A 144,179-nucleotide genomic window follows, 5' to 3' on the forward strand; every position below is an offset into this window, starting at 1 on the left:
TACATCTTTGAGTCCAACAACGACGGCGAGAAGGTGGAGCTTCTGTTTGTCCCGCTGTCATCACAGCCTCTACTGTCTCTGACCCAAATGTCTTGGTTCTGTTTTAGATCTGCGATAGCATCGGTTTGGCCAAGCAGATAGCTTTCCACTCAGAGATGGTGAGCCTGATTCGGAGTCCATTACGGCTCGTTCCCTTGTCTGATATAGGCGGCTCAGTTCTGTTGCACTTTTGTTGTGGTTTAGGACCGTAAAGCGGTGGAAAAGAAGAAGGAGGAAGACAAGGCCAAAGAGAAACAGCAGGAGGAGCTAAACAAGCAAAAGCAGATTGAAAAGGTAGCACCCTGCTAACGCCTTCCTACCTTCACCTGCTCATTAGCTGCTGTCAGAGATGCAGTGGGAACAAAGTTTACATAATTCTGTCTCCAGAAAAGCTTTTTGGAGAATTTGGAGATCCATAAAATCATCCCTGCAGGATTCCAAAAATTGTTCTTCATTAAAAAAATGGAAATGTTTTTCCTCAATCTTATCGACAGTTGAACAGAGAAATGACAGTAAACCGCAGTAAACCATATCACAATAAAAGAACCTAAAATCGCCATTGAATCACAGAACATTGTGCGCATAGAACTCTTTTATTTATTTTAAGTTTTACTTTATTTTACCGTCTGAGTGAAATATTGCATTCAGGATTTTTTTAATTAGCTCAAAATTGGCAATTTATTTAATTCACTCTTACCATCAGTTCATCCAGATTACCATCCTGCCTTCAAAGATTATTTCTCTGTGGGAGCCGCTCAGACCCCTACATACCGGCGCTGCGCTGTCACTGGGAATCCCCAGCAGCAGCTGCCTCAGGCCCGGGAGCCTCTTGGGGGTTTTCCCCTACTGTTGGTGGCGGCTGGAAGTAGATGTTAGAGTTTTTCAGGTCTGTGCTACAAACTGCAGGCAGCAGGATAATAAAAGCCAACATATTCTGCCGGCAGGTTTCTACATTTGAATTTAATTTAGGTGTTAATAAACTGTTGAATAAAGTAATAATATCACGAGAGTAAAGTCATAATATTACGGGAATAACGTCATAATATTAAGAGAATAAAGTCGCAATGTTAGGAGAATAAAGTCGAAATGTTAGGAGAATAAAGTCGTTATATTACGAGAATAAAGTGGCAATTTTAGGAGAATAAAGTCGCAATGTTAGGAGAATAAAGTCGCAATGTCAGGAGAATAAAGTCGTTATATTACGAGAATAAAGTCGTTATATTACGAGAGTAAAGTCGTTATTTACGAGAATTAAGTCGTTATATTACGAGAATAAAGTCGCAGTGTTAGGAGAATAAAGTCGTTATATTACGAGAATAAAGACGTTATATTACGAGAATCAAGTCGCAATGTTAGGAGAATAAAGTCGTTATATTACGAGAATAAAGTTGCAATGTTAGGAGAATAAAGTCGTTATATTACGAGAATAAAGTTGCAATGTTAGGAGAATAAAGTCGCAATGTTAGGAGAATAAAGTCGCAATTTTAGGAGAATAAAGTTGCAATGTTAGGAGAATAGTCGCAATTTTAGGAGAATAAAGTCGCAATTTTAGGAGAATAAAGTCGCAATTTTAGGAGAATAAAGTTATATTACGAGAATAAAGTCGCAATTTTAGGAGAATAAAGTTATAATATTACGAGAATAAAGTCACAACGTTTGGAGAATAAAGTCATAATATTACGAGAATACAGTCACAATGTTAGGAGAATAAAGTCGAAATGTTAGGAGAATAAAGTCGTTATATTACGAGAATAAAGTGGCAATGTTAGGAGAATAAAGTCGCAATGTTAGGAGAATAAAGTCGCAATGTCAGGAGAATAAAGTCGTTATATTACGAGAATAAAGTCGTTATATTACGAGAATAAAGACGTTATATTACGAGAATAAAGTCGCAATGTTAGGAGAATAAAGTCGTTATATTACGAGAATAAAGTTGCAATGTTAGGAGAATAAAGTCGCAATGTTAGGAGAATAAAGTCACAATTTTAGGAGAATAAAGTCGCAATGTTAGGAGAATAAAGTCGCAATGTTAGGAGAATAAAGTCGCAATTTTAGGAGAATAAAGTCGCAATTTTAGGAGAATAAAGTTATATTACGAGAATAAAGTCGCAATTTTAGGAGAATAAAGTCATAATATTACGAGAATAAAGTCACAATGTTAGGAGAATAAAGTCGCAACGTTAGGAGAATAAAGTCATAATATTACGAGAATACAGTCATAAATGAGAATAAATTCGTAATATGAGTATAAAGTCAAAATACTACTATGAGAATAAAGTTGTAAAAAATCATAACAATACTCATAATATTACGAGAATAAGGTTGCAGCGTTTGGAGAATAAAGTCATAAATGAGAGTAAAGTTGTAATATTATGCGAATAAAATTGTAAAATTACAAGTAAAATTATAACATTACAAGAATAATGTTATAATATTACAAGAAAAAAATCATGATATTATTATAATAAAGTTGTATTTTATGAATTCTTCCAAGAAGCCCCGTCTTGCCTAAAATGAAGAATGTTCAGTATCTTGTGAAGTTATACTTTGGCACCAGGAAATATTAAGTTTTTTAGCATTAAATTATTATCATTATGTCTGAGACAAAGTGGAGCTGGTCAGCCAGCATCTGCTGAGCGGAGCTTGAAGCTTTCTTTTTGAAACTTGTTGTAGTATGATGACTTCGTGTAATTTTTCAACTTTGTTCTAGTAATTTTATGACTTTATTCTAATGTTACCACTTTCGTTGTGTTTTAGAACGCTTTTATTTCACCCAGTCTCATTTTTATCATGAAGCGGAGCTTTAGCGATGAGTCAATCAGCGCTGACAAAAACAACATGCAGCTCATGACGCAGCAGATTTGTTTATTCCAGACTCCATGGTCCCTAAATACGGGTCCTGTTAAGGATGGGAGCCCATCAGGGACACATTTATGCCTCATAGAGGTAACAGATGTTATGTTAAAAAAAAAAACAACCCTTCATTTCCACATGGAGAGCTGATAAATGGGTCTGAAAGAAACCTTTACAGCACAATGTTTATGTTTTCACCTCGCCGTCTTTTTCAATTCTTCTGTCTTAACTGCAGGATTTAGAAGAACAGAGTCGCTTGATCGCTGCCTCAAGTCGCACTGCCAACCCACCCGCTCCAGATGGGCAGTTTCTGGTGCTCAGCAGTAGCCAATCGGAGGAGAGCGAAGTAGGGGAGGAGGGGAAAAAGCGGGGTGAGTCAGAAGCCTAATGACTCTCAGTGGGTGCGTGCTTTTTGGCTGACAGCTGACCAATTGGAACAACTCGCCTGCTGTGAATCGCGGGGACTAAAAAAGACGACGCGTTTCCTCTGCTGGACTGAACACACCTGTACGTAGGAGGAGAAGGCAGGGAAACATGAAATGGTTTTTATTCTGTGCAAAAAACACAAAGCTTTTCTACTGGCTCCACATTAAGATTACCTTCAGGTTTCTGTTTTTCTAAATGTTTATTTTTTAAGACAAGTTAACTGTGACATTTAAACAGAAGCTACTAGATCTGAAGGACCAGAAGGAGATGTAGAAGCAAAGTCCAGCCTGACGATCAGGTTGTACTAAAGCCACTCGAGCAAGGAGGAACGATTTCTGCAGCTGAGGACTCCGTCTGGTGGGAAAACAACATTCGCTGTTCTTAAAATGAGCGTAAAAGCACAGACTTTTATTTTGAAAAGGCCTTTCTGTCGACAGCCATCCTGAAGAAGAGTTTTATTTCTATCTGTTAATGTTTCTGCGTCCAGATAGAAGCTGAATGTCGGACGATTCCAGACGTTCAGCGTATTGATTTACCTTTACCTCTCTTATTCAGTCCAAGTGAATCAAGGCTCAGGCGAGTTGGTTGGAACATCACATAAACATGTGTGGGAAGCTAACTGTCAGAAAAAACATACGCATAAGTGTCTGAAATTTAGGTTACAGATAAAATGAAGCAGAATGATGAAATAGGGGTCCCTATGTCCTCCAGCAGTCTAAGCCTATAGCAGCATAACTATAGAGATAGCTCAGGATAACCTGAGCCACTCTAACTAGAAGCTTTATCAAAAAGGAAAGTTTTAAGCCTAGCCTTAAAAGTAGACAGGGTGTCTGCCTCACAGACTAAAACTGGTAGATGGTTCCACAGGAGAGGAGCCTGAGAACTAAAAGATCTGCCTCCCATTCTACTTTTAGAAGTTCTAGGAACCACTAGTAAACCTGCAGATTGAGAGCTAAGTGAGATGCAAATAAAGTTAGAACTTTATGAAAATCATATATTTACAGGTTTGAATCTATCGCAGAAGTGCCCCTACAAGAAATGAACACAATGAAACATTCATACATTTATTAGCATTTATTAACAGACGATTCCATTCGTCTTTACCCCAGAAAGCTGCTTCCGTTTTACGTTGATGATCGAAAACAGCTTTGAAGAAGATTTCATGATTTTGTCCAACATACTTTTAAAAGTATGTTGGATAAAATCATAAAGGCAGTCACTGCTGATTTAAACAAATAAAGAAAACTGAATCCTTTTTTTTTTTGCGTTGATCAGAGTTTCTAGGAACTCCTTATCCAGGACTTGCTGTTTACTTGGGGAATAAACACGACGTGACAAAGGCCCATTTGTTGCAGCTGCTGACTCATACATGCAGATTAGAGGTTTAGAAGAAAAAAAGGCTTCGTGCTCAAACGCGTGGAGCATAATAAACTTTGGGATTTTAGTCAGACATGAAGAACCAGGCTGAGCTTCTCACTAGCAAACAGATCAATCTTAAGTACAGTGGTGGCTCTGTGTTGCTGTGGGCCTTCCTGTATTAAAGATGGAGTCCTATAGAAAACATTATTTGGTCTTCTTAAGCCGGGCATACGTTCTGCGAATTTTTTAGATCATTGCACGCAGCTACAGCTCACACTGTGCGAGCTATGTTACCCGACGCTACACGATGCACGTTAAGGCTGAAAGTCGGCCTGATTGAAAAATTCTCGCAGGACTAGAAAATCAGCCCGAAAAGGGCAAAAAAAATCGTAGAGTGTATGCTAGCTTTAGTGCCGCCTTTGAAATCAAGCTGTCCCAGCCCCTTACCAGACTAATAAACTGCGTATACTTATATCAGCCACGCTATGGAGTTGGCTTACAGTCACTTTTTCTTTTTTTTGTAGTTTTTACGGCACTAGTGGCTTGTTTTTTCGACAGTAAAGGGGGTATGGGAGAGAGGACGCATGACGCATGAAAGTCAGCCCGATCTAAAAATTCTCTCACGACTGGAAAATCAGCCCGGAAAGGGCAACAAATCGTAGAGTGTACGCCCGGCTTTAGTGGAATCGCCATAGAAACGGTATCAACCTTCATCTGGCCCAGTTAAACGTTAGGAGGCTGAATGCTGCCCTGCTGCCACCTCATGTTTTATTTTAGTTTTTCCTGGGAGATTTCACTGCTCTGAAGGAAACTGTTTCATCGATAGGTCCTCCTACGGGTCTGTCTGTACCTGCAGGAAGACTCCTCAGATAATCGGGTCTCTGATTGGACCTGAGCTCACTTGTATTTGCAGGTGGAGGAATGAGTCATCTTCTTCAAGCAATGAAAGTTCACCCTGAGCTAAATCACTGCCACATCCTCACCCAGACTGGTGCTTCCTGTTAGCTTTCAGCTATCTGACAGACAGGTCCTGAAATTCCAAAAAAAATAAAATTAAAAACAATCCACTGGACTTTGTTTCTCTTCCATCCAGGAAGCTTTTTCAATTCAAAATGTCAGAAATAGCGTTGAGTTCCAGGTTTTATCCAGCAGCCCAACAAAGCCTGGTTTTAGTTTAGAAAACATGCAAATAGAAACGGATGAACGGGTCCCCCCCTTTGGAATGGGGGTCATTTGGTTTCTTTGTTAGCCTGCAATGCCCCATAACTGTCTATGTCTCTGAAAGGTCGTTAGAGGGAATTGTTGGGCTGGATGAATAGATGAGCCTGGAACTCAACACTATTTCTGATCATTTTAATTGAAAAAGCTTCCTGGATGGAAGAGAAATGTCTTCAAACTTGGAAACAAAGTCCAGAGGATTGTTTTTCATTTTCTTTTTTGTTTTATGGCTATGACCTGGATGACTGAGGACCTTCACCAGCGCACGTCCTAAACTCTGTTTGTCAGGCACTAAGAGACGCTTTGAAACGTTTGCTGATTAAAAATCATCTCAAGGTGCCAAAATTTCTTAAAATACTAAATAGTGAGGCTGAGAACACTAAAAGGAAAAACCAAGGAGACGGGAAGTGAGCTAAACGCCTGCTAACTTCTCTGCTGAAATGAAGCCTGTAAATGTAAACAGATCAGCTGACTGGCTGCTGATTGCATCACATAAACTTTAAAATAAAGTCATTTTGCAGCAAAATTCGGCCATGTTTGCCTCCTTAGACTAGAGGTTGTTTTTATGTGGTGAAGGAAACTTTCGCCTCTGAAGTTACTGAAGTTTTGCCTAAAATCACTGACTGCCGCTGCTTTAACAGCAGCTTTTTTATTTCAATCATTGTGAATTTCACTAAGAACCAGTAAAATGGATTATTTCTTTATTTTAAGTTGTGTAAGTGCAACATTCTGCAGAAGGAAAACCTGATTATAAAGGGGTCCTTAAAGGAAAAGTCCGGTCAGCAAGGAATAATCATTGGATCATTATTTATACCTGAACCTAACACGTTCACTGAGATTTAATGAATTTAGCCTTAATCAGAAAAATAATAATATCAGTTGCGATCTGGGAGCGGCCATTTTTGCCCAAATATAGTAGCCCCTCCCTCCTGCCATCTTCCAGCAGTGACGTCACGGTGCGGTAATCCTAGCGCCATTCTCCCCGCTTTACAAGCTAAATCAGTGGGAACTACTAGACACATCTGCAACCAACAACAATTATTGAAGATTTCCAGAGGACTTCACCATTGAAATTCACCAGAGCTATAGTGAAACTGACAATGCCCACGTGCATGGCAGCTGGATGCTGGAATACATCGGGGAAAAGTACTTTCAGACGTTTGGATTCTGATTATGAGCGGACTTTTCCTTTAATCAAAGCCATAGAACAGGATTACTAGAAGAAAATAAATCTGAATATTTTTCATTATTGTTGCTGTAAATATACTCAGCAATCTGCTCCAGTGATTAACTCTGATAGAAAATACTAACCAGGCTTCATTTTAACACTTAAGATTTCTCCTCTGCTGCATTTTTGTTTTCTGTAAACAAAACCATCCTCAGCTCAGTTTGCCAACGTTTTTTTTAGCCGTTCGGGCTAAACGAACCACAGAGTGGACCTTACATTATAAATCTTAATCTTGAATGAATATAATGTGTTTAATCAGCCAAATGTGCTTTATTCTTCCATCTGGGGGTTTTGTTTGGTTTATTGAACGCAGCTCTAATGTCCGTTAATCACAAATATCTGTTTTATTCTGACTTTTTATTTTTGGTCACTTCTTTGAAGAAAATGTCAACCTTTAGTATAATGTGTCATAAAATCAGACTTTTTTTTCTGAGTCAAAGTTTTGTTTTTGGTTTTTATTGATCAGATTTGGGTTTGGTGTTTTTATTCCTTTTGATCTTTTTTCTTTTTATCATGTGAATGGTTTGATCTTCTCCCACTGATTCTGGGTGATAACCGAAATATTAAAGTCCAGCTATATTTACAGTTTTTACTGAAAATTTAATCCATTTTATTGGACTATTCCTGTTTTTTTTTTTTGGGGGGGGGGGGGGGGGGGGGGGTTGTTTCTCACTGTAACCAGACATAAAAGTGAAGGAGTTGCACTTTAAAAATAAAGAAAAAAGCAAACAGGATTGATGATTATCTTTGAGCTGTAAATATGTTCAGCACAAACTGATGCTTCATTACGACGATGATTAACGGAAAGGATTCAGTGGTTAATAAAGCGCTAGCATTCATCCATCTGAGTCTGTCGCCTCTTTTATGTTTTATTTGTTCTCTTGTTATTTTTAATGTTAAAACTCTAAAGAATCAGTTTGTTTTTTCGCCTCTATATTCTCATATTAGACAAAACCAGGTATTTGAGGGATTTTATGTCATACCTAAACAGAGTAACATTGTTTAAATACTAGACACTAGTAGACACATCTGCAATCAACAACAATTATTGAAGATTTCCAGAGGACTTCACCATTGAAATTCACCAGAGCAAGGGTGTAACTTTGCGATAAAAGTTGGCGGGGACGCTCTATGGGTGGTGGCTGATGGACCTACAGCTACTCAACCCAAACACTTTCAATAGGGTTTATATTTTCCAAAAATGAGCTCAAACATCTATTTATTGAATGTTTTCCTATTGTTGAGAGAGAACCACAGTACTCTGATATTTATAGTTCTAGACAGATGCCTGCCTGTTTTAGTGCATTATTTTATAAAGGGCTCAAAAAGAAAGTATAAAAAATAAGGAATAACAGCCGATATCGATGCTAACATCAATATATCCTGCATCCCTAGAATGGACACAACTTCACTTCCATCCATCCATCCATGCATCAGTGATCATTCTCCTTTACAAGCAGCAAAATCTAATTTAGAAATGTGTCCCATGTGTCATTAACATCAAAGTCTGTTTATTGAACCTTATATTTCAAAAATCATTTATACACTGATTTGTATTATGTATGTATGTATTATTATTTTAAGTCTGTGTCCTGTGAGTCTGGCTGTCTTTGGGTTGCTGCACAGCTATTTCTGAGTCTCGTTTGAACTACAGAAGACAAAGAGATATGTTGAATGTTATTATAGTATTGCATATTTTTTCATGTAAACTTGTAGGTATATTTTATTGCATGTTTCATATCCCAGTAAATCTGTTTCACCTTTAAATCTGCAGCTGTCCTTAATTGCGTCTCTGCTCTGCTTAAAATCAGATTTATGAACCTGTCTACCAATATAATGATGCCAGAGAAAATCATTTTCAGGATCTCTAGAAGCTCTGCTGTTTGATTCTCTGTTCAATCAGAAAACAACAGATCTGTGTTCATTTTAATCTGTAATGAGTAATGGTCCTGAGAAGCCCAGCTTTTTAAACTCATATAAATGTTCAATCTGTATGTGTAACTAACAGATTTTTTTATCGGAGTATCGGAGTAGCTGCCAGTTAAAATTTGCTGAGTGCTGCTGCAAATTTATGTTAAAATGGCTGGCCATAATAGGTCAGACGAAACCGACTGTATCTTAAAACGGCTTGCCATAATAGGTCAGACGAAACCGACTGTATGTTAAAACGGCTTGCCATATGCTGTATCTCTTCTCATCCTCGTAGCGACTCTGTCCGCAGAGAATAGCGACCCCAAGTAATATGTCCCAAAGCGACAGATCCCATGATGTTTCACCGGCTTTTATATTTATTGAGCATTTATTTATTTATGTATTTATTTTTAAATATAGCAGAGTTGGTCCTCCATACTGGAGAGCAGCGGGAGAGAGAGGGAAAAAAACACGGACTGAAAACTCTATTAACTATGGAAGAAAAACAGTCTCATTGGAATCTGCCTTTTTTTTAACACTGAATTTTAAACACTGATTTTTTTTTTTTTTTTTTTTTTTTTAGAGATTTAATTCCTTGCACTCAATTTTATCTGGTAAAAATTCAGCTGCAAAAAATTACCTGTAGTAATATTTATTTTTAATTTTCCCAAATAAGTGATGATCATTTTAAACCCATCTGGAAATGATTGCAGGTTGCATTTAAAGGCCTTTTATCTCAGTTTGGTTATGATATTTGAGACCTACATCAAAATGAATAAAATATAAAAAGGGAGATGCCTTAAAATGCATTTTTAAAATGAAAAACAACGTTTTTATTAAAAGTGTGCCCAGCACTGCTGTTAACAGGATTTCACCTTCAGAGCCTCTTCAGCCATTTTTCTAGGAGGGAAAATAAACATTTGTATTTATTTATAAAAATGCGCCATCTAGCGGCCATGAATGGTTTAACCAACCAGCAGCCAACCAGCTCTGCAGCAGATCTGCTTCTGGCTCCCCGCAGCATCACAGCCGCCCGTGTGCGTGAACACCGCCAATCCCCGCACACCTCCAGGACATGCAGCGGATTCCCCGCCGAACATCCCGGGAGGTCTGATCGGATCCCTGCAGCAGACATGCCGGGCCTCCTCCTCCTGCTCCTCATCGGTGGGTCTCCGCTTCATCTATTCATCCATTCATCTTCATTCTGCTTCCTTTGGGCAAAAACAGCTGCGGCCAGGGAAAGATGGAGGCGATATTTGCCAGAGAAACGCAGAAATGATGCAGAATCATTTTGAAACCTGACATCAGATTGATTTAAAATGCAGGTAAACATGAAAGCATTGATGCTGCAGCAGCTTGTAAAGCAGGGTGTAGCCTGCAGTCTGCATGCAGAGGGTTCTGATTAAACGGCTCCAGAACACACACAGACACTGCAGTATCTGACTAACAGCTCAGCTCCAAGTTTGAACTGTTGCTTTAAAGACCATCTGCAGCATCACACACACAAAGGATTGTTATTATTATTTATTATTATCTTCCATAATGTCTCAAATATGTCAGAGAGAAAAAAATCCCCAGATGCAGCTTGATTTGCTTTATAATATAAACCAAACCTTCCTATCTTGATAGATTTCAATAGAATTTAATTTCTGAGACGCGTTTGGAGGATTTGGACCTTCACTGCTTTATTCTGTTGCTGCAGACGAATAATCAAGATGATTTCTGGTCACGCTTGGGATTAAAGTTGCTGTGGATGTGAAAAAAATTCAGTTTATTTCTATAGCTCCAATTCACATCATGTCATCTCAGGTCACTTTCCAGTTCACCAGATCATCCAGTCCGATTGATTCAAAGTTTTCTATCTAAGGAAAACCAGCTGATTGCATCGACTCATTGACTCTTCAGCAATCCCTCAGACTAAGCATGCTTGTAGCGACAGTGGAGAGGAAAAACTCCCTTTGAACAGGAAGAAACCTCCAGCAGAACCAGGCTCAGTGTGAGCGGCCATCTGCTGAGGCCGACTGGGGTTCAAGGAGACGGAAGCAGACATAGAAAAAGAAGCATAGATACTAAAAGCAACTGTCAACCAGCTCCACAGGCGGCCCCGTCCAGGAAACACACAGCCAGGCAGACGAGCTCCGAGCCAGCTCCCATGTCAGAGGATGGAGAGAGCACATCCAGTTAGTCACAGTCAGAGAAACAGGACTACACTGGAAAACAGGCCGAGCTCCAGCATCTAGAAACAAAGGTGTTGATGGCAGCAGCACAGCTGATATTTCTCTCCAGGATGGAGTCACTATCATCCAGTGATAAATATGTTTTTCTCCAAGTTGTTTAAACTGACGTCTGGGAGACATAATAGGATGAACCCTCCCGCTGGGTTTGAGAGAATAATTTGGGGGAGGATTACTGAACATAATAATCCAATCTGAGGATCAGATGTTTTCAGCCAGCTGATTATTTATGGAAATCAGGGGGATTTACCATTAGGCAATTCTAAACAGTTCCCTAGGGTCCCAAGTTCCTGGGGGCCCCATAAAACTGTTTCCATGTATGGTTAATACAACTGTTCCTTATTTCTGCACATTAATTATGTTTTTGATGAAAATCCTTTGGCTAAAATGCCGTCAGAACGCTGATAATATTAAGTGTGTCTCAGCCCCCCCTTCAGTGTCCACCATATTGGATCAGTCCATTTGCTGCACATGTTCAGAAAGGTCCAAGCAGACAGCAGCAAACCATTTGAAAACAAACCATGCAAAGAGCAGTGTTGCCAACTTAGCGCTTTAGTCGCTATATTTAGCCACTTTTCAGACCCCTCTAGCACTTTGATTTCTAAAAAGCTCCTAGCGCCAAATCTAGAGACTTTTTTCTGCTACTGGAGACTTTGGAGACAACATCTAAAAGCAGCGAACTCTGCTCTCCAGAGCAAGTAGATTGGTAACCCCGCCTCCTGCTCTCCTCTATCTTGTCTGCTGTCATGATTCATGCAGCTATTATTTCATCCAAATGATAAATGGAGAACAGAGAAGCAGATCATGGCTTGTCTACAGTGAAAAGAAGGACTGGGTTATTTACTTTGGCCTTTTTGGAAACACAGGAAGGAGCAATCAGCTAAGTGAGCTTAGTGCTTGGAAGAAATCTTTCATTCCTTTAGAGACAGCATGAAAAGTCAGCTGAGTACAAAACATAGAGAGGAAAACAAGAAGAAAAGGGACAAGAAGAGAGGGACACAACCTAGAACAGATAATGGATGTCTATTCTATTAACATTTCTCTATCTGGAGAATGAGTCTGTTTGATGTGTTGTCTTCTCAATTCAGAGGGCCCCCTGCCTGTCTTTGCCTAGGGCCCCAAATTTCCTAAATCCGCCCCTGATGGAAATATATCTACTGCCAAACAACAAATGTCTGAAATAAACCCTGGGACTAAAACTACAGAGCCATTATTTTTAAATGTTTGATAAGAACCTCGTGGTTTACAGCTGTTTATGTTTTACAGATGAAGCGGAATAAGGTTAGATCAATGAACAACAACCAATATGGAAGAGCAGCCATTTTCTGACCTGGAAACAGAATCTAGAAAAACGATCTAATTTTAATCTGAGTAGAAAAGCCTCCTGGGTTTGAACCTAGAGCCGCATCTAATGATTATTTGGCAAATACATTTTATTTCTTTATTTTTTGATTAGTCTATTAATTATCAGATAGCCGAAGGTGAAAGAAGACTTTTTAAAAATTAAACTGAAGTGAAAATGAAACTTTTCTACTTGAGGAGTTCTGGATTATAGAGCAGATTGACAGATGAAAACTTTATATTTTTTTCTTGAATGCAAAATATTTACTTATATTGTTTTACAATGTTGGTATAAGTACTGCCCTGAGTGGGTCACAGTCAGCTAAAGGCATGTTTAGTGTCGATTACTAAATTAATTGATGATTATTTCAACAATAGATCAATCAGATTAATTGTTTCTGTCCTAGTTTAAACCATACATCTAGAGACACAGATCTATTCAAAGATAAACTGTATTTAAAATGTTCTGATCCCCAGGAGTGAGAGCAGGTTATCAGATCATGTCTGTCTGTCCTCTCATCCTTTCCTCTCATCAGGACGGACGGATGGAGGTAGACTCTGCAGTATGTCCCGGGTAATTTTCCTGGCATTCCGTCTCAGAATCCAGTTCTGAGTAACATGTCTGCTCCAGTTTTACCAGTTCAGAAACCCTCTGAGTCATTCGCTGTAAACTGGGGGATCAGCTCCCCCCTCAGACCATGGGGGGTGCTGGTGTTGGACCTGACAGATTAACATGTTTCAGACATGATGACCATGATGGTCTAATGAGCTCAGACAGCCATCTGTGGTCCCAGAAACAAACCGCCATGATATGCAGGACTGGAGATTAGATCTGTAGACACACCAATTAGAAACGATTAATGGCTTTACTCACCCCGCATCCTGAAAAGCTGGCTGGATGTGCTCTCTTCATCCTCTGACATGGGAGCTGGCTCGGAGCTCGTCTGCCTGGCTGTGTGTTTCCTGGACGGGGCCGCCTGTGGAGCTGGTTGACAGTTGCCTTTTGTATCTATGCTTCTTTTTCTATGTCTGCTTCTGTCTCCTTGAACCCCAGTGGGCCTCAGCAAATGGCCGCTCACACTGAGCCTGGTTCTGCTGGAGGTTTCTTCCTGTTCAAAGGGAGTTTTTCCTCTCCACTGTCGCTACAAGCATGCTTAGTGTGAGGGATTGCTGAAGAGTCAATGAGTCGATGCAATCAGCTGGTTTTCCTTAGATAGAAAACTTTGAATCAATCGGACTGGATGATCTGGTGAACTGGAAAGTGACCTGAGATGACATGATGTGAATTGGTGCTATAGAAATAACTGAATAGAATTGAAAAGCAGTAACTGAAGCAGAGCTTGAACATCCTATTAAAGGAAAAGTCTGGTCATCAAGGAAAAATCAATGGATAATAATTTATACCTAAAACTAATATGTTTGCCATGATTTAATCAATTTAATGTTAATCAGTAAAAAAAAAAGTTTCATCACGATCACTGAGTCTGGGAGCGGCCATTTTTGTGCAAATATATATATAAAGATCTAAAGATGCTGGAAGAAATCAGCTGCTGGTCTAAACCTGCACAGATCTACTCTCAGAAATAACAACTAACCTGAAAAAGTGACAGAAGTCTGGAGAGCAGCTTCTATGTGTCAGTTCTACGCTTAGAGTGGGCTGGACAGTGGAGCTGTTTGGAGGAAAACTTCTGTTCTGTCCCACAATAACAATCGCTTTTTACTGACAAATCATCAGGAACACTGTTAGGCACGGTGGAGTGTGTGTGATGCTGTGGGAGCTCTTCTAGAGCTAATATAACATGAGCTTTCGATACAAGCAAACTGTTAAGGTAGGTTCACACAGAATGCGAATTTCACAGCAGGAGCAAAGGATTCCCATGTTATCCGTACATAGAGGGCGGATCTGGAGCTTGGCGATGGCGGCGAATTAAGGGAGGCAGGTGGCGTGGTGTTGGTGAAAGTTCACTGCAGCCTAGCCTGCAAATTAAGCAGGGCAAAATTGGCAGAAGTTGAAAACTATTAACCTTTGTTTACATTTGCACCGTCCAGTCATGGACTAAAAGTTTCTGAGAGCTACAGTGAAGCAGCGCAGCGGCGATGCTTATTCATTAGAAATGGAAGACAGAGAAAATTATGTTGACAAAGGATGAAGTGGAAAAGCTCTGAAAAAGATCTAAGCCGGTCAAACATGGCTACCGCTATAGCTCCCACCGTACCACCAAACCGCTGTTCACAGCTCACCATGTTTGTTCTCACGCTGTGACCTGAAGCTCTGATGCAATCTACCTGCTCACACTGTACGTCCATCATCCATCCATCCATCCATCCATCCAGCGCCAACATCTTAGGCCTCTGAGGTCATTGCTGATATCTCACCAACATAGTTTTGGGCTCAGACTGGTTTTCTTTCAGCATCCTCTGCATCTATTAGGAACCAGGATGTACTCAGTTGTATCCAGTCAGATGTTTCTTAGTGATGAATTCTTCCTTCAGATGTTTCCTCCTTTCAATCTTTTCATCTTCCTCTCTGTCCCTCAGCTCTCCTATCTGGCTCTGAGGCTTTAACACGTGGCTCCTCCCACCGAGTCATCCCGCTCGGACCTCCACCCTCACGTCTGCTTCAGAGTGATGGCAAAGCCCAGTCACATTTCATCCAGGAATTAGTCGGGACCAAGCGCCACTCTGCCCGTCAGCTAGTCCGCGCTCAGCCGCATTTGGTTCATGACATGAGCTGGCCGGAGATCCATGAAACATCCCGCTCACAAACCAGGGCGGAGTCAAACTCCTCCACCTTGAACGCACCACCCAGGGGGAACCAGGAAGTAGCCAGGACCCTGGCTCCAGTGGGCGAAAGCCAGGATGTGGAAGACGTGATGGAGGTGACTCTTTATTATTATTATTACTATTAATCTTTGGATACTTAGTGTCCACCATATTGGATCAGTCCAATTATTTACTTTTGATGTCACCTTTTTGGAAACACAGGAAGGAGCAATCAGCTAAGTGAGCTTAGTGCTTGGAAAAAATCTTTCATTCCTTTAGAGACAGCATGAAAAGTCAGCTGAGTACAAAACATAGAGAGGAAAACAAGAAGAAAAGGGACAAGAAGAGAGGGACACAACCTAGAACAGATAATGGATGTCTTCTGAACATATGAATAAATTTGGACCTTACTTTGATTGTGGCTGAGAATAATAGAAATACAAATGAGAGTGTTTCTATATGTACTGCCCCTCATTTACTGTATCAGAATCAGAAATACTTTAATAATCTCAGAGGAAAATTACTTTTGTATCAGTTAGAAAGCATCCCCACAGCATGATGTTACCACTGCCATGCCTTGCTGTTGGAAAAATGCTTTCAGGGGAATCGGCATTCTTTTAGCATTCCAGATAGAGGAGGTTATTATGAAGCATTTAGCCACCTCATGTTTGTATGTTTTAGCGCATGGTTCATTTGGCGGTTCCCCTGGACACAGAAAACAGCAGAGGTGATCTAGAGCCCACGGAGCTCCACGGAGGGCCGGCCTCCCAGGAGGCCTCTGGCTTCGATGGGTTGGACACAGAGGACAGAGAGAGAGGAGAGGAAGAGTGGGAGAGATACGCTGGGGAAGACAGAGACAGAAGGGAAGATGTGACGGAAGTGGAAGACGAAACGGGACAAGGGACGGATGAACTCAGCATCTCAGAGGCCTCGGAGTTTAATCACACAGCTCCGGATCTGGACACTCTAATCGGTGAGTAAATCTCTCCAGCCCACTGGGCTGCTTTTCCAAAGGTCAACGTGAAGATTGGCGGTTGGCGTCTAATGAGTCCAGTCAGCAAGGAATAATCAATAGATCTTTATTTATACCTAAAACTAATACGTTTGCAGTGATTTAATGAATTTAGCCTTAATCAGGAAAATGATAAAAACAATAATTTTCGTCTGGGAGCGGCCATTTTTGCCCAAATATAGTAGCCCCTCCCTCCTGCCATCTTCCAGCAGTGACGTCACGGTGCGGTAAGCCTAGCGCCATTCTCCCCGCTTTACAAGCAAAATCAATGGGAACTACTAGACACATCTGCAATCAACAACAATTATTGAAGATTTCCAGAGGACTTCACCATTGAAATTCACCAGAGCTATAGTGAAACTGACAATGCCCACGTGCATGGCAGCTGGATGCTGGAATACATCGGGTAAAAGTGAAAAAAAGAGTTATTTCACCTTTCTGATTCCTGATCCTCCACGGACGGGTTGGTCGTTGGATCGCCAAGTTGAAGAGGGAGGATTTACCATCGAACTTCTGGCCAGAGAAAAAACCCGTAATATGTAGCCAACATTTGGAAGAAGAATGTTTTCAAGATGACTTGGATAATAGCGCGTTGTGACAAACACCAGATACAGCACTGGGACTTGATCAACAGCCGATACTGCACCATGACGTCACAAACCAGTAGGTGGCAGTAGTGTTCTTTGACAAACATGGATGCCTCCAGTAAAGCACATTCACATGAAAATTACTCTGAATTAAAAACACTGATCATTTATTGAACAGCATGGAAAAATTTCAGATTTAAAGAACTTTCAGAAGTTTAAATTCTGAATATGAGCGACTTTTCCTTTAAACCAGCAAAGCACTGCTGGGAGGATGCAGAGTAAAAGGGAGAGGTTTGTAGAAAGGGCCGATCTGATGGATAAGCCAACTTCACTTTATGTCTTTGGGTTTTATTTGGACAGAAACAAGTAACCAGAGAGTGCAGCTTCAACATATTGTTGGTTTAAAAAGGGAAAAATCTGAAAATGTTCTTAAAAATGAAGAGCTTTGAACAAAACGCACGTCACAACCATGTGTTTTAACATGTGGTTTTGCCACAGGCTACACGTCGTCTTTCCATCCGTCCAAGGAGCCCAGCAGGCCCTTCATCACTGAGGCACATGAGCTGGAGCAGCAGGAGCAGCAGGAGCAGAAGGAGCAGCTGGAGCAGCCGGCTCCTACAGTCATTCAGGTCAGGACAGAGAAAAGTGTCCTTTTCATTCTTTTTAGCAACCAATAAATGATAATTCTTCTATTCCTAAATAAGCTAAACTCTGATTGTTGTTTCATTTGAATGTTTGATGAGTGAAATGTTTTGGGAATCCATCTTGGATACGGGACAAGGGGATGTTTTTTTATCACTGGATGTTTGGTTCTTATGACTGAATATTAGGGCCAGGCTAGAGATTTTTCTTCTTCTATTTTGAGAATAAAGTTGTAAAATTATGAGAATAAAGTTGTAAAATAATGAGAACAAAGCTATATTTTATAACATCTCTTCCAAGAATCTCTTTCTTCCCTAAAAGCATCGGTTTGATAAATCAGGAAATCTTTTAGCAGCAGCATCAAACTGGGCAGGATGTCAAAGTGGACTCTGGTTGCTGATTGGTGGAGCTGGTCGACCGTCATCTGCTGGGCGGAGCTCCAAGCTTTCTTTCTGAAACAGATTGTTGAATGATGACTTTATTCTCGTAATAGAAGAAAACAAATCTCTGGCCTGGCCCTAATATTACTGCAACAATCAATCAATCAATTTATCAATCAATCAATGGATTAATCTTTATTGTTAACTATAATTTGCATTGTAATCCAGATTACAGTTTCAATACAAACTGTTCATCACATACATGTGGGGGGGGCGCTGCTGCCAGGGGCTCGCTGTGAGGCTCTGTCTTTATCTCTGTGGAAAGAAAGGAGCTCCCACTTTATCCTTGACAGGGTACAGTTTGAGATATCAACGGTGGTAGTTCTGGGCCCTTCCACCATAACATCCAAGGGAGTTTTGATAGGGGGGGGGGGTCTTGAGTCTTTTCTTGCTAGCTCCTCGTGGCGAATCCAATATTTCCAATGTGTTGGGCTTTTTCACCTTGAAGCGAGCGCGCGCATCCGAGATATTATCCCATCTCACCTTTGAGTTCAACCACTGCAGCCATCCTGCATTCATTTGCACCCAGCATACGGCTCATCCTGCTTGTTCACAGCCTTAGTGAGAGCATTAACCGCTGCCTGATCATCGCCCAAACTGCCACCAACATCCTCTGTAATTAAAGATACATCAGCTATCCTCCAAATCCAAACAGGAGAAATCAAACAAGTAAATCTCTTCCACGTCCTCAACTGACAGCATCGTAAAACACGCCATCCTCCAATCCTTCAGGAGTCCAGGGTGGATCCCACGAAGAACGTCCCATCAGGACAAGAAGGCTCCTCTTTACTCTGTCAACGAGTTAAGGACATTTGATCATTGAGAGGCCAGCTGAGCAGATCCATTGTTTGATTTGGGAGAAATGAAGAGAGAACTGAGAAAAGACACAGCAAAAGCAGGGACGGAGCAGGGAGGTGCAGGGGCAGATCAGGGAGGTGCAGGGGCAGAGCAGGGAGGTGTAGGGACAGAGCAGGGAGGTGCAGGGACAGATCAGAGAGGTGCAGGGGCAGAGCAGGGAGGTGCAGGGACAGAGCAGGGAGGTGTAGGGGCAGAGCAGAGAGGTGCAGGGACAGAGCAGGGAGGTGCAGGGACAGAGCAGGGAGGTGCAGGGGCAGAGCAGGGAGGTGCAGGGGCAGAGCAGGGAGGTGCAGGGGCAGAGCAGGGAGGTGCAGGGGCAGAGCAGGGAGGTGCAGGGGCAGAGCAGGGAGTTACAGGGGCAGAGCAGGGAGTTACAGGGGCAGAGCAGGGAGGTGCAGGGACAGATCAGAGAGGTGCAGGGGCAGAGCAGGGAGGTGCAGGGACAGAGCAGGGAGGTGTAGGGACAGAGCAGGGAGGTGTAGGGACAGAGCAGGGAGGTGCAGGGGCAGAGCAGGGAGGTGCAGGGACAGATCAGGGAGGTGCAGGGACAGAGCAGAGAGGTGCAGGGACAGAGCAGGGAGGTGCAGGGACAGAGCAGGGAGGTGCAGGGACAGAGCAGGGAGGTGCAGGGGCAGAGCAGGGAGGTGCAGGGACAGAGCAGGGAGGTGTAGGGACAGAGCAGGGAGGTGCAGGGGCAGAGCAGGGAGGTGTAGGGACAGAGCAGGGAGGTGAAGGGACAGAGCAGGGAGGTTCAGGGGCAGAGCAGAGAGGTGAAGGGACAGAGCAGGGAGGTGCAGGGACAGAGCAGGGAGGTGCAGGGGCAGAGCAGGGAGGTGCAGGGACAGAGGAGGGAGGTGCAGGGGCAGAGCAGGGAGGTGCAGGGACAGAGGAGGGAGGTGCAGGGGCAGAGCAGGGAGGTGCAGGGGCAGAGCAGGGAGGTGCAGGGACAGAGCAGGGAGGTGCAGGGACAGAGCAGGGAGGTGCAGGGGCAGAGCAGGGAGGTGCAGGGACAGAGGAGGGAGGTGCAGGGGCAGAGCAGGGAGGTGCAGGGACAGAGGAGGGAGGTGCAGGGGCAGAGCAGGGAGGTGCAGGGGCAGAGCAGGGAGGTGCAGGGACAGATCAGGGAGGTGCAGGGGCAGAGCAGGGAGGTGCAGGGACAGAGCAGGGAGGTGCAGGGGCAGAGCAGGGAGGTGTAGGGGCAGAGCAGGGAGGTTCAGGGGCAGAGCAGAGAGGTGAAGGGACAGAGCAGGGAGGTGCAGGGACAGAGCAGGGAGGTGCAGGGGCAGAGCAGGGAGGTGCAGGGACAGAGGAGGGAGGTGCAGGGGCAGAGCAGGGAGGTGCAGGGACAGAGGAGGGAGGTGCAGGGGCAGAGCAGGGAGGTGCAGGGGCAGAGCAGGGAGGTGCAGGGACAGATCAGGGAGGTGCAGGGGCAGAGCAGGGAGGTGCAGGGACAGAGCAGGGAGGTGTAGGGACAGAGCAGGGAGGTGCAGGGGCAGAGCAGGGAGGTGTAGGGACAGAGCAGGGAGGTGTAGGGACAGAGCAGGGAGGTGAAGGGACAGAGCAGGGAGGTGCAGGGGCAGAGCAGGGAGGTGCAGGGACAGATCAGGGAGGTGCAGGGGCAGAGCAGGGAGGTGCAGGGACAGAGCAGGGAGGTGAAGGGACAGAGCAGGGAGGTGCAGGGCAGAGCAGGGAGGTGCAGGGACAGAGCAGGGAGGTGCAGGGACAGATCAGGGAGGTGCAGGGGCAGAGCAGGGAGGTGCAGGGGCAGAGCAGGGAGGTGCAGGGACAGAGCAGGGAGGTGCAGGGACAGATCAGGGAGGTGCAGGGACAGAGCAGGGAGGTGCAGGGACAGATCAGGGAGGTGCAGGGACAGAGCAGGGAGGTGCAGGGGCAGAGCAGGGAGGTGCAGGGGCAGAGGAGGGAGGTACAGGGACAGATCAGGGAGGTGCAGGGGCAGAGCAGGGAGGTGCAGGGACAGAGCAGGGAGGTGCAGGGACAGAGCAGGGAGGTGCAGGGACAGAGCAGGGAGGTGCAGGGACAGATCAGGGAGGTGCAGGGGCAGAGGAGGGAGGTGCAGGGGCAGATCAGGGAGGTGCAGGGACAGATCAGGGAGGTGCATGGACAGAGCAGGGAGGTGCAGGGGCAGAGCAGGGAGGTGCAGGGACAGATCAGGGAGGTGCAGGGGCAGAGGAGGGAGGTACAGGGGCAGAGGAGGGAGGTACAGGGACAGATCAGGGAGGTGCAGGGGCAGAGCAGGGAGGTGCAGGGGCAGAGCAGGGAGGTGCAGGGGCAGAGCAGGGAGGTGCAGGGGCAGAGCAGGGAGGTGCAGGGGCAGAGCAGGGAGGTGCAGGGGCAGAGCAGGGAGTTACAGGGGCAGAGCAGGGAGTTACAGGGGCAGAGCAGGGAGGTGCAGGGGCAGAGGAGGGAGGTGCAGGGGCAGAGCAGGGAGGTGCAGGGGCAGAGCAGGGAGGTGCAGGGACAGATCAGGGAGGTGCAGGGACAGAGCAGGGAGTTACAGGGGCAGAGCAGGGAGGAGCAGGGACAGATCAGGGAGGTGCAGGGGCAGATCAGGGAGGTGCAGGGACAGAGCAGGGAGTTACAGGGACGGAGCAGGGAGGTGCAGGGGCAGAGCAGGGAGGTGCAGGGACAGATCAGGGAGGTGCAGGGACAGAGCAGGGAGTTACAGGGACGGAGCAGGGAGGTGCAGGGGCAGAGCAGGGAGGTGCAGGGACAGATCAGGGAGTTACAGGGACAGATCAGGGAGGTGCAGGGACAGAGCAGGGAGTTACAGGGACGGAGCAGGGAGGTGCAGGGGCAGATCAGGGAGGTGCAGGGACAGATCAGGGAGGAGCAGGGGCAGAGCAGGGAGGTACAGGGACAGATCAGGGAGGTGCAGGGACAGAGCAGGGAGGTGCAGGGACAGAGGAGGGAGGTGCAGGGGCAGAGCAGGGAGGAACAGGGGCAGAGCAGGGAGGAGCAGGGACAGAGCAGGGAGGTGCAGGGACAGAGGAGGGAGGTGCAGGGGCAGAGCAGGGAGGAACAGGGGCAGAGCAGGGAGGAGCAGGGACAGAGCAGGGAGGTGCAGGGGCAGAGCAGGGAGGTGCAGGGACAGATCAGGGAGGTGCAGGGGCAGAGGAGGGAGGTACAGGGGCAGAGGAGGGAGGTACAGGGACAGATCAGGGAGGTGCAGGGGCAGAGCAGGGAGGTGCAGGGGCAGAGCAGGGAGGTGCAGGGGCAGAGCAGGGAGGTGCAGGGGCAGAGCAGGGAGGTGCAGGGGCAGAGCAGGGAGGTGCAGGGGCAGAGCAGGGAGTTACAGGGGCAGAGCAGGGAGTTACAGGGGCAGAGCAGGGAGGTGCAGGGGCAGAGGAGGGAGGTGCAGGGGCAGAGCAGGGAGGTGCAGGGGCAGAGCAGGGAGGTGCAGGGGCAGAGCAGGGAGGTGCAGGGGCAGAGCAGGGAGGTGCAGGGACAGATCAGGGAGGTGCAGGGACAGAGCAGGGAGTTACAGGGGCAGAGCAGGGAGGAGCAGGGACAGATCAGGGAGGTGCAGGGGCAGATCAGGGAGGTGCAGGGACAGAGCAGGGAGTTACAGGGACGGAGCAGGGAGGTGCAGGGGCAGAGCAGGGAGGTGCAGGGACAGATCAGGGAGGTGCAGGGACAGAGCAGGGAGTTACAGGGACGGAGCAGGGAGGTGCAGGGGCAGAGCAGGGAGGTGCAGGGACAGATCAGGGAGTTACAGGGACAGATCAGGGAGGTGCAGGGACAGAGCAGGGAGTTACAGGGACGGAGCAGGGAGGTGCAGGGGCAGATCAGGGAGGTGCAGGGACAGATCAGGGAGGAGCAGGGGCAGAGCAGGGAGGTACAGGGACAGATCAGGGAGGTGCAGGGACAGAGCAGGGAGGTGCAGGGACAGAGGAGGGAGGTGCAGGGGCAGAGCAGGGAGGAACAGGGGCAGAGCAGGGAGGAGCAGGGACAGAGCAGGGAGGTGCAGGGACAGAGGAGGGAGGTGCAGGGGCAGAGCAGGGAGGAACAGGGGCAGAGCAGGGAGGAGCAGGGACAGAGCAGGGAGGTGCAGGGACAGAGGAGGGAGGTGCAGGGACAGAGCAGGGAGGTACAGGAGCAGCAGGAAAACGCAAACACCTCCTCTGAGAGCAGAACAAGCTGTGAGTTCTGAGGAATGTTTCATATAATTGTCCTTTAGTCTGGAAGTCAGGCTTAGTTAACCAGGCTTGGATTATGTTGTCCTCACATGTGTGCCAGACTCTGCATCACACAAACCATTTTCTAGAGAGCAGTAAATCAACTTGACTGCCTTGACTCAGTTTCTTATTAAGGCCAATACCGGTACTGATTATTTTGACATCAGCCTAATGCTGAGTCTACACCAGGTGCATTCTGGGCATCAAAGCGTCTGGTTTACATGCAGCATGTAGAGGGGGACGGTGTCCCGGGAGTTTAGTGACGCCTCTGAGCATCCAGAGCGCCTGTTAACGGGTCCAATCTCTGTTACTGAAAGTGTTAAATGTGGGTAAACACTATTTTCTTCATTTTTCAGTCAAAGACAGATACTTGCTGACTAAAATCTAAATAGATCTGCATTAAAAACAGTTCATAGGAGTAAAACTATGACTAAAACCTCCACACCGGAACCAGCCGTTCCGGACTATAAGCCGCTACTTCTTTCCCAAGCTTTGAACCATGCGGCTTATAAGAAGCCGCATGGTTTCTGTAGATTTGTCCTAAACATCCGAGGTGGAAGTCAAAGTTGGAAAAGAAAGAATAAGTGGCTAATTTTCATTTAGCACAATAACATGCTAGCAGCAGGAAGGAGAACAAATGTCCTGATTTCAAACATTTTGACATTTATTTGCCGCATTAAAGCTGCTGAACCAATGAAGAGACTGAGCTCCACTCCTGCAGAGCTGAAATAAAGAGCTGATGAAGCTCCATCTTTCAGGAGAAGATCTTACTGCTGCGAGCTAACAAGCTAACAGGAACTAGCATTCTTCCTCCCTACTCCAGGGGATATATGTAGAGCTCCCCCTACAGGTTTGGTGGGAGACAGTTCAGTAGGTATCAGCAGCTTTAAGTAAGGTGCGCTCTATAGCCTGGAAAATACGGTATTTGACTGTTTACATTTTTGTTAAAAGATTTTGACTAACACTAATTTGAAATTCCTTTTAAAATTGATACGGGTTAAATATCAAATAAGTTTTTTATATTTCTTCTGTCTGAATATTATTTTTCCTTCTCCTGGAAGGAGAAAGATGTGTGGAAAGCAGAGAAGGACAGAGACGTTCAGTCCAGCGGCTATGGAGTCCTCAGCTCTTCGGCCCCTGAAGGAACGGCGCCGCCACAGACCGACACTGGCACCGACTTTGGGCTTCTGGGAGGGGACAGAAACGGTACGATCTGGTGTTGTAGATCCCTTTTTACCAGCTCCAAATCCGATGGAGGTATTATTTCTCAGAAGGGATCCACAAAGGAGGAAACATGGTTAAGTAGTAACAGCATTTATTCCAGTAATGTTTATCAAATCGTTGATAGAAGCCCAAACTGCAGAGGAAGATCTATCAGGCCCCAGCATCTTCATCCAGTTAACAGGGGAGATTCTACCGTCTTTCTAAAAGTCGTTCAGCAGGCCTCACCACAGCATCATCACACAGCCTACAGCATTACCATATAGAATAGAATAGAATGGAATGGAATGGAATGGAATGGAATGGAATAGAATAGAATGGAATAGATCAGAATAGAATAGAATAGATCAGAATAGATTGGAATGGAATAGATCAGAATAGAATAGAATAGAATAGAATAGAATAGAATAGAATAGAATAGAATAGAATAGAATGAACTGGAGATGGAGAGTGAGGAGGACTCCAGCAGCAAAACAGCGTTTTCCACATGGAAATACCGGTGTTACATTGAGCTGCGTTTCCCCATCAGATCCGGTTTCCCCTGCATCTCCGCACAGCGCAGGCGGCACGATTCCCCGCGCAAGCGACAGGAAACGCGCATGCTTGCTAAAGGCGCGCAACAGCTGCCCTGTGCTCGCGCCACAGGAGAACTATGGAGAGCGTGAAGGATCAAATGTTAGTCTATATGGAGAAATCTGGATGGATGGATGGATGGATGGATGGATGGATGAATGTTGCAGTATCTATAACAACCCAAACACACATGATTTCAGAATTAGACATCCCCAGTTATTAATTTCATACACTGACCAGATCTGAACGACCTGTTAAAAAACTTCACATCCATGAGTAGAGGTAATGCAGCCTTACGATATTTACACCGCATCAGATACCGTTCCCCCCATGTTAAGCAGGGGGAACGCTATCTGACGAGGTTTATAGGCACATCAGATAGCGTTCCCCCCTGATGTCATTTACGTTGAGTTGCAATAAATGCTAAACTCTCTGCAGGTTCTTGTCTTTGTCATCCACTCTATTCAGCTGGCTTTGGAAACAGACGGCGAGAAGGTGGGGGCCGAGTGGTGAGGGTTACGGGGGCGAGAAACACAAAAGTAACGCAATAGTTACTTTAGCTAGTAACTAATTACTTTTTTTGTGGAGTAACTCAGTTAGTAACTCAGTTACTTTTTGAGAGAAGTAATGGACGTAGGTACTCTGTTTCTGCTAAGATAAGATAATAGTCATTCACCCAGTAAGATAATCTGGGATATAATCTGAGATGGGGGAGCTGGTTTGGAAAGGATTGGGGCCAAGATCTCAGCCTTGAGGAGCTCCATGTTATGTTTGCTACAGGAAGAGCTAAAACTGTTCATGTTTTCTCTCTGGTTTGTCAAACAGAGGATGAAGGAGCAGGTGGGTCACAGGCAGTCGTAGTCACCCAGAATCCCACCGCTCCAGAGGTCGGATCAGCGCCCAGCAGAGAACCTCTGCAGCCCAGTTTGGATCAGGAGGAGTACTGGGAGGAAGGGGAAGATATGGAGAATGACAGGAAGGAAAGAGAGGGAATCATCCCGCTCACCACAGATCCTTCTCCCACCACTGGCTTCACTGAGACGGAGATGGATCCCGGCCTGGAGGAGCCGATGCAGGTCAGTTCAGATTCCCTTCACACAATCAGAAAAAAAAAAGTCTGTTCTCTCACCTGTGAATGTTTCAGGTGGTTTGTTTGAACTGGAGCGAGCTGGCTGGGCGTGGCTACGTGGTCCTCAACATGACCAAGAACATGAACTGTGTAAGTACCAGGAACCACTTTGGTTCCTTTAGATTTATCTGCCCTTGGCCTCATTAATACCCTGATTCAAAACAACAAACCCTGAATAACTGGGATTAAATCAAGCTATTTGTGCCAAATCCCTTAAAGCATCACATCAAACAAACAACTGTTTAAAGATTCATTTACACCCAGTTTATTTTCCAATCTGAACCCTTGCCTGGTCTTAAATCTCCTGCTGCTCTTCCTCCAGCAGTGACTGAGCTAACAGTAATTAGCGCCATCCTTTGATGGAAGCTCCAGTTCTATGGAAGAAAAACAGTCTCATTGAAATATGTCTTTTAGTTACAATGAATTTTAAACACTGAATTTTTTTAGCTCCGGATTTTAGACGCTGAATTTATTTACACATTGAATAACTTTTTATCTGGTGAAAATTCCCCACAAAAAATTTGAATGCAAATGTGTCGACCTTTTGGTGAACTCAAGCCAAAGCAACCTACAGTCAATGCAGTCGAGCAGCTCCTAGCCAATGAAATTAGCTCATTTGGTCATTCAACAAAAGGTCAACACGTTTAGAGGCCAATTTTTTGCAGCAGGGCGTGCCTCTTGGCGCAGTGGTTAGCGTGCACGCCCCATGTACGGAGGCCTTAGTCCTCGAAGCGGCCGACCCGGGTTTGAATCCAACCTGTGTTCAATGGCCGCATGTCTCACCCCCTTTCCTGTCAGCCTGCTGTAAAGAAAACAAGCCACTAGTGCCATAAAAAAACTCAAAAAAATTTTTTTTTTGCTCCTGAATTTTTTCAGCTGATTTTTTTGCATCTCAATTTTTTGTAGGCTAATTTTTTGCAGCTGAATTTTGGCAGATTCCAATGAGTGTTTTTCTTCCATACATTTCAGGTTTAAAGGAACTGCTTTCTAAACATCTCAGGCAGTTTCTTCCAGTTTGTTCCCATTTTTCTCAAATGTGTCTGAACGGCCATGTCGCATTTATCTGACCTGAGCCTCATTAATCGACGTAGGTCCCGCTTCTGCGTGACGAATCATGGGTACTTTACCTCAGCAAGTACACAGAAGTGGGAAGAAAAACAATAGCCATGGCGGACGATAAAGTCGAGAACAGTCTTTATTTTCAACCATCTTGAAAAGACTGTGTTGTTAATGCACTGACTTTAGTTTGGATAGAAATGAAAGATCGCTAGATGCGCTCCTGCATCATCCATGTTTACTTCTGTAAACACAGAGCACGCTCACTTGTGACGTCATCGCCTCCTCTGCTGCGCATGCGGGACACTTGCGCTGTTTGAATACAGTTCACACCAGAGATCACATACAATTCGCATAGATTTGAATAGTGAACGACCACGCAAAATCTGATTTAACAAAAAAAACGGAATTGAGCATCACTGCAGAGTGAATGCTTCGGGTCCCGGGGTTAAGCAGTCTCTGAATCAGACCACTGATTCTCTCCTTCAATCTGTTAACGAGACACTTTGATTCAGGTTTGCTGAAGCAGGGATGCATCTACAGAATGCAAAGGTGGCGGATCTCAGTTCAGAAATTTATTTTGTTCTCTAAATGTATTTATTTTTTAAATCTAGTTCTTGACAAACAGTGATTAAAAGCTGATAGCTGCAGGCTAAGCTCCTCCCAGGCACTAGGTGGCGCACTCCCACTCACCCGCTCTCCTTTGGTAATGTTTGCCAGCCAATTTCCACCTTTGGTTAGCATTAGCAAATATTGAACTTAGTTATCCAGATTTTTTGATGTTTTTTTTGCTTCTTATTTGATTAAATTTATACTTTTTGGCTTGAATCTAGAGAAATGTAACGTAGAAGAAGCAATTTCTCCGTCCATCTTTGATCCAAACCCTGCGATGATCCGTTCTTCTGTTAGAAGCAGACTGTCACTGTCGCGACATTTACCCCATACTGCTCCCAGTGCATTAACGGTTTCCACGGTAACCTGCTGAAGCTTAGAAAACAGCTTCTCTCATCCGTCGCTGAGTGTTTGAGCTTCATAGAAAATGTGTTTGTTTGTGAGACAGGAGGAGTTTCGTGTTTGCCAGGGCGTCCAGCTGCTGAAGATCATCGAACGTGAGTTTGCACGCAGGATGAACAGCCCTGAGGGATCATGGGTACTTTACCTCAGCAAGCCAACGCATCAGCAACACCAGCTGCTGATGAACCTGGCGTCTGGACGGGGTACGCTTCTCTTCTGTTGCTCTTAAACCAAACTGTTAGCAAAACAGGACTTTAGGAATAGCAAAATGTTCTCACTTTGATGAGTCTCTCTGGAGTCGTAGACGGGTAGATGTTGCCCGATGGGGCGGGTAAACATTGCTGTTCATCATGTTCTGTCTTTTAGGAGTCATTGCTGCTCAGGAAGTTCTGGACATGTTAGGAGAAATCAGGACGAGCCTCAATAAGGTACAGAAACATTTATCTAGCATTGAGTCTGTTCTTTGATAAAGACTGCTTGGTGTAAATGTTAAAATCTACTATTAACCTGAAGTTTCTTTACAGTTGAATGGTAGATTTAATGTCTACATTTTAATTATTATATATATATATATATATATATATATATATATATATATATATATATATATATATATATATATATATATATATATATATATATATATAGTGAAACAGAATGATTTTCTGTTGGTCTACTTTGGTTACAATTATACTTTCACTTTTGATCTACAGCTTTTTGTCAATAAATTTGAAATTTGGGATCATAGTTGAATTCTGATTTCTTCTTTCTTACATCGCCATTTAGCGAAAAATGTCATGGTTTTATTTTTGGTCCGTAACGTCCTGCTGCCTGATCTTTTAAAGTGTTTAATCGACTTTTCTTCAGATTTCCTTAAAATGTTTTTTGTTTTAAAGGAAAAGTCCGGTCCTCCAGGAATAATCAATGGATCATTATTTATACCTAAAACTAATACGTTCGCGGTGATTTCATGAATTTAGTGTTAATCAGAAAAAGAATGAAAGCAATAGTTTTAATTGCGATCAGCAGGGCAAGAAGATGTTTGGAGCTAAATGCAAGACCAAGTTCTAGAAGGAACCACCCAAAACATACCATCAGAGCTTCACTGGAATATTTTAAATCTGAAACAATTCAAATGTCATCATTTAAAGATAGATGAGAGATAAAGATCATTTATTTTGTTTTACATGTCATTATTTACTGTTATTTTATCCACAAGATGTGTGGACTAACTGTTATTGAGGACAACAATCGAAAAAGTTTAATTTTTTCTGTTTGGCCTTGAAAAAAGGAAAACAAAGCCAATTTCTGCTGATGTCCTTCAGACGACCTTGGTCAGGTTTCTGGGATTTGCAGGAGAATAAAATTCCCCTGAATGATTCTTCTGCTGGTGCTTCTCCTCAGGTTGGAATCCAGAACTACAGCGCAGCCAGCAGCTGTCAGTCTCGGCCCAGTAAGACTCGCAGCGACTACGGTAAACTGTTTGTGGTGCTGGTCATCATCGGCTCCGTCTGCATGGTGATCATCACATCCGGGTTCATCTACATCTGCTGGCAGAGGAGGCTGCCTGGAGTGAAGAGCATGGTAGGTCCACACGTTCTGGTTTGCTTGAACTTGGACCCATTTTGGGGTTTTTAGGCTGTAACATCATCCAAGAAATTGATAAACTGATTCATCTCACCAGAATCCAGCTCGCTGATCATAGAGAGGTGAAGTCAGCCTTTAAAAATGATTTCGGACTCCCTTCGTGTCCACATGGTTTAATCAACGATCAATTGTCCTTGGAGTGACGTCTGCCGGCTGTCCAGCTTAGGCTCTGCCCCTGCAGTGGTTTCATGATTACAGTATCTTAGCTTTGACCCTGATAAAATGCTGTCGCTAACGTCCAGCAGACCAATAGAAATGTGTCCTCACTTTAAAGGAAAGCCCGCCCCCCAGATCCAGCACAGAACCACCGGATAATCTCATCATAGGACGCCACGGGCCACGAAATGTTTATTTTGAAACGGAAAAAAAACAAACTAAAGCCTCTTTCCAAATGAAAATAGCAGGTTAAAGTGTGTTTTCTTCAAACATGAATCGACCCGCTAAAAATCAACATCTGGTTCCCTTTCCAATGGCAAAAGAAGCTGGTCTAACCCCTCACTGGCAGCTGCCTGGCCTCTTTACCCCGTAGCTGCATGTCCTGTGACATCATCACGCTGGCTTTGTGTTGATGATGATGATGTCAGCACAGCGACTGACGCAATGTGCTGACATCCATATGGTGCATTCAATGGTCTCATGTAATTTAGGGGGTCGACCCGGTGTTCTGTCAGACCATCAACAGGCATGTGCAAGATGTCAGATTCGCTTTTATGCTTTTAGTTTTGTATGAAAAATACACTTTAAACTACCTCAATGGGCATGTATCCCTTTAGTCACGTACAAAAAAAATTCAGATGGACATACACTTCAAAAATCACCAAAAAGTAAGTAGTCAAATAGTTGTTTTGTCCATGACTACAGGGATACACACCTTTTAAGGTAATTTAAAGTCATAGGGAAGCGGCTGTTCCAACCGTTGCATTTCTGAATTCTCCCGAGTAGTGCCCGACTTTACACGGGTGAATAAAGTGAATGTGATTGGTCGATTATCAAGGGGCGGGATTGTTGTGGCGGAACGTTTGCAAGCAAGTTTGGTTGTGGCCGGTTTGTCGGAAGCTAACCAGTTAGCATCTTATTGCTAGTAGGTTCCCAATGGTAAATTCCATTGGGACCAAGTAGCACTAAATTGGTGACTTAGAAACGACGCTGTCAAGGAACGCTATGGACAGAGGAAACATGCAAGAGGAGGAGAGTTTAGTGTCGGAGGTCGTGGATGAGTCTCCTCCGTCATCCATTTTTTATTTAGAGGAGGAAAGCGGGGACGAAGATGTTGTGGAAGAGGACGCCAGGGCGGCAGAAGCTTGGTTTGGTGTAGAAGGCTTCCAGCCGTACATGTTTGAGCCCTTGCCTCGCAACGCTGCCAGTTCTGTTAGCTCTACGCCTGCTGAAGACACAGACGTCCATCCCCGTGAACACTGGGACGCAACTCAATGGGAAAGGAAAGGATTCTGAGTTCTGATTTCAACCATTGCGTATATTAACTGCGACATATGAATCAAGATGCTATGACCCAAAACATTTGATTGACAGATGACCGTTGATATATGATTGGCTGAATTTAGGTGTTCAGGCTGACGTAGAACTAACTGGCCTGCAGAAGATAACGGAAAAACAAAAAACAGACAATATGGTCTGATAAAGAGAACATTTATATACATGTTTAAGCCAGAATGATTTGACATTTAAATACGACTTCCCTATGACTTTAAAGTTTTTTTTTCGTAAAAAACTAAAGAGATAAACAAGTATTGATTATGGGTATGCTGGTCTGACAGAACAGCGACTCTGGTGTTCTCACAGCGGCCGATCAGAACCGAGGAGATTATAACGCGGGTCGCTTGCCGAGTCGTTTGACCCGGATAAACACGCGTCAGTGAGCTGTTCCCACTGCCACTAAAAGCTGATTGCTCCCGGGTTTAAACTGGTTTTTGGGCCAGTGGGAAAGGGGGATATTTTATTTTACACGACTCTGTTTTATAAAGATAACAGCAGAAAGTAAAGGCACAGGCTGAGGTGTTATATGACCAGATGTAGAGTCAGGAACATGGTTCTACCGGCCAAATAACCACTGTACTGTTCTATTTAATGCCTACATGTATATAAAGCTACGTTGTGACGACGAAATCCTTTATGTGATCTGAGTACATCCGCTCCGAGGCGCTAAAACGCTTGCAGTGGGATATGGTGCTTGGCTGAATCCACGGACCTTACGCTTTGAGTGGAACCCCGGGCTTAGAGGGGGAACGGCTGTTTTCATTTCTGAACCTCATTCACTTCAGGATGCAACATGTGACTGTTACATGTTTATAGTGTAACCTTTAAAGGTTCCCTATTATGCAATGAGGAGTAACCTTTGGTGTTTATACTGTTTCTAAAAAGAAAGAGGTGAATAGAAGGTCTTCAGCTTAGATCCAGCTTAGCTGGGACATTTCTAATAACGTCCTTTACCTGGCTTGGTTCGCTTTATTGGTTCAGGTGGATGAAAGCTGAATTCTCTGACCTATTTGTTGACGTCGGCTTTATTTATCCTTATTTTGCTCTAATTTCAGACCTACTGAAGACCTCCTGACTAGTTAAATGTGATAAAAACTTCCTTCTGCTTCGTCAGTTTCCTGCAGAGGAGCTTCATTCTGTGAAGAATGGTTACCATGACAACCCCACCCTGGACGTGACCAACGAAAGCCAGGCTGAGATGCAGGAGAAGAAGCCGAGCACCAATGGGCTGACGGGGGCGGGAGGAGGAGGAGGGGAGGACAGCGGACACTGGCAGGTGATTGGATGATGGATTTAGCTGAAAGAAAGTTTATGTGTTTGTTTTAAATAACTAAAACTGCTCGTATCAGTATTTATTACATGTGCAAACTTTTGGAAGAAATCTGACTTCATAGTTAAGGAAGCAAAGGATCTAAAAAGCAACTCTAAGATTGCTGCTTTGCTTTTTCTAACCTAATGTTAGCATTAGTGGACCTGATAATCAGCTGGCAAACAGTGCAAGAGGAAGAACAGGCGATGGCGGCAGTTACTGGGGGGAGGAATTCAACCTGCAGATTTCATCCTAAAATGAATTATTTTCAAAAGACATACAGTTATTTCTCTCTGTATTTATTTATTTAATGGCTTTTTATTTAGATTTATTCACTATTTATTCAGTGTCATCATAACATTTAGCTAAACATGAGGCTGATTTCCACTTAGCTTTAACGTCGCTTTAAAGGAGAAGGTCCTAGACCTAAACCTAATACTTTTGCAGTGATTTAATGAATTTAGTGTTAATCAGTAAAAAAATTAAAACAATTTTTTTCATCTGGGAGCGGCCATTTCTGCCCAAATATAGTAGCCCCTCCCTCCTGCCATCTTCCAGCAGTGACGTCACGGTGCGGTAAGCCTAGCGCCATTCTCCCCGCTTTACAAGCTAAATCAATGGGAACTACTAGACACATCTGCAATCAACAACAATTATTGAAGATTTCCAGAGGACTTCACCATTGAAATTCACCAGAGCTATAGTGAAACTGACAATGCCCACGTGCATGGCAGCTGGATGCTGGAATACATCGGGTAAAAGTGGAAAATAAAGAGTTATTCCACCTTTCTGATTCCTGATCCTCCACGGACGGGTTGGTCGTTGGATCGCCAACTTGAAGAGGGAGGATTTGCCATCGAACTTCTGGCCAGAGAAAAAACCCGTAATATGTAGCCAACATTTGGAAGAAGAATGTTTTCAAGATGACTTGGATAATAGCGCGTTGTGACAAACACCAGATACAGCACTGGGACTTGATCAACAGCCGATACCGCACCGTGACGTCACTAACCAGTAGGTGGCAGTAGTGTTCTTTGACAAACATGGATGCCTCCAGTAAAGCACATTCACATGAAAATTACTCTGAATTAAAAACACTGATCATTTATTGAACAGGATGGAAGAATTTCAGATTTATTATTATATAATTCTGAATATGACCAGACTTTTCCTTTAAAGGTTTTCCTACTACCTGACTTTCTGTTACTTGTAGAAATAGATCAATTACAGCATAATCTGGAAAAACAAAGATTTTATCTGCTTTTACTTCTGCCCACATTTTATTTCTGAATGTTTTTTATGTGATGGTGAAGAAAAATAAAAACACCAACCCCTTTACAGGAGAGCAGAAGACCTCGCCTATTCAGTCAGACCAGCAATTCCCTCTAATGACCCCCCTTTCAGAGACATAGACAGGTATGGGGCATTGCAGGCTAACAAAGAAGCCAAACGACCCCCATTCCAAAGGGGGGGGCCCGTTCCTGAATGGAAGAAAAACGTCTTCAAACTTGGAAACAAAGTCCAGTGGATTGTTTTTTTGGATTTTATTTTAATGTATTTTATAAATAAAACTTGTAAATGAACTAAACTAAACAGTAAGGTTTAACATCAGTATCTTTGACTTCTCTTTGTTTTTCAGGCATTTGTTAACCAGGCAGCCACCGAGGATGATGAAGAGGAGCAGGACACACATCTCTGACTGAGGAGATGAGATTGCTGTGATGAAGATGGAGGAGAAGAGTAGCAGTGGCTGAGAACACGAGCGTTAAGCTGGAGGAGTCACTGAGGTCATTAGAAACCATTAAGCTTCATCAAGCGTGGGAAATAAATCAACATATGACAGCAAAGCTCTTCTGTTTGGCGTGCCTTAAGCTCTCGGCTCTTAAGGCTGAGTTGGTGACAAATCATCGCTCTTCATCTGCAAACCTTCAAGCCGCTTTAACTGCTTTGTCAGAATGTCCCTGAATGCATCGTTTGTCTCCCAGTCTGTTAGCACAGGCAGACAGTGAACGCACCCCTGAATAAATGACAGGATGGTGCTGATCCTTTTTAAAACTTCTAGCTTTATTGTGACATAAATCCTGGACTAAAAGTTAACACACCCTCAGACTAATACTTTTAGAAGTCTCCTTTCCAATATTTAGGCCTTTAGAGTTTCAGTTTGTCTCCTATTTGGGTTTTCAGAGTCAGAACCAGAGAGCTCATTGTTGAGATGACAAACAGTATTCTGGATCATCCCAAAATGAGGGTCAAGATATTTTTATATTTATAAATAAATACGATTTTATTTTAAAAATACATTTATTTATTTATTGATCTGATACACGACTCAAATATTAGCTAAACCTGCCTTTTGGGGTTCGTTAGGACTCTCTGGTGAGCTCAGATATTTGTGACAATAATAACTTTGCTCCAGAAGGTGGCAGCACAAAGCTTGTACCGTAAGTTTTTTGTCTTCTTCTCCTCTAACAGCTAGATTATGTTTAAAACAAGACGCAGACTTTTCTTCCATTAAACAACTATCATTACTAAAGGGATCTGCAGTGTAGAACACGGTGGTGGCAGCAGGAGGCTGTGGGGTTGTTTGACTAGTTTCCAAGAACAGGTTTGTGTTTTTTCCGCCTAGAAAGGATGGATGAAGTTGAAAACTTCTAAACTTGTCTGTCAGTTTGTTGCCAAACCGAGTCTAACTCTGCGTCCAGATCAGTTCAGAAGATTTTTAAAGTCTCAGAATGGCCTAGTCAAAGTCTAAGGTGTCCCTAAATGTAGGTTTCCTTATAACCTGGCAGATCCGCTGCACTCTTTCACATTAAAAACCTATTATTTTTGAGTGTTTTTAGTGGAACTACGTCACATTAAAGCAGTAAAAGGTTTTATTAAGCGATGACTCGTGATCCCAGGTTCACTTGCTGACATTCTAGAATTTCAGCAGGTGAGACTTTATTCATAGATCCACCTTGATGAGCAGTAATATTTTATTGCTGTGATTCTAAGGATGACGTGAATGTTACCCTGACGGTGAAATATTTGCTGCTAACCAAGAATCCGTCACACCAGCAGGAATGTCTCTTATGGTCCCACAGCAGTGGCTTCGCCGCGGTCCCTAACGGCCGCTTCCACCTCTGATCCACTGTGAAGGAAAAGTTTGGCACTTTATGGGTTGATGGTGGAGGAGCAGCCTCTGAGATGCTGCAGGACTTTATCCCAAACGGAGACTCTGGAGCATCACTCTTTTGCTTTTAGTAGCGGTTTGAACTGCTGAGGATGTTCTCTGTGTTTGCTGTGCAGCACTTCACTACAAGCTTAGCCTGTGCTCTGTCAGCCTGATGTGCTTTTCTTAATAGTGCTGAATAGTTTGCTCCCGACTTAAAGTCGATTCTGTGAAACAGGGACAAAATCTGAGTCCAAAAGCATGAATATAGTTCTATGTTTATCTGTACTTTAGCTGTGATGTCCAGGCTGAGTCACCAACCCTTACATTTATTAATTTATTTAAACTTGGAGTCTTGCACGGAAGCCCAAAACGGTCGTGTCCCTCCAACAAGTTCCTTTTCTCATTATCTAAAGATAACGAAAGCCGTTTTCTCGTCATAACGAGAGGATTGGTTTGTGTTAAAGCTGATTACATCCTTTAATACCACGACAGCGGGAGAGGATTTATAAGGCCCAGTCCTTTTTCTCTCACTAGCACTCGGTTTTGCACGTTCATGTGTAAGGTTAGTGTATCCCAATAGTTATAGGAGCTAGGGGGAAGTGCTCCTCCATCATGGCTGTCTGTGTGTAATTTTGTTGTTGTTTTGATGATTTGCTTCCACTTCTGCTTCATCAGCAATCAGCCCTTTGCCTCCAGGTGTTTCTGAACAGCCCAGGTGTTACACCTGCAACAGGATGCATTAACCCAAAAATGAGTCCAGATTTGTACTGTACTCCATGCAATCCAATCATCCACCACCACCTGACAATGAGTGAAAAGAAAAATAAAACAAAAGAACTGATTATTTGTTTACTTGCGGTACCGCAACTGAACCACTAGGGGCCCCGCAGGCATGGATGGACTGGGAATCCAGGTTAATCATCTCGTTATCTCAAGAAATCAATAACTGTTTTCTCCTGATAACGAGATAATTATCTCCAACTTTATTCTCATAATTTACGACTTTATTCTCATAATTTACGACTTTATTCTTGAATTAAAAAAATAAAATAAATCTCTAGCCTGGCCCTAATGCTCTGTCGTGAGATTCATTCAGCCCCTAAATTATTAATTCCTCTGGCAGATTCAGGTTTAAAGCGACCTTTAAATTTTACCCCTATGCTTCAGACTAGAGGAAGGGTTGCGTCTCCTGAGGGAGCTAAAGATTTGGGTGATGGTAAAGAGATCATCCAACCTCAAAGACTTGGAGTTCTTCACTAAAGGTGTTGAAATAACAGCTGCTGAACAAATATCAGAACAGTTAAAGTGCTGGAGAACAATGATTTTTAAATTCATCTTTGATGATATTGAGTTTTGTTTAGTTTTTTTCTGATTTGTTAGTCATTCTATATTGTTTTATTGCATTTCTAAGAGAAGCCTGCCTGAGCTTTAAAGCCAAATATTATCTAAATCCAAATCTTTCAGGAGACTGGATATTTGTGGGATGTAGTTTCCTGAAAAGTTTCTGTATTTAGAGCTGAGATTTAATGATGGGCCTGAAAATGTGTGAAAAATCCAAAACCACAAGTCAACCATTCAGAAAGCTTAGAGAAAAAGTTCATGAATTTCATTTTGGAAAACAAATAAAAAATTGACGATAAAAGGAATGAGGGGGACTTTGAAATGTTTGGATGGTTCTGAATCCTGCTTTCATAAATCATATCAGTGGCTTTAGTCACATTAGGTCAGAAAGGGGCAAAAATCCCTGAGGATAACAGAGCCTCCATCACACTGACATGGCCTTAAATCTCATGTCCATTTTGCCAATAGATCTGATGAGCATCTGCTTCCGTCCCTCATGTATATCTCTCTTTGTCTGCTGGTTGCATTTTGTCAGATAAGCAGTATTTGTAAAGCGTTCATAGAGAAAGAGCAGTTTGACCCTATTTATACAGCTGCCTGCAGCGTAGATCGGCCATGTTTAGAGCTAATTACCAATAAGGGAGAACAAGCGAGCATGAAGCTTACAGCACGGCAGCAAACGGCAAAAATCACAAATGAAAATGGATGGTGTTGCTTTTTTTTTCTGTTCAAAGCTGTGAATAAAATCTGTTTTCTCGTATGTTTTTCACTCCAGTTTTTGCGGTTGCAAGCATTTGGTGTTCAGTTGTAGCCAAAACTAACCAGCGCAATATTGAAATGGATCGTCTATGTAATCTTAATGTTTATCTTTTAATTAAACTCTGTTTTTTTTTTATCTGTGTATTTAGTTTATTAATTATGTGCTTTATGATGCTTTTTCTTTGCCTAACATTATTAAACGAACACAATAATATGCCTAGAGAATAATAAATGTTTTCTTTCGCTCTTTGAAACTGCTAACATGTATTTTGTTTTTTATGTTGTCTGTTTAGTACATGATACAACCTAAACAATAAAAAATAAAAGGAAAACATGTTTGATTTCAGATATATTCATCTCCAATTTTCAAAGTTTTTAAATCAGGAGTTGGAAACCAGGCTCACACTGAGTCTGGTTCTGCTGGAGGTTTCTTCCTGTTCAAAGGCAGTTTTTCCTCTCCACTGTCGCTACAAGCATGCTTAGTGTGAGGGATTGCTGAAGAGTCAATGAGTCGATGCAATCAGCTGGTTTTCCTTAGATAGAAAACTTTGAATCAATCTGACTGGATGATCTGGTGAACTGGAAAGTGACCTGAGATGACATGATGTGAAATGGAGCTATAGAAATAAACTGAATAGAATTATTTCTCGATTGAGATTTGGATAGACTGGCTTAAACAGTTCTCGTAAACTTTGTGAATTTAAGCAGTCACAAATTACTAGCAATATTTATGGTTATTTAATGTGTTTTAAGAGAAAAATCAGGTTTGTTTTTTTCCATTTCATTTTTTCCCCATTTGATTCATTCATTTATAAAAATCTTAATTTGTTAAATAAAAAATTAGTTTGCAAATTAAATATTTAGTTTGTTAGATAAATATTTTGCTCCAAACTGAATATTTATCTATTTATAAATATGTAGATCCAAATTAATTTATTTAACAAACTAAATATTTAGTGTTGAGCTAAATATTTAAGAAACTAAATATTTAATTTGCAAACTAAATATTTATTTAACAAAGTAAGATTTTTTATAAATAAATGAATGACATAGTGAAAAATTACTTGAAAAAATATAAGGCCCTGATTTTTCTCTTAAAACGCACTAACCATAAATATGGCTCCTAATGTTTGACTGCTTAGCTTTACAAACGGCGCCACATAATCTGTTTATCTTGGGAAAACAGAAGATTGCTAAATGTGAAAACTGTGGGTTAGATGAATCAATTATTGAGGAGGAGAGACAGCAATTAATTACAAAGTTTAAGCAAAGTAAAAGTTCAATTAGATTTATTTGAATTATTTAGAAGTTTTTCAGAAAGTAACATTTACAGGACAATATTTCGATATCTATAAATAAAACATTTGCAAATAGAATTTCATTTCTGAGTCATTCTGGTCCACACCCCATAATGGTGGATATTTGTTGCTGCCAACCACCAAAAATGTTAAAGATGAGCGGTCAGATAAAATGGCAAAGAGGGCAAATCAAAATCCTATTAGTTTTACAGTTAAACAAGTAAATCGTAGGGAAAGAGTTTTATTAAAGAAAACTGATGGGAAAATAGCAAAAAAGGTGGGATGAAGAAAAAACAAAATCGTGGTTTTATAAATTTCAGAAAATTGTAGGAAAAAAGAAATGGAAGACAAAATAGAAAGGAGGAGAGAAAGATAACAAGGTTAAGATTTCAGCAAACAGGATTGAATAAAACACTTTTCAAAATTCAAAAGCAAACTACTGGAAAATGTGATTACTGTGGAAAATATGAAACAATAGAACTTTTTATACTGGAATGTCATCAATATGAAAGCCAGAGAAGATATATGAGGAGAGAGTTTGAATGTATTAAAGAAAAGATTCATTTATTGGATATTTTGAGGAAGAATTTGGGGAGTAAACGTATACAAATAATTATTCGATTTTTTCATACAATTTGGTTATAGAGAGTGTGAATGTGTGTATGGTATAGACCGGTAGAAATACAAAGTGTATATAGATGGATAAATTCTAAGATTATATATAGCAGCATATGACATGATGTGGAGGGAAGGGTTATTAATTAAAATAAGAAGAATGGGTATAAATGGTCATATGTTTCGATGGATTAAAAATTTTCTAGAAGATCGAAGAATACAAGTGAGGATAGGGGAGGATTATTCTGAGAGTTGGAAAATTGAAAATGGAACACCACAGGGAAGTATAGTAAGTCCGTTATTATTTTCAGTGATAGTTAATGATATGTTTTGCTTTTAGCAGTTCAATGGGTGGAAGAGGTAAGACCATTAAAATCTATCATTTGCTCAGATTTCAGTTCGTCATTAATCAGTTTGCAAAATAATCAGTCAGTCAGTAGACCAGATATATTACTTGAAATACAACAAACACTTTACAGAATAAATATGATGGGGCTAGTGGTACATTTTGTGTGGGTTCCGGCACATAACGAGATAAAAGGAAATGAAAGGGCAGACAGGATGGCTAAGGAGAGTACCAATAAGTTAAGGGTAGACATTAATGTTAGTTTTGGTATAACAGAAATAAAGGGTATAATTAAACAAAAAGCAAAAGAGAGGTGGCAAAAGTTATGGAATGAAGAAAAGAAAGGAAGGTGGCTTTATAAAATACAAAAGAGAATTGGACCAATGAGAAGATCAGAAAGGAACAGGAGAGAAGAGATTATTATTTCTCGACTTAGAATAGGACACACTGGATTGAACAGATCGTTATTTTTGATAGGGAAACATCAGACAGGGAAATGTGACTGTGGGGAAGATGGGACTGTGGAACATGTCATTTTAAATTGTAGTAAATATTCGATACAGAGAAACAGGTTAATAAGGAAACTTAGTGACATGAAAATGAAACTTGACATTGTAGATTTATTGCAGAAAGAATCAGGAAGCAGAGGATATCGGGTTATATTTGAATTTTTGAAACAGATTAGGTTGTATAATAGGATATAGTTTTTTTTTTTTTTTTTTTTTTTCTCTGCCATGTAGTCCACACTCCATACCAGTTGGTGGCGGTAATGCTCACCTAACGTCTTTTGCCAACCGCCAATAAAACTCAATAAGAAGAAGAAGAAGAAGAAGAAGTAGAGGAGGAAGAAGACGAAGCAGCAGAAGAAGAAGAAGAAGTAGAGCCGCAGGCAGCATAGCTGCAGCTCGTTAGCTCATACGCAGTCCGGCTGCTGTCTCTGATAAATGCTGCTGGTTTCCGTTTCCTGATAATGAACCCTACAGATGTCAGGTTTGTTCCTATATTCGACATAACTTTCATTTTCTTTAGTAAACGAGCTTTTCAAACATCTCTCCTGTTTGTGAGGCAGACTGTTTACTAAGCTAGTTAGCTTGCTGCTAGCTTCCCTTCATGCTGCCGTTTCGCTTTTATTCCACCAAATCCTCTGAATGTGTCTTTAAAGCCAGGATTCAAATGAGGGAATATAAACTAAGCTTCTAGTTTAGCTTCCTGCAGCTTTCTTGAAATATTTGATGGGTTCGCTTCGTGTTTTTATCTAGCTAGTTAGCGCTAACTTTACTAGCTTCTTTCTTTCTTTGGAAATGTGCTCATACCTGCGATCAAATGGTCCATAGAGTCACTTAATCCTAATCTGAACCTTTGATTTATGTTTTAATCTGTCTAAAATGACACGATGCAGTTTATTTTGATCCAAACGTGGAGGATTCCTGCTAATGTAACTGTTAGCTTAACTTAAGCTCTAAACCAGTGGAAACCAGTTTAAAATGATCAGGGTCCGAATAAAGAAAACCATCAACCAGTAAAGGTCCAGAGACATTTTTTATTATAATCTGTTGCTTTAAACAGAATTTAATACTGAATTAAAATGCATACATGTTATTCATTACATAAAAAAAAAAAAAAAAAAAAAAAAAAAAAAATATATATATATATATATATAAATAAATGTTCCAATTTAAAATCTAAAGTGTTTTGAAGTAGAGAACAACAATCATTCTTGGTTTATAGATGATTTCCTGATTCCCATATTTTCTCAAACCCCTGAACTGATCGTTTGTTATTTTTCTTTCTTTTTTCTGTCTTAATGTTGGCAGTGGGCTTTAAGCTTTAAACCTGGGTTTGAATGGAGACTAAGCCATTCTCAAGCCATTCCAGACTCATTCCTCAGCTTATATATTCCCCAAAACTAAGACCGTTTGTTTAAACGATTGGATGCAAACTCTTGGTACTTCAACATATCAGGAAGCAGATTTCTCATCTCAATCAAAATATTTATTTTAGACTAAGAGGCTTAAAAGTTTCACCAAATCTAGTCAAAACACCCAAGAGCGCCTCTCACAACTTCAGAAGAAACTTCTCCTCTCAGGTCTGGATGAAGAGATGCTGAGTTTGGAAGCAGAAAACAAACAGAGTTCATCCAAACTATGGATGATCCTAATTATCCCTTCTACAAAAATCCACAAAAAACTGAAAACATTTGGGCAGAAACTGCACACATGTTGGCTGGATGATGGTGAGGATTTTTTTTTTATGTGAAATTAAGCACTGATTTTGCTCTTGAATTTAATAATATGGCGCATGCTCTCCTGGAGCTCAGAGGAAGTCAGAGCGGAGCAGGACGGGTGGAACAGGAGGCTGTAGGCTTTGCTTTGTGCAGGAGGTCTGGAGCGGAGATGGAGGATGTGGGGTTAGACGCTGTCCTCAGACAACAAGCTGTAATTTATAAATGTTTTAAATCAGGTCGGGTCCGGATTAGCCAGCAGGTGGATCCGGACCGCATCCGCTAATCCGTGACCTCTGCTGTAGAGTTAATGAAATGATCCATTTTCTTTGGGTTCTCCAAGCAGCGGGCTGGTGAGGGAAGTTGGGCCCATATTGGTCCAACTAACAGCCAATGTTTAATGTTTCAAACCAAAGGTGGGCCAAAGTTAATCTAAATGCAAGTATGCATGGGGCTTTTTATGCTTTCATAGAAGTAGTGACACGAATGCAGTATAAAAACTAAAATTATAGGAAAAAAAGAGCAATGCTTAGGCTGCATGGGGAATATTAAACCGTGTTATAAGAGGGAATCAAATAAAAAAAATATGTATTTCCAAATGATTTTGTTAAACCAAAATTTGGAAATGTCAGAAAAGGAAGCAAATACAAATGAGTTTTGTAAATATTCCACAAACATAGGATCTGATATTGCAGAAAGCATTCCGGAGACTATAGGAACCATTCTACTTCCTGGTTCTAGCTCCTTCCTAGGTGTGAGCACAATTTAGACAGCACTTATTGTGGCACTTCAGCCGTAGAAAGTTTCCTCAACGTTAGCTGGTCATGTGGCGGGGAAGAGCTCCCAGCTGCTTCTGCCAGAAATAAATCTTTGTCTCCCAGCCAGACACGTCCTGTTCTCCTGTTAAAGAAACAGAAACAGACGCGTGAAGAAGTTAAATTTAACCTCCTAAATCTGTTCAGGCAGCAGCAGAGCTGATGAGGTTTAGATCAATGCGTGGGAGATAATTGGTTCACATTCTGACACAATGGGAAAGTTTGAGGTGTTTGTTTTAAATGTGGAATAATTCAAACGTTTAGATTGGCTCTCCTCTGTTTAACACCAATAAAAAAAAAGAACTGTGCCTCCTGTGGATATCACAGATTGTTAAGTTTGCTAAATCAAAGTTTTCCAGCATAAAAGTATATTTTTATATATCAGCCTGCACCGTTTGTCCATCTCTGATATTTTTCTCTGTTTTCCAAACTTTTTTCTGCGAATCCTTCAGCTGTGAGAACATCTGTGAGAGGAGATCGTAGGTTCCTCACTCGATCTGTTCTCATAAGAATCGGAAGTTATTTTCTTCAATCCAAATTCCCTGAATTTACACAGATGTACACTTTGTTTTTTCTGTTAAAAATGCATCAGAGATGATTTGGAAACAATGAAAACGTCCTAATATTCACACTAATTCATATGAAGATAAAATTTCATGTTTTATTGTGACTCCTTAGTGAGGATAGTGATAAAGGTGATAAAGAGTCATTTATAGAAATGATGATAAAATTATTGCTGGTTTTAATTCTCAATTTCAAACCATTAAAAGCTGAAACTATTTGTTCTGATTTAGGGCTGCAAATAACAATTATTTTGCAAATTAATCTGTCGATTTTTTATTTTATTTTTTTTGATTAGTCTATTAATAATCAGACAGCCAAATGTTCCTTAAATACTTTTTACTAAATGAAAGCAGGTGAAACTAAAACTTTTCCACTTTGAGGCGTTCTGGTTAAAGCAGCTTGATGGAAGAAACTTTTTTATCTTAAATGCTAAATGTTTATATATATTTTTTACAATCTTGGTATAATTTCTTTCTCAGCTAAAGGCATGTTTTAGAGTCTCTATACTCCAGTTAACGATTGCATCTAAAAATATCAGTCATGTTTTCAATTCAAACTATAGATATAAAGTAATAGATTAAAGAAAAGAATGGCTTAAATCATCAAATCGATGTCAGTTTAATCTGCCAAAGAGGCGGGCTGTAGTGATTTAAAATTTCCAGCAGGTGTCAGTAACCAGTGACACAGTATTGATACAATATCAATAGTTTGCTAATGTGTCGAAACGCTTTATGACGTCTGATCTACCCATCACTAACGGACAATATTCTCCAAAAGACAAAAAAACCCTAAAATGATCCTATAGTTATCAGGCATTCGAAGAGTCTCGTAAACTTTTCAAAGTTTGAAGCTAACTTGCTTGCAAACAGCGTAACGTACTTGTTCCACTCAGGAAAATTGTCTGTAGGGAAGTTAGATATTCCACAGCGCCCTGCGTCACGCCGACATGTGACCAATACGAGGCAACGTTTGAGCTTAGCGCAAGATTAGGCCAGACTACAAAGGACATTCAAGATGGCGGCCCGGTGAAGACCCCACCGGCAACTTAGAAATATTTGAGCGAAGGCGGGCTTACAATTTGTTTCTTTGCATTTTGTTTTTTAGTAAATGCCGTACATCGTACGGCGTTGCTGCTGTATAGCTAAAAGCCTGATCGCAGCTGAACGTAGACCACCCTTCAAAATCCCAGAAAATCCTGGCTCTGTAGTCAGACAAAAAGCGAATGTAAGGATGTGTTTGAATTCATGCGTCCTTCGAGGGCCGATGATAAAGGTTGGCAGCCCAGAAGCTGGGCTGCCAACCTTTGACTGTCTGATGTAGAACTATGAAGCTGTAATTAGGAAGCATATAGAGGGAATTAATCACAACTGGTTTATTGTTTGGTATGAAATAATGTTTCTTTAACATTATGCCATCCTGCCTGGTGTTTAACGCTGTGAGTTAGCCACGTTAGCATGCAGTTAGGGTGATGATAAGCTGGGAAACGGTTTTACATTTCATCGGCCTTAACCTGTGCTGATTGTTTTTCCTCACCAGCCGCACACTGATAGATCACTGGAAGCTGCTGCTCTGATTTGACCTTAAACGCCTCACTGATAAACCAAAGAGGCTGAAGCTCGATCTATGCCTGATGCACGCGGGTTAACGTACAATGAGGCACACAGACACAATGTCCACAGCTTCAGTGCGTCTTCCGTGGCTTCTATACTCCGTGCTGCTTTTTCACTTGTGCCTAATATGCTGTCCTGCTCCAGGGGGCGGTGCAGCACAAACCACAAGCTTACAAAACCACATTACATGAGGAAGTAGAAAATACAATTTTCTACCAGCATCTGTAACGGTCTGCGGAGCTCGCAGCAGCAGTAAGCAGAAATGAAGCTTCAGGAATCCTCCTGTTTTTACACTTTTAAAGGTTTTTGGTTTTATTTCTGGGTGCATCAAGCCAACTCTGCATGTTTGTTACCTCAGGAAGTGATTCGTTCCTCTTAGGCCTGGGAAATTTATTGCATTTAGGGCTGCAACAACGAATCGATAAAATCGATAAAAATCGACTTTTAAAAGCGTTAGCAACGAATTTCATCATCGATTAGTTGTGTCGCGCGATTATTGCGTCATCCGCCGCGCCGTCATCACTGCCTCTTGACTGAAAGAGGAAGAAAAAAAAATATGGCAGAGCGAGTCAGCGCCGCAGGTGCAGTGTTGCCAACTCAGCGACTTTTCAGACCCCTCCAGCGACTATTTTTCAAAAAAGCGACTAGCGACAAATCTGGCGACTTTTTTCGGTTTCACTGGCGGCTTTTGGAGACTCTTACGTGAAAGCATGTATCGTTTCTACTCTGCCGTGGGGCGCCTCCCCCACCCCAACCGCGTTTTCCTGCAGGAGTCCCTCTCAGCGCTGCAGTCAGAGCCTCAGCGTCCAGACTGCAAATGAAGCGCGCATGCGCCGGGATTGACGGCGCAAATTGATCACAATAATTAAAATAGCCTGCGCTTTGTAAAGCGAAAAAAGTGATAACATGCAACTTTTTTCAAAAGAAATTAACATGGCACGGAACCACCATGTTTGTTGGGTTTTAAAGTGGGGAAACGTTACGTTAGTTTCTCAGGTAGCTCATCTGATGCTTTCCTTACTGTGTTAGTAGGTTACAGACAGTGATAAGGTTGGCTACTTATTTTACTTTTAATTTCATTTGAATTAGCTTAAGCAGCGTTTATATTTTCTTTATAAATAAATTAACTTGCAAATTATGAGGGCAAGGCTTTTAAAGTTTAAATCTTCTGGCAAAGATAAAGTAAAGAAGATCCTGCAATTTATGGAAGTAAAGCAGAATAAAATCCAGCAAGATCAGTAATATGTAAATTAATTATCTGCCACATTCCCATGTAAATATCTGTCTTTGGAGGATGTGTTTTTTAGCACCCCTAGTTCTCTCATTTTTATTCCAAATACAATTTATAATTTGAATCACAGGGCTATTTTTATCTCTATGGTTCAGTATTTTCTTAAGTAGCAACTTTAACTGCTGTACTTTCCTGTCTTAAAAGGCAGAACTCTTCTAGTCTAAAAAAACTCATTTGTTGAAATGGGGGGGCCTATTGTTTGAACCCCTTAGGGGCTTTTAAAAACAAAAATGTCTTTTTTTGCGCTTTATGAAACAAAGTACCCTATATTTTGTGGATGTACAGCTACATTTCTCATGTAAGTTTGCGTAGTTTTAACACAAACATTTATTTTTCATATTGCACCAGGACAGGTAATGAGCAACCTATACATGTGTGCTTGTTTGTTCTGTCTAAAATTTTTATTTTGGAATAAAGAGGTTAATATAAAAAATATTTTTTGTCCGATTCATCGATTAATCGAAAAAATAATCGTCCGATTCATCGATTTTTAAAATAATCGTTAGTTGCAGCCCTAATTGCATTTGCAATATAATCGCAGTTTAACAAAAACACAATTTTCAAATCGCATAGACGCTGTTTTTTTTTTGTTTTGTTTTTTTTAATCCCACTGTAATACAGAGTAAGAAAGAATTTCTCCCTCCAGCGCTTTAGGTGGTGATTAAACTCATAAAGTGGGTTTGTCGTCACACAGAAAGGTAGAGTTTCAGTTAGCAGCCAGTGTTGTTTCTGGCAGCCATCTTAGTTTCATCATTATGATGATGTGATAGTTTTAGGCGCCTAAAACTTTAAAAGGTTTTAGTCAGTTTTATGTTGCAAAACAAAGTTAACATTTATAATTTGGAATAAAAAGCAGATTATTTCCCAGACTAACAGCTCTATCCTAGATGCTACAATAGCTGGGTATAGAATGCTGCCGTGCAGATCATCATTGCTGTTGGGCAGAAAACTTTGATTTATAGAATTAAGGTTTCATCTGAGGTATGAAACCTTAGATGACCTTACAGATGGTTTAATCAATAAATCCTCTTGACTTCTTTGATGTTAAAGTTAATAAATATTTGTATCGTTTTTTCTTCTTCTCCATTATTAAACAGTTCTTTCTTTGCGATAATAATGGACCAGTATTCCCTCCATATTCCAGGGTCTTTAAAGGGATGATTAGTTTTCTTAAGGACTAGGATTATAATCTGGATTTTCTCTGCTTGGGTCTCATCTAGAATTCCCTTTTTCCCCTCAGGGATGACCTGACGACAGAAACTTCCAGCAGCTTTGTCCTCTTCCTGCATCATCCCAGTTCCGTTGGGTAGAATATCCTCCTCCATCGCCGCCATCAGCTCCCGGTTCGTCCCCGATCGCCCTGACCTACGGTGACCATGTACTGCCTGCAGTGGCTCCTCCCCGTGCTGCTCATCCCCAAGCCGCTGAACCCGGCCCTCTGGTTCAACCACTCCATGTTCATGGGTTTCTACCTGCTCAGCTTCCTGCTGGAGAGGAAACCCTGCACCATCTGTGCCTTGGTGTTCCTGGCCGCCCTCTTCCTCATCTGCTACAGCTGCTGGGGCAACTGCTTCCTCTACCACTGCCAGGATGCCGCACTGCCGGACGCCGCCCACGACCCCGCCATCGTCGGCACCTAGGAGGAGGCGGCATGAGCAGGCGGCGGCGGTGAAGGGGATTTACTGTAGAATGACACTGCCACGCCGGAGGAACACAGAGGGCTCAGCCAACGGTTGGAGACGAAGATCAGCAAACTAGAATCAAAGGGAATCTTTAAGTTTGAGCCGACAGGATGTTTTATTTCCAGCGTTTGGGTCTGTGAGGCATTAGAAAGTAGAAACTGAACGTTTTCTGTTTCTCCTGGTGTCCAAAGCTCTGCAGCCCGTCTGCGAGACGTTCTTCACGGTCCGATAAAACGCAACAAGCTTCTCCTGGACCCATCAGTGTTTCCACCTCTTCCTGCGCCTCCATTTTGTTTTGTTTTTTAAGCAGATTTTCCTCCTGCATGATTTGCTGTTTTCTTTTTTTCCAAACTGTCAGATTCAGTTTTTAACTTGAACAAAACGCTGAAACCTTCCAAAGGGTACCGACCGGCGGTCGGCCGGCGCGGCGTCTGCTGATGCTGAAATATTGAAACCGTGCGGACTCTGCAGGCGGCCAACAAGGAGACACGGGTCGGCCATCTTTTTTTATCAACCGTAAGCAATACAGGAAGCTGGAACCACCTTTATCCCTGCAGGACGTCTGATGATCATTTCTGTTTCCACGGTGATCCGGCGCTCCCAGTGCTGATGTTTAGCTGTCAGACTCTTTGTTCCGTGTTCCTGCTGTGGGGGGGGGCGAGGAATGTGCTCAACGCCGCAAGTTTACCTTGGTTTTAATTTAAATAAAGTCTTTCTTCAGTGTTTGGATGTTGTGCTTTTTTCTTTTTACGATCAAGCAGATTAGAGTCTGCAACCTTTGGAAGGGAAAGGAGCCATTTTATCCCAGAGTCCAGCTAATAAAACCCTTTAGACACAATGTTTAAAATAAAAAACAGATTGTTTTAATACGTTTTTGTTGAATCATTTAGCAAAGCAGGGTAACAACAAATAACAGACGAATGCAGGGGAGGAACAGTGGCGGATCTAGACCAGATGTATCGAGGGGCCAGCGTGTTTTCATGGGGGCCCAGAAAAGCATGAAATTAAAAACGGAGCAAGAGATTTAAATATATTTAGAGAGCTGCATGAAGGGAAATTTATTTTCAATTTGATTCAATAGAAATTCTATTTCTTATGAGGTCAATATACATTTATAATTCAGGAATTTTACATATTTTTAACTTAATTTATATTACAACTGCTGTTTTCTATCAAATTTGAATTAGAAGTCAAGAAAAACTTAAATTCATCTGTAAAAATTAGAGGATTTTTTTTTTTTTGTGAAAATAAAACATTTATCAGATGCAAACTGGGATCCTATCTCAATACCACTGAAGTCTTATCATCATCTTATTGTTTTTGAATAATTAGTAAAACAGAATTTGTGAAGAAAAAGAATGAAATGGATCCAAAGGACCCGACAGTAACCATGTCTGTTCCAGCGCAGATCATCATGAGAATTTCTGGCCCCCGTTGGCCCCTGTCTAGAACCGGCCATGGCGAGCTGTATGCTGAGGTTAAGATCTCCCTGACATGAGTTTTTGGAACTTGGGATGTCTGCATCACCCTTCATTTAGATGAGGCAGAAAAAATGGTTTACTGAAACTTTTCCATACTAAGAAAAAAAGGGCAATTTAATCCGCAACAAAAGGCTGATTCCTGTTTTAACCAAAGTTTCCTCTGAACTCCTTCAGGCTTCAGTTCTCTGGTTCAACCAGCAGAGGGCACCATTCCTGTGACAGATTGTATATTTTTTTCCGTCTAAAATCTTAAATCCGTGCTCTGGGTTTTGTTGCTAGTTGACATATTTTGATAAAACCTGAAGTCATAAACAGAACAGATCAAAGTGAGCAATGGGTCTGCGATTAATTTCAAACTTCCTCTATTCCAGAACAGTTGAACAAAAAAATAAAAACTTTTTAAATCCCCTCTGATGCCATCTGTAAATCCTACATTTTGATGTTAAAATAAAGCAGCAGAACGACACTGAAGGGGAGAATCCTGCTTTTATTCAGTCGAACAAAATATCTATTTTTACTCCTGTATCATAAACACAGGGAAGGATTTAGGAAATGGAGAAGCCAACACATAGAACAGCCCCATTCTACAAATAGAGAAATGTTAATAGAATAGACATCCGTGATCTGTTCTAGGTTTTGTCCCTCTCTTCTTGTCCCTTTTCTTCTTGTTTTCCTCTCTATGTTTTGTACTCAGCTGACTTTTCATGCTGTCTCTAAAGGAATGAAAGATTTTTTCCAAGCACTAAGCTCACTTAGCTGATTGCTCCTTCCTGTGTTTCCAAAAAGGCCAAAGTAAATAACCCAGTCCTTCTTTTCACTGTAGACAAGCCATGATCTGCTTCTCTGTTCTCCATTTTTCATTTGGATGAAAGAATAGCTGCATGAATCATGACAGCAGACAAGATAGAGGAGAGCAGGAGGCGGGGTTACCAATCTACTTGCTCTGGAGAGCAGAGTTCGCTGCTTTTAGATGTTGTCTCCAAAGTCTCCAGTAGCAGAAAAAAGTCTCTAGATTTGGCGCTAGGAGCTTTTTAGAAATCAAAGTTCTAGAGGGGTCTGAAAAGTGGCTAAATATAGCGACTAAAGCGCTAAGTTAGCAACACTGCTCTTTGCATGGTTTGTTTTCAAATGGTTTGCTGCTGTCTGTTTGGACCTTTCTGAACATGTGCAGCAAATGGACTGATCCAATATGGTGGACACTGAAGGGGGGGCTGAGACACACTTAATATTATCAGCGTTCTGATGGCATTTTAGCCAAAGGATTTTTATCAAAAACATCAAAAATGTGCAGAAATAAATAATAGTTATATTAACCATTCAAGTAAAATGAGTTTTATGGGGCCCCCAGGAACTTGGGGCCCTGGGCACCTCCCTATTATGGCTGAAAGGTAAATCCGCCCGTGCATAAACACATATTAAAAACATCCACGATGAAAATAAATGTTCATTTTTGATTTCGATGCTGTATCCGACATTCTGTAATAGAAAATGTTTCTGCAACTGAGAACTAGCAGCTCTTCATGTCTTCCTCGTCTCTGCTGGTTGCAGTTGCTAAAGGAGAAGTTTCCGTCTCGGTTTCCTGACAGGTCAGTGAAATTAGTCACAGTCCGAGTTCTGTTCCAACATCTCCTATAAAATGGTGATCTCCGTCTCTTGGTTCCGGTAAGCCTCCTCCTGCATCTCTACGGACATCTGCTGCATTCTCTGGAAGGCCTCGTATCCTTTCTTACCTGGACGGAAACAACAAGAAAGTGAAACCATGGCAACCGGAGAGGCTGCCAGGATGAAGAGACGCTCGGGTTCGCACCAAATGACAAGATGGTTTCCTTGGCGGTGCTGCGTAGATCTTCATCCGTGGACCTCCACAGCTCGGCGATGTGGTCCACGCTCTCGGTGGCCTGGCGAACAGAGAGAGGCGGTGAGTGAGTGGAGCTGCCCGGGACTGGGAACGTCGGCTGGACCGGTTCTGCTCACCCTGAGGCATTTCAGAGCCAGGCAGGATCCCTGCTGGATCAGAACATCCGAGCTCTTCAGGCTCTCCGTGTAGAAAACCAGCGCCTGGAGCAAAGAGCCAAAACACACCATCAGAGCAGCGCTCTCTGAAACCAGCAGCGCGACTCAACTGGGATCAGTGGGAAGCTGATGGCAGACATGATAATACAGAGTCGGATAACTGGCAAGAAAAACGTGAATTTGTAAATGAAAGTTAAAATTGTAAACAAACATACAATTTAAGTTTGTTCCTTGTAACCTCAGATAGATGAGAGATCAGATTTTAATCTGTAACGCTACGTTCAGACCGCTAGCAGCAGAAATAGCTAATTTACATGCAAAGTCAATGCTTGAAGTGCATCAAGGTGCAGCTAAACGTCCCTCAGCGCGTTTTGAGCAGCAGGAGCAGCACCTCATGAGCTTCTGAGCATCTGAGGCGCAGGACGAGCTGCTGGAGTTGGAAACATTTAACTTTAGCTGCTGGACGCGCCGCATCAACCAATGAGAGAAGCTGATCTGGGAGCTGGCAGGGAGTCAGACACAGCACTGCTGATGCAGAGCGCTATGATCACTCCTCTGAAACAGTTTATTAACGCCTAAATTAACTTCAAATGTAGAAACCTGCCGGCAGAATATGTTGGCTTTTATTATCCTGCTGCCTGCAGTTTGTAGCACAGACCTGAAAAACGCTAACATCTACTTCAAGCCGCCACCAACAGTAGGGGAAAACCCCCAAGAGGCCTGAGGGAGCTGCTGCTGGGGATTCCCAGTGACAGCGCAGCGCCGGTATGTGGGGGTCTGAGCGGCTCCCACAGAGAAATAATCTTTGAAGGCAGGATGGTAATCTGGATGAACTGACTGCACAGACCATGTTTTCAGGAGGACTTTCTCACTTCAACATAGATTCTAACTACTTTTTACCCGCTGATCACAGCTAATATAGCTGCCATTGTTCCAGGCAGAGAAAGGATCGGGTAGCTCCGCCCACCACGCATCAGACCCACTTTATCACCGCGCAGCTAGAGCAGCAAAGATGCTTCAGCTACACGTCAGAACTGACTCAGACTGTTGAGGAGGACCAGTGGACCATCCTTTTTCTAACACACTTAATCCCAGGTGGGGTCACGAGGGGTGCTGGTGTCTACCTCCAGCTGCCTACAGGTGAGAGGCGGGGTCCACCCTGGACAGGTCTCCAGTCCATCGCAGGGAAACACAGAGACAAACAGGACAAACACTCATTCACGCATAAGGAGAATTTAGAGAAGCCAGTGAACCTAACAGACCAGTGGACTAATATCTTATAATTTATATATAATTCCTCTATCTAAACTATCTAAACTAACTAAATCTATCCTAACAGGGTCTAATCCAATGCAAATGAATAGATAGCATCTACTATAGAAATCACTGACTGTCAAAATTCACTGGCACCTGTAATAGATGTAATCCGTCTCCTGCTGACCTCATGTTTTGGTCGTTACCAAGATGAAAGATTTTTGGTGTGAGATATTTGCTACCGTCCACAGGGCTGCATGCAGGGAGGATCCCTCCTCTTTTTAAGCTATTTCTGATATTCTTTAAACTAAATCCTTCTCAAGCAAAGCCCGACACTGCATGGCTTTCTGTTCTTTACTGGAAAGACGTTTAATTTAGCTTATCTGGGAAAATACTTACAGTCGACTGGTCTAAGAGGTTCTGTTCAATTTCAAGTTGGAGAGGCTTAGATTTTCCTTTAAGGGTTCATTGAGTAATTTAATCATTCAGTAGGACCTGGGACCCCCTGCTCTCCATCATACACACTCTACACATCCAACCAGTTGAGTTATTTATTTTTCTCCTCTTTAGATTTCGATGTTTTTTCTTTTCACTATTATTTTTTCTTCAGGTTATTAGTATTTTTGTTTTTTCATTGCTGTTCCCTTTCTCTTCCTGTCCCTTAGTCTGTAATTTTAATCTACTGTCATTTATGCTCTTTGCTTAAGCGTGAGGTTGGGGGGATGTGGGTGTGGGAGGGGCTGGTGGGTGGCTGTTTTTTCTGAATATTGTTTTTTGAAAAAGGGACTATTTTTTGTGTTTGGGGTCCATTTCTGGGCTGTGGCTCAATAAAGACATCCATAAAATAAAATAAATAAATAAAAAATTCTCCCTGAAATTACATCTGTGAATTGAAACAAGTCCGGCTCCCAAACTATAAATAGGAAATACAATAAATTGTTTGACAGAAAGGCATTGAGGAATATTTTTCAGGTGGAACCAATATTTTAAATTTAACCATGTCTGATTTATAGGTGATTAAACAAAGAAAAATGAAAAATATTTAGCCTCGCCAAATTTTCTTCAAAAATAAACACTGAGAAAAACACCATGAAAGTCAATTTTAGACTTTATAGATCCACATCTTGATTATGAAAGTTGGCACGCATGTTTAACCCATCAGGATCTACAAAAAAGCCTCTTGGAGCCATGGTCCAAACCCCACAGGAAGTCGGCCATTTTGAGTTATAACTCAAGCAGATTTGGACTGAATCAGTTGAAGCATGTTTGCTCCACAGAGTGGGCAGAGAGCTAGGTGGAAATGGGATTTTAACACAAAAGGTGCAAAAATGATTTTTTTTTCCGCTCATAAAAGGGAATCTGGTTTTATAAATATGCTGATTAATATTATTGGAGACCTTCTGCATAAGACAAAGCCTTTGTTCCTAAGATTTAGCCGTTGGTTCATTAAATTTACCAATAATATCAACAAACGTAATAGAAAATAAGAATAACAGAGCAAGCTCATGTAACGCATGTTAATAAACTGAAATGGTCACACAATGACCTCTGACCCCTCCTTGGAAAGGTCTGAGCCTCTGGTTTCCAATAATGGCGGCCATTAGGGGGCGTGGCTAAAAATGAATGCCTGCTGTTGCATTACTCCTGCAGAGTACATGTCAGGTGGAATTTTAAATCTCATTTTATTTGTTTACGCAGCTATAAAACAAAAAGTGTTTGTGAAAAAATAATTAAATAAATTTTAACGCCCCATTTGAAAGACGTGTGGATGAAACACCATGTGACTGTGGTTTGGCCATTTCTATAAATAGATAAACAGCAGCAGGTGTCGGCTGGGCCCGGTACCCACTGGGCTTAAGATTTACAAAAATAGTTTACAATCATTTTAGAGTAAATTAAATATTTATATGAAGTCAAATTTACTAAGATTTTGATAAATCTTTAGATACAATTTTCAGACTTAAGTAAAAATCTTTAGATCTTCTTTGATATTTTTTAGGAAAGCACCAAATAGATTTAAAGGTAAAGATTTGTGGAGCTGTCCTTCAGCACCGCTCCGTTCGGATCACCTTGCTCCTGAAGGCCTTGCAGCCTGCCGCTCTGCACACGCAGCTGCTTGCAGCCTTGCAAACTTTGTGGTTGGAGTCGACCAGCAGGGCGGCAACAGTCTGCAGGGTGAATTCCAGTGGGAGGAGCTCTGATAGTCTCCGCCCCCTCAGCTTATTCAAAGCCCTCCTCCGTTTGGGGCTGATCAGTGCTGACAGGAGGTACTCTGGGGAAAACAAAGAGCCCTGATGCATGAAAATCTGACCGACGTCAGATCCAGCAGCGCGGCGTTTAGGCGTGAAGGCTCTACCTTCTCTGGAAAGGCGGGAGATGTGCTCCCCCAGATCCTGGAAGCTCCAGCGCTTCAGATAAACGGAGAGCTGGAAGAGGGTGACTCTATCTGCGCTGCAGATGGATCGACAGCCCGGCAGCAGCCTGCAGGCCGACTGCAGCTGCTGCAGGAGTCTGGAAAACACTGCAGAGAGGAGGAGGAGAGAGGAACTCTGGGAGAGCTTGATGATGGAGGTAAGAGGAGACAGAGTTAGGTCTGACAGCTGCTGTACCTTTCTCCGACTGTCCCGGCAGCTTGGCTTTCACCTTATGAGTGTAACGCTTCTTCAGCGTCCTGGAAAAGGTCTCCCCATCGCAGCAGAACGGAGAGCTGCTGTCCTTCACACACTCCTCCCAGAACAGCAGAAGGTTCCTGGACCTCTGGGCTTTAGGGAGGCCTGCAGGTGGAAGCGAGGAGTGTCAGATGAGCCCAGCATCAGGTCTCTCTAAACCTGCGGTTTTCCACTGACTGTCTCTGGCGGTGATGTCGTCCCTCCCCTCCAGCAGCAGACAGCCGACTCTGTCCAGAACCTCCGTCTGGTTGGACATCTCCTGCAGCAGCTCCCTGCGAGTCGGACCGAAGTCGCTGGTTTTTATCGTCTGAAAGAAACAAAGAGAACTAAGGAGGTGATCCGGATCAGTCTGGTAGAGGAGACCAAAGACCCAACAGACAAAAGCGTCACATTTTTTGTTAATGAAAAAAGAGAAATTTGTAATTTATATTGAACATAAACTACTGTATTTTATTTTGGAAAGGTTATCCCCAAAGAGGTTGCATTTTTTTATGCAGCGGTTTGAATTCTCATTCAATGTGTATGTTGTAATGTTTGCTTCACACCAGCAGGGGGCGAGTGCGGGTTACGTTGTTTTTTCCTCATTACTGCAGGATATTTCAAACTGAAAAGCGTCTCCTCTTCTCTCTCAGGAGTATATCTGTCAATCAAGGTGCTGTTGCTATGGTACCCGTTACAGTTAATACAACTATTTCTTATTTTTGCACATTAAACCCACCTAATTTGAAGCAAATAACTTAGGAACTATAAGCCCAAATGACGCGTGTGATACATTATTTAAAAGCTAAAACCTTCTAGTTTCTGAATATATAAATAAAAATGGTGAGTAGAACACAGCCTAAGCTGCATCAGTTCAAACATGACTCAAAGTTGTTTTCTTTATTCTGGAAAATGAAAGGCGTTTTTGAACAGCAGTAATATTGTTGAGAAAAGGCAGGTCTCATTGTATTCCATTTGTTCTACATCATGTCAACCACAACTGCAGAACATTTCAGACCTCTAGCTGCAACAGTTTCTACGGAGCGTATTACTTTCACCACAGAGAAAAGAAATCTGACAGCTTATCTCAAAATGACGAGATCGATATCTCGTCATTATGAGGTCTTTCCCTACATATGGTCTTAAAGCCTGATAAACCAGACTAAATGTGAGATTAAATGTGTAAACAAAAAGCCTGTAGGTAAAACGGCGAATACGTCCTTCTTCAAAATGAATGAGCGTAAAGCCTCTTCCTGCTCACGTTTAAACGGAAACTCAAAGTCTAATCCTTCCAAACTGATTCCAAAGCTGAGTCAAACCAGAACTGTTCAATAGTTGTTGCCATCTTCCTTGTTGTGTTTTCTCCAGCGTCGCACAGCTTTGTCGTCACGCCCTCAAAACCCCGCCCACTTTGCATCCAGAAATTCAAAACACATCTCTGCGTTGTGATTGGCCCGCCTCTTCTGGGCCGAGGCTAGACGACTGCAGACAAAAATGGTTTTGGCCGCTGGCGGGTGGGGCTAGTTAACTAGACTACTTAAAAAGTACTTTTATTGAACAACAGCAACAGAAAGGAGAACTTTTAACTCAATACTCTGAGCTCTGTGAGCGCTAACCTGGAAGCTGCTGCTGCTGCAGTGCATGCTGGGACAGCTGTCCAAGTCTGCTCTGATGCATGCTGGGACAGCTGTCCAAGTCTGATCTGATGCATGCTGGGTAAAGAGGGAGGGGCCAGAACAACATCAGGGGACTTTGTCCGTTCTTGGTCTGCTGTTCTAGTGAATTGGAACAGTGCTAGGGCTGAGGCTGACGATGTTTCACGAGGACACGAGGACGCACAAGAACACATAGAGAGAAACAGCCTCAGAGTTTCCCTGATTTATAGGTTTAGAAAATGTTGAGTTTTCCATTCTAGTTCTGGTTAAAACACCTCCTCCCTGACGCGCCCCTCCCATCAGCCCCTCTTCTAGCTGCACCTTCTACTCGCTCTAGAAGCTACGGCTCTATAAACAATAAATTCTTCAGGTGTTTCTGCTCTATTTTTTATTCTTAGGAAGAGTGGTTCTGGATTTATCTGACAAACGGTTTGGTACCTGCAGCAGGATGCAGCAGATGTCTAGGTGGGTCTCCAGAGCCTGGTCAAGACCCCAGTTCCCAGAAGTCAAAGGGGCAGCGACCAGCTCTTCCTCTGATTGGCTGTTGGACAGGAGGCCCAAACTCTTCAGGGTGTTCTGCTGGAAGGAACTGATGCTGAGGAGAGAAGAAGAAGCGCTGCTCCAGAACACGTCACTGATGTCCAGATGTCCCCTGAGTGGCGGCGAAACTCACCCACTGTCTTTCAGCCTCATGCTGCCCAAACAGGAAGTGTCATCATCTCCGTTGAGGTCGAGGGACAGGAAGTCAAAGCTGCCCAGGACTTCCTCCACAGCCAGCGTTTCCTCTGATGGCGAGTTCCTGAGAAGGGACAGGTCGTTCTGCAGGAGAAGAGTAGAACATCAGGGCGCCGTTGCTTCAGCGCATTCAGTGTCTGACCTCAGACGTACCTTCAGGATGGTTCCCAGATGCTGAACCTGGTGCTCCAAAGCCCGGAGCTCCTTCTCACAGCTGCTTTCTGTGTGAAAGGACTTCTCCAGCTCTGCCATCAGGGCTCCCAGTCGGACGGCCTGGGCCCGGCGCTGGGCGCCGCTCATGTTGGTTCTCCCTGAGGCTGGAGGCTGAGTGGGCGGTCTGGGTGGGGGGGCGTCATGGTCAAGAGATTCCTGCAGAGGGTGAACATGAGGCCCGGTGAGTGAAGAGCCAAGAAAAGAGCTGGAAGAGGAACCCGCTGAGATCTACCTGTTCACATCTCTGCTGCAGAGCGGCGCCATGTGTCTCAGGGTCCGGTTCTCCTGGCCGGTTCTTCCTGAGGATGTCTGGCGTGCTGGACCTGCACAAACATCACCAGCATCAAACTGGAGCTAAGAGTTCACAGGAATCAGAAGCTCCTCAGTAAATCCCAGCCATCAGCACCAGTGCTGGTCTACTCCTGGTTCTGGTCCCGTGGATCCAGGAACAAACTTTCTGCCTGGTCCATCTTCCTGGTTTTGTTCCTAAGTTTAGATTTTAGGCGTAAAACGGAAACACAGGGTCCCCTGAAGTCATCACCGTGTTTCCGGATGTGATGTTTAAGGGGGCGCCACCTGTCCTGGTTTCCTGGACCTACTCTGATCTTTAGGTGGTTGAAGATCCACCTGTCGATCTCCTGCTCCATCTTCCTCTCATTGATGACCAAGACCCCAAGACACCTAAACTCCTCCACTAGGGGGAGACATCCTCCCCAAACCAGAGAAGGCACTTTACCCTTTTCCAGCTGAAGACCATGTCTCAATTTGGAGTCACTGATCCTTAACATTTTTTACACTGTATTATAATTAATACATTAGTGTCATTAAAAGTCGTAATTAGGTCATATAAATGTTAAATCATTCTGGCTGAAACATGTCTATAAATGTTCTCTTTATCAGATGATATTGTCCCAAAATATAGAAAATTTCTCTTTTAAAAATAAATCCTGTCTTAAAATCTGTTTTTTTTTCCGTTATCTTCTGCAGGCCAGTTAGTTCTACGTCAGCCTGAACACCTAAATTCATCCAATCATATATCAACAGTCATCTGTCAATCAAATGTTTTCGGTCATAGCATCTTGATTCATATGTCGCAGCTAATATACGCAACGGTTGGAATCAGAATCCTTTCCTTTCCCATTGAGTTGCATCCCAGTGTTCACGGGGATGGACGTCTGTGTCTTCAGCAGGCGTAGAGCTAACAGAACTGGCAGCGTTGTGAGGCAAGGGCTCAAACATGTACGGCTGGAAGCCTTCTACACCAAACCAAGCTTCTGTCGCCCTGGCGTCCTCTTCCACAACATCTTCGTCCCCGCTTTCCTCCTCTAAATAAAAAATGGATGACGGAGGAGACTCATCCACGACCTCCGACACTAAACTCTCCTCCTCTTGCATGTTTCCTCTGTCCATAGCGTTCCTTGACAGCGTCGTTTCTAAGTCACCAATTTAGTGCTACTTGGTCCCAATGGAATATCCCATTGGGAACCTGCTAGCACTAAGTTGCTAACTGGTTAGCAAGATGCTTCCCACAAACCGGCCACAACCAAACTTGCTTGCGAACCTTGCGCCACAACAATCCCGCCCCCTTGATAAACGACCAATCGTATTGACTTTATTCACTCGTGTAAAGTCGGGCACCACTCGGGAGAATTCGGGAGAAGCGTTTGGAACAGCCGCTTCCCTACGATTTTAAACTAATTTGTGGATCTACATAATATATAGTGGGCTGAGCAATGTTTTTTATCTTCACATAAGACTCCAAGGTGACTGCAGACACAAACAAGAGCATTTGGTTAATTCTACATGATGGTATCACTGCTGCCACCTTCAGGCTTAGAGGAGAACTGCTTGTTTTGGGGGTATTTAATTAAATCCTAGGGGGAACAACCAATGGCCTGGTAGGGGTGGCCAGTGATTGGCTGAGGGTGTCCATGGCCGCCCTGGCAGGTGCTCTAGATCCGTCACTGTTTGCGTTTCAAATAAAACAGCTTGTCTTAATTTTTTAGTAGCGTAAGCATTTTTGGCAGAACTTATAAAACCCTACTTCGCCTTTCTGGTTCTGTAAAGGTTGTAAACCTCATCTAGCGAGGTGAAAGCAGCCTGTTTCATCCTGAGAACAATGTTCTGGATGGACGGATGGAATCCATCCATCCCGGGTAAATCTGGGGAACATAAGCTCTAAATTACTTTAAGGGTGGTTCTCACCGCGGTAAGGCCAGAAGGGAAGCTGCTGTAGTGGCTTCCCCCGGTGACGTCTCCACCACGCCGCCCCACTCCTTCTGGTCAACCTTCTCATCCATCCTCTGCCTCTCCTCCCGCTCTTCTTCTTCCACTTCCTCTCCAAAGGGAAGCTGAGTCTGACTTCCTCCCAGGCTGGAGGAGGGGTAGCTGTGAGCTCGGATCAGACTGGAATCAGATTTTAGACCAGAGTCTTAAATCAACCACAGATAGAAACTTTAAAAGTTTTCTATTATTTCCTACAAACGTAAACCTTCTAATCTGTCTTTAAGCAGCTGTTAGAAAAGGTCCATTAGAGGAGATAGACCAGAAAAACGACTCGGCCCGACCTGAGGAGATCCTGATGCAGCCAGAGGGTCTTCATCCAAGACCTAAACTCTGATGCCTACCTGGAGATGTAGGGACTCTGAGGGCCTGATGTCATGGAGGTGTGTTCAGGGTGGGGCAGGTAGCTGAGCAGGGACACGCCTCCTCTGGTGGGACGACCTTTGGACACCAGAGAGGGGAGGGAACCCTCCTGATCCTGCAGCCCGCGAACCATCGACTGAGGAACATGAGAAGACATCAAGTCACATGAAGTTCAGGGTTACAGATGAAAACACAACAGATTTAAACAGTTTAATCAACCGATTAAACAATAAAGACCGGAAGAAAAAAGGACGACATAAAACCTAAGATGACGTCGGTGAAACCGGGCTGATAGAAAACCAAAACATCTACATCCTCTTTCACTGCTTTAGGTGGAGCTGCCAGTGATTCTGCTCTCAGGCTGCCATCACTGAACCAGAAGCTCATCAGGTCACCATCCTCAGACCAGCTGAGCTGCATCTCCCAGCCTGATCCATCAGAGCTGGTCCAGCTGTGGACCATCCAGCAGGTGGGGGTGTAGGTCTGTGACTGAAAGAGCTGCCATGTCTCTGGGCAGGACCTCCTTCATCATACTCTATTGTTCAGTGCAGCCGAACCTGCTTGGCGTTTCTGTGGGAGTGGGGAGTACCAATATGGCGGACGATGGCTTCACTTCTTTCAGGCAATCAGCAACCCAGTGATGGGTGGGCCCTCCACCACAGCTTCCAGCTCCTCTTTGAATCTTCTGCTGTTTCTCAGTAGAAGGAGCAGCTGGTTGTTTGTTCTGGAGCTCCATCTGTTCTCATGTCTGCAGTTACAGACCATCCCAACTATTACCTGGTTTATTCAGGTACGCAGGATAGAGTCAGTTCACAAGAGAAACGCCTCAGATACCAAAAAGAAGACGGTATTAGTGTGAGAGAAATAATAGAAGTATGAAATAAGTTTAGGAGATTCAAACTGGAGGAAAGCAGGAGCACATCAGGACAAACGGACACTTCTATGATCACTCCGCTTTACCCGGTGCCATCCATTACTGTCCACACTCTACTGTCCTCAACAAAGACAATTCAGGGTAGAAAAAAAAGAAAAATTGATGGATGGATGGATGGATGATGGATGGATGGATGGATGGATGATTGGATGGATGGATGGATGATGGTTGGATAGATTGATGGATGGGTGGATGGATGGATGGATGATTGGATGGATGGATGGATGATTGGATGGATGGATGATGGATGGATGGATGGATGGATGGATGATGGTTGGATGGATGGATGGTTGGTTGGATGGATGGATGATTGGATGGATGGATGGATGATGGATGATTGGATGGATGGATGGATGATGGATGGATGGATGGATGGATGATGGTTGGATGGATGGATGGATGGTTGGATGGATGGATGGATGGATGATGGATGGATGGATGGATGATTGGATGGATGGATGAATGATGGATGATTGGATGGATGGATGGATGATGGATGGATGGATGGATGGATGATGGTTGGATGGATGGTTGGATGGATGGATGATTGGATGGATGGATGATGAATGGATGGATGGATGATGGATGGATGGATGATGGATGGATGGAATGGGTGAATGGATGGATGGAGGGATGGATGGATGGATGATGGATGGATGGATGGATGATAAATGATGGATGGATGATGGATGGATGGATGGATGATGGATGGATGGATGATGGATGATGGATGGATGGATGGATGATGGATGGATGATGGATGATTGGATGGATGGATGGATGGATGGAATGGGTGAATGGATGGATGGATGGATGGAATGGGTGAATGGATGGATGGATGGATGGATGATGGATGGATGGATGATGGATGGATGGATGATTGGATGGATGGATGGATGATTGGATGGATGGATGGATGGATGATGGATGGATGGATGATTGGATGGATGGATGGATGATTGGATGGATGGATGGATGATGGATGGATGGATGGATGATGGATGGATGGATGGATGGATGGATGATGGTTGGATGGATGGATGATGGATGGATGGATGATTGGATGGATGGATGGATGGATGGATGATGGTTGGATGGATGGATGATTGGATGGATGGATGGATGATGGATGATTGGATGGATGGATGGATGATGGATGGATGGATGGATGGATAATGGTTCGGTTGGATGGATGGATGGTTGGATGGATGGATGATTGGATGGATGGATGGATGGATGGATGATTGGATGGATGGATGGATGGATGGATGGATGATGGTTGGATGGATGGATGGATGGATGGATGGTTGGATGGATGGATGGATGATGGATGATTGGATGGATGGATGGATGATGGATGGATGGATGATGGATGGATGATGGATGATGGATGGATGGATGGATGATTGGATGGATGGATGGATGGATGATGGTTGGATGGATGGATGGATGGATGGTTGGATGGATGGATGAATGAATGAGGGATGGATGAGATGGGATGATGGTTGGATGGAAGGGATGATGGATTGATGGCTGGATGGATGATTGGATGGGATGGATGATGCGTTGGATGGACTGGCTGGATGAGTTGGAATGGATATGGATGATTGGATGATGGATTGATGGATGCTTCGATGATGGATGGATGCATGGATCGACGGATTGGACATGGAATGGATGATGGTTTGGTTGCGATGGATGTATGATGGACTAAGATGATGGCATGGATGGATGGTGATGGATGGATGGATGATGGAAGGATGATGGAATAGGAACGATGGCATGGATCATGGATGGATGGATGATGGATGAATGGTTGGATGATTGGATGGATGGATGGATGATGGATGGACGATGGATGGATCATGGTTGGATGGATGATGGATGGATGGTTGGATGGATGGATGATTGGATGGATGGATGGATGATGGATGGATCATGGATGGATGGATGATGGATGGATGGTTGGATGGATGGATGATTGGATGGATGGATAATGGGCCCTGTGGTGTTGCACACCTATGGTTGTGTCTGTGATGCACCTCTGACTCTCAGACGGTGCGCCCCATCAGCACTGAGGAGCTGACCTGGAAGCAGTCCACTGTGAGCATGCATATCGAGACAGTGGAAAGGAAAACCTTTTCTTCAACAGAAGGAAACGTCCAGTAGAGCCAGTTGCAGTGTTATATTTCCAATGTGGATGTCATGTTTTTTGAAGTAATGCCGTGTGTTGCTCCAGGGCCCGTCTCCAAGACTGGGGGCTGCTTCCTTGGTGTTAAGCCAATCAGCAATCCCCTGTCCTTTTGCCATTTCTATGGATTTCTCTGATGAGGCTGAGGGGATTGAAGTCCACCCACCCCCAGTATTAGGAAGCTGGCCTCAGAGGCCTGAAGCAGACTGAACCTTTAGATGCTGTGGAGGAAAGGAGGAGTTTCGCCGTCATCAGCTGTCTCTACTCACCATAAAGTATTTCTCTGTGAAAGAGGGCGTGTTCGGAGCGGTCCAGCTGTAGAAGGAACCTTTCCTGCTCGACACCGACTGCTTGTTGACGGACAGCAGCCTCATCTTCTCACCGCCGTCAAACGGGCTGGAAGACAGACGACACTCAGTCTGAGGAGATCAATGACCTGATGCAACTAAAGCCTGGTTTATACTCAGAAACCAGGTCACACCCCCCCCCCCCCCCCCTTCCGCAGACACCTCCCCAAAATTGTAGGTGACCGCAGACAGGATGCCTCTGATTGGTCAATTCCACATCCATCCTACACTATGCGTTTTTCCTAGTAGCTCTAGTTTGTAGCTCTGTGTGACGGTCTGTTGGTTTGCACCCAAAACATGCAGCGCCACGGCCAGTCTTTGGGGAACACTCACGGGTAAACTGGGTGTCGTCCAGCATTAGATGAGGGTGGCAGACTGCGAAAAAGCTCTTCAAACTGACCCACAATCCTAGCTAGTTCCTGATTGGCCCTCTGGAATTGTGGCGTGGAATAACAGCGCAGACCACGCTTCAAAGTTGGGCATAAATCAAAAATAACTGCAACAAGCTGACTGCGACACACTGCTGTGGGGGGATAAGCAGCCCGTTTAGGGTGAAGTGTGATGCATGGAACCACAGAGGCCGATACGCGGGTCGATATGCGGGTCGATACGCGGGCCGATACGCCCGTCGATACGCCGGCCAATACGCCGGCCGATACCCGGGCCGATACGCGGGCCGATACGCGGGTCAATATGCGGGTCGATACGCGGGCTGGCTCGTGTTGGAGGTGCAGAGAAACTCCATAGAAAAGACCAAATGAAAAGAAAACTCAAGATTTATCCCACAAAGAATCAAGTTCATTTTAAATCCATGTGTTTAATGAAAGACTTCAAATCTCTTTAAGCTTCATGAAGATCTTTCAAGCTTTCAGCCCAGTATCCAAACATTTTCTATCAACTTATTAACTTCTGATCTATAATTCATTTGGACCCAAAAATGCTGCAGAACTCAGGAGACGATGTTTGGGTTGTTTGTTACCTGCAGCGTTTTTTTTATGTTTGGATGAATCTCCGATCATACGGATAAAACTGAAGGATTATGGCTCCTACGGGACGGATAAGCTGGAAGCTGCTCAGCTGAAGGATGATGCCTCTCTCAGCTCCTTTCAGAACCCCCCTCCCCCACCCGTTGCAGATCGTGGTGAAAAGCATCAGCTGTTTGGGGAACTTCTTCCCCTGTAGTCATAATTTTCTCTTTTCACTCTTTGTTCTCGTGTCTTCCTGTTAAGTGTGGGTGGACAGGTTTTGCAGCTCGACATGTTTTACTGTACAATAAAAGCCAGATCTTCTCATCTATAGCCCCGTTTACACAACCTTTTTCAATCCGTGCTGAGATCGGTTAGATCGCGGTAACCAAGATATTGGCGGCTGGCCAATAGAGGGCGCTAGGGTGCTGCCCCACCCACCCAATGACCCACATATATATATATATATATATATATATATATATATATATATATATATATATATATATATATATATATATATATATATATATATATATATATATATATATATATATATATATATATATATAATGTGTGACATATTTATTTCTATAGCTCCAATTCACATCATGTCATCTCAGGTCACTTTCCAGTTCACCAGATCATCCAGTCAGATTGATTAAAAGTTTTCTATCTAAGGAAAACCAGCTGATTGCATCGACTCATTGACTCTTCAGCAATCCCTCACACTAAGCATGCTTGTAGCGACAGTGGAGAGGAAAAACTCCATTTGAACAGGAAGAAACCTCCAGCAGAACCAGGCTCAGTGTGAGCGGCCATCTGCCGAGGCCGACTGGGGTTCAAGGAGACAGAAGCAGACATAGAAAAAGAAGCATAGATACAAAAAGCAACTGTCAACCAGCTCCACAGGCGGCCCCGTCCAGGAAACACAGTGGAAAGAGAGAGAGAAATGCCACAAGAAGCGTGCGTCCTTTATTGGAACCGTTTTTAGCTCCAAAGCTAGGCTAACTGCGTGCAGCGAGGCTAATGCTTTATCCTGCTTTCCCTGCCTCCTTTTCAAAGGTCAGGATCTGATCCATCATGGATAAAGACAGCTAGGACTGATTTAAAGCACTTTGTAGAAAAGGCAAAGAAGAATGAACAATCTGGGATTCACATGGAAAATAATAGAATATAGTCTATTTTTATATGTTAATTTGCATAGTTGCTCTTAAATAAACCCATTCTAAGAAAACAAATATTTTTTTCATATATTATAAAAATATAAAGCTGACTAATTGCTTATCTAATATTAAACTGATACATTATTTTTTTTAGGTTTGTGACTCAATATTGGACCAAAACACAGATTTACCTTCACAGCTTCAGAAGGGTAAGATTTATGGACAAAAATAAGCCTGCACATGGAATGAGAGACATGCAGTGAAGGACCACAGGTCAGATTTGAACCCGGGTCACCTGCATTGAGGACTGAGGCCTCTGTACATGAGTCATATGCACTAACCACTGCATCACCAAAGCACGCCCTTTAACTGTTTTTATAATATTTTTTGCTGTTGGCATTCGTATAAATATATTTGGATGATAACTTGCTATATGTTTGATTAGTTTTTGGTAGATGTCTATTTTGAATTTATAGCCCCCCCCACTCGGAGGAAACTCCACCAGCTTGTTCAGTGTAAATGGAACGTAAAACTGAACCGGACTGTGTCAGACCCAACCAAACCGCGCTAACATGGTGCTAGTTCATCAGTAGGGCTCGGCACGGTTCAGTTCTGGCTCGGTTCTCATAAGCAGACCGCCTCATCATCCTTACAGTCAGCCTCCGTAATCAGGAAACTTCAGACATTCCTAAAATCCTAGCTTCCCTAACGTGCCGCATAATTTCCAGTGATGATTCTGCTTAGCAGAGTGATGAATCTCATCGTCTGTCGTTGTTTCCTGCATCTGGAAGCCCTGATTAGACGGTCGTTTGTCGTTTCCACTTCCTAAAAGCCGACTCTGTCAATTAAATTCACCAAAGGCTGCCTTCTTGGCCTGACTCTCAACAAACTTCCTGAATGTTACGGGCACCGCCATGTTGGTTTGCTTGTTTCACGCTAGAGAGCAGTAGTACCGTAGATCGCCACTAGGAGGCGAGATACTGTGCTAGCGTGGCATGTAAACGGTCCTAAGGAACCCAGCTCGGTTCGGATCGGTTTTCAGAGGGTGGAGGAAATGGGTCTCAAGTCTTGTTCTTGATACTTTACTCCATTCACCTAAACCTCCACCTTCCTGTTGCTTTAGGACTTTCATTTGTTTTTCTGAGGTTTTTGTTTGTGTCCGTACTTCCAGGTGACCTCCAGCTGCAGCTTGATGGTTCCCAGCTCCGTTATGTCCACCAACATCAGCTGCGGCCTCGCCATGAAGAAGTCCACGCTGGCAAAGGTTACCATGCCAACCAGCAGCCAACCCAGACCCTTGGCCTCCGTCACCTGGATGAGGGGATCACATGGGTTATAAACATGCACACACTTTGCTATGCAGTGTTGAACTGATTGATCATGTGATCATCAGCAGGTATGGAGTAAAATGAAGAAGATTAAGTTGAGGGGAGCCCATTAAAGCTCTAGGTTCCAGATGCACCGCCTGCCACTGATTAATGAGCAAAAATATAGTGTTTGTTGAGCCCTCACAATTTTCCTTTTTTAAAAAAATAAATAAGGAAAAATAAAATAAATAAAAAATAAATTGGACACTTTGTCGAAATAAACTGCTGACAGGAATAACCAACAACTCCGTTTGACTTTGTCCTTAGCATCTCCACCAACCTTGATTTCAAAGTTATGGTATATGTGTGGGAGGAAGACCATCTCTTCTTCATCCCAGGACTGAGAGTCATCAGACTCGATCCGTCCTCTGATTTTCCATCGCTGCCGGCCCAGTCGCACCACCACCTGCACATGTCCAACATAAACTAAATTTTTAAAAAGACCATGTTTCAACATCTTCTTTCAGTGGCAATTGACCTGATCAGGTGAAGGGCTGAACAACAGAAAGAAATGTGTTTGTCCAGAACAAGTTTAGAGCTTACAGTACAAGTTAAGAAGTAATAACTTTGGAAAAAATGTAAGTACAAATCACAAATTTAGATACAGAATGTAAAAACCAGAGGAAGGTTTTTCACACCTTACTAGCCATATAATTTTACCAGAATATATATATATATAAATGTGGTACTTGTACTTGTAAAATTAGTTAATCGTATTATTTCATGTGTGATTTGTACTCTGTGGTAGTTTGGAGCGCAGGGGCGGCCGGTATGAGGATCAGATCCTCCAAATCCGAGGCCATGGTTCTCCATCGAAGAAAGATGGCCTCCCCTCTTCAGGTTGGTGGAGAGTCCTTGGCCGTTTCTCAATTCACAAGACCACGAGTACAGACTAGTGTTCTCGCCAAGTCTGTTCTTGAGAAGAACCCAGGAAAGTCTGGACTCGGGGAGAACGGGAGCACGCAGAATAAATCTGGGTCAATTGGAACAGGAAGTGTACTGATGACATCACCACATTCAAAGCTCGTCTAGAGCTGCATTTCATCTCCTGTTATTAACAGTCTCTAAATAATAATAGATTATGACTTTTTTTCATCTATTGGGGGAATAATGAACACAGTCAGATAAACACAAATCAAATGAACATTTTGCCAAATAAAACAAAAATATCTCCAATAGAGCCAGTGGTCCTTCACACACGGCTATGCAGAGAGAGGGCTGCTGCAGACAGGCTAACGTTAGCCCTGGCTGCAGCAGACGGGCTAACGTTAGCCCTGGCTGCTGCAGACAGGCTAACGTTAGCCCTGGCTGCAGCAGACGGGCTAACGTTAGCCCTGGCTGCTGCAGACCTTGGAGATCTGCTGGTTGCCGCGGTCCTCTCAACTTTGGTAATTTATTATTTTTTTTATTACAAATTAAATCGGTTAATGGTCCATATAGTGAAGCTTAAAGTATAATGTTCTCGTCCCAAATGATCTTAAAACATAAGTTTATTGAACAACAGCGACAGAAAAGAGAACTTTTAATTTAATCCTCTGAGCTCTGTGAGCGCTAACATGGAAGCTGCTGCTGCTGCAGTGCATGCTGGGACAGCTGTCAGTCTGGAGAACGGACACATTCACGTGAATGTGCTTTACTGGAGGCATCCATGTTTGTCAAAGAACACTACTGCCATCTACTGGTTAGTGACGTCACGGTGCGGTATCGGCTGTTGATCAAGTCCCAGTGCTGTATCTGGTGTTTGTCACAACGCGCTATTATCCAAGTCATCTTGAAAACATTCTTCTTCCAAATGTTGGCTACATATTACGGGTTTTTTCTCTGGCCAGAAGTTCGATGGCAAATCTTCCCTCTTCAAGTTGGCGATCCAACGACCAACCCGTCCGTGGAGGATCAGGAATCAGAAAGGTGGAATAACTCTTTTTTTCACTTTTACCCGATGTATTCCAGCATCCAGCTGCCATGCACGTGGGCGTTGTCAGTTTCACTATAGCTCTGGTGAATTTCAATGGTGAAGTCCTCTGGAAATCTTCAATAATTGTTGTTGATTGCAGATGTGTCTAGTAGTTCCCATTGATTTAGCTTGTAAAGCGGGGAGAATGGCGCTAGGCTTACCGCACCGTGACGTCACTGCTGGAAGATGGCAGGAGGGAGGGGTTACTACAATATATTTGGGCAAAAATGGCCGCTCCCAGATGAAAATTAGTGGTTTTATTTAATTACTGATTAACGATGAATTCAATTAAATCACTGCAAATGTCTTAGTTTCAGGTATAAATAATGATCCATTGATTATTCCTGGATGACTGGATTCTTCCAGTGGGTAATGGTTTTAATTGGTTCGCTGGACATCAGGAGCAATATTTTAATTGGTCAAGAGTTTATATCAGGCTTAAAGATATTTTGATCATCTGAATGAAATTTAATCTGAAAAAAGAAATTTGAAACAAAATGAAATGTGAACAAAACATCAAATTACTCTTAAAATATTTTCTGAAGTTTTTCAAAGTTTCTTTTTGACTTGCATTCATTTGAAAGTTATATCTTTAAAACATGGTCTTCATTTGCAACAATAATGTAAAAAAAAAAAATCACCCTTTATTGATAGATTTCAATTTACCTCTTAAAGACAAAAAAAGACAATTTTATTATTTTCTTTTTGAAAACAAAAATTAATTTCCAGGCTTTGAAATTGTCTGAAATTGTCTTATTTTTGGTTTTCTTATTGATTGTGCTCTATAGGTTTTTGCCCCTTCAGTCTCCACAGCCTCATCCTCTTCTGCATCTGGTTTACCAATCAGAGCTCCGATGTGAGTCACTCCTGTTGTTGAGGGAGTTACAGGAAATTCAAGCCCTGCGCCTCTTCCCCGCATGGAGCACTGTTTTCACGTTAAACCCTGGGAGACCGAAATGTTGAAATGCTCCGTCTTTCTGAGAGAAACTCACCTCATATTGGTCTCCAGGGCAGAGCCGAGCGAAGCCGATCAGACCTGCAAAGTGAAAACCGAAGTTCATCTGGAGGCCTGAGAGAAGCTGAGGTAAAAGCGATCCGCTGCTTCAGGCCCTACCCTTCATTTTGATGTGCAGCTCTCCGAGGAGGACCTCTAAATCTCCCTCCATGGTGGACATGTCCTGCAGAGATGAGTGCGGACGGGTCAAGGAAGTCCAAGAGAAACAATAATCTTTCTCTTTTTACAGCTGTGTTAAGGGAAAAGAAATCATCAATAATTTGCTGATGATAAACTGGCTGATAGCAGGACACAAATATTAAGAGTTCCTGAAAAGATGAGAGTTTAGACTTTCTGCTAAATCCTGTTCTAATGTAAATTATGACAGATTACTGGATTAAGGATATTTCTAGTATGCTACATTATATCACACGTAACAACTTAAAAAAAATCTGGAAATAGTCTTTATTTCCAAAAGATATGGGAGCAGGAGAGGAGAGAATGGCATATTTCAACAGCCTGAAATAATCTGTTCCTCCTCCATAACATGGGATTAAATTAATTCACCATCAAGTCTTTAACTGTGTTTATTTCTCTCTTCATCAACAACTCTGTGGATTTGGTGACATTTGATCATTATTTGCCAGAGTTATGAGAGGAAAACCATATACTTTAGCCATCTGATATAATCCGTTCCCCCTTTGATGATCTTTATAAAATGTATTTTCTATTTAAATGTTTATTTAACAATTTACAAATATTCCAAAAAAAGTTTAAACCAAATGTCTGCTGCAATGCTACTCCTGACAATTTGAATTGAGAATACATTTCATAAAGATCATCAAACCAACAGTGAGATTTATTTTAACCATTTTGGATTTTAAAATATAAAACAATAAATGTTTCAAACATAATATAGAAAAAACACAGTTTAGAAATTCTCAGGATTTGTTTACTTTTTTCCCATGTAATGGGGGAACGGATTCAATGTTTTATGCATGTGGACTCACAAATGTTTTAATTCCTTAAACAGGGTCAATGGGTGGGATGGTGGGGCGGCGCCCTCTATTGGCCAGCCTCTACTGAACCCAACGCAAAGCCTGCCTGTGGTGTGAGTACCTGCAGGCTGTGCTGATGGTTGCGGCTGAGCTCCAGCAGACTCTCTCTGGAGGCTCTGGTGGATGGAGACAGGGAGAAGGCCCTCTTCATGTTCACCGCTCCCTGACACAGCTTCCACTGGATGCAGTAGGTCTCATATAACTCCTCCACCTGCAGAGAGACACAAATCTCTGCTGAATCCCTGCGACTCAACAGGGGAGAAGGTTCTTCATGCGGGTCTTTCAGGTCCTAAAGGGAGATGTTTAGGATTGAAGGCTGTAATTCACCTTGCTGATTTGAAACTCTAGTCGTCTGATGTATCGCTCCAACGCTCTAATCTCCTGTGAAAGCAGAGATTTCATGCTAGTTATGTTGTTACTATCTTTATTTTCATCCAAATATACAATATAATATATTCCACATATACTAAGTGTATTGATGAAGTGAGAAAACATTTTACCTTCTCCAGATCATAGAGGAACCCCTGGAAATGGAGGAAATGTATAATTAAAACCAACAGCAGATGACAGGTTCCAGAAATTCCGAACAGGATAGTTTGGTCCAGTTTTTCTCACCAGTCTTGAGTTCCTCTTGGTTTCTCTCTGCTGCAAAGACAGGAGCTCCATCTCTGCCTGGTGAACCTCCAAATATTCCCTGCTCACGCAGACACACAAGTTTTTAATTAGACACATATTAGAACTTTACATCAACGCTCCTGACATTTACCCTAATCCTGACATTTACCCTAATCCTGACATTTACCCTAATCCTGACATTGACCCTAATCCTGACATTTACCCTAATTCTGACAATGACCCTAATCCTGACATTTACCCTAATCCTGACATTTACCCTAATCCTGACATTTACCCTAATCCTGACGTTTACCCTAATCCTGACATTTACCCTAATCCTGACATTTACCCTAATCCTGACATTTACCCTAATTCTGACAATGACCCTAATCCTGATATTTACCCTAATCCTGACATTGACCCTAATCCTGATATTTACCCTAATCCTGACGTTTACCCTAATCCTGATATTTACCCTAATCCTGACGTTTAACCTAATCCCGACATTTACCCTAAATCCTGATATTTACCCTAATCCTGACGTTTAACCTAATCCTGACATTTACCCTAATCCATAAATTTAACCTAATCCTGATATTTACCCTAATCCTGACATTTACCCTAATCCTGACATTTACCCTAATCCTGACGTTTACCCTAATCCTGACATTTACCCTAATCCATACGTTTAACCTAATCCTGATATTTACCCTAATCCTGACGTTTAACCTAATCCTGACATTTACCCTAATCCTGACGTTTACCCTAATCCTGATATTTACCCTAATCCTGACATTTACCCTAATCCATACGTTTAACCTAATCCTGATATTTACCCTAATCCTGACGTTTAACCTAATCCTGAAATTTACCCTAATCCTGACGTTTACCCTAATCCTGACATTTACCCTAATCCATACGTTTAACCTAATCCTGATATTTACCCTAATCCTGACGTTTAACCTAATCCTGACATTTACCCTAATCCTGACGTTTACCCTAATCCTGATATTTACCCTAATCCTGACATTTACCCTAATCCATACGTTTAACCTAATCCTGATATTTACCCTAATCCTGACGTTTAACCTAATCCTGACATTTACCCTAATCCTGACGTTTACCCTAATCCTGACATTTACCCTAATCCTGACATTTACCCTAATCCTGACGTTTACCCTAATCCTGATATTTACCCTAATCCTGACATTTACCCTAATCCTGAGGTTTAACCTAATCCCGACATTTACCCTAATCCTGACATTTACCCTAAATCCTGACATTGACCCTAATCCTGACATTTACCCTGATCCTGACATTTACCCTAATCCTGACGTTTACCCTAATCCTGATATTTACCCTAATCCTGACATTTACCCTAATCCATACGTTTAACCTAATCCTGATATTTACCCTAATCCTGACGTTTAACCTAATCCTGACATTTACCCTAATCCTGACGTTTACCCTAATCCTGATATTTACCCTAATCCTGACATTTACCCTAATCCTGACGTTTACCCTAATCCTGATATTTACCCTAATCCTGACATTTACCCTAATCCTGACGTTTAACCTAATCCCGACATTTACCCTAAATCCTGATATTTACCCTAATCCTGACATTTATCCTAACACTGACATTTACCCTAATCCTGACATTGACCCTAATCCTGACATTTACCCTAATCCTGACATTTACCCTAAATCCTGACATTGACCCTAACCCTGACATTTACCCTGATCCTGATATTTACCCTAATCCTGACGTTTACCCTAATCCTGATATTTACCCTAATCCTGATATTTACTCTAATCCTGACATTTAACCTAATCCCGACATTTACCCTAAATCCTGACATTTACCCTAATCCTGACATTTACCCTAATCCTGACATTTACCCTAATCCTGACGTTTACCCTAATCCTGACGTTTACCCTAATCCTGATATTTACCCTAATCCTGATATTTACTCTAATCCTGACATTTCACCTAATCCCGACATTTACCCTAAATCCTGACATTTACCCTAATCCTGACATTTACCCTAATCCTGACATTTACCCTAATCCTGACGTTTACCCTAATCCTGATATTTACCCTAATCCTGACATTTCACCTAATCCCGACATTTCACCTAATCCCGACATTTACCCTAAATCCTGACATTGACCCTAATCCTGACATTTAACCTAATCCTGACATTTACCCTAATCCTGATATTTACCCTAATCCTGACATTTACCCTAAATCCTGACATTGACCCTAATCCTGACATTTACCCTAATCCTGACATTTACCCTAATCCTGACATTTACCCTAAATCCTGACATTGACCCTAATCCTGACATTTACCCTAATCCTGATATTTACCCTAATCCTGACATTTACCCTAAATCCTGACATTGACCCTAATCCTGACATTTACCCTAACCCTGATATTTACCCTAATCCTGACATTTACCCTAAATCCTGACATTGACCCTAATCCTGACATTGACCCTAATCCTGACATTTACCCTAATCCTGATATTGACCCTAATCCTGACATTTACCCTAATCCTGATATTTACCCTAATCCTGACGTTTACCCTGATCCTGATATTTACCCTAATCCTGACGTTTACCCAAATCCTGACATTTACCCTAATCCTGACGTTTACCCAAATCCTGACATTTACACTAATCCTGACATTTACCTTAATCCTGATATTTACCCTAATCCTGACGTTTAACCTAATCCCGACATTTACCCTAGATCCTGACATTGACCCTAATCCTGACGTTTACCCTAATCCTGGTATTTACCCTAATCCTGACGTTTACCCTAATCCTGATATTTACCCTAATCCTGACGTTTACCCTAATCCTGACATTTAACTTAATCCTGATATTTACCCTAATCCTGACGTTTACCCTAATCCTGACATTTCCGTAATCCTGATACTTACCCTAATCCTGACATTGACCCTAATCCTGACATTCACCCTAATCCTAATGTTTGCCCTAATCCTAACATTTACCCTAATCCTGATATTTACCCTAATCCTGACGTTTACCCTAATCCTGATATCTACCCTAATCCTGACATTACCGTAATTCTGATATTTACCCTAATCCTGACATTACCGTAATCCTGATATTTACCCTAATCCTGACATTACCGTAATCCTGACATTTACCCTAATCCTGACAAATCTTCGGCTGACATTTCTTCCAAATTCTTTTCATATCCAATCTGCTCTATCAGATGTTCTGCATATCTCTTAATCTTACAAGTTTTACAAGACAAACTTCTATATATGTAGATTAGATTAGGATTGAGCTGCCTAATGCTCCAGTTAGATTCCCGTTGAACTGCAGGTTGGACTAGGATTTCGCCGCCACCTCTTTCTCACAGCCATTATCATGGGACAGGCAGAGGCGTGTTGCTTTCCACCTACTTGAGTCCGCTGCGAAGCGCCTGGAAGACTCTGTCCACCTGCTCTGGCTGCGACCAGCTCGCTGATGTCTCTCTACGAGGCGACAGTTGCATTCTGGGAGGCTTTCCCGCCATCATGGCTTTGGAGCGAAAAGAGCTACGAACAGAGGAAGACCTAAAGGCCAGAACAACCAGTAGAACATATTTAGTTCCAGGAATTATGAGTAATCATCCAGAGATGTTCCAGCCTTCAGGTTGTGAGACTTTTTGGTGCTTGATGCTTCCTGGGAGACAGTCTGAGATGTTTTTTTGTTTTTTAACTTTGTTTATTGAACATTTTGAACATAAGACAGACATAGTTGGGACAATTTCAAAGTGTCAATACAATCTCAATGTCACAGTTCTGTCAACCCCCAATCCACCCTGAGCGCCCACCCCACCCACAGGCCAAAAAATAAAAAAATAAAATAAATAAAAAAGGGTAGACATGGATGTAAATGTAGATAGATAAGTAGAGATCATGTTAAACATTCAAGTATCCTCAGGGTCAAGAAGATTCAAAGAGTCAAAATATCTAAGAAAAGGGTCCTAGTAGCCTAAATCAACTTGACGGAGCCTCTAAGAGAAAACCTCAATTTCTCTACTTTGAGGTTGTAAAGCACCTCTCGAATCCAGCAGGCATGCGAAGGGGGATGAGAATCTTTCTGGTTAAGTAAGATCAACCTACGAGCTAGAAGCATGGTAAATGCTATAGCCTGCTTCATTCCTTTAGGCAAGTTAGAAGTAGGGGGGATGCCAAAGATTGCAGACATTGGATTAGGGACAACCAGAGAACCATATGCTTCAGACAGTGATTTAAAAATCCCTGTCCAGAATATATTCAACTTGGGACATGACCAAAACATGTGTGAGTGATTGGCAGGCGAGAGTTTACATCTGCCACAGGCATCATTTACAGAAGAATACATTTTTGCTAGTCGTGAATTGGTATAGTGAGCTCTGTAAACAACTTTGCATTGAATTAGTCTATGGCGGGCACACAGTCTGAGATGTTTTTAATAGAGCTTCTGTCTTAGATTTAAAAATAAATGTGGGTGTTGTTTCCAAGCACAAACACAGGAAGTGGCTCACAGCGTTGGCATTTGAAATGTTTCATGCTCGATCTCCTGAGACAGATGGTTTGCATGTCTGTATTTGTTTTTATATAAAAATCATAAAGTTTCCATTTAGTCTGCCCTTCTTTTACGTATAATCCTGCAGTGAATGAACGGGTCCAAACAGAGGAACAACGAGAAAACGAGGATTCTACAAGGTCAGAAATGGCTGCATTTCTAATCAAAATAACAAAGTGAAATAACTTCTACACTACTGCAGTTAAATAAACCTCATTAATTCATTTTTAAGTGATCTGATCTATTGGCTCTATCTTAACTTATCTTCTAGTTTTCCACTCAAAATTCTATTTCTGATTAGAAACCATTAAACTCACTTCACCGAAAATTAAAAATGCTCTACATGACATAAACTCCAGGTCAGCATAAAGTCTCACTAATGTGGAATAGGAAACTGAAATCTGATGAGTGTCACTAAAAATCCTGATTTATTTGTGGAAGTTAGCTTCTGTCTGATGTATGACGATGAGTGGATGAACCTGGACGACACGCTACCTGAAATATAGACCTATGACGATGAGTAAATGAACCTGGACGACACGCTGCCTGAAATATAGATCTATGACGATGAGCGGATAAACCTGGACGACACGCTACCTGAAATATAGACCTATGACGATGAGTAAATGAACCTGGACGACACGCTACCTGAAATATAGACCTATGACGATGAGTGGATGAACCTGGACGACACGCTACCTGAAATATAGACCTATGACGATGAGTAAATGAACCTGGACGACACGCTACCTGAAATATAGACCTATGACGATGAGTGGATGAACCTGGACGACACGCTACCTGAAATATAGACCTATGACGATGAGTAAATGAACCTGGACGACACGCTACCTGAAATATAGACCTATGACGATGAGTAAATGAACCTGGACGACACGCTACCTGAAATATAGATCTATGACGATGAGCGGATAAACCTGGACGACACGCTACCTGAAATATAGACCTATGACGATGAGTAAATGAACCTGGACGACACGCTACCTGAAATATAGATCTATGACGATGAGCGGATAAACCTGGACGACACGCTACCTGAAATATAGATCTATGACGATGAGTGGATGAACCTGGACGACACGCTACCTGAAATATAGACCTATGACGATGAGTGGATGAACCTGGACGACACGCCACCTGAAATATAGACCTATGACGATGAGTAAATGAACCTGGACGACACGCTACCTGAAATATAGATCTATGACGATGAGCGGATAAACCTGGACGACACGCTACCTGAAATATAGATCTATGACGATGAGTGGATGAACCTGGACGACACGCCACCTGAAATATAGATCTATGACGATGAGCGGATAAACCTGGACGACACGCTACCTGAAATATAGATGTATGACGATGAGTGGATGAACCTGGACGACACGCTACCTGAAATATAGACCTATGACGATGAGTAAATGAACCTGGACGACACGCTACCTGAAATATAGATCTATGACGATGAGCGGATAAACCTGGACGACACGCTACCTGAAATATAGACCTATGACGATGAGTAAATGAACCTGGACGACACGCTACCTGAAATATAGATCTATGACGATGAGCGGATAAACCTGGACGACACGCTACCTGAAATATAGATCTATGACGATGAGTGGATGAACCTGGACGACACGCTACCTGAAATATAGACCTATGACGATGAGTGGATGAACCTGGACGACACGCTACCTGAAATATAGATCTATGACGATGAGCGGATAAACCTGGAGGACACGCTACCTGAAATATAGACCTATGACGATGAGTAAATGAACCTGGACGACACGCTACCTGAAATATAGATCTATGACGATGAGCGGATAAACCTGGACGACACGCTACCTGAAATATAGACCTATGACGATGAGTAAATGAACCTGGACGACACGCTACCTGAAATATAGATCTATGACGATGAGCGGATAAACCTGGACGACACGCTACCTGAAATATAGATCTATGACGATGAGTGGATGAACCTGGACGACACGCTACCTGAAATATAGACCTATGACGATGAGTGGATGAACCTGGACGACACGCCACATGAAATATAGATCTATGACGATGAGTAAATGAACCTGGACGACACGCTACCTGAAATATAGATCTATGACGATGAGCGGATAAACCTGGACGACACGCTACCTGAAATATAGATGTATGACGATGAGTGGATGAACCTGGACGACACGCTACCTGAAATATAGATCTATGACGATGAGTGGATGAACCTGGACGACACGCCACCTGAAATATAGATGTATGACGATGAGTGGATGAACCTGGACGACACGCTACCTGAAATATAGACCTATGACGATGAGTAAATGAACCTGGACGACACGCTACCTGAAATATAGATGTATGACGATGAGTAAATGAACCTGGACGACACGCTACCTGAAATATAGACCTATGACGATGAGTAAATGAACCTGGACGACACGCTACCTGAAATATAGATCTATGACGATGAGTAAATGAACCTGGACGACACGCTACCTGAAATATAGATCTATGACGATGAGCGGATAAACCTGGACGACACGCTACCTGAAATATAGATCTATGACGATGAGTGGATGAACCTGGACGACACGCCACCTGAAATATAGATCTATGACGATGAGTGGATGAACCTGGACGACACGCCACCTGAAATATAGATCTATGACGATGAGCGGATAAACCTGGACGACACGCTACCTGAAATATAGATCTATGACGATGAGTGGATGAACCTGGACGACACGCCACCTGAAATATAGATCTATGACGATGAGCGGATAAACCTGGACGACACGCTACCTGAAATATAGATCTATGACGATGAGTGAATGAACCTGGACGACACGCTACCTGAAATATAGATCTATGACGATGAGTGGATGAACCTGGAGGACACGCTACCTGAAATATAGATCTATGACGATGAGCGGATAAACCTGGACGACACGCTACCTGAAATATAGATCTATGACGATGAGTGGATAAACCTGGACGACACGCTACCTGAAATATAGATGTATGACGATGAGTGGATGAACCTGGACGACACGCTACCTGAAATATAGACCTATGACGATGAGTAAATGAACCTGGACGACACGCTACCTGAAATATAGATCTATGACGATGAGTGAATGAACCTGGACGACACGCTACCTGAAATATAGATCTATGACGATGAGTGGATGAACCTGGAGGACACGCTACCTGAAATATAGATCTATGACGATGAGCGGATAAACCTGGACGACACGCTACCTGAAATATAGATCTATGACGATGAGTGGATGAACCTGGACGACACGCCACCTGAAATATAGATCTATGACGATGAGCGGATGAACCTGGACGACACGCTACCTGAAATATAGATCTATGACGATGAGTGAATGAACCTGGACGACACGCTACCTGAAATATAGATCTATGACGATGAGTGGATGAACCTGGAGGACACGCTACCTGAAATATAGATCTATGACGATGAGTGAATGAACCTGGACGACACGCTACCTGAAATATAGATCTATGATGATGAGCGGATAAACCTGGACGACACGCTACCTGAAATATAGATCTATGACGATGAGTGGATAAACCTGGACGACACGCTACCTGAAATATAGATGTATGACGATGAGTGGATGAACCTGGACGACACGCTACCTGAAATATAGATCTATGACGATGAGTGGATGAACCTGGAGGACACGCTACCTGAAATATAGATCTATGACGATGAGTGGATGAACCTGGAGGACACGCTACCTGAAATATAGATCTATGACGATGAGCGGATAAACCTGGACGACACGCTACCTGAAATATAGATCTATGACGATGAGTGGATGAACCTGGACGACACGCCACCTGAAATATAGATCTATGACGATGAGTGGGTGAACCTGGACGACACGCTACCTGAAATATAGATCTATGACGATGAGTGGATGAACCTGGACGACACGCTACCTGAAATATAGATCTATGACGATGAGTGGATGAACCTGGACGACACGCCACCTGAAATATAGATCTATGACGATGAGTGGATGAACCTGGACGACACGCCACCTGAAATATAGATCTATGACGATGAGTGGATGAACCTGGACGACACGCCACCTGAAATATAGATCTATGACGATGAGTGGATGAACCTGGACGACACGCCACCTGAAATATAGATGTATGACGATGAGTGGATGAACCTGGACGACACACCACCTGAAATATAGATCTATGACGATGAGTGGATGAACCTGGACGACACGCTACCTGAAATATAGATCTATGACGATGAGTGGATGAACCTGGACAACACGCTACCTGAAATATAGATCTATGACGATGAGTGGATGAACCTGGACGACACGCTACCTGAAATATAGATCTATGACGATGAGTGGATGAACCTGGACGACACGCTACCTGAAATATAGATGTATGACGATGAGTGGATGAACCTGGACGACACGCCACCTGAAATATAGATCTATGACGATGAGTGGATGAACCTGGACGACACGCCACCTGAAATATAGATCTATGACGATGAGTGGAGGAACCTGGACGACACGCCACCTGAAATATAGATCTATGACGATGAGTGGATGAACCTGGACGACACGCTACCTGAAATATAGATCTATGACGATGAGTGAATGAACCTGGACGACACGCTACCTGAAATATAGATCTATGACGATGAGTGAATGAACCTGCACGACACGCTACCTGAAATATAGATCTATGACGATGAGTGGATGAACCTGGAGGACACGCTACCTGAAATATAGATCTATGACGATGAGCGGATAAACCTGGACGACACGCTACCTGAAATATAGATCTATGACGATGAGTGGATGAACCTGGACGACACGCCACCTGAAATATAGATGTATGACGATGAGTGGATGAACCTGGACGACACGCTACCTGAAATATAGATCTATGACGATGAGCGGATAAACCTGGACGACACGCTACCTGAAATATAGATCTATGACGATGAGTGGATAAACCTGGACGACACGCTACCTGAAATATAGATCTATGACGATGAGTGGATAAACCTGGACGACACGCTACCTGAAATATAGATGTATGACGATGAGTGGATGAACCTGGACGACACGCTACCTGAAATATAGATCTATGACGATGAGTGGATGAACCTGGACGACACGCTACCTGAAATATAGATCTATGACGATGAGTGGATGAACCTGGAGGACACGCTACCTGAAATATAGATCTATGACGATGAGTGAATGAACCTGGACGACACGCTACCTGAAATATAGATCTATGACGATGAGCGGATAAACCTGGACGACACGCTACCTGAAATATAGATCTATGACGATGAGCGGATGAACCTGGACGACACGCTACCTGAAATATAGATCTATGACGATGAGTGGGTGAACCTGGACGACACGCCACCTGAAATATAGATGTATGACGATGAGTGGATGAACCTGGACGACACGCTACCTGAAATATAGATCTATGACGATGAGTGGATGAACCTGGACGACACGCTACCTGAAATATAGATCTATGACGATGAGTGGATGAACCTGGAGGACACGCTACCTGAAATATAGATCTATGACGATGAGCGGATAAACCTGGACGACACGCTACCTGAAATATAGATCTATGACGATGAGTGGATGAACCTGGACGACACGCTACCTGAAATATAGATCTATGACGATGAGTGGATGAACCTGGACGACACGCTACCTGAAATATAGATGTATGACGATGAGTGGATGAACCTGGACGACACGCTACCTGAAATATAGATCTATGACGATGAGTGGATGAACCTGGACGACACGCTACCTGAAATATAGATCTATGACGATGAGTGGATGAACCTGGACGACACGCTACCTGAAATATAGATGTATGACGATGAGTGGATGAACCTGGACGACACGCTACCTGAAATATAGATGTATGACGATGAGTGGATGAACCTGGACGACACGCTACCTGAAATATAGATCTATGACGATGAGTGGATGAACCTGGACGACACGCTACCTGAAATATAGATCTATGACGATGAGTGGATGAACCTGGACGACACGCTACCTGAAATATAGATCTGTGACGATGAGCGGATAAACCTGGACGACACGCTACCTGAAATATAGATCTATGACGATGAGTGGATGAACCTGGACGTTACCTGAAATATAGATGTATCTTTTCTATATCCAACTCGCAGCCTCAGCAAACTCTTCTCTTTGCTCCTACTGATGATGTTGAGTAATAGTTTGATAAATCAGAGCATTGGGCAGAAGTAGTAGGTTACTACTGGTATTTTTTTGATTTGTGTTTTCATATGACTTGTTGATTAATCTAGAAATGTCTCAATCTACGGAAGCCCAGAGAGGCCGTGTTCCTCCGATACTTTTTCACGGTGGTTTTCTTGAGAAAACGAGTTCATTTTCTCATTACCTAAAGATAACAAAGCAGTTTTATTGTCATAACGAGATGATTGGTGTGTTAAAACTGATTCCATCCTTCAATCCCACAACAGCAGGAGAGGATTTAGAAGTCACGGCCGCCTGTGTGTAATCCCGTAAATAATCCAGTGTTTAACTTTTAGGTAACGAGATGACGTTGCTGGTTTGATGATTTGCTTCCACTTCTGCTTCATCAGCAATCAGCCCTAGGCCTCCTGGTGTTTTCTGAACAGTCCCAGTGTTACGCCTGGGACAGCTATAAGATGCATTAACCGCCAAAATGAGTCCAGATTAAAGATTTTCATTTTAAAAACAGTTTTCCAAGCAATCCAATAAAAGAAATTGTAAATTTAGCTTGTAAAGTGGGGAGAATGGCGCTAGGCTTACCGCACCGTGACGTCACTGCTGGAAGATGGCAGGAGGGAGGGGTTACTATATTTGGACAAAAATGGCCGCTCCTAGACGAAAATTATTGTTTTAATTTTTTTATTGATTAACGCTAAATTCATTAAATCAAATGTATTAGTTTCAGGTATAAATAATGATCCACTGATTATTCCTGGATGACCAGACTTCTCCTTTAAAGGACCCGGGAACAGGGGCGGAGCATGACACCGTTAGCCAATCCTAGGCCACTCGTACCAGGTAACATAATTCAGAAGAAGTTTCCCTCTAAACCAGAGGCTAGTTGCTGTGATGCTCTTAATTGAAATTCTCAAACTAATTTGATATTTTAATTATTTGTAAATTAACAATAAACTGATTTATGAATTACAATAGGTAATTACTTCTGTCAACATACTAAAATTAAATATGATAAACAGAATTAATGCCCTTTTTGGGGCTATAGTTTTTTTTAATGCAACAGATAGGAAAGTTATGAGTCCAATGAAGCCATCTAAGAGTCTTCAGTGTAATTAGAGATAAATAACTATACGCATTTAATGGATGTATTAGTTTATGTAAACATTAATAACATGCTAACCAATTACTGATAAAATTATAGAGGATGAAAGTTAGATAAGAAACAATCCTGGAGAGAAATACCATCAACACCTTTGTTTCTAGATGTTGGAGCTTGGCCTGTTTTTCAGTGTAGTCCTGTTTCTCTGACTGTGACTAACCTGCACAAGCTGCTCAGCTTTCTTAGTCTGCAGCTGGAAAAAGCTTTCATAGAAACCAGGTTCTTCTGGTTTTTCACATTTGATGGTTAAGGAAGGAATCTTTGTCTGAAGCTGACATCATTTTTCTAATCTTACAATTTTAAATCAAGAGTTAATGACTTTCTGCTGCTTGAATGAAATATTCTCCAAGTGTTTCTAAGATTAACCCTTGAGATAAACTGTCGCTCCTCTCAGTTTGATAACAACCCATCTAGAGTCCTCTAAAGATAAGAAAAAAATCACTGTGACTGTTTTCCTTAAAGCAAACAGAGGTCTCCCCTGAGGCCTCGCTCACCGTGGCCGGCCGCTCAGCGAGCTGAACCCCGTGAAAGATCGGCTCCTGTGGACCAGACCTCCGTCTGACGGCGAGCTGAACCGAAGCTTCACTGACATCCTGTGGGTCAATTAGAAACAGGAACAATCAGATCAGGAAAAACATTGTTTAATATACATAAATACAGGAGCACACAGAAACCAGATCAGCTAAAAATTATCCAAAAACCAATTAAAAACCTTTGATTTAAGCAAGTTCACACAGTCCAGAAATTATGATAGGAAACAATGTATTTAATAACCTCAAACAAGCATGGTTATAGTGACAGTGGAGAGGAAAAACTCCCTTTGAACAGGAAGAAACCTCCAGCAGAACCAGGCTCAGTGTGAGCGGCCATCTGCTGAGGGCCACTGGGGTTCAAGGAGACAGAAGCAGACATAGAAAAAGAAGCATAGATACAAAAGGCAACTGTCAACCAGCTCCACAGCGGCCCCATCCAGGAAACACACAGCCAGGCAGACAAGCTCCGAGCCAGCTCCCATGTCAGAGGATGAAGAGAGCACATCCAGTTAGTCACAGTCAGAGAAACAGCACTACACTGGAAAACAGGCCAAGCTCCAACATCTAGAAACAAAGGTGTTTATGGCAGCAGCACAGCTGATATTTCTCTCCAGGATGGAGTCACAGCCAAACAGAATGATGAAAAAGGGGTCCCTATGTCCTCCAGCAGTCTAAGCCTATAGCAGCAGAACTATAGAGATACACTATATTGCCAAAAGTATTTGCTCACCCATCCAAATGATTGGAATCAGGTGTTCCAATCACTTCCATGGCCACAGGTGTATAAATTCAAGCACCTAGGCATGCAGACTGTTTTTACAAACATTTGTGAAAGAATGGGTCGCTCTCAGGAGCTCAGTGAATTCCAGCGTGGAACTGTGATAGGATGCCACCTGTGCAACAAATCCAGTCGTGAAATTTCCTCGCTCCTAAATATTCCACAGTCAACTGTCAGCTGTATTATAAGAAAATGGAAGTGTTTGGGAACGACAGCAACTCAGCCACGAAGTGGTAGGCCACGTAAACTGACGGAGCGGGGTCAGCGGATGCTGACGCGCATAGTGCGAAGAGGTCGCCAACTTTCTGCAGAGTCAATCACTACAGACCTCCAAACTTCATGTGGCCTTCAGATTAGCTCAAGAACAGTGCGCAGAGAGCTTCACGGAATGGGTTTCCATGGTCGAGCAGCTGCATCCAAGCCATACATCACCAAGTGCAATGCAAAGCGTCGGATGCGGTGGTGTAAAGCACGCCGCCACTGGACTCTAGAGCAGTGGAGACGCGTTCTCTGGAGTGACGAATCGCGCTTCTCCATCTGGCAATCTGATGGACGGGTCTGGGTTTGGCGGTTGCCAGGAGAACGGTACTTGTCTGACTGCATTGTGCCAAGTGTAAAGTTTGTTGGAGGGGGGATTATGGTGTGGGGTTGTTTTTCAGGAGCTGGGCTTGGCCCCTTAGTTCCAGTGAAAGGAACTCTGAATGCTTCAGCATCCCAAGACATTTTGGACAATTCCATGCTCCCAACTTTGTGGGAACAGTTTGGAGCTGGCCCCTTCCTCTTCCAACATGACTGTGCACCAGTGCACAAAGCAAGGTCCATAAAGACATGGATGACAGAGTCTGGTGTGGATGAACTTGACTGGCCTGCACAGAGTCCTGACCTCAACCCGATAGAACACCTTTGGGATGAATTAGAGCGGAGACTGAGAGCCAGGCCTTCTCGTCCAACATCAGTGTGCAACCTCACAAATGCGCTTCTGGAAGAATGGTCAAAAATTCCCATAAACACACTCCTAAACCTTGTGAACAGCCTTCCCAGAAGAGTTGAAGCTGTTCTAGCTGCAAAGGGTGGACCGACGTCATATTGAACCCTATGGATTAGGAACGGGATGTCACTTAAGCTCATATGTGAGTCAAGGCAGGTGAGCAAATACTTTTGGCAATATAGTGTAGCTCAGGATAACCTGAGCCACTCTAACTATAAGCTTTATCAAAATGGAAAGTTTTAAGCCTAGCCTTAAAAGTAGACAGGGTTTCTGCCTGTGATGAAATACCAATCAGAAGTTTAGGGAAGCCTTTAAAATGAAGGAAATGTTTCGATGTTGCAGGAGTTTATTGAGAGCGATAGTTACACTTTTTAATCAAAAGCCTTGTAGCGTAGCTCATAGCAATCAAAGGTGGCAGTGTTTTTCCTCTTAGGTTTATTCTGAGGAATTTGGGGATTTCCTGTCAACTACCAACCAACCCATGTGGTTCTGAGGCGAAGCAGAGCTGAAGGGGCGGTTGCTGTGGTGCATCGCATGGTAGCAAGACCAAGCAAAGCTTCATGAGGGAAATATGGAGACAGAACTGGTAAAAATATCATAAGACAAACATTTACAGAAAGGGTTTGCAGAGTGACGAAGGTCAGCAGAAGTTGATTTATCCTCCTAAACATCAGGAGAAAAAACTAAACCTGTCTCATAATGAGCCAACAGACACAGAGCTGCAGCTGATTTAGTTTATGCATGAAGGGGGGAACCTGCAGGAAAATTAATAAAACTAGAACCCAAAACAAATAGTGAAGTTTGCGTCTGTCAGCAAAACAACGTGGAGTAAGAATAGGTTCTGAAAAGGTACGCAGGAATAATGCAAGAAATTAACTTTTCTTTTTAAATGTCTAAATTCAAAAAGTAAAGGGCGAAAATCTCTCTATTAGCTGTGAAATATTGCAAAGTAAATGCAATTCTATCAAACTCACCCTAAGTTCATCATTTGAGCTTTTATTTCTTCTTGCTTGAAGAAGTAAAACTTTTTTTTTTTTACTTGTTTCAACCAACCTTATTTTTTTTTATCTCTACCTTTTATAAAGCTTCCAGTTTTCTTAATTTAGACTCAGACAACTTTTATTGTCATTTTGTTTACACTATAACAGAGTATTAGGGCCAGGCTAGAGATTTTTTTTCTATTTCGAGAATAAAGTCATAAAATTACAAGAATGAAGTCTTGAAAAATTAGGAGAATAAAGTCCCAAAGCAAATAGTCATGAAAATACAAAAATAAAGTCGTAATATTACAATTATAATAATAAAAAAATCTCTAGCCTGGCCCTAATACTCCGTCATAATACACAGAATGTATGCAAGACCAAATTTAGTTTAGTTCAGCTTTCAGACAGAAAATGAACATTTCCATTCCATGATGTGCAGCAGTGATCAAATGCCAAAAAAAAAAATGGTGCAAAAAAAGAAAAAGTGTCGATACGGAGGTAATTAGGAACTCTGTGATTTTACATTTTACTAAAATTAGTAGTTTATTCCAGATATGTCGAGTAACAAAGTACAAATACTTCTGTCAGGTTTCTGTTTCTTTTATGTTTTTCTTTTGAGTATTCAGTCTTACTTTACTCCTTGTTTTCTAGTGTTTAGTTTTCTGTTCTCCATGTTTTATAGTCCTAGTTATTTGATTATCATTTTGTTGTTATTTCCAGTCTTCCAGGTTTCTATTTGTTGCTCTCTGCTGCCCTCTTGTGTTCTCCTTCTTCCCTAGCTCTTTCCCTCTCTTGTTCTGTGCACACCTGCTCCCAGTTTCCTCATTAGCCCCCTCTTTGTCTCAGTCTCCTTTAAAAGCCCTCTCTCTTTAGTTCCCCTTTGTTGGGTCCTCGTCGAACACCGTCTAACTTGCGACAACTCCGTCTCTCTGTGCCTTCCTCCTTTTGATTGTGACTCCCCAGATGTCTCCATGGTTTCTGGTACGTTTAGACTAGTTTTCATGTTTTGGATTTTTGTATTTTTGGACTCCTGGTTTCATGTTTGTTTGGACTTTGTTTTCTTTTTGGATTTTTGGATAACCTGCCTCTGTTTTCTGTTAAGTCATTATTAAATCCACAACAGATTCACCTCTGCCTCCCTGCCTCTGCTTGTGGGTCAACTAACCATAGCCAAATCGTGACAACTTCATTAACTTACTTCAGGTGAAATTCTAAACTTTTTACTTTCTTACTAAAAATAGACTCGTTAGTTTTTTGTTTAATTTCAGCTCATTTTCATTATGGCCTGTTGGTGTTTAAGAAAAAAAAAATGAAATCCATCAAAATAATTTATTTCATCCAGACAATTAATTTCTTTGCGGCTGGACCAACTTGTTGTTTACCACAAACCAAAATAAATGGTTTTTCAAGACGATGCAAAGTTAAATTTGACACCATTAGTTATAAAACTAAGAAAATACAGTGTATGGAAGTTATCATCTAGACAGTTAGCTGTTACATCAAGTTATTCTATGAGTTCAGACATTTTACTGACAGACAAAAGAAGGTGAACTTAGACATTCTAGAGGTGATGAAGAAGAGGAGCTACAGCAGTGCAGCTGCCTAAATGCCTGGGGGTGGGGGTGGTGGGGAGAGGTTTTTGAGTCCTGGAAAAATGAGCTCTGACCTGTTGATTTACAGGGTCCCATGTGGTGAGGAGGTCAAAGGTCAGGGCTTTGAGCCTTTGCCAACATCTTGCTCCATGTGTCTACAGACAAACAGATTCATGTCCATGTGTGGCTGCCAGCGTGTGATCTATGCATCCCCTGGGGGGGGGGAAACACACAGCATTCAGTGTTTTTCCCTCTGTTAAGTTTTTACGTTTGTCTGCAGGCAGTGAGGTCGTTTTTAGCGGCTTATTAGCATCACTTTCATTATTATTAATTATTAATTCATTATTAATTTTGCTAAAACTAGTTAAGATCGCCGTCATGGTTGCCTCGTCTCCTTCAGTTTGATTTTATAAATCCAGACGCTGGTGAAGATTCTCGTTCATCCAGGTCAGAGTTGTTTCAAAAAAGTTTAAATCAATCCATTGGGGTTAGTTTCCAGGATTGAAGACGTTTCTCTTCCATCCAGGAAGCTTTTTCAATTCAAAATGTCAGAAATAGCGTTGAGTTCCAGGTTTTATCCAGCAGCCCAACAAAGCCTGGTTTATGTTTAGAAAACATGCAAATAGAAACGGATGAACGGGTCCCCCCCTTTGGAATGGGGGTCGTTTGGCTTCTTTGTTAGCCTGCAAAGCCCCATACCTGTCTATGTCTCTGAAAGGGGAGTCGTTAAAGGGAATAGTTGGCCTGGCTGAATAGGTGAGGTCTTCTGTTCTTCTGTAAAGGAGTTGGAGCTGCGATGATAGCGGGAAGGAATCAACTCTATCCCGCTTCTTGAACGCTGTAACCCGTTTAAGGTTGATTTCTCTTTCCTAACTTAGATGCATGTTTTCTAAAGGCTTTGTTGGGCTACTGTATAAAGCCTGGTACTCAACGCTATTTCTGACATTTTGGATTTAAAAAGCTTCCAGAAACGTCTTTAAACTTGGAATTGTTTTCCTCAGGAGCAGCAAAGCACCTGAGGGGTGCAGCGTTTACTGATGCTTCATAGAAATTACGCTGCCGTGCGTTATGCTATAAGTTAAGCTGTCGTTTGACAAAAGTTCTGGACTCGTTAAGAATACTCTATGAATACGCCCACAATAGAAATAATACATAGAAAGTTCAGTGTATGCTAAATCGGCAAGTTGTGACAGCGCCCTTAGAATGAATAACCCTCATATTCATGCAAAGTGCTAAAAGCAGAATTTCCCACCACTGAAGCTCAGAATAAAACAGATCTTAACAGATCTTTGATGTTCAGATCTAGATCTAACATTTAAATCAGTATAGAACAATCGTCTCAGTAAATGTCAGACAAAATACCACTAAGCCAACAAAATAACCAGACATCTCTAATTAGCGTTAGACTCTGTGGACATAATGTCTCCCATGCTGACCCGTGTTCATGTCATACATCGTGTGTTTGCATGTAATGACCAGAGATCCTGTGTTTCCAGACCAAGTCAGTCTAGAGATAAACGACTTGGACAACTTTATCTCCATAATCTATATAAACCTTTCATCACGCAGAATCCATCTCATCTTCCTGAGAAGATCCAAACAGAACAAATCTAGATTCCTTTGTCCTTTTTTCCCCAGTTTCTAACACAAACAAACATCCATCTTCATCCTCCAAAGACGAACATCCCAACACGCTGCAGTGATCGTTCACATCTGCTTTCAAGTTGGAGATAATCTGATTGTTTATCAATAAGAGAAGAAAAATGCAAAAAATGCGGAAACCTTTGACGTCCAGCTTTGGATTAAAACCAGACCTTTGGTGTTTATCAATCGTTCAGAGCTGCAGGGTCAGTGGAGGACAGTAAGTTAGAACAAGCTGCTGGTATCCAGGGGGGGATTTACCATTAGGCAATACTGGGCAGTTGCCTAGGGCCCCAAGTTCCTGGGGGCCCCTTAAACTCTGTTCCCATGTATTGTTAACGCAACTATTCCTTAATTATGTTTTTGATAAAAATCCTTTTGCTAAAATGCCATCAGAACACTGATAATATTAAATGTGTCTCAGCCCCAAATCGCCCCCCCCACCCCCCCACCCCTTCAGTGTCCACCATATTGGATCAGTCCATTTGCTGCACATGTTCAGAAAGGTCCAAACAGACAGCAGCAAACCATTTGAAAACAAACTATGCAAAGAGCAGTGTTGCTAACTTAGCGCTTTAGTCGCTATATTTAGACACTTTTCAGACCCCTCTAGCACTTTGATTTCTAAAAAGCTCCTAGCGCCAAATCTAGAGACTTTTTTCTGCTACTGGAGACTTTGGAGACAACATCTAAAAGCAGAGAACTCTGCTCTCCAGAGCAAGTAGATTGGTTACCCCGCCTCCTGCTCTCCTCTATCTTGTCTGCTGTCATGATTCATGCAGCTATTATTTCATCCAAATGAAAAATGGAGAACAGAGAAGCAGATCATGGCTTGTCTACAGTGAAAAGAAGGACTGGGTTATTTACTTTGGCCTTTTTGGAAACACAGGAAGGAGCAATCAGCTAAGTGAGCTTAGTGCTTGGAAGAAATCTTTCATTCCTTTAGAGACAGCATGAAAAGTCAACTGAGTACAAAACATAGAGAAGAAAACAAGAAGAAAAGGGACAAGAAGAGAGGGACACAACCTAGAACAGATAATGGATGTCTATTCTATTAACATTTCTCTATCTGTAAAATGGGTCTGTTCTGTGTGTTGTCTTCTCCATTCAGAGGGACCCCTGCCTGTCTTTGCCTAGGGCCCCATATTTCCTAAATCGGTTTTTATTAGGTTGTTCTTACCTCCTTTTTTCTGATCCGTCTGTAATGATATCAGGTCTCAAATCATCTCTTTGGTGTTATTGCATCTTCTAATTCTGTTATAATGAGAAAAGAAAGTCACATGAACAAATTATAAAAAAATATATATATTTGTGTTCATTGACTTATTAACATTGTTTTTCCTTTAATAGTTCTAATGCAAAAGTCCAAACACTCATCACTTTGTCTAAAGCTTTCAGTCCCATTTTCTGCTCATGTATTCATCACCCTGGATGTCTGGATCCTTCAATTCTCTAGAATGTGTGCAGATTTCTAAATTTCCCCCCTTTTTTTAAACATTTAAATAAAGTGTTTGTTTTCACAAAGCTCCAAGAGCACCTTCAGCTTTATGACATTCACAGGAAGTTAGCATCCATCTTTATAGGATCCCTTAATAGGGCAAGTTGGCGTTTTTGATCACTTGCATACTCCTTAAAAATGTTATTACATTGACATTAATATGTAATAACATTTAATATTTACCACCAAAATATCCAGATTGTTTGAATGAAGGTAATAAGGTCTAATGCAGGATTCCAACGACACTATTGGCTGGAAATTTAGATTTTCAAAGTATTTCACTGAGTGCCCTATAAAGGGTTAAAGTCTAGTTAGGGTCCTGAATCAGCTCAGTTTAAAATTATCTCATTTTAAACTGATTCTGGTTATTGGACAGTTTTAATAATTCTTTGTCCTGCTGCTGCTTTTGATAAGATGGAGTATGAGAGCCAGGCTAGAGAATTTTTTTTCTTCTATTAAGAGAAAGGAGTCTTAAAATTAAGAGAATAAAGTCGTAAGATTAAGAGGATAAAGTCGTAAAATTTCAATAATAAAGTCATAAAATTACAAGAATAAAGTCGTAAAATTACGAGAATAAAGTCGTAAAATTTTGACAATAAAGTTGTAATATTAAGAGAAACAAGTTCTATTTTAAGAAAACTCTTCCAAGAAGTCCTGTCTTCCCTAAAATGAGGAATGTGGAGCATCGTGTGAAGTAAAAGCCTGGTGAGACCATCCTGATCTCGCGAGCTTTCAAGGTTTCACTCGCAGATCAGTCTGGAGACTCTCCGTTGAAGAAAATTTGGAGCCGTTCACCAAACGAACGTCCAATCAGCGTTGGCTTTGAGGCGGGTTGAGGTGTGACGCAACGAGAAGCGCGACAGTTCAGTCTAAAGAACATGGCGGCTTCAGCCGATGAAACTAGCATTAGCGTGGCTATCGAGCAAGTTTTATCGGAATTACAGAGTATTTCTTCACTGAAAGAAGAGCAAAACACTGCTCTGGAGGCTTTTCTCAGAGGAAAAGATGTTTTTGCTGTTCTCCAGACTGGTTTCAGCAGGAGTTTGATCTATCAATTGGCTCCTCTCGTCGTCGCTCTGTTAGTACGTCATATGCTTCGTTGTTCTAATTGGTTTATTTGGCCCGTCTATCACCAACATAGGCCAATCAGCTAACCAGTATTTTCGTATTACTTTAGTATTACTTAAACGGAAGGTTTCCAGATGGATATGCGGAGCAAATCCATCTGGCGGAGTCAGGTTAGTGTAGTTCTACTTTAGCATCGGTTTGATAAATCAGGAAATCTTTTAGCAGCAGCATCGAACTGGGCAGAGTGGACTCTGGCTGCTGATTAGTGGAGCTGGAAGGCCGTCATCTGCTGGGCGGAGCTCCAAGCTTTCTTTCTGAAACGGGTTTTTGTTTGATGACTTTATTCTTGTGATGTTAATACTTTATTCTCAAAATAGGTAAAAAAAAAATCTAGCCCGGCCCTAATACTGCTTCGTATTTTGAAACAATAGATCATGTGGTTTTATTAAGGAGGTGGAAGTCTATGTTGTATAAATCCATTGGCTTTAGCCTGACCTGTCCACTGTCTCTGTCCAGTTTGGACATATTTCATCCTTTTCAATAAACTTTAAGATTAATATCTTAATCATAGAAATATTTTGGGTGTAACTGTGCTGTTTTTATAGATTTCAAATTAACATTTTATAATAAAAAAAAAATGTTTTCAACAAAATTGTTTCTTTTTTTCAGAGTTGGTTTATCAAGTCTTCCATATTCATATTGAGTTTTATGAAATGTGTCCTCTGTATTCCAGCTTTCCTCTGGTGTGAGGAGCTCAGAAACATTTCTACATGAAAAAGAGAACTTTGAAAATATGAAATCCACAAACAAGTACACAACAAAGTAAAAAAGGAAAAGTGAAGCATCTGGTCGCACTCAGATTATTGTTGTTCAGGAACATCTGAAGTGGATTAAGATTTATTTGGCTTGTGGAGGTGAGGAGCAGGAAGAGAAGGAAGGTTCTGGGTTTGTAATCACACCAATCTCTGCAGTATACCCCCCCCCCCCCCATCATTAACCTGTCTGTCTGCACCAGTCAAACCATGTCCAAAACTTACTCAACACACAAAAATACAATCAAGATTAAAACAAATCATTGAAGGCACACATGTTTACTCTTTCAGCTTTATTTCTCCTGTTTTTGGAGCTGAAATGGCGCCACAGAGCCAAATGTTGGTATGTGGACACATTTTTATCTAAACTTCATTTGGATAAATTTGCGATTAAAAACATTCTGAAAGGGATTAACTGTAAGTCATCAGGGAAGATTATTGTGGTTAGCATTTAGAGCAATTTAGCGTACTAGCCCCAATTATCAGTTAAAGATGCTGAAGATGGCTCAGAGGTTAAATAGGAAAATGTTAAAGCTTCTGTAAACAAATCAGACGCTTCCAAAATGGTTTACTGCTGTATAAGAGGACCCTTTGTAAAGCAAGAGCAGCATACTTCTCCTCATTAATAGAGGAGAATAAGAATAATCCTAGATTTCTTTTTAATACAGTTGCCAAACTCACCCAGAGCCATAGCTCTGTTGAACCGTCCATTCCACCTGCTCTTAGCAGCAATGATTTTATGGGATTCTTTATAAATAAGATTGATCTTATTAAAAATAAGATCATAAGCACTCCTCTATCCGCGATTGTACCTGAGGTAGTCATGGAATCTGAACCGGGTTTAGACTGCTTTGATCCAGTTGAACTCTCTGAATTAGCAAAATCATTGTCTTCATCTAAGCCTTCAACTTGTATGTTAGATCCAGTTCCAACCAGGTTATTTAAGGAGGTATTCCCTTTGATCTCCTCCTCCATTTTAGATGTGATTAATCTATCTCTGTTACAGGGATATGTACCTAAAGCTTTTAAGATTGCTGTAATTAAACCTCTGCTTAAGAAACCGTCTCTTGACCCAGATGACTTGGTCAATTATAGACCTATATCCAATCTTCCTTTCTTATCCAAAATTCTTGAGAAAGTAGTTGCCAAACAAGTTTGCGATCACTTCCACCATAATGAACTTTTTGAAGAGTTTCAGTCTGGCTTTAGAGCTCATCATAGCACTGAAACAGCTCTGGTGAAAGTCACTAATGATATTCTCATGGCCTCAGATAATGGACTTGTATCTGTGCTCGTCCTGTTGGATCTTAGTGCTGCATTTGATACAGTTGACCATAATATTCTTTTAGAAAGACTTGAATATTTTGTTGGAATTAAAGGAACAGCACTAGACTGGTTTAAATCTTATCTATCTGATCGAATTCAGTTTGTTCATGTTAATGATAGATCTTCAACACGCTCAAAGGTTACCTGTGGAGTACCACAGGGATCAGTGCTAGGACCAATTCTCTTTACTTTATACATGCTCCCAATTGGTAGAATTATTAGACAGCATGGGATTAATTTCCACTGTTATGCTGATGATACCCAGCTATATCTGTCTATAAATCCAGATGAAGCTAACCCATTACATAGATTACAGGCATGTCTTGAAGACATAAAAACCTGGATGACTCTCAACTTTCTGCTTCTGAATGCAGACAAAACAGAAGTTATAGTCTTTGGACCAGAGTCTCTGAAAAAGAAACTGATTAGCCAGTCACTTCATTTGGATGGGATTAAACTGATTTCAGATAATAAAGTAAAAAATCTTGGTGTTATTTTTGATCAGGACCTGTCATTTAAATCCCATATCAAAGAGGTTTCTAGAATTTCCTTCTTTCATCTGAGGAACATTGCAAAAATTAGAAATATCCTGTCCAGGGGTGATGCTGAGAAACTAGTCCATGCATTTGTTACTTCAAGGCTGGACTATTGTAATTCTTTACTATCAGGAAGTCCACAAACTGTAGTTAAAAGCCTTCAGCTGATCCAAAATGCTGCAGCCAGAGTTCTAATGAAAATGAAAAAGAGAGATCATATCTCGCCTATCCTGGCTTCTCTTCATTGGCTTCCTGTTAAATCAAGAATAGAATTTAAAATCTTCCTTCTCACATATAAAGCCTTAAATGGCCAAGCTCCATCTTATATCAGAGATCTGATTGTTCCTTATGTTCCTAACAGAGCACTTCGCTCTCAATCTGCAGGTTTACTAGTGGTTCCTAGAATTTCTAAAAGTAGAATGGGAGGCAGATCTTTTAGTTATCAGGCTCCTCTCCTGTGGAACCAACTACCAGTTTTAGTCCGTGAGGCAGACACCCTGTCTACTTTTAAGGCTAGGCTTAAAACTTTCATTTTTGATAAAGCTTATAGTTAGGGTGGCTCAGGTTATCCTGAGCTATCTCTATAGTTATGCTGCTATAGGCTTAGACTTTTGGAGGACATAGGGACCCCCATTTCATCATTCTGCTTCATTCTCTCTCTGTTCTCCTATTCTGCAGAATCTGTTAGTTCAATCTCTAACCTTCTGCTCTCTCTGCTTTTCCTCAGAGTAGCTTTGCCTCGTCTGTTCCTGTTTGGCTGTGACGTCATCCTGGAAAAAAAACATCAGCTGTGCTGCTTCTATCAACACCCTTGTTAATAGATATTGGAGATCGGCCTGTTTTCCAGTGTGGTCCTGTTTCTCTGACCGTGACTGAGTGGATGTGCTCTCTTCGTCCTCTGGCATGGGAGCTGCCTTGGAGCTCGTCTGCCTGGCTGTGTGTTTCCTGGACGGGGCCGCCTTTTACAGCTGCTTTTTGTATCTCTGCTTCTGTCTCCTTGAACCCCAGTCGGCCTCGGCAGATGGCCGCTCACACTGAGCCTGGTTCTGCTGGAGGTTTCTTCCTGTTAAAAGGGAGTTTTTCCTCTCCACTGTCGCTACAAGCATGCTTAGTGTGAGGGATTGTATTTGAGTCAATGAGTCAATGCAATCAACTGGTTTTCCTTAGATAGAAAACTTTGTATCAATTTGACTGTATGATCTGGTTGAACTGTAAAGTGCCTTGAGATGACATGTGTTGTGAATTTGGCGCTATATAAATAAACTGAATTGAATTGAATTCCAGCAGAGCGATCATCTCAGTTAAAAAGCTTAGCATAAAAAATTAGGCTTGCATCAGGTGCTAATTAGAATTTTAGAAGATAGAAGCTGCAAACTTTATGGAAGTTTACTTTGCAAAAGTTAGAGATTGAACTATTAATATCTAGACTTGTTGTCTAGATATTAATAGTTCAATCTCTAACGTTCTGCTCTCTCTGCTTCTCTGTTCCTGTTTGGCTGTGACTCCATCCTGGAGAGAAATATCAGCTGTGCTGCTGCCATCAACACCTTTGTTTCTAGATGTTGGAGCTTGGCCTGTTTTCCAGTGTAGTCCTGTTTCTCTGACTGTGACTAACTGGATGTGCTCTCTTCATCCTCTGACATGGGAGCTGGCTCGGAGCTCGTCTGCCTGGTTGTGTGTTTCCTGGACGGGGCCGCCTGTGGAGCTGGTTGACAGCTGCCTTTTCTATCTATGCTTCTTTTTCTGAGTGGGCCTCAGCAGATGGCCGCTCACACTGAGCCTGGTTCTGCTGGACGTTTCATCCTGTTCAAAGGGAGTTTTTCCTCTCCACTGTCGCTACAAGCATGCTTAGTGTGAGGGGTTGCTGAAGAGTCAATGAGGCAAGAGAGAGAGTTTGTAAACCACTTTTATTGTTCAAGTTTAAAATGTTATCTAAGTTCAGCTTCTGAGCAGTGGTGCCTCCAGAGGGTGGCCCCTCCACCCCACTGGCCGCCCCACTGGCCACGCCACTAGTCAGGGTAAATTATAGTAGCATCAGTTTAACATTTCCTCCCATTCTGCACAGCCAGCGATGTAACATTAAAAATCACACAATAAACCAGGATCTGAGGAGGTTTTTACTGAAGTCTTTCTGATTTCTACAGGCAGGTTTACCACAGTAGTAGATTCAAACCCTGAAATGATGGCTTTTAGTGTCAGTGGCCACCCCAAGATTTTTAGTGGCCCCATCTGGCCCCCCTATAAAACATTTCTAGAGATGCCACTGCTTCAGAGCCTTTTTCTCTTATATTATACAATCTTGTTTGTAGCTATTTATTTTTAGTTGAGTTTTTAAACATTTGAAAGTTAAAAGATTTTTGTTAATAAATTCTTATATTTCGATTGGAACCTGTTGTGAATTTATTCCAAGTGTGTTAGATTAACTGTTTCACCCTGATTTGAACTTGAATCAAACTTTAAATCTGAGGGCATCTCAGTGTTGCAGTGAGTAGCACTACTGCCTACCAGCAACAAGGTTCTGGGTTCGACTCCTGGCCCAGGGTCTTTCTGCATGGAGTCTGCTTGTTCTCCCTGAGCATGCGTGGGTTCTCTCTGGGGACCCTGCCTTCCTCCCACAGTCCAAAAACATCAGTGTTAAGTTAATTGACTTCTCTAAATCCTCCTTAGGTGTGAATGGTTGTTTGTGTCGGGATGAAGAGTGATGGATGGATCAAACTTTAGTTCATCGTCCTAATACAGCAGTTTACTGATTGAATGTTAACCATCATTAAATGCATAGTGACATCGCTCGGTGAGGTACAGAGGAGAAGGTCCAACCTGTCAGTAAACCTGACTGAGATCAACAATAGACGTCTATATGAAGACCTCCTGAGTCCATTAATAGTCACAGTGATGCAGGAGTCTGTGGTCCTTACTGAGGTGTTCATTCTGGAAACTTTTACGACATTCCTGTTTTATTATTCGCCGCGGTCGAGAGCTGACGGGACCCCCCAGGAGGACACCAGCAGGAAAAACCCCACAGAGCTCCTCCACGCAGCATCTGGTCATGTTTCACTGACTGCTATACTGAAACGTAAACCATCATCGAGGGAAAACAGACTTTCATTCAACAGATGGATTTATGATTGGCACGCCTGACCAGAACCAGTTTACAGACCAGTTAGCTGATCTGGAAGGGAGTGGAGAGGCGTTACGTAATACATGCCTTTATGCAGGAACATAAAAATACTCTCACTCCCTCCTGAATGAATAGAAATACTTATACCACAGCTAAACTGGATATCTGGTAGCAGAGCTGGACACGTTGATGCTTTTGTTGTTCAGAGGAAGCCTGATTGATTGATTATCAAAAGAAGAACAGAGAACAAAGAAACACCAACAAAACAAAACCATCAACTGAAAGTTACAGAGTCAGGATGAGGCATTAGAGGTTGGAAAGTAGAAAAGTGTCCTAAATGTCTCTGGAGCATTGCAGGCTAACAACGAAGCCAAACCACCCCCATTCCAAAGGGGGGGGGGGGACCCGTTCATCCGTTTCTATTTGCATGTTTTCTAAACATAAACCAGGCTTTGTTGGGCTGCTGGATAAAACCTGGAATTCAACACTATTTCTGACATTTGGAATTGAAAAAGCTTCCTGGATGGAAGAGACACTTTGTTTCCAAGTCTGAATTGTTTTTAATTTTCTTTTTTGGAAGATGAATCAGATGCTGTTAGCAGCTGGTTAAGCCGGCCTTACACTGTGCGATTATTTTCAATTGTTGCTCTCAGCTACAGCTCAAACAGTACGATGAAACCTCAGGGTTTAAAAGTTCCCAGTTCACCATGTTTGTTATCACACTGCCCGACCCGACGCTCTGATGCCATCTACCTGCTCACACTTTACATCTACAAACCAGGTGGGACTCAGCTCCGCAGTGAGATGGCGCTACTCGGACTTGTCTATCTGGAAGCCAAACTAGTAGAAGAGGAATACAGACATCCTAAGTTCCAAAAACTCATTTCTGGGAGATGCTTATTGAACGAGTCCTGAAAAGAAAAGGCGATGATGCATTTAGACAAAGACATGGCTGAGCAAACGTGTCTACTACGGTCTGACAGTTTGAAAGAAAGAACTCCATTTCACTCATTGCACTCCCGCCATGCTGCTGGGTTTTCCTCTGAGAGGAAAAAGAAGAAGAAGAATCCTTGTTTGCCCTCTGAGTGATTTGCTCACGACCACCTTCAGATTAGATTAAGATTACTATCAGATTCTCTCCTCCTCACCTGTGGACCTGTTTCTGTTGGAAATCTTTTCTCTCTGAAGGAGGAAATATCCTGAGAAAATAAACTGCCTCTGATTGGCTGCTGTTCAGGAAATCCTTGAGATTCTAGAGCTGCAGGTTACTAATATTTTACTAATCCAATCATCCAACATATTCTAATTATCAGTTCGTAAGAAATCGTATGAAAAGTTATGCACAGTATTTCGTACGTTTTGGACGTTTTTCCTCGAAAAAACAGATCAGTGCGCATGCGCAGGCAGACAGACGAAAAAAGCAGATCCGCGGACGGACGTAAAACTGGGAAAAACAGTGCAATAATTACTTCTTCATGTCTCTAACTACGTTGCTTGATGTTTTGTATCTTAGGGTTAATTGTATGTTAAATTCTATGTTATTTAATGGTGCGTAAGATGCGCAAGGATATCTTGTTTCGAGGCAAGACGTAAAAATACGATGAAATAAGACGAAAAAAACGTCTAAAACGTACGAAATTACGGTGCATAACTTTTCGTACGATTTCATATGAACTCATAATGTGAATACACTGATTCATCTGTTTATTTTTTCGATTAACCGATTATTAGTCGGATAGCAAAATGTTCCTTAGAGGGGATTTTACTGAGTTTAAACCAAGTTACGCCGATCGGAGGTCACTAAAATTAGTGTTGCTTCGGTGTGTAAGTTTGCCAAAAAAATGTCGGACTCCGTAATTTTCTCTGGTCCCCTCCCTGATCTGACCAGTGATGACATGTTTAGCTGCATGTCGTCATTCAACCGCTGGTTGTCTAGGTGGTGTCCTGAAAACAACGTGGGCTACATTAATAATTGGCAATCCTTTTGGGGAAAGCCAGGTCTGATTCGGAGAGACGGCATCCATCCCACTTTGGATGGTGCAGCTCTTCTTTCTAGGAATCTGGCCACATTTATTAGTCCTCCAAAACCCTGACCACCCAGGGTGCAGACCAGGAAGCAGAGTTGTAGTTTAACACACATCTCTGCAGCTTCTCTACTGTTACCCACTCTTTACTCCATCCAGACAGTGTCTTGCCCACGACCAAAATCTAATAAATTAGCAAAGATTCCCAAAGGAGTAAATCATGATAATCTAATTAAAATCAAAATAACTCCAATTGGGGAAAAAGTTAAAACAATTAAATGCGGTCTGTTTAACATAAGATCGCTTTCCTCTAAAAGTCTGCTAGTTAATGACTTGATTTGTGATAATCACATTGACTTGTTTTGCCTTACAGAAACCTGGCTGCAGCAAGAGGATTATGTGAGCATAAATGAGGCAACTCCTTCAAGCTATTTAAATTTTCACATACCCAGAAGTTCTGGGCGAGGAGGAGGAGTAGCAACAATCTTCCAGTCTGACTTACTGATTACTCCCAAAACAATTAATACCTACAACTCTTTTGAAAATTTAACCCTTAATTTCCCTGATCCAAATTTCAAGGCAAGAAAACCTCTTCTTTTTGTAACTTTGTATCGTCCACCAGGTCCTTACTCTGAATTTTTAGATGAGTTTTCAGAGTTCCTTTCTGATTTGGTATTAAATACTGACAGGGTCATCATAGTGGGAGATTTTAACATCCATGCTGACATTGAAGGCGATAGCTTAAGAGAAGCCTTTAATGCTATCTTAGACACTATTGGCTTTGTTCAGAGTGTGAATAGTCCCACGCATTATCATCTTCATACTTTGGATCTTGTGCTGACATACGGCATAGAATGTGAAGAAATAACAGTATTTCCTCACAACCCTGTCCTCTCTGACCACTTTCTAATAACCTTCAGGATTACTTTAACAGAGTTCTCCTCCCCCAAAAGAAGGTTCAATTTTAGTAGATCTTTATCAGATAGTGCAGTTATAAATTTTAAAGAATCTGCTTCACTTTCTCTCTCCTCTGTGTCGCTGAGCAGTGCTGCAGAGTGCAAAAGCTTAGCTTATTCCCCTTCACAGGTTGATGATTTTGTTGATGGGGTTTCTAGTTCTCTGCGTATTGCCTTAGACAACGCAGCTCCTTTGAAAATGAAAACCGTTAAAAATAGAAAGCTTGCTCCTTGGTTTAATGCAGAGCTGCGTACTTTGAAGCAAAATGCTAGGAAACTGGAGAGAAAATATCGCTCCACAGGCCTGCGAGAGTCCTTCCTAGTCTGGAAAAATGGTTTACTGCTGTATAAGAGGACCCTTTGTAAAGCAAGAGCAGCATACTTCTCCTCATTAATAGAGGAGAATAAGAATAATCCTAGATTTCTTTTTAATACAGTTGCCAAACTCACCCAGAGCCATAGCTCTGTTGAACCGTCCATTCCACCTGCTCTTAGCAGCAATGATTTTATGGGATTCTTTATAAATAAGATTGATCTTATTAAAAATAAGATCATAAGCACTCCTCTATCCGTGATTGTACCTGAGGTAGTCATGGAATCTGAACCGGGTTTAGACTGCTTTGATCCAGTTGAACTTTCTGAATTAGCAAAATTATTGTCTTCATCTAAGCCTTCAACTTGTATGTTAGATCCAGTTCCAACCAGGTTATTTAAGGAGGTATTCCCTTTGATCTCCTCCTCCATTTTAGATGTGATTAATCTATCTCTGTTACAGGGATATGTACCTAAAGCTTTTAAGGTTGCTGTAGTTAAACCTCTGCTTAAGAAACCGTCTCTTGACCCAGATGACTTGGTCAATTATAGACCTATATCCAATCTTCCTTTCTTATCCAAAATTCTTGAGAAAGTAGTTGCCAAACAAGTGTGCGATCACTTACACCATAATGAACTTTTTGAAGAGTTTCAGTCTGGCTTTAGAGCTCATCATAGCACTGAAACAGCTCTGGTGAAAGTCACTAATGATATTCTCATGGCCTCAGATAATGGACTTGTATCTGTGCTCGTCCTGTTGGATCTTAGTGCTGCATTTGATACAGTTGACCATAATATTCTTTTAGAAAGACTTGAATATTTTGTTGGAATTAAAGGAACAGCTCTAGACTGGTTTAAATCTTATCTATCTGATCGAATTCAGTTTGTTCATGTTAATGATAGATCTTCAACACGCTCAAAGGTTACCTGTGGAGTACCACAGGGATCAGTGCTAGGACCAATTCTCTTTACTTTATACATGCTCCCAATTGGTAGAGTTATTAGACAGCATGGGATTAATTTCCACCGTTATGCTGATGATACCCAGATATATCTGTCTATAAATCCAGATGAAGCTAACCCATTACATAGATTACAGGCATGTCTTGAAGACATAAAAACCTGGATGACTATTAACTTTCTGCTTCTGAATGCAGACAAAACAGAAGTTATAGTCTTTGGACCAGAGTCTCTGAAAAAGAAGCTGATTAGCCAGTCACTTCATTTGGATGGGATTAAACTGATTTCAGATAATAAAGTAAAAAATCTTGGTGTTATTTTTGATCAGGACCTGTCATTTAAATCCCATATCAAAGAGGTTTCTAGAATTTCCTTCTTTCATCTGAGGAACATTGCAAAAATTAGAAATCTCCTGTCCAGGGGTGATGCTGAGAAACTAGTCCATGCATTTGTTACTTCAAGGCTGGACTATTGTAATTCTTTACTATCAGGAAGTCCACAAACTGTAGTTAAAAGCCTTCAGCTGATTCAAAATGCTGCAGCCAGAGTTCTGATGAAAATTAAAAAGAGAGATCATATCTCGCCTATCCTGGCTTCTCTTCATTGGCTTCCTGTTAAATCAAGAATAGAATTTAAAATCCTCCTTCTCACATATAAAGCCTTAAATGGCCAAGCTCCATCTGATATCAGAGATCTGATTGTTCCTTATGTTCCTAACAGAGCACTTCGCTCTCAATCTGCAGGTTTACTAGTGGTTCCTAGAATTTCTAAAAGTAGAATGGGAGGCAGATCTTTTAGTTATCAGGCTCCTCTCCTGTGGAACCAACTACCAGTTTTAGTCCGTGAGGCAGACACCCTGTCTACTTTTAAGACTAGGCTTAAAACTTTCCTTTTTGATAAAGCTTCTAGTTAGGGTGGCTCAGGTTATCCTGAGCTATCTCTATAGTTATGCTGCTATAGGCTTAGACTTTTGGAGGACATAGGGACCCCCATTTCATCATTCTGCTTCATTCTCTCTCTGTTCTCCTATTCTGCAGAATCTGTTAGTTCAATCTCTAACCTTCTGCTCTCTCTGCTTTTCCTCAGAGTAGCTTTGCCTCGTCTGTTCCTGTTTGGCTGGGACGTCATCCTGGAAAGAAACATCAGCTGTGCTGCTTCCATCAACACCCTTGTTTATAGATGTTGGCGATCGGCCTGTTTTCCAGTGTGGTCCTGTTTCTCTGACCGTGACTGAGTGGATGTGCTCTCTTCGTCCTCTGGCATGGGAGCTGCCTTGGAGCTCGTCTGCCTGGCTGTGTGTTTCCTGGACGGGGCCGCCTTTTACAGCTGCTTTTTGTATCTCTGCTTCTGTCTCCTTGAACCCCAGTCGGCCTCGGCAGATGGCCGCTCACACTGAGCCTGGTTCTGCTGGAGGTTTCTTCCTGTTAAAAGGGAGTTTTTCCTCTCCACTGTCGCTACAAGCATGCTTAGTGTGGGGGATTGTATTTGAGTCAATGAGTCAATGCAATCAACTGGTTTTCCTTAGATAGAAAACTTTGTATCGATTTGACTGTATGATCTGGTTGAACTGTAAAGTGCCTTGAGATGACATGTGTTGTGAATTTGGCGCTATATAAATAAACTGAATTGAATTGAATTGAAAGTTCAGCTAAAAATGTGCCCTTTGAGGAAATATCAATGTACAAAACGATTGTTCATCTTGAATGAAATTAATGTTAGTTTTTGTTTTTTTTACAATTTTGGTATAATTACTTCGAGTGGATTTCTCTTTCAGATAAAGGCATGTTTCAGTCTCTATACTCAAGTTAGCATAAACAGTAGTGTATAGGATTTCCTAAAAGCGCGTTCACGAGTCTACAGAAACCGCGGCAGACCAAACCAGATGAAAGTGCGCATTCAGCTCGGCAAAGAACTCATGCTCTTCCTCAACACTGAAGTCCTCAGACATTTTTCTTTCATTGTTTCTTTCTTTGCACAGGTAAACAGCACATTTCTTCTTCTACGCTTGCATTATCGGCAGAGCAGACGCTGAATGCGCACTTTCGTCTGGTTTGGTCTGCCGCGGTTTCCATAGCGTCGTGAACGCGCTTTTAGAAAAATCCTATACACTACTGTTTATGCTCTAAAAACATTCTAAATGACTTCGTTTCGAGTAAATTCTGGACGCTACCCACTCAGGACACTTGGAATACATTGGACGAGCAGTATGGAGGAATATTGACACGTTTTTTGTGGACTTTTATGGACCTTTCTGTCTCGGTCACCATAGACCTCCATTATTTGAATGTCAGCAGACAGCAAGAAGCCTCCCAGATCTCCAGATGCATTTGAGATATCAAAAAAGTACTCCAGAGTGTTGTTCAGCATGGGGGTGAGTAGAAAATGAAGGCTAATCATGTTTTGGGTGTACTATTCCTTTAATTATTGTTATAACTGATGAATCGCAAGTAATCTAACTAATTGTTTCAGCAAATTGAGACGGTCTTGCTTTTTTTCTTGGTTGTGACTTTTAACATTGCAAAGCATCTTTATGCAACGCTACAACAGCGATAACTTGTGCAATATATAATGTGCAGTTAACCATTTGGTACCGTGTGCAATAACCTGTTTCTCTATATTTCACGCCCACTGCAATAATCATATGTGGATGTGCTGCATATATCCCATGCACCTTCTTCTTCTATTTCAGTTGATGTAACGAGTTAATTTCTCCACTGTGAGATCAATAAAGTCAATCAATCAATACACTAATAGCTCTTCTGTTAGAGGATTGATTGTATTGACTTTGAATAGACTCTTAAACACGTCTTTCTCTTTATTTAGTTGAGCTTATTTTCAGGAGTGTTTAGTGCCTGCATAGTTATTAGATATAATAATACTGTGTGATTATTTCCTAATAAAGGTAGTATTTCATTTTAACCTGTAGTCACAGTGAACTATTTATCACTCAATGTGGATCAACCTTCCTTTAGTTAACATTTGAATGACCAGAGACACGTTTGTTCTGTCTCCTCTGATCGTTCCTACATGTTTGTTTCAGGTTTTGGCCTCTTTGGTGCTTCAGAGATAAACTTTGACGCAGCACCGGTCCTGGGAGTCAGATAGAGAGAGAGTGGGAGGATAAAAACAGGAAGGAAGGGGGAAGAAGGGGCACCGGCCCTCAGCTGGCCTGTTATACTGCTGTTTCTGGGAGCCGGCAGCTAGAGCTGCACTCGCTGAGGGGTTCATGAGAAACGGACGCTCTGCTCTGAGACCGAAGCTGGTTTGGGCCGAGGAAGGAGGAAGGGATGATGGAGCAGAGAGGAAACTCTGGGAGATGAGTTTATCTGGGCAGATTAACCGTCAGATGGAAATGAAACCATTCACCTTCCTAAGATCAGAACAGTATAACTGAATATGGATGCTGCAGCGAGTCAAGCTGTCTTTGAAGGTCCTTTAGTGTTTGATTTATGCAGAAAAGTTACAAAATCAAATCCTCTGCATAGCTGGAGGGTTACAGCTGATGACAAACTGAACCACAGAGTTCAGCCAAAGTTCTCCTGAACAGGAGGCATGATGCAGCTTTTCTTGCAGAGATTAAACCTGATAAGTTGGGAAAAAAAAGAGTTTGCTGTTTTCCCAAATTTCTTAAAAAAAAAAAAAGAAATCTGGGAAAACTTAAATTATTCCCAAAACTGGTGCATGATTTGTTTAGGTTTGTGACCCTATATTGAACCAAGCAAAACACAGATTTACCTTCACAGCCTCAGAAGGGAAAGATTAATGGACAAAAAGTCAACCTGTGCATTAAATTATTTTTATATCATGTTTTTGGCATTCATATAAATAAACTGGTGTGAAGCGGGAACTGGCAACCTTTTCAGAGCACAGACTGCTCTAACCAGTAGCCCAACACTCCCAACAATATTCATTGAAAATATCTGGATTGCATTTCTTTTTTTATCACATTTAATTTTACAAAATGTTTTTTTCCTACATTTTTGTCCGTGTAGAAAATGTTTCCTTACAACAACAATGGAACCAAATTCCTGGCCTCTCAGCAGATTCACTGACATCCAGCTACAGCAGCTGGTTGGGAGTAAAAGTGCTGACATGACGGACGGCGCCGTCCATTACTGATGACCCCTAACAAACTAACATCATGTTTTAAAGCCTTACCTTGACCCCCCCATGGGAATTCCTCCTTCAGGCTCCACAGTAGCAGGTAAGATAGTGACTGAGCTTTGATGAAAGCTTTAGAAACATCCGCTCCACATGAGTCACTGAAGTGAACCTACCGTACAGGATGAGGAACCAGTTCTTCCCAACTGTCAGCGCAGGTCCCCAGCAGGCCGCTCATATCTCAGTGTGTGTGTGTTGGTAGGGGTGTGTGAGGGTTTGGCAGCTGCCTGCTCGCCCCTGATAGCGCTCAGTCCTGCAGAAGCTCAGCAGAGGTTCACAGCATGTAATCCACCAAGAAGAAGATCTGCTTCTTTTTTTCCTTCTTTCTCTCAGGTCTCCTCAGTTGTTCCGTCAGAAACCTTTATTCCTGCAGTCGGCCTCTCCTCTCCTCTCCTTTCTTCTCCTCTCCTCTCTTCTCTTCTCCTTTCCTTTCTTCTCCTCTCCTTTTCTTTCTTCTCCTCTCCTCTCCTCTCTTCTCCTCTCCTTTCTTCTCTCTCCTTTCTTCTCCTCTCCTCTCCTCTCTTCTCCTCTCCTTTCTTCTCTCTCCTTTCTTCTCCTCTCCTCTCCTCTCCTCTCCTCTCCTCTCCTCTCCTCTCCTCTCCTCTCCTCTCCTCTCCTCTCCTCTCCTCTCCTCTCCTCTCCTCTCCTCTCCTCTCCTCTCCTCTCCTCTCCTCTCCTCTCCTCTCCTCTCCTCTCCTTTCTTCTCCTCTCCTCTCCTCTCCTCTCCTTTCTTCTCCTCTCCTTTCTTCTCCTCTCCTCTCCTTTCTTCTCCTCTCCTTTCGGCTGCCTCTCAGCTGTCTCTCCACTCCCTTCTCCACGTTTCTCTCCTCCTCTTAAGGCCCTTCCCACATTTTTCATTCTCTCATCTTCAGAAACTTTTAATGTCCTTTTGTGTTTTCATTTATTGCTCCTTCTGACATGTTTTATTTTAAATTTGTCTCCTTTCCTCGGTCAGAATGCATCTCATTTCTTCCTGATGTTTCTTTTGCTTGCAGACATAGATAAATGTAGACTTTCTCTTCCCCTGTGTTCTCTGTTTTCCCAAGTTTTTAAAGAAAGGTCCAGTACCCCCCTCCCCGCCCCCTCCCCCTCCGCTTGCTGAGTATCATGTTTGGCTTTTAACTGAAGGACTTGGCTCCAGCTCAGGCCTCATACATCAATAATCTGACTGCAATTCTCCAAATAAATATTGGGCCCTGAAGGAGGCTCAGCACCTCTGGGTGTTTGGATCTTAATCTAAACACAGAGACAGAAACTGAAAACATGTTTGGCAGCAGGACTGGAGGCATTTTGTCTGTAATTATCACCAACAAAGAAGTTTAATGTTTATCTAATTGTTGTGTTTTCCGCACGGTTTTAAGCGCGGCCACATTTGTGGTTCACACGGCCATTCTGCAGAAATGTAAAACCCATGAGAGCGCAGAGAAATATGTGGAGCTGTTTAAAGCCACCGCATCCATCCAGCCCCCAGCTCAGAGGGAAACCAGACTTACAGTCTGAACTTTGCAATTTAACTTAAAGCTGGTTTGTGAAATTCTCCAGATGGTCGTTGTGACAGTTGGATTCAGTCCAGCTGATGTTCAGGATCCCCTCTTGGGTTGATCTCTGCTGCCGCTGCTGCAGTAGATTATGAAAACATCTACACTGCTTCCTCTTCCTGCTACGTTTATCATGTGGACACCAGGAGAGATTCACTGAAGACATGTTGGTGGCACCAGGCTGGACTCCCTTTCACCCTGAAAGCCGACCAACTAACAGCAACATCACTGGACCAGAAGTTTGTCCTGGAAATGAATAGAATTTAAGATCCTCCTTCTCACATATAAAGCCTTAAATGGCCAAGCTCCATCTGATATCAGAGATCTGATTGTTCCTTATGTTCCTAACAGAGCACTGCGCTCTCAATCTGCAGGTTTACTAGTTTAAGGCTAGGCTTAAAACTTTCCTTTTTGATAAAGTTTATAGTTAGAGTGGCTCAGGTTATCCTGAGCTATCTCTATAGTCATGCTGCTATAGGCTTAGACTGCTGGAGGACATAGGGACCCCTTTTTCATCATTCTGCTTCATTCTATTTCTATTCTCCCACTCTGCAGAATCTGTTAGTTCAATCTCTAATGTTCTGCTCTCTCTGCTTTCTCTTATTGTAGCTCAGCACAAATTAGAGGGTTTGTTGCAGCCACTTTATTACCATAAATTGACCATGGGGACATTATTTATTTAAACACTACAGTTGGCATCTCTATATGATATAGAGGCTGTTTATGAGGAATACTGACATTCATCAGAGGGTATTTAAAAACTCTTTCCTGTAACTTTCGTCGGGAAATTATTGTAATTTAGAATCAAACTAATCTTCTTTAATGAACCACATTTGTTCAGCAAACTTATGCTTTTCTTTACAGAGTAATGCATTAAGCTGTGATGCTGCATCTTTAGCATGTTACTGTCTCTAAATATTATAAGTGAGAATAAAAGACTGCCTCCACTCCTCCTCACCCAGAACTTCTAGATGTGCTCTCTTCATCCTCTGACATGGGAGCTGGCTCGGAGCTCGTCTGCCTGGCTGTGTGTTTCCTGGACGGGGCCGCCTGTGAAGCTGGTTGACAGTTGCATTTTGTATCTATGCTTCTTTTTCTATGTCTGCTTCTGTCTCCTTGAACCCCAGTCGGCCTCAGCAGATGGCAGCTCACACTGAGCCTGGTTTTGCTGGAGGTTTCTTCCCGTTCAAAGGGAGTTTTTCCTCTCCACAGTCGCTACAAGCATGCTTAGTGTGAGGGATTGCTGAAGAGTCAATGAGTCGATGCAATCAGCCGGTTTTCCTTAGATAGAAAACTTTGAATCAATCTGACTGATGATCTGGTGAACTGGAAAGTGACCTGAGATGACATGATGTGAATTGGAGCTATAGAAATAAACTGAATAGAGTTAAAATGGAAGGTTGCTGGTTTGAATCCAGGCTCAGTCATCAGCCATGTTTCCATCAACCTTTCTTTGTCCCTTTTGAATGATCACATCAGAAGAGCTTGATGGAAACAGCTAAATTTCAAGTCGTTGTTGCGTAAAAGCTTTTCACACTTTCTTGATGCGGCTTTTGACTTTTTTTAAAAGGAGAAAAAGAGCAAGAAGAGGAGATAGAAACACATCTGTTGGATAAGTTGTGATTTAGTGAATGTTTGCTTCAAAGGCCTGGTGTGGTGTTTCTGCTGCGGCTGGCGTCTTTAATGCATCACATTTCTCTCTCCATGTCTCCAGTTAGCCTGATTAATACAAGCTGCTGTGATAAAGTCAGTAAAACTCCCCTGATTGCAACACGTTCATTAAAACTCCAGTCCATTACTGATCTGTGGTTCTTGCTAGCTCGCTGACTCTACTTCCTGTTTATTACAGCCAATGGGATTTACCATTAAGCAATACTAAGAAGTTGCCTAGGGCCCCAAGTACGTGTGGGCCCCATAAAACTCTGTTTACAACTATTCCTTACTTGTGCACATTCATTTCATACCCTCTTTCAGACCCCTCTAGCACTTTGATTTCTAAAAAGCTCCTAGCACCAAATCTAGAGACTTTTTTCTGCTGCTGGAGACTTTGGAGACAACATCTAAAAGCAGCGAAGCAGCAAGTAGATTGGTAACCCCGCCTCCTGCTCTCCTCTATCTTGTCTGCTGTCATGATTCATGCAGCTATTATTTCATCCAAATGAAAAATGGAGAACAGAGAAGCAGATCATGGCTTGTCTACAGTGAAAAGAAGGACTGGGTTATTTACTTTGGCCTTTTTGGAAACACAGGAAGGAGCAATCAGCTAAGTGAGCTTAGTGCTTGGAAAAAATCTTTCATTCCTTTAGAGACAGCATGAAAAGTCAGCTGAGTACAAAACATAGAGAGGAAAACAAGAAGAAAAGGGACAAGAAGAGAGGGACACAACCTAGAACAGATAATGGATGTCTATTCTATTAACATTTCTCTATCTGTAGAATGGGGCTGTTTGATGTCTTCTCCATTCAGAGGGGCCCCTGCCTGTCTTTTCCCAGGGCCTTAAATGTCCCAAATCCACCCCTGGCTTGAAGCTACAGAACAGAGCAGATAAACATCCAGAGCGTCGAAGCAGGAAGGCAACTTGACACCAGTTTGATCAGCATCCAGATTTCTGTTTTCAGAATGCCTTCGATGTGAACACAGCTTAACAGCTTCATTAGGGGTTGTAGATTTTTAATTATGTGATTTCCACTTGAAGACAGTTCTTGTGTTCTTGAACATTTTTGATTTTAACTTGTAGATTTTTTTGTTTTGTCTTGAGAATCTTTGATTTTTGATTTGATTTTTTCTCAATCATATTAGTTTTGTCCTACTGTTTAGTTCCAAAGTAGTAAATTTTATTTGTAATGTCTATACTTGTATTTTCAGGAATGAAACATCTGATGTCACATGTAAATATTGGAAAGCAGAAGACGTAAAAACAAATCATATATTTCTCTGTATTTATTGACATATTAACGTACTCTGACCTCTACTCATACAGTTCTTTCCACCCAGAGAAATCCTTTAAGAGGAATCTATGTGATTCAAAAAAACAAAAACAATAAGAAATATAAGGAAGTTTATAATACTGATCGTCACACAAAGTCAGACACTGGCCCAGTTTTCCCACATGCTGCATCAGCTGGCACATTCTCAGCGCTCCGACACATGGCAGCTAGAGATAAGAGGCATCCTGTTTATGCCCATCCACTCCCTCATTGAACACCCACTCTGACAGCTGATGGTGCATGGGGGGGGCGTGTCTGCGCTGTGTGTGTTTCACACATACAGTATCAGTCAGTCAAAATGGCCCATCCCAGTCAAATGCCAGCCAAACAGCAATCCACTCCCCTCCAACTTCTAGCCACTATAGTGACCCCCCCTCTTGCATATTTTTTCCTCTGACTCCACCCTTTCACTGAATTAGAGGGTCTGACCAGGAGGTGGCGCTTCTCTTTAGATCTTAGTGTCCACAAATCATGACAGAAAGAATATTTTACTACAAAGATTGATGTTAAAAAAGAAATTGTAGGGGACCAGCCAAGGACCAGCCAAGGACCAGCCAAGGACCAACCAAGGACCAGCCAAGGACCAGCCAAAGACCAACCAAGGACCAGCCAAGGACCAGCCAAGGACCAACCAAGGACCAGCCAAGGACCAACCAAGGACCAGCCAAGGACCAGCCAAGGAACAACCAAGGACCAACCAAGGACCAGCCAAGGACCAGCCAAGGACCAACCAAGGGCCAGCCAAGGACCAGCCAAGGACCAACCAAGGGCCAGCCAAGGACCAGCCAAGGACCAGCCAAGGACCAACAAAGGACCAGCCAAGGACCAACCAAGGGCCAGCCAAGGACCAGCCAAGGACCAGCCAAGGACCAGCCAAGGACCAGCCAAGGACCAACCAAGGACCAACCAAGGACCAGCCAAGGACCAGCCAAGGACCAGCCAAGGACATACCAAGGACCAGCCAAGGATCAGCCAAGGACCAACCAAGGACCAGCCAAGGACCAACCAAGGATCAGCCAAGGACCAGCCAAGGACCAGCCAAGGACCAACAAAGGACCAACCAAGGGCCAGCCAAGGACCAGCCAAGGACCAGCCAAGGACATACCAAGGACCAGCCAAGGATCAGCCAAGGACCAACCAAGGACCAGCCAAGGACCAACCAAGGATCAGCCAAGGACCAACAAAGGGACCATCCAAGGACCAGCCAAGGACATACCAGGGACCAACCAAGGACCAGCCAAGGACTAGCCAAGGTAAGTGGGGAAATTTTGAATGGCTGCTACTGTAGAGCTACATTTACAAAGGTTCTGCAACTGTTATAAAGCCTGTATAACTGTAAAATTTGAACATTTTGTAAAAATATTTCAAGCGTGAGACGTTTACAGGTATTTCTATTTAAAGATTTATTTTATTTTTATTTTATCTATTTTATTGGCCAATTCTGGCATGTGTTGTTTTAAATATTGTCTCCAACTCTTCCAGACATCATTAGTCCATCTCCAATCTATCCATGCAGTTATTTCCTCTATAACATAAATACTTGATTTTACATCAATCCATCCTTCTGTTGGGATCTGGAGTTGTTCCACCTTTCCCCAGCAGAGTGCGCCGTGGGTTCTCTGGGCTGGAGCTCACCAGCACACCTGGAGCTCGTCAGCCCATTAGAGGACCCCTCTACTTAAGCAGATGCCAGACCTTTCTTCGACGCCGCAGTGTTAGCTAAGTTTAGTTAGCGAACCTGAGCCTCCTTGTCTTTAAATTTTGTCCCCTAGAGAAAACCGTATTCTAACCAGCCTTTGTCTTGTCGCTCCTAAGAAAACCTGTCTCTCGTGTGAAGCTCTGGGAGAGCTTAACCTGAATCTGCCTGCCTGCCCTAGAGAGCCAAACCTGAAGATCTCACTTTGGAATCCACCTGCTGCTCTCGGAAGGAGAGCTAACCCCTCAATCCAAGGTCTGATCCAACAGTCAGAAGTTAGACGCTGCACCTGCTGAGCACTTTGTCAAACCAACAGTCTCTGGACCCAACCGGTTCCCCCCCTCTGAGAAGAAAGCCTGAAACTCTCCAAGGTATAATCTGCAATAATCAGAAAACTAAGCAACGCTTCCTATCCACCTGGTTAACCAAACTGTCATCTCTGCAGACGCCTGAGAATCCAGCCCGGACCTGTTTCCTGAACGCAGTCTAATTTTGTGCAAACATTTAATAAACTCTGTTAAACTTTTCATCTGTCTACTGGTAGTGTTCTGCATGTGGGTTTGATTCAGAACCAATCATGACACCTTCCACTGTAGGAGTACTACGCCATCTTCTGGTTATTGCCTTTTTAGCAGCCAGAAGCAGTATTCTCAACATTTTGTCATCCTTCCCTCTTTTTAAATTTAATGTTCCAATATTACCAGGAGACATTATATCAAAACAATGGGGAATTCTAAATTTTTATTTTGAACCAAAGTAGCTTTATTAATGGGCAACCTCCGAATATCTGTTTCTCCAGCACCACAGCATCTCCAGCTTTGGGAATCACCTGAACCTGATTGAGTTCTTCCAGCCATACTCTCTCCAAACGAGTGAACATGTGGTTTTCCATTCATATTCATTAATCATCTCCCAGTCTTTCTCTAGCACCTGAATATTTGCTTCCTTCTCCGAACTAAAAAATTATAATGCTGCATCCTCTCTTCTGTTGTGGTCTGGCTACAGCACCGCATCCACAACACAAACAATTTCCTTGGCCAAGAGGCGGGAAAAATATCACCCAGCAAGGTGATTCCAGCCATTATAATTTGTTATTGAACAAATTACAATCAGTTGGCTTATGTGCAAAGGCTGTTACATGGTTCCAGAATTATCTTGTAGATCGTACACAATGTGTCCATGCAGAAGGTTATAAATCTGAAATTCTTGAGATAACCAAAGGGGTCCCACAAGGATCTATTCTGGGGCCCATTCTGTTTTCAATTTTTATAAATGACAAAAATACATTTATATGCTGATGATACAGTGGTTTGCACTCACGCTCCCACCACTTCAGGGGCTGTACAGGAACTTCAGGTTGCATTTCAGGCATCACAAAATACATTGTTAAGTTTAAAATTGGTTTTAAATACACAGAAAACAAAGTTTATGGTTTTCTCAAAAGCTCGATCACAGCTACTTGACAAATGTAGTATCTTGTCCTTAGATGGGAAATCCATTGAGAGAGTGTCTTCATACAAGTACTTGGGAATATGGATAGATGATAAGCTGTCTTTTAAAGTACATATCAATACATTAGTGAAGAAGCATAAAGTAAAGCTTGTTTTTTACTTCAGAAATAAATCTTGTTTTACCTTCAGTGCTAAGAAGCAACTTGTAGAAGCTACCTTTTTGTCTGTGATTGATTATGGAGATATATTGTACATGCATGCTGCATCCTCCATCTTGCGTCATATTGACTCAGTGTACCATGCATCATTACGATTCATTACAAATTCTAAGTCCCTTACTCATCACTGCATTCTTTATGATCTAGTTGGTTGGACATCACTAACAATTCGTAGAAAACAGCTCTGGTATATCTTTATCTATAAAGCAATACTTGGTAAACTCCCACTGTACCTCTGTAACCTCCTCTCTGTGAGTTCCGGTAGTTATCAGTTGCGCTACTCTCAGTGGTTACTTTTTAATGTACCCCGAGCTTCAACTGAGTTGGGAAAAACTGCATTCTCCTACTCTGCACCTCGGTGATGGAATAACCTCCAGAAAGAGCTGAAATTAGAAACTCTCGTGTCCATTAATGAATTTAAAGCAACCATGAAGAATGTAGTGATGGAGATATGTGCTTGTTTTTCCTGAGATGCTCAATGTGTTTTAACATACTGCTCTGATTTTATTTTTTATTTTATTTTTTATTCTTTATTTCATATTTTGCAAAATGTAATATGTGGTAAATATGTATGAACTTCCTGTGGTTTGGCTGCTACCTTGGCCAGGTCTCTCTTGAAAAAGAGATTCTGAATCTCAATGGGACTTCCTGGTTAAATAAAGGTTAAATAAAAAAAAATAAAATAAAGCATCAGCTGCTATATCTCCACTTGGGCCACCTACCTGATCTGGTGGAAGGAGTGAATCCTTCCTAGTCTGGAAAAATAGTTAACTGCTGTGTAAGAGGATGCTTTGTAAAGCAAGAGCAGCATATTTCTATTCACTAATAGAGGAGAATAAGAATAATCCTAGATTTCTTTTTAATACAGTTGCCAAACTCACCCAGAGCCATAGCTCTGTTGAACCGTCCATTCCACAGGATCACAAAAGATCACAATTCAAGTTCAACGCACAGCCTACCTGGAAAAGATCAAACAACTTGAAGAAATGTTAGAAAATGCACCTAGCATGAAAGTAAAATGTGAAAAGGAAGAGAAGGGACAGGAAAAGGCAGTGGAGTTCCTTCATAAGATAAAATTCTTAAAGAAGCAAGCTAAAAATACATCTTTGGTAGAACGGCAGCTTAGACTGAAATGTGAGTACCAACTTAAGACTTAAAATGCACTTGATACGAAATCCAAGGAACAGCAGAAAAAAAAATCAAGAAACTGCAGGATCACGCTGTAAATCTGACTTTTGGAGATGAATCTTGCTTCAAAAGAGGGTTATCACAAAGTCTCCACCCAGAAAGATTCAATATAAGAAATTGATTACTTACCCTTACCTGCCTCCAATCAGCTTTGAACCAATGTTGTCGCAAAATTTAGATTTCTCTTATTTCATATATTTATTTATGCTATTTACTCACTTTAAAAGTTTTCACTCAGCCTCTTTCACCTGTAAGGCCACACCATTCTCTGCAGAATGTTGTTTGTAGACCAGACGTACCTTCTTCTATAACAAACCAGATTCTTTCTCATGTTTATTCATAACATGTTGCTGTTTAACCAAAGGATCTGTAATCAGTTTAAACTCTGACTACTTTCCATTGTTGTAAGTAAGGAGGAACGAACGCTGCTCTAGCAGAACAGAGCAGAATGCTGTGCCATTAGGGCTGTATGATGAACTGTTCTCTCTTTGCAATGATATGAATAAATGTGCCGACTGAGTGAAATCCATTGATCTCCGATTATCTAATTAGGATGAATAGTTGAATACTTTTTTCCTAATACAATTCTGCCTCCACTAAAGTCAATCAGCATCCAGAGTTCATCATAAAAGGGTCTCACAATCCACAGTCAGTCTGCTTCCCAAAGTGCCGGCGGTGGTCGCGCTGAGTCTGACTTCATTCAGATGACCTGGATTCAACCGCCCTCCAGCCCCTCCTCTACCCTCGTAGCTAAAGCTTCATCAGAGCGTCATTCCTCCTGGACTCTTACTGCGTTCCTCTCATCTAAACCGGTCCGGCAGAAGACCGCCATGTTGAACCTGGTTCTGCCAGAGGTTTCTTCCCAACGGGGATGTGATGGAGAGCAGAAGCTCCATCCCTATTAATTGATATTTATTTATAGAACAGATAGTTTTTGTTTCATTTCTTTATTTCAGTTTGTGTTGTGTTGTGTTAATTGGGGTTTACCTTCCTGGTGTGTCTCCTTAGAAGGGTGGAGCATACCATGTGAGCTAAGAAGGATAATGCTCTAAAGTTAAGTTATATTAGGTTTGATTTAATTTCTTTATTGACTTTAGGATTAGTTGTTTCTAAGTTGCATGCATGTAAATATTTATTTGTACCCTTTATTTTGTGTTGGGTTTGTAAATAATTTATTGTTGTTTTGTCACCCCTTCACCTGGTGTGGAGTGGGAGTGGCCAAGAGCTAAAGCCAGCTGCTGTGCTTGGCAGTAAAAAAATGGGTGTCGGTGTATTGGTGAACTGCAGCACCAATAAAACATATTCCACCAAATCTTGTTGCGCTGCCTCACCTCCTTCGCAGTGCCGCCCTCGGAGAATGACAGGGGAGTTTTTCCTCTCTTCTGTCACTTTATGCTTGCTCATCATGGACAGGTTCTCTCAACCTGTATTATTCAAGCTTTACTTCCATCTTCCAGGTCCCTGAGTGAAGCTCTAGTATCAGCTCATGCAGTCCACTGGATCTCCCCATAATGCTCAGCAGACCGTCTCTCCAACCAGCAGCCTACAGACTGACCAACTCCATCTATCTCCACTCCACCACCAGTTTCAGGACTGGGGGGGAAACAGCCCTGTTCTTTACTGCTATTCATGCATAGCAAATAAAATTCAGCACTAATGTTTCCTGCCGAGGTCTGAGCGCCAAAGACTAAAGTAATTGTATCAATAAAATTCTTCTAATTGTCTTTCTTTCTGCCTGAGTTTTTCCGATTGAACTCTAATCAAACAGACGTCTAAAGTCATCACAGATCTCAACATCATCACAGGTCCCCATCAAAACGCAGGAATCTCCAAAAACAGGCCAACATGCAAGCAGTCTCCCCCCATGAAGATAGTGGCTCCCAGAGATACAGAAAACAGTATAATAATAGAGGCATCCATGCAAAGCCAGCGTTTCAGCCAAATGCACAGAGTTCAAACCCCCATATGGAAGTCCTCAAGGAAACCAAGTCTTATGAAAATCAGGGACCATTCCCAAACCAGGGCCTACATGCAAACCCAGGATTACACCCCAACCCGAACCCTAGGTCCATACCCTAACCTGGGCCCCTATCCCCATCGAACCAGTATGCAAAGCAAGGCCATCACCAAAATACAGGAGATTTCAAACTCACAGAGGCCCCTAAAGGCAACAGAAGGCCTCCATGCAAGAAGATGGATTTAAGAAAATTATTACAAAATATTATTGAAAGTAAATATATATATATATATATATATATATAAAGACAACTGCAAAATCATTCAGAAAACAAAAATGAAACATAAAAGAGGGAGATCAAACCTGAAAAATGGCCTCCAACATCTAAACTTCCTCTGATGAGTAATTTTAGTAAACAGGCGGCTTTTCTGTGGAACATTGATTAGCATTGCAGTCGTGGAGTAGGAAGGTACCAGCCTGTAAAACTTGACCTGCGGGTTCTCCTCATGCATGTGTTGGTTCTCTCTGGGTGCTCCAGCTTTCTCGGCTGTCCAGAAGCATCATATTATGTTCTTTGGTCTCTCTATAGAGTGCCCTTGGTTTGAATGCATTGTTCTTTCTCTGTATTACTCTATAATGGACTAGTGACCTGTCTAAGGTGCACAGCTCCATGACCAACATCTGTAAAAGACAAAAGAAAAAAAGGCAGAAAAAAAAATTATGGACATCAACTACAATGGGAAAAAAGAACAAAACAAATAAATCTGAAAGAAAACAAAACGAGAAATAAAACAATAAATATGAAAAGCTAAGAGTGAAAGAGGAATTAAAAATAGAAAAACAATAAAAATTTAAAATATTGTTATAAAACTCCAAACTAATTAAGAACAGCAGAGAGGAAAAATAACAAAACCTAGGAGAAAAAATAATCTACAAAAAACAAGTAGGGAATGTTTCTCATGTTGCCACTAGATGGTGCTCTAAGCAAGCCTGGATGATACCTTCAGTCAAAGTGAGTTTTGCAAGAAGCCTTTAAAATATTAGTGAAATCTGACCTACTGATGGAAATAACTCCTCCAGCTTCTTGGCTGGTTACCAGGATGGAATAAAAACAAGGCGATGCTCCACATCAAACACACATTTACACCCATTTGCCTGATTTTCACAAATAAAATCAAAATATGAAAAAAATATGTCTTTGTTAAATGATAATGTTTGAATTTTGAAAGAAATAATTGTTTCCTCTCAGGTTTAAGAGCGATGTGATCATATTCGTATCTGTAAATACTGCCAGGCAAAGCTAGATTGCTGCCAACCGTGTTTAACTGGTCTGTATTTTCAGCTGGTGATGAAATAGGTCTGTTAATCAATCAATAGGTCTGTTTATCAATTCAAACATTATTCAATTAAGTTTGTAGTTCAACTATTTGAATTTGAAAGCTATTTTCTAAAATAAAACTAGCTTAGAAAAAAAAAAGACTAAAAGCTTTTTTTGAAGAAGCAATATCTTGCTTTAGATGGAATATAACATTTCTGTTCAAGGAGACAGAAGCAGACATAGAAAAAGAAGCATAGATACAAAAGGCAACTGTCAACCAGCTCCACAGGCGGCCCCGTCCAGGAAACACACAGCCAGGCAGACGAGCTCCGAGCCAGCTCCCATGTCAGAGGATGAAGAGAGCACATCCAGTTAGTCACAGTCAGAGAAACAGGACTACACTGGAAAACAGGTCAAGCTCCAAGATCTAGAAACAAAGGTGTTGATGGCAGCAGCACAGCTGATATTTTTGATCTAATGAACTGTAAAGTGCCTTGCGATGACGTGTTGTGAATTGCTGCTATAGAAATAAACTGAATCTAATTGTTCATTTAAACGTGCAATTTGCTTAAGAACATGCAATAATTAGCCATCTTGTTGCGGGGTGATCTACAGAGATTGCAGTGCAAATGTGAACAGTTTAGTTTCCTGAGAGTGGATGCTTTGGATAAGGAGAGACAGACTAGGTAGCAGGAACTGTACGGGTATATAACTGCAGTAGGATCCTTGTTCCTCTAAATTAAACTCTGGCCAAGGGTAAGCACAGGTCTGACTGCTTCTTCACACCAACAGGCCTGAACATACAAACTCACCACAACCTCCTAACCCCACTCACCAGCCCCCTGCCAAAAAACACACACACACACACGTACGCAGAGCACGAGCACAGACCACATTATGGTGTGTAAAAAAATCCTTGTAGACCTGTGCATATTCATACACACAACGTCTTTCAGGAATAAAAATAAATGACCATGATGAATGTGCCTGAAATAACCAACAAATACAAACACACGCTTACTGTACATACATACAGTATGTAAGCCAAGCCATCCACACACTCTTACTTTCTGCAAACATAAACCCCAAAAAACCTGAAGCTACCAAAGAAAACATCACACAGCAAAAACTGTATGAACAGGAAGTGACCTGACAAGAGAAGGTCGGTTCAGTGACGTTAAACACACATATATTACAAAACAGCACATGTACAAACCTACACAGAGGAGACTAATAGCTCCAAACTTATGTTTTCAGGGACGTGAAGGAAGGAGGTCATGAAGAAGCTGAAGTCATGCCGTGTTCACCAACTTATAATTTAGAAGATAAAGTTAGATTAAAATGTGTGAATTCTAATTAAAGAAGTCTGGTCAGCGAGGAATAATCAATAGATCATTATTTAAACCTAAAACTAATGCATTTGCGGTAATTTAATGAATGTAGTTTTAATTAGTAAAAATAGAATAATAATAATCTTCGTCGGGATCATTGAGTCTGGGAGCGGCCATCTTTGCACGTAATATGTAGCCAACATTTGGAAGAATGTTTTCAAGATGACTTGGATAATAGCGCGTTGTGACAAACACCAGATACAGCACTGGGACTTGATCAACAGCCGATACCGCACCGGGACGTCACTAACCAGTAGGTGGCAGTAGTGTTCTTTGACAAACATGGATGCCTCCAGTAAAGCACATTCATATGAAAATTACTCTGAATTAAAAACACTGATCATTTATTGAACAGATGGAATAATTTCAGATTTAAAGTCGTAGGTAAGCAGCTCAACTTCACACGAGTGAATAAAGTTAATGTGATTGGTCGTTTATTAAGGGGGCGGGACTGTTGTGGCGGAACGTTCGCAAGCAAGCTTGGTTTGAATACTACCTCTCTTTATCATGCTTTTATCTTTACTTGCTTTTATTTACCTTCTATTTTTTATGTTTAATTGCCTTACCTCACCAATAAATTGTAAAATCATGGTGCTCTGCTCTTGCATTGCAGTACATTTAAAGCAAGACCACCCAAATGTTTCTTATAAACAGTAGTCTAAAAAAGAAGGGGGATGGTGGATTTCTTTTTTTTTTTTTTGGAAGTATATATAGCCTAATTAATATATTCTATTAACCTAAAGCAATATGCATGGTCTGGTTGTTCCATGTCAGGTACGCCGGTCATTGACCTTGACCAAGGCACCTTACAGTAGAACTGCAGTCAGTCCCTTGACTGGCATGGCTATCACTGCCCCTACACAGTTAGCATGGCTATCACTGCCCCTACATACAGTAGTTAGCATGGCTATCACTGCCCCTACACAGTTAGCATGGCTATCACTGCCCCTACATACAGTAGTTAGCATGGCTATCACTGCCCCTACACAGTTAGCATGGCTATCACTGCCCCTACATAGTTAGCATGGCTATCACTGCCCCTACATAGTTAGCATGGCTACCACTGCCCCTACACAGTTAGCATGGCTATCGCTGCCCCTACATAGTTAGCATGGCTATCGCTGCCCCTACACAGTTAGCATGGCTATCACTGCCCCTACATAGTTAGCATGGCAATCGCTGCCCCTACATAGTTAGCATGGCTATCGCTGCCCCTACATAGTTAGCATGGCTATCGCTGCCCCTACACAGTTAGCATGGCTATCGCTGCCCCTACATAGTTAGCATGGCTATCACTGCCCCTACACAGTTAGCATGGCTATCACTGCCCCTACATACAGTAGTTAGCATGGCTATCACTGCCCCTACACAGTTAGCATGGCTATCACTGCCCCTACATAGTTAGCATGGCTATCACTGCCCCTACATAGTTAGCATGGCTACCACTGCCCCTACATAGTTAGCATGGCTATCGCTGCCCCTACATAGTTAGCATGGCTATCGCTGCCCCTACACAGTTAGCATGGCTATCACTGCCCCTACAGAGTTAGCATGGCTATCGCTGCCCCTTAGGGTGGCCATTTCTATAGCACCAAAAAGGAGGACATTGTGCGGCATATCAATAAATTACTAAGGTGTACATAAGAATCGGGTAAAGTCACATTTATAGCACAATTCTTAGTAGTTTAAAGAGGATGCTTGTGTAGCTGAATAGAACAAAATATTAAAGAAATGTAAAAAAGAATTGGTTCCCAGCATTTGTATTTATTTAATACATTGTGGTGTTTAAAAAGTGACCATTTTTTAACACAATTAATTTGCGCAGAACTGCTGCAATTGATCATAAAGCAGTTGTTTGGAAAAGAAGCTCGAGAAAGAGCTAGAGAATAGGACGATGCAAACTGCAAAAAGTGGCTGGAAAAGAGGAATTCATGACATGGCTGCAGCCTGTCGAGAGTAAAGATGATTTCACCATGTTCTCTATCTATCCATATCTATCTATATATCTATCTATCCATATATCTATCTATCTATCTATCTATCTATCTATATATATATATATATATATATATATATATATATATATATATATATATATATATATATATATATATATATATATATATATATATATATATATATAAACTTGAGTCATGGAACTGTGCTTACAGCTCCTTATTTCATGTAAACTAATAACTTGTGTACATGATACTTGTTGATGGCATTAAAATTATTTCTAATAGCATTAAAAGAGCATTAAATTAGAGTTCCTCATTCCTGTATAAAACCTGTGAACGCTTAATTTAATCTGACATATTAAAAAAATCCCCATCATCATCCAGCAGATGTTCAGTTTCTGCCCAAATATTTTCTTTCTGTTGTGGATTTTTGTAACAGGGATAACTAGGATCATACATAGTTTGTATGAACTCTGTTTATTCTCTGCTTCCAAACTCATCATCTCTTCATCCATTCCTGCAATAAGAATTTTCTTTTAAAGTTGTGAGATTCACTCTAGAATCTCACAACTTCTTCCTGGTCTGTTGAAGCACCAATAGTCTGCATCCAATTATTTAATTAATTGCTCTTAGTTTTTGGGAATATATACAAACTATGCTCTAATTTCTAGATACCGATCTGTTTTTACTATAATTTAATTTGACAAACCGGGTCTTCTCTACATTCTTTTTTCTGTTTGGTGCGATTGCAATAGCGGGTCTTGATCTGGACGGACCGGAGGGGAGCAAAAAATAGCTCAGCTCCGTATTTTGACGGTGAAGGACGGAGAAGACGTACGTGGGCGGTGACGAGCGGAGGATGTGCAACAGCTCTCATTGATTTACATGACAGACAAGTACTCCGTACGTGAGCGGGGCGGAGCGCTGACGGAGTATGTGGAATCTGGGGGTAAAGGAGGACAAATACACGTCCGGCTGGGTGCAGCGCCGGACGCCGGACAGTGCAATGAAAATCCGGACTGTCCGCCCTAAAGCCGGACATCTGGCCACCCTACTGCCCCTACACAGTTAGCATGGCTATCCCTGCCCCTACAGAGTTAGCATGGCTATCACTGCCCCTACATAGTTAGCATGGCTACCACTGCCCCTACATAGTTAGCATGACTATTGCTGCCCCTACATAGTTAGCATGGCTATCGCTGCCCCTACATAGTTAGGGACTCTTTTGGGATTCCCCCCCCCCCCAGTGGGACTGGAATACTGCTTATAAACCCTGTGAACTCTTTATTCTCTAAAACAGTGCCTGCCACTAGTAAAAGCTGCATCTTGTAATAAATAAATACTTGAAGTCCTTTTTTGTATCCCAAGGGGTCAAGGTGGTATTTTTGTAGAAACTCGTAACCTCTTGCGCACCAATTTGAACAAAAGTGTTCATCATAACTGGCCAGTGTTTTCCATACAGGCAGAAATGTTCCTCTAATTGCCATCACTCACCTCCTCCAGACCTGTGCTTTACACCTTAGCACCGAACAGAGCAGAGGGAGTCAGGCACAGGAAGGAGCAGGGAGGAGCGAGGGTTGAGGCTGACGAGGGTGATGCTGGTGCTTTAGGAGGAGGACAGAAGGGAACAGAGGGTCCTTTAAGTCCACCCCGGGAGACAGCGGGGTCAGTGTGTTTGGCCTGGCCAGCTTTCACCCATCTCTGCCTCTCACTCTCAGTTTTCGCTCTCTGTCCCAGGAGCTGCTTCTCATTAAGCCTATTTGTTTTGGCCTCTTCACACTGGCACTTAGCAGCAACACGCTCGCTCGCATGTGCACGCACTGACGAACTTTGCGTCCCACGCACACATGTATACGCAGTTTTTGTTTGTTTTGGCTGTGACCAGGTGCCACTTAGTAGTAGCTCTAAACGCCAACGATCAGCCAAACACACCGCAGTGTTTATCTTTGCCAAGCTTGGACTCACTCATACACATAAACACAGAGCTGTAAACATAGAGCAGCTAAAAAGTGAATGCAAAGAATAATGTCTCTGCAAATCAAAAAATTCAGCATTAACCCCTGATGAATTAATAGCTGCATGTTTTTGTTTGGATAATTAAATGATGCCCTTTTGGGTACCTCACTTTTTTTTCTCCAAAATCTTGACCTGCATGAACCTTTTCATAAGAAGCAACAGCTAAAGAGAGCAAAGTTTAAGTTTGCAGGGGTTACACGGCTTCAAGTTTTATGACACTTTTAATCATTAAATAAATTGAAATAAATTACTTTTATGTGACTTTCAATTAGATTCTATTCAGTTTATTTCTATAGCGCCAATTCACAGTACGTCATCTCAGGTCACTTTCCAGTTCACCAGATCATCCAGTCAGATTGATTCAAAGTTTTCTATCTAAGGAAAACCAGCTGATTGCATCGACTCATTGACTCTTCAGCAATCCCTCACACTAAGCATGCTTGTAGCGACTGTGGAGAGGAAAAACTCCCTTTGAACAGGAAGAAACCTCCAGCAGAACCAGGCTCAGTGTGAGCGGCCATCTGCTGAGGCCCACTGGGGTTCAAGGAGACAGAAGCAGACATAGAAAAAGAAGCATAGATACAAAAGGCAGCTGTCAACCAGCTCCACATGCGGCCCCGTCCAGGAAACACACAGCCAGGCAGACGAGCTCCGAGCCAGCTCCCATGTCAGAGGATGAAGAGAGATGAAGAGGTTAAACGCAGAGTTAAAACTGTTAAGTTAAAATCAATCCGCTGGACTTTGTTTCCAAGTTTGAAGACGTTTCTCTTCCATCCAGGAAGCTTTTTTGATTCAAAATGTCAGAAATAGTGTTGAGTTCCAGGTTTTATCCAGCAGCCCAACAAAGCCTGGTTTTAGTTTAGAAAACATGCAAATAGAAACGGATGAACGGGTCCCCCCCTTTGGAACGGAGGTCGTTTGGTTGTTTATTACTTAACAGGTGTCTAAGGTATGATGGCTGGTTATACTTCATTATTTATGGTTATCAGATAAAGGAGCATCAATGAAGATTAAACATTGACTTTTTACTCTTAAACTTCCTGGTCAGCTTTGGTGGACCATCTGCTTACGTTGCAGGTTGAAAAGGCAGAGATAAATTTGCCAAAAAGTAAAAAAAAAATAAACGTTCTTTTTAAGTTACAATCAAATACCTTAAACTTAAAGTCTATCCTAGAATTAAAAAAAAGATGTTGAGCAGCATCATCTGTATTTCTGCTGTGAGGAACACTGACACCCGTTTTGTATCCATAGCCTGTTACAATGAGGCTACCCTCCTACATAGAAAAATATACAGTACACATTCCCCTCTACAACACACACTTTACTGTACATGGAGCTGGAAACAAAAGACGCGTTCTTTTACCAAGTATATTTTGGACCCCAACCCTCCCAATTTTCTGTCTGGAACCGAGTGCATAGAGCTTACAAACCGGTTAGGTTTAGGTTTCCAAATTCACCCAGCAGGAGAAGCGTAAACAGCACCATCATTCTCAGGATCCTATATTTAGCACATGCATCTGCACGCGTCCAGTTCCACACAGAGCATATGTGAACCCCCTCTCCTGTAGTTATAAAACCATTGTACAGAGCTGCAATGATGTCTGCCACTTAAATATGTAAATATGTGGACTGTGCAGCACTGTGCGTTCAGTGATGGCCCTGTGTTTTCTAACAGGGGCCAGGAGCCCCATGGCTCTGTGCTCAGAAATATTGCTCAATCATGGATTATAACCAACACCAACTTTTTACTCTGGAAAAATTGGGTGAATCCTTCTGCGAGGGGAAAATGATACAATGTTGAAATAGAAAGGCATAATACGAGACAGGTGTCTAAATATGAGGAGTAAATTATTTTAGAATTAATCGTGTAACAATATCAGCTTTTCTGGACAGTTTGGGTACAAACCCCTAGAATAAAATCTTCCTTGTTTGAAAAGATTATGTCCAAAAATAACCAAGATTTTAGGAGCAATTTCTGCCTGAAAAGTTCAAAGTGAATTAAACCTGGAATTACTTTGGTTATAAGATCTAGATCCAAAACTTTGGTTCCTGAGAAATTAGAAATATTTTACCAGAAGAAACATCAATATAACTGTTACTGTGTCTAATCTATTCTATGGCCAAAATATATTCTAAATAAACACCATGAAGATCCATCATCCATCGGAAAAAAGTCAGAATTCTGACTTTAATGTCAGAATTCTGACTTTTTTCCCATGTTACAGTTTTTTTGGATTGCTTAAGCACGATTTTCAAAACAGGGCCCATGTTTTCAAAACACTACACACAATTAGCACAACCACACAATCAATTAGCAAAACACTACAGATCCTTTGCATAATTAAACACTCTTGTAAAAACTATACACTTCTGTTTAAAAACCACACTTTGTTACCATATGAAACACACGTTTCACATTACTATACTCTGTTTGCACGAGTTACACTCTGCTGTGATAAACCTAAAACACTTTTAGCACTTCTACTTCCCTATGATTAGAGTTGGCTACCATCAACAAAGTACAAATATAATGTAAATTCACCAAACAATACACAAGACCAATGTTGCAGCGTGAAGAAACTCATTTATTTCTCAACACGCCCAAAATGTGACATGGAGATTCATAATACTGTAACAAAATGTCACTTTACGTATTATACTGTAAAAAACAAAACAAAAACTAGACATTGTCTCTTCGCCTAGCTGGATCTGGCCAGAGAATTTCATCAACATCGCAGGCAATGTTGTCATTAGCAAGACACCTTGGAAAGAAACGTCTTGAATGACAAATCCATCCTTGAATTGCTGCTACCTCCATCTGGTCACAGGCCTCCTCCATGGCCTGGATGAGGGGTACCTGAGCCTGGAGACGGAGATCATATACCTTCCACCGCCATGCAGAGAAAAACTCTTCTATAGGGTTGAGAAATGGAGAGTATGGTGGAAGATATAGGAAATGTGGATGTTGCTGAAAGCAGTTCTGAACCAGAGCAGAGCGGTGGAAAGACACATTGTCCCAGACAACAATGTATTGCATATGATCCATTTGATTTGCTGCTGTTATGTTGTGCAATTGGTCCAAGAATGTAAGTATGAGTGCTGTGTTGTAAGGGCCCATATGGGCATGGCGGTGGAGGACCCCATTCTGTGTAATGGCTGCACAGAGTGTTATATTACCCCCACTTTGCCCTGGGACATTGACTATAGCTCTGTGGCCAATGATGTTTCTTCCCCTCCTTCGTGTTTTCGTCAGGTTGAACCCAGCCTCATCTACGTAGATAAACTCATGCTGGATCTACTCTCCATCCATTTGTAAAACTCTCTGAAGAACAGTGTCAGGCAAAATTGTGTTCAGTGTAGATCTAGTATACATATCACAGTACAGTAAAAGATTATGAGACAGTATGCAAGATCACAATGCTTAGGTGAATACATACCTCTGCATAATCATGCCGCAGTCGTTTCACCCTTTCGGAATTGCGCTCGAAAGGCACTCGATAAATTTTCTTCATTTGAATATGGTTTTTTTGTTAGGATGCGTGCCAGTGTTGATGTTGAGACCTGATGGATATTGTTGAAACCGACGTGGTTATTGACAATGTTAGCTTGGAGCTGTTTGAGGGTTATAGCATTGTTGGCCAAAACCATGTTTACTATCTCCCTCTCTTGCTGTTCTGTAAACATAGGAGGCCTTCCCCCTCGTCGTTCCTGACCCTCAATCCTATGTAGAAAAAAAAACAGTAAACAATAGTACAGTAATTTCACAGGAAAAGGTAACAGAAGTGCTGATAGTGCATAGAATACAGTACTGTAAGCAGTTGCTGAAACCGTGCAGATGTTTTTGATATGATGATATTTTTACAATACCTATTTTCCAGTCGAAATTTTCTTATCACACTTGCCACTGTGTATCGGCTTAGATTTGGCTGTACTCTCAGTCCAGCCTCCCTCAGCGTCAGGCCGAGGTTGACAACGTGGTCAACCAGTGTTGCACGTATCTCATTTGTCAGATTCGGTCCTCTTTGAGCACGTTCTTGTCTTCCTCTTCCTCTACCTCTACCTCCAGCATGGCCTCCATCTCTTCCTCTTCCATTGATTTCTCCTCTGTTGATTCCTCTTCCTCCTCTTCCTCCTTGTCCTTCTCCCCCTCCTTGTCCTCCTCCTCCTTGTCCTCCTCCTCCTCCTCCTCCTCCTTCTTCTTCTTCTTCTTCTTCTTCTTCTCCACCTCATCCTCCACCTCGTCTTACTATTTCTCTGACTCTTTCCATTGTGCTTGAAGACCAATGAACTCACCTGCTGCTTTTTATAGTGCTTATACACCTGATTGGTGTGTCTACAATTAAGCAAACAAGTGTTTGCACACCTGATGACTGTGTTGAATCAATTGGTTGGAAGGTGTGGTAATTTGACAGTCAGTGCTTTGGTATTGCAAGGAAGTGACTTAATAATAGATTTTTGTGTGTAATGTATGTTAAGTGTGTTTAGTGTTTTGCAAATCACTGTGTGTAGAGTTTTGCAACAAGTGTGAGGTTGACAATGTGCTTATAGTTGTGCAAATAAGGCCGATGTTTTGCTTCTTGGGTGTAAGGTTTTGCTAATAGTGTACTACTTTTAACTTTAGTGTGTAAGCAATCCAAAAAAACTGTAAACTGAAATAAAATTTAAAAATCAGTTAACTTTTTTTTTTTTTCAGTGGCCCTAATCCTCTTCCGTAGAGATCTGCAAATGCGTAGAGAGAATTCGTATGTGTAATATCTGGATTTTCTGCCCTGAGCACAGTCTTGCAGGCTTATGGCAGTCCTTTATCATAAAATCAGCTTTCCTGACAATCCGCAATTACGTCTAAGATAGCAAAGACAAAGTTTGGACTTGGAAAAACTAAATTTTGACTACCCTGAATGACACTTTAAGATATCTGAAAATATATTATGACTAGTGAAAATAAGAATTCAAGATATCAATCAATCACATTTTGGAGTTTCACAAGTCTGGAAATAACCAAGATATCTCAAGGGTATTTTTGACTAGTCAAAACTCTATATTTTGATATTTGATATAATTACGAAATAGCCCCCTGCTGTGACTGAGCTATCATAACAGGTGCAGCTTATGAGGTGAATTTAGGCTAGCTGTAATGGCGCTGGCTTTTCTTGAAAAAGTTGTTTCAAAATGCCACAATGCAGAAAGAACTCAGAAGTACGGGATGTGCACCGAACAAGAACTTTGTGAACTCGAAGGCTGCTTTAGAAATATGTGGAGAATTGCTCCGAGGATGTTACTTTAAGGCGGATTATTTAAGCTCCGCTAAATTAGCGGCATCTGTTTCACAGTCAATCCGATTCAGGAGCTCAGATGTGTAAAGAGAGCCATTCGAGAAACTGCTTGACTTCCAACCAATGATTTGTCTGTATCTGATGTATTTTTGTTGAAACAAAAATACATCAGACTTAAGTGACTCTGCGTGTTTACAGACTGATCTGCATATTTGTAGATCTTCGTACACATTTACAAATCTTAACCCACATTTTTAGATCTGAATACAGGTTTGTGAATTTTTCACACAATTGCAAATCAATTACACACAAGTTATTTTACACATTTGCAGATACTCATACAGACACACAACTCTCCGCACACACTTGCAAAAAAAATTGCAACAATATTGCTCCGATAGTTTCGTTCTGGGTTGCACATACTTAGAATCCCCATTTTTAAAAATGTGTTCATTGTTTGCACCAATATGGGAGCGAAATTCCCTCCATATACTTGAAGAACCAGATAAGTTATATTTCAAGCTTTAATTGTTTGGTACATTTTGAGGTTGTGAACCTGACCTTTAGGATGCACAGATCAAACCCAACATATTAAATAATTTTTTTTATCCCTGTGTTGAGACTTGATCTAATTCCCTTAAATAATGACTCCCTCATGACAATTAATTTTGTATCAGCCCTGTCTCACTAGTGTGAGCGACTGAGCTCCTGATTGTGAGCTATCTCTATAGTTATGCTGCTATAGGCTTAGACTGCTGGAGGACATAGGGACCCCTATTTCATCATACTGCTTCATTCTATCTCTATTCTCCCACTCTGCAGAATCTGTTAGTTCAATCTCTAACGTTCTGCTCTCTCTGCTTTTTCTCATAGTAGCTTCATCTGGTCTGTTCCTGTTTGGCTGTGACTCCATCCTGGAGAGAAATATCAGCTGTGCTGCTGCCATCAACACCTTTGTTTCTAGATGTTGGAGCTTGGCCTGTTTTCCAGTGCGGTCCTGTTTCTCTGACTGTGACTAACTGGATGTGCTCTCTTCATCCTCTGACATGGGAGCTGGCTCGGAGCTCGTCTGCCTGGCTGTGTGTTTCCTGGACGGGGCCGCCTGTGGAGCTGGTTGACAGTTGCCTTTTGTATCTATGCTTCTTTTTCTATGTCTGCTTCTGTCTCCTTGAACCCCAGTCGGCCTCAGCAGTTTTTCCTCTCCACTGTCGCTACAAGAATGCTTAGTGTGAGGGATTGCTGAAGAGTCAATGAGTCGATGCAATCAGCTGGTTTTCCTTAGACAGAAAACTTGGAATCAATCTGACTGGATGATCTGGTGAACTGGAAAGTGACCTGAGATGACATGATGTGAATTGGAGCTATAGAAATAAAATGAGTAGATTTTAATACTACCTCTTTTAATCATGTTTTTATCTTTACTTGCTTTTATTTACATTCTATTTTTCATGCTTAAATGCCTTACCTCACCAATAAATTTTAAAAATCATGGTGCTCTGCTCTTGCATTGCAGGGCCACCAAAATGTTACTTATAAACAGTAGTCTAAAAAAGAAGGAGGATGGTGGTTTTTTTTGAAAGCATAAATAGCCTAATTAATATATTCTTGAGATGACGTGAGTTATGAATTGGCGCTATAGAAATAAACTGAATAAAATTGAATTGTGCATTGTCTATGCAGGCAGGAGCTCAGAGGATTAGTTGTCCATGCTGAAGTACCAAATAACTTGGTACGCTTATTGAGGTTGTCAGCAAATTGTGTGTAAAATGATGAGAGAGAGAGAGAGAGAGAGACGTTTTGTGAGGCGATCAGGGCACTGTATGTATGAACGTGTTGACTCAGTGAGATTGGCGGGTCCGTCCCCAGGGACTCGTGGCTTAGCCGGCGGCGGCACAATGTCAAAGCTAAACACATCTAATTGAGAAGGACATGCACAGGCCCTCCCCTGTGTGTATGTGTTGGACAAAAAGCTATGGAGCGACCGAAAAACAGCAGAATTGTTTGGCTAAATAAACTGAGGTAACTTTGTCTGCGGCTCCTTAAGCTCGTTTTCTGACAGCATACCGACGTCTGCTGGGTAAATAAGATGCCAGTATTCAGAGTGCTCTGGTTAAAAATGGCTTTCTGCAATATTAGACCCTACAAGAAGCAAATTAGCTTTTTTATCAGAAGTTATTTTATACTTAGTTCCTCTGTAAGATGTTCCTCTCCAAGACACTGGGTTGAATTTGAAAATATTTGTATAAAATCTTTTTCTAAATACCTCAGTTTTTGCTTTAATTTTGTGCACCATATTATTTGCTCTTTTGCTTGTGGTCAAATTGTGCTCCAGTAATCAGAGCCACATGCAGACATGCAGGCGGGGGTTGAGGTTTGAATAAAAAGGTAAAGATCTGCAGCATTAAATAAGATAAGATGCTGTAATTCTCATTAAACATGCAGGGTAAATGCAACAGAACTGGACTCGCCGCCACTAATGGCCAACCTGACTAGCTTGTCTTAGACTTAGACAACTTTTATTGTCATTTTGTATGCACAGAGGGTATACAAAATGAAATTTCATTTTGTACAGCTTTTAGACAGTGACTGAGCAGCAGCACAGCAGTAAGATAGACATTTCCATTCCATAAAGTGCAGCAGTGATCAAATGTAAACAGTGTGGGACAAAAAACATGGTGCAAAACGACGCATTGATATGGAAGTTCAGAGCATTAATATCTATGGTGCAAATATGCAGTGTTTGGTGTTATCAGTGTGATGCAGAGTCTGTGATTTAGAGTTTCAACAGTTCATCAGTCTGATGGCGGTGGGGAAGAAGCTGCTGCAGAACCTGCTGGTCCTGCATTGAATGCTGTGAAGCCTCTTCCCAGAGGGCAGCAGGGAGAACAGTCCATGGTGGGGGGGTGAGGGGTCAGTGATGATGTTACGGGCTCGGGACACGCAGCGCTGGAATGAAATGTCTTTAATGGAGGGAAGAGGAGCCCCCACACTGCAAAAATGATCTAGAAATAAGTCAAAATATCTTAAATTAAGTGTATTTACCCTTAATTCAAGTAGGTAAATAGGATGATTTGCCAGTGGAATGAGATAATATACACTTGATATAAGACAATTAAATTGTGTTTTTCTTATTTTAGATGTAAATTGTCTTGTTCCATTGGCAAAGTGTCTCACTTACCTGCTCAATTCAAGAAAAAATGCAATTTTTTAGTACAAAAAATGACTTATCTAGATTTCCATTTTTTCCAGTGCATGATCCTCTCTGCTGTTCTCACCTTCTTCCAGTCTGAGGCGCTGCAGCCTCCACACCACACAGTGAGACAGCTGGTCAGAACGCTCTCTATGGGGATTCTGTCTCTACTGCTCTGGGAAAGTGGAGCACCAGTTATGTGCAACTGCTTCCACCATAATGAACTTTTTGAAGAGTTTCAGTCTGGCTTTAGAGCTCATCATAGCACTGAAACAGCTCTGGTGAAAGTCACTAATGATATTCTCATGGCCTCAGATAATGGACTTGTATCTGTGCTCGTCCTGTTGGATCTCAGTGCTGCATTTGATACAGTTGACCATAATATTCTTTTAGAAAGACTTGAATATTTTGTTGGAATTAAAGGAACAGCACTAGACTGGTTTAAATCTTATCTATCTGATCGATTTCAGTTTGTTCATGTTAATGATAGATCTTCAACATGCTCAAAGATTACCTGTGGAGTACCACAGGGATCAGTGCTAGGGCCAATTCTCTTTACTTTATATATGCTCCCAATCGGTACAATTATTAGACAGCATGGGATTCATTTCTTTGGAGTTGGCGTCTTGGCTGTTGTGTGGCGGTGTTTACCTTCCTGTTACCAGCATGGGCCCTAAGAAGAATCAAGCCTTGGAGGATTTTGAGGAGATAAGGAAAGTATTGGATTTCCTTTCTGAAGAACCTCGGCCATTGGACTCAAACAAAAGTCCATTCTGGACCTGCTTGAAGAGGTGAAGGCTTTACGACTGCTGAATGAGGAAAAGGACAAACGGATTGCTGCTTTGGAATACCGAGTGGCTGACTTGGAGCAGTACACCAGAATGAATGATGGGATCATCACTGGACTGCGTGTGACGCCGACGCGGTGGCAGGGACCTGTCCGGCTGGTGAGCCGTCACCCGGACAGACGAACTCCACAGCAGAGCAGGTGGCCTCTTTCCTCTTGGGGAAGGAGATAAAGCTGGACTGTGACTCCGCTGCAGCGTGCCACCCGCTCCAGAGACGAGGGAACAACAACAGATCGCCGTTTATCATAAGGTTCAGTAACAGGAAACAAAAAGCTGCTCTGCTGAAACAGGGCAGGTTGCTAAAGGGGTCAGACGTGTTCATTAACGAGCACCTGACCAGGAAGAGCGCCGACATGGCGAGGAAGGCCCGGTTCCAGAGGAGGCAGAAGAAGATCCAGTCCACATGGACCAACTGTAAGGTCTTCATCATTCTGGATGGAACACGAAGCTTTTGGTCATTAGGGACCTCACAGAGCTGGATAAATACGACTGAACTCTCTGAGGAACATTTGGAGCACAGGTGATATCACGCACAACTCACTTTCACCATGGCACAAGTTACAGGACCTGTTTCTGCTTCACTTATGGACACGACACTAAAACCTCCGACTGTTGGTGTCGATAACCTGGAAACATTCAGCTACACGGGTTATAAAAGTCAGGACATGGAAGACAAAATGGATCCAGATAACAACTTCTTCTATGACATGATAACTGCTGCTGCTACAACTGATCAATTCAACAGCGCCGTTCAACTAGATAAAACGTTTTCTATCATTCAGAAGTTTAAATGCAAACTTCCACAACATCAAAGACTGAAGCAGTTTAAACAGCCAATCAGCATCATAGCATCTCTGAAACATGGACCAATCAGGAGAAAGGAGCTGATTCTGAGCTGCAGGGTTATGAGTTCAATTCCATCATTAGAGAAGGAAAACTGGAGCAGGAGTAGCTGTGGATGCTGACAATAACTTAGAGTATAAAACAGTAGAAATCCTGACCAGAGTGACTAAAGATTAATTTGAGTGTTTAACAGTTGAAATATTTATTGATTGTTAGTTGTATAAACAGAGCTTCTGGTTCCAGTGTGGAAATATTTAGAGAATGGTTTCAGCAAACAGTTACATCTCAGAAGATCTTCTTCATCTGTGCGACTTTGATATAGATCTATTTCACTCAGATAATCATAAACCTACTGAAGAGTTCGTTAATAGCAGGTACAGTTTGAGCCTTTTTCCTAAAATCACTGGACCCAGCAGAATCACACTCAACTGAGCCACATTATAGATAATAGATTTACTAATAGATTAGATAACAATACGTTCAGTGGATTAATAGTTCAGCATATTAGTGATCATCTTCCAGTCTTTGGTTTCAGCGACAATTTCTACATGAAAAATAAGGATTAAAGTAATCCACAGTTTAAAAGAGTAAGAACAGAGGAATCACTCCAACCTTTCAAAGAGGACTTATTGAAACATAACTGGGAGTCTGTTTTATAAGAAGATAAAGTTGATAAAGCATATGATCATTTTCATAATATTCCCTCATAGAAACAAATACTCAGAAGCTCCATGGATCACAAAGAGTTGAAAAAAATGCCTGCAAAAAAAGAACAAACCGGGATTGATGCTGACAAACTAGTCCATGCATTTGTTACTGGACTATTGTTAGACTTAGAAAACTTTTATTGGACAGGGCAAACGTTAGCCCGTCTGCAGCGGCCAGGGCAAACGTTAGCCCGTCTGCAGCGGCCAGGCCTAACGTTAGCCCGTCTGCAGCGGCCAGGCCTAACGTTAGCCCGTCTGCAGTGGCCAGGGCTAAGATTAGCTCTTCTGCAGCGGCCAGGGCTAAGATTAGCTCATCTGATGTGGCCAGGGCTAACGTTAGGCCTGGCAGCTGCAGACATGGCTAACATTAGCCTGTCTGCAGCAGCCAGTGCTAACGTTAGCCCTCCGCAGCGGCCAGGGCTAAGATTAGCTCGTTTACAGCGGCCAGGGCTAACGTTAGCCCATCTGCAGCGGCCAGGCCTAACGTTAGCCCGTCTGTAGCATCCAGGGCTAACGTTAGCCCGTCTGCAGCGACCAGGGCTAACGTTAGCCCGTCTGCAGCATCCAGGGCTAACGTTAGCCCGTCTGCAGCCGCCAGGGCTAACATTAGCCCGTCTGCAACAGACATGGCTAACGTTAGCCTGTCTGCAGCAGCCAGGGCTAACGTTAGCCCATCTGCAGCGGCCAGGGCTAACGTTAGCCCATCTGCAGCGGCCAGGGCTAACGTTAGCCTGTCTGCAGCAGCCCTCTCTCTGCATAGCCGTGTGTGAAGGACCGCTGGGTCTAATGGAAGCTTCTAGTTAGAGTGGCTCAGGTTATCCTGAGCTATCTCTATAGTTATGCTGCTATAGGCTTAGACTGCTGGAGGACATAGGGACCCCTTTTTCATCATTCTGCTTCATTCTCTTTCTATTCTCCCACTCTGCAGAATCTGTTAGTTCAATCTCTAACGTTCTGCTCTCTTTGCTTTTTCTCATAGTAGCTTCATCTGGTCTGTTCCTGTTTGGCTGTGACTCCATCCTGGAGAGAAATATCAGCTGTGCTGCTGCCATCAACACCCTTGTTTCTAGATGCTGGAGCTTGGCCTGTTTTCCAGTGTAGTCCTGTTTCTCTGACCGTGACTGACTGGATGTGCTCTCTTCATCCTCTGGCATGGGAGCTGGCTCGGAGCTCGTCTGCCTGGCTGTGTGTTTCCTGGACGGGGCCTTTTACAGCTGCCTTTTGGCACCCCCAAATAAAAAAAATACATGGACTACTTTCTCAACTTTAAACCTTGACAAGACATCTGGAATTTTTTGCAGTATTGATAAAAGAACACTATAGAACCCCATTTGTTATGGGATTTAAATGACTCCCAAAGTCATTTAGAATTGCAGAGTAACATGATGTAGTCTAGAAAAATGGATAATTGCTTCTACATAACAACAAATGTGGTAATTTATAAAAAAAAAATAAACTTGGATAAAATCTGACTGATTGCTCAAGACTCCTCAATCAAGTATGGAGCACCTTCAACATTTTTTTTAGATTAGAAATAAGAGAAAATTGGTGAATGCGAAATTTTCTCCTAAATTACTCGTATGACTGATTTAGGAACTAATTTGTTTGTTGGTCTGCCTGGCTGTGTGTTTCCTGGACGGGGCCGCCTGTGGAGCTGGTTGACAGTTGCCTTTTGTATCTATGCTTCTTTTTCTATGTCTGCTTCTGTCTCTTTGAACCCCAGTGGGCCTCAGCAGATGGCCGCTCACACTGAGCCTGGTTCTGCTGGAGGTTTCTTCCTGTTAAAAGGGAGTTTTTCCTCTCCACTGTCGCTACAAGCATGCTTTGTGTGAGGGATTGCTGAAGAGTCAATGAGTCGATGCAATCAGCTGGTTTTCCCTAGATAGAAAACTTTGAATCAATCTGACTGGATGATCTGGTGAACTGGAAAGTGCCCTGAGATGACATGATGTGAATTGGAGCTATAGAAATAAACTGAATTGAATTGGATAGTTTGATTGTTTTTTTTGGCAAAATGTTCATTTGATTTGTGTTTATCTGACTGTGTTCATTATTATTCCCCCACTAAATGAAAAAACTAATAATTTATTGTTATTTAGAGACTATTAATAACAGGAGGTGAAATGCAGCTCCAGAGGAGCTTTGGGTTTGGCCATGTCATCAATACGCTTCTGTTCCAATTGACCCAGATTTATTCTACATGCTCCCGTTCTCCCAGAGACCGTGCTTTCCTTTGTTCTTGTCAAGAACACACTTGGCGAGGACGCGAGTCCGTACTCGCGTTCTTGTGAATTGAGAAACAGCCCCTGTTCTCTCTGCAGCCTGAATAAATAGTATTTCCCATTAATCATTAAAGCCCCCAAAGTTTAAAATCAATCCCCATGACGAGTTCATAAAAACATTTGACCACAAATGTGGCTGAAGAGACGGGGAGAAGTTGTTACTGGACTGCTGACAGACAGAGCAGGACCAATGTTGGTCTGTGCTCTGTTTATTCCATATGAAACAGGTGTTGCACACCAGATGATGGTTTGCTTACTCAAAGAAAAAAATCACACAATCACCTGCACTTTCAAATAAAAATTATTTTCATTAATATTATTTCCCCACTGCAATTCCTTTACATTAAACTGTTTGTACAATGTTTTGAAACTACTTTATCATGTCTGTTAGCACATCCTCCACTATTTTCTATTGACAAAATGTCAGTGAATTAAGCCCTTCAAAGAAACATCATTAAAGTAACATGGTCTCTTCTTGTGCACGGTTAATCCCTCTCCAAAATAAACATGCATTAATAACCACATGATTCTTGTCAGGTATTCATTGAGGCTTGTCAATATTTGAAGAATCAGAGTGGTCTGGGCCTGTTTCCAAAGCCAATTAGCTACAGTTACCAAAACAAAACTGTTTACAAAGATATTCCTTGGCTGAATTGTAATACGAACATCCTCTCCAAGCTGGAACGTCAGATCTGTCTCTGCTGTTCCCTCATGACGTGAATGGTGCGTGAAACGGGACAGGTGCTGCAGGTGTTGCAGATCTGCACTGGACCCGCTCAATGTGGGCACTGTATGCTGAGTGCGTGATTCTAGTCTTTTAGCTGCACCCCTGGCTGCTGCCCTGGGATGATTGCACCAGCAGGGTTTACTTAAGGCTTTGAGCATGACAGCTGCTGGAATACCTTTTGCCCACAGAAAATGGGACATGGGTCATACCAGTGCTACAGTCACACAGGCCCAGGCAGCACGGTTCCAGCAGGGAACTTAAATGGGCTGTGGATCAGAGCTCATCCCAAACTGACTACAGATGCTGCCATGGACTGTATAACATAAATGTCTTGCAGAACATTCACATCTGTCCCTAACTTTTACGGACAGTAAGTCCAAATGTATTCATATGGCAGGTGAATTTGACTTTAATTCCATCAAGGTGTTTGTTACTTGTAGGATAATGAGGCAAAATCATTACATAAACTTTTGCAAAAAACTAAACATTTTCCCTGTTTGCTAGTTTAAACGGATCCAAAACTTGCTATGGTCTTACATTCTGGTCTTTATGTTTTAGTCATTAGTCTGTTCTATCCTCTCGTCTTAATGAAGTTCTGTCTAGTTACCAGATCCACTTTTTTCCCGCCTGGTTATTCTTTGCTGCCCCCTAGTGTCCTTTGCTTTCCCCTTAGGTTTTTCTACTTACTTCTCTCTACACCTGCTTCCTATCAGCTAATTAGTACTCCATTTGTTTCTGTCCATATATATGTCGGGTTCATAAATGTAGGTTTGCAAAAGAAGAACTGAAATACACAATAATGGATACAATTTCTGCAGAAAGGAGAGACAGTTGAACCCCAGACTCAAACACACTGTCTCCCACTGGACCTCCTCCGCAGAGCATTTTATTAACAGAACATGACGCATGGTTACAAACAGAGTATTGTTCTGACAGAACAATTGATCAGTTCATGAAGACAGAATGCTCCATCAGAATAACGAGGCAGGATGGTCTCCTGACTGAATCATGAGACAGGAGTAGAGCATCCCCTCGCACAAATGTTTCATAATCACACATTAATTTTATAATCATCATTGAATAAACCTAACAATATACACATCCTGTTCAGTAACTCGTTTGCTGAGTTTGAATTCAGGGGCTGTATCCTCTGAAGGTCAAAAACATCCGCCGATTACATCATAGAATGGCGCCGAGGCAGGTTTGGATTTGAAGACTCCTTGTTATGCGGCCATCAAATGCAGCCTTGTTTTTGCCTGTTTTGAAAGAATAGTCCGGTGTACCCTACGCAGCCTTGTCTATCCTATGATTTATTGCGAGACAAGGCAAGTAGAGTAACTATTAACATAATCCAAATATGTAAATAGTTCTGTCTGAAATGAATGAAAATAGCTGTTTTAAATGGTTAGTCAGATATGTGGCGGGTTGTCAAGACCCAGTATTCAAGGCGAGACAGACAGCAGGATAACTGAAAGCGTTTATTTAAATCAAGAGCAGGCTGTGGATCCGTGGTATCAGTGGCTACTGTGGGGCGCTGCCCATCACTGGAAACTCTGTTTGGAGAAAAAAACTGATTAGTGACCATGATAATCTGATGGAGGATGATTATCCTTGTGAGTCACTAACCTGGTTAAACAATTCAGTCTATCTCCATAGAACGAGGAAGGATCAAGCCGGTGGGATGTCTGTGAGATGCGGCGGGGGCCACCCAGAGAGTACCAGGTGCTGCAACCCCGCAGAACATGCAGGAGTCTGAGCCAAGTCAGGGAAACAGATCAGAACAGGAAGGCTCAGAGGTCAAAGAGTCCGAAGCCCGGTCAGGGATATCAATCAGAACAAGAAGAGGCATGTTCAGGGTTCCAGGAATCCACAGACAGTTTAGGCAGAACATTCAGACAGGAACAGGCAGGATCAGTGGTTGAGAGGCAGATCAGGACATTTAGAAACACTAGGGCATGCTAAAACCCTCTCACCACTATCCCCCGAACAATAATTTCGCCCCGATGGCTAAGACTGGGCCATATAAATAGAAGTAGGAGCAGGTGGATTAGATGATCAGCAATGAACAACCGGGCAGAGTTAGACAGGTAATTGGAGAGAGCAATTAGGCCAGCCATCAGGAAGATGGAGGAACAGCTGGCACAGAACAATGTCAGAGTGTGTGGAGAGGTCTCAAGAACATCTCCGGCTTTGGACAGAGGACTATCAGCAGGGCTAGAGACAGTCACACCAAGTTTGCAAATGAGTTAAACAGATTTTTCACCCAGTTTGACTCTCCTTTACTCTCCTTGATGATTCAGCTTGACGTCTTTACTCAAGTAAAAGTGAAAAAGTATGTGATCCAAAAAGTATAAAAGTATAAAGTAACCTTTAAAAAAAACAGCCAGATGCCACTCTACGAACTGAAAGCTAAATTTTTCGACTATTTCTAAAAATTCTCTGAGATAGGTCCAAGGATGAGGGAGGCCTTGTTGGTCTCCCTCTCCCGATACGCTCTTGCCTGTTTCTGACCTTTCAGACATTTCAACATCTTTTTCTGAATCCCACATTGTAGCATGGCATAGACAATTCACGTTAGCAGTTTGAAGAACACCTGCTTGCTTCTGATGATTTCCTTTAGCTAACCAATGAGTGTTTGCATTATAAGACTCATCCAATGACACTAGTTTCACTAGATGTGGATGGAGCCAATGATCTGCATTGGATGGAGCACATGATGGGAAATAAATATTTAGAAACATTAAACCAGGGGAACCAATTAAAAACCATCGGGGTCTGAATAAAGAAAATCATCAACCAGTAAAGACCCGGAGACATTTTTAATGATCTGTTACTTTAAACAGAATTTAACACTGAAATAAAATTAGGTATTTATGCATCCATGTTATACATTGAATTTATAAATAAATATATAAACAAATTGAAAATTTTTCCATTTTAAAATCTGAAGGGTTTTTTTTGAAGTAGAGAACCACAATCATTCAGTTTGGTTTATAGACAATTTCCTGATTCCCATATTTTCTCAAACCCCTGAACTGAGCGTTTGTTATTTTCTTTCTTTTTTCTGTCTTAATGTTGGCAGTGGGCTTTAGGCTGCCCTGCAAGGCTTTAAACCTGGGTTTAACCAGAGACTAAGTCATTCTCAAGCACATATCAAGGAGCTCATTTTGAGCCTGGATCCAGATTTATTGTTGATTCTGTTCATGGTGGAGAATCCTGCTTCACATCAGCAGGTTGAGCCAAACATCCTCTAAATGTGCAGGGTCATCTTTGAGCACCATTTCACTTTTCTTTCACCAGTTCACCACAGTTCTTCCAGCAGTCCACACTTTCTCTGCTCTCTTTTTCTCATGGTCTTCTCCTTCTTTCCCATCGCCCGGCTTGCCACAGGTTTGCCTGCTGTGTCTAAAAGTAGCAGCAGCAGCAACCCAGACTGACAGCTCATTGGCTCATTTGGATCACGTGCAGCCTGGAGCCGGACGCTCCCCAGGGCTTTACCGTATTAACAGAAGAAGCTGCGCAAGGGAAATTATCCACTGTCGTCAGACAACATGCGGTAATTTATAAATGTTTGAAATGAAGTTGGTTGTGGATTAGCGAGCAGGTGGGTCCGGATCCAGACTGGGGTCCACTAATCCGTGACCTCCGTGACCTCTGCTCTAAGTGTTATCTTTCCAAAGAGCTCTCACTGATGTTTCTATGTTGAGGTATGCAAATGTGGTGGCATGGCCTAGACCTAGATGAGCACTTGTAGAAATACCATTTTTGCAGATATTTCAATCACATTTGGAAGGCTGCTTGCCAGGATATTAGACAGTGTTTCTATTGTGTCAAAAAGTTAATTCCTGCCTTCTGGAGTTCAATTCTTAATTATTTTCACAGGCGAGAATTGTTGTCGAGGTGAGTTCCTTCTTTATATGGAGCCCAGAACTTAATTTTTACTCCATATGGCTGAAGAGCTATAAAAGTTTGAATTAGGAGAGGCCTTTTTCAGCTGAAAACCCTGGGATTGGGAAGGATCTCAACCTTTTTTTTAATTTCTCGATTGCCTTTTTTCGGTCAATTTACAAAAAACTGTTAATTGCTTGAACAACATTGACACAAACGTTACTCCATGTTTTCATCCCTGTGGAGGAAAAGCATGTCTTCAGGATGGTTTTGCTGTCATGTGTTCAGGATGAAGAGCCTTTTTAGGCGTCGTTTCTGAAAAAAGACCTAGAATTGAGATGAAATGTAAACATAAGTGAGAAACCGGTTAACATTCAACATTTCCTTATCTTCTTTTTAGGCTCCATACTAGATGAATAATTGTGTTTCTGAACTCCACACCCCTTGTCAATAATCCATTACTCCTAATTTCCAATCTGAGGTCACTTCAGTGACACCATCAGGGATACATCATCTCTATCTTTGCACATGGGGAGTTTTACTTTGCTTGATTAATAAAATCACTGGCATTTCTTATAGAGTTTCCTATTTTATCAGGGTCTCTTAGTGAAGATTATTCCACCGCTGGTCAAAAAGTGGAATTTGACTGATTACATCTGTCCCTTCTAAATATTTTCCTTCTAAGGTCAATGATTTTATTTCTTCATGAAGCCGCTGACAGAGCATGTTGTGATTTGGTGTTGGTCTGTTAGCTCTTTGTCTGTGGAAGCTCACCTGGGACCATGTGTAACTGTATGTTTGCTCAGCAGACTGGCCCAGCTGTATTTATTTCCTGGCTGGCAGT

The 144,179-nt window shown here is 42.2% G+C and overlaps 4 protein-coding genes and 1 long non-coding RNA gene across 7 annotated transcripts in view; 4 read left to right on the forward strand and 1 right to left on the reverse strand.

Moving 5' to 3' along the window:
• The window catches only part of appl1 (adaptor protein, phosphotyrosine interaction, PH domain and leucine zipper containing 1), a 35,357-nt gene extending 32,077 nt beyond the window's left edge, over positions 1-3,280 (forward strand). Inside the window, exons 19-22 of the mRNA XM_038279704.1 lie at positions 1-33; positions 108-158; positions 244-333; positions 3,128-3,280. The exon at positions 1-33 is cut by the window's left edge and continues 108 nt beyond it. Coding sequence (XP_038135632.1) covers positions 1-33; positions 108-158; positions 244-333; positions 3,128-3,280 — 327 coding nt within the window. The remainder of the gene's footprint in view (positions 34-107; positions 159-243; positions 334-3,127) is intronic.
• Positions 3,281-9,975: 6,695 nt separating this feature from the next.
• On the forward strand, positions 9,976-37,805 carry podxl2 (podocalyxin-like 2). 2 transcript variants are annotated; one of them, XM_038279706.1, is made up of 13 exons: positions 10,004-10,198; positions 13,146-13,183; positions 15,148-15,488; positions 16,054-16,345; positions 17,470-17,600; positions 24,169-24,313; positions 25,727-25,977; positions 26,046-26,120; positions 28,147-28,303; positions 28,467-28,528; positions 29,505-29,684; positions 32,356-32,517; positions 34,190-37,805. In XM_038279706.1, the coding sequence occupies exons 3-13, from the start codon at positions 15,336-15,338 to the stop codon at positions 34,247-34,249; spliced, it is 1,668 nt and encodes a 555-aa protein (XP_038135634.1). In that variant the 5' UTR covers positions 10,004-10,198; positions 13,146-13,183; positions 15,148-15,335; the 3' UTR covers positions 34,250-37,805. The 2 variants fall into 2 exon arrangements, with proteins under 2 accessions (XP_038135633.1, XP_038135634.1); XM_038279705.1 differs by lacking the exon at positions 13,146-13,183 and having other exon boundaries at positions 9,976-10,198.
• Positions 37,806-40,889: 3,084 nt separating this feature from the next.
• Positions 40,890-48,971, forward strand: LOC119779869 (bladder cancer associated protein). Its single transcript, XM_038279707.1, has 2 exons — positions 40,890-41,053; positions 47,805-48,971. The coding sequence occupies exon 2, from the start codon at positions 47,941-47,943 to the stop codon at positions 48,202-48,204; it is 264 nt and encodes an 87-aa protein (XP_038135635.1). The 5' UTR covers positions 40,890-41,053; positions 47,805-47,940; the 3' UTR covers positions 48,205-48,971.
• A 1,998-nt stretch (positions 48,972-50,969) lies between these two features.
• Positions 50,970-108,330, reverse strand: ripor3 (RIPOR family member 3). Of its 2 annotated transcripts, none has more exons than XM_038279709.1 (26): positions 107,976-108,330; positions 92,269-92,342; positions 85,068-85,166; positions 75,927-76,079; positions 72,483-72,561; positions 72,368-72,391; positions 72,195-72,248; positions 71,929-72,078; positions 70,930-70,993; positions 70,808-70,851; positions 68,142-68,267; positions 67,660-67,805; positions 64,286-64,412; positions 60,873-61,027; positions 60,451-60,651; positions 58,478-58,568; positions 58,186-58,401; positions 57,971-58,116; positions 57,736-57,892; positions 55,841-55,970; positions 55,604-55,768; positions 55,351-55,515; positions 55,064-55,266; positions 51,702-51,785; positions 51,535-51,625; positions 50,970-51,457 (listed from the first exon to the last, which is right to left on the reverse strand). In XM_038279709.1, exons 3-26 carry the CDS (start codon positions 85,163-85,165, stop codon positions 51,357-51,359), a joined length of 2,970 nt encoding a protein of 989 aa, XP_038135637.1. In that variant the 5' UTR covers position 85,166; positions 92,269-92,342; positions 107,976-108,330; the 3' UTR covers positions 50,970-51,356. The 2 variants fall into 2 exon arrangements, with proteins under 2 accessions (XP_038135637.1, XP_038135638.1); XM_038279710.1 differs by having other exon boundaries at positions 107,857-108,330.
• A 5,346-nt stretch (positions 108,331-113,676) lies between these two features.
• On the forward strand, positions 113,677-114,589 carry LOC119779829. The gene is made up of 3 exons (XR_005280301.1): positions 113,677-114,107; positions 114,200-114,451; positions 114,526-114,589. It is a non-coding gene; the product is annotated as an uncharacterized LOC119779829 (long non-coding RNA).
• Positions 114,590-144,179: the final 29,590 nt, after the last annotated feature.

The sequence above is a fragment of the Cyprinodon tularosa genome, unplaced genomic scaffold (genome assembly GCF_016077235.1).
Source record: "Cyprinodon tularosa strain WSP-4 unplaced genomic scaffold, ASM1607723v1 ctg152, whole genome shotgun sequence".
NCBI classification, from domain to species: Eukaryota; Metazoa; Chordata; class Actinopteri; order Cyprinodontiformes; family Cyprinodontidae; genus Cyprinodon; species Cyprinodon tularosa.

Bases quoted from the DNA above. Each gene is read 5' to 3' on its own strand.
- ripor3 (XM_038279709.1), bottom strand. From the start codon at position 85,165: ATGTCAGTGAAGCTTCGGTTCAGCTCGCCGTCAGACGGAGGTCTGGTC. The intron at 67,806-68,141 runs GTTGGTGGAGAT...CCCCTCATCCAG, and splicing joins ACCATAACTTTGAAATCAAG to GTGACGGAGGCCAAGGGTCT. The intron at 55,267-55,350 runs GTAGAGCCTTCA...TGTTTTCCCCAG, and splicing joins CTCCCGCCTTTCCAGAGAAG to AGTACCTCCTGTCAGCACTG.
- LOC119779869 (XM_038279707.1), top strand. From the start codon at position 47,941: ATGTACTGCCTGCAGTGGCTCCTCCCCGTGCTGCTCATCCCCAAGCCG.
- podxl2 (XM_038279705.1), top strand. From the start codon at position 9,991: ATGAATGGTTTAACCAACCAGCAGCCAACCAGCTCTGCAGCAGATCTG. The intron at 10,199-15,147 runs GTGGGTCTCCGC...TCTGTCCCTCAG, and splicing joins CCTCCTCCTGCTCCTCATCG to CTCTCCTATCTGGCTCTGAG. The intron at 28,304-28,466 runs GTACGCTTCTCT...TCTGTCTTTTAG, and splicing joins GAACCTGGCGTCTGGACGGG to GAGTCATTGCTGCTCAGGAA.